This window comes from Meleagris gallopavo, chromosome 4, assembly GCF_905368555.1.
Source record: "Meleagris gallopavo chromosome 4, MGAL_WU_HG_1.1, whole genome shotgun sequence".
NCBI lineage: Eukaryota > Metazoa > Chordata > Aves > Galliformes > Phasianidae > Meleagris > Meleagris gallopavo.
This window is the reverse complement of record NC_139407.1, coordinates 23674549-23818727: the sequence shown is the minus strand read 5'-3', so window position 1 is coordinate 23818727 and position 144179 is coordinate 23674549. Positions and strand designations below refer to the sequence as shown.

Genomic DNA, 144179 nt, shown 5'->3' with positions numbered 1-144179 from the left:
GCCTGTAAATATGCTAGCAGAGCACATATATCATTCAGCCAATCTTAACAAGCTTGATCAGAAGAATAGCCTATTTGCAGGAGGGAGACTCCAGTCTGTACCCAGACATCTAGTAAACTAAGGTCAAAGCCAGAATAAACATATCCAAAAAGTCTTACAATTTAGTCATAACTAATAAAAAAAAGTTGTCATTTATCTTAACCCCAGATTATGTAACAGGTCTTAAAATGCTTAAAGTACTACATTTGCTTGCTAGCAGATATTCAGCACAGGCTACTCGGTGAAAAAGTATTTACTCTTTTAGATTAAAGAAAAAGTGAAATACTTATAGTGGCAAGCCTGTTTAAATGAGGAACTACATAGACTACGGAGCTCCCAAAGCAGCTACAAGATCTACGATATCTAGTTTTTGGAATAAGAACAACAAGAAAATTTTTTCAAAAGGGCAACAGTGGAGCTACTACAGATATCCACATTAAAAAAAAAAAAACAACAACAACAACAAAAAAAAAAAAACACAAACTGGTGGCATGATAATTACTGCATTTAGGGAAAGGCAACAGCAAATAATCAGTTTAAATTAACCCAAAAAAGGTTACACTCCCAATACAGTTAAAGAAAGAAAGATTTGCTTACCTGTCCAAGGGATCAGGGCTAATAAAATAATCCTAAAGAAAGAATCTTCTGCTAGAGAGCTTTCCTTTATGACAGCTAGCCCTTAAATGAGGCTTAGGAAGGGGTGGAACTACATTCCATCCATCCAGTCACACAGGTGAATTGCTTTCACCTGTGCTCCCAGGGCTGCCTGTGTCCCTTCACCAGGTGCTCAATTATTGGTTCAGGCCTTGACTTAGCAATTCTCATACACATGATCAGAAACAGAGGAAAAATAAGGCAAAGATCCAATTAAAACGTATTAATTTAATTCAAGTGAAGGTTTAAATATGCCAAGTAAAAATGAGTCTAGCTAGATGACAGTCCAGATGAAAACTTCAGCAGTAGTAAATATGAAGGTTTCAGAGTACAAAAAGGCTAACCACAGAGGATACCCAAGGGTAGAATGCTCTGCTGAGACAACAGTTGAATAAAGGATAACTTGGCAGTAGTAATGGAAATATTACAGAGTTTGCAGCTACTAGAAACAGTGGGATTGCACCAGGGACTCCCTGCTCAAAAAATGGGCATAAACCCATAACTTTAACATTTTTAATTTCTGATTTTCCTGTCATCATATAAATTATGGTGTGCTCTATACACATCTCCCTGGCACAGTCATCATGCAGTTGGACATGTATATATTTAATATAAGAACCAAACATTATGAGCCTCATTAAATACAACAAATCTTTCTTGAAACTAAGAAAACCTGGTTGTCGTGTTTGCCAATAGGAACAATAACACACAGTACTTCAATAGCAGGAAATAAGGCAGGCGTAGTGCTTTGCTGTTGCATTATCATTAACTGCATCTAATGGAGTACTTTACAGAATGGTAAGAACTCTGTTAACTTCCTCTCTACATGCGAGTACAAATCAGCAGAATATACAAAAAGGCATACACATAAAAATCCTGCAATGTTAACCTTAAAGAAAACTGAAGCCAGACTATAGCGCAGAGATGCACAAATTACCATGGCTTGTGAAAAACGTTATTCTTTTACAATCCAAATTGTAAGTAGCAAATGACTATATGCTGCTAAATTTTCTTACTTAAGGCTTTTAAAACACAGGAACTTGTACTGAGTAGGTAATGTATTAATTATAACTCAGCAAGTAAATCAATTTATTGTCCAACAAAGCAGAGGGTAATTTGTCAAAAGTCTATTATGTAATGATGAAATTTACAATTAGCAACTAAATAAAGCAGTACATTTTTCTAACAGTAATAACATATATGGTTGGCTTTTGTGAAGCCTGAAAATACATTCCACATTTTTCTGAGTTCATTTTCTCTTGCACAACTGAATATATCCTATTATCATTGTAACGTATTTAAAAGACAAGGAATAGCAGAGGCTCACACTGAGACACCCTTCACAGATAATGAAAACCATGGTAAAACACTGTGGTTTGATGGGCTGAGGCCAGTGGGATGAAGCTTAACAAGACCAAGTTCTGAGTCTTGCACTTTTGGTCACAACAACCCCATGCAGTGCTACAGGCTTAGGACAGAGTGGCTGAAAGAGTGTGCAGACGAAAGACCTGAGGATGTTGGTCAACACAAAGCTTTGAACACAAAGCAACAGTGTGCCCAGGTGGCCAAGAAAGCCAATGGTTTCCTGTCTTGTTCAGATTGGATATTAGGAAAAATTTCTTCTCCATAAGACTGGTCAGGTGCTGGAGTGGGCTGCCCAGGGAATTGATTGAGTTACCATCCTGGTGATGTTCAAGAAACATGGAGTTGTAGTACTAAGGAATTGGGCAATATTGGTGGTAGGTGAATGGTTGGATTAGAATATCTTGGAGGTGTTTTCCAACCTTAATTATTTTATGAGTCTGTTCACTGAAAAATAATCTGTAGCTCACATCCAAATAGATGAATCAGCAAAATAATGGGGAATTAAATATTTTGATTGACCGTCTTGACAAGGATAATCCACAAAATATCGTGCACATGTCAGAGCCAATGCTTCCTGAGATATATGCATTTTTACAGCAGAGGACTATGTTCCTAAAAATACTAATCACTTTTCTGAAAGCTTTTATACAAGCAGGACAGTAAGAATATCTTTTTCTTCTCAGCACATACTGTATTATTTACAAGGCATTAATGAATTCACAGGAGTAAGTGTCCAGAAGTTATTACAAAGTAAAGAATCAGCCATGTTGTTTATATGACACAATATGAAGACCTGCATGAAAATTTTAGGCATGGCATTCACATCCAGACTCAGTCAGTGATAAATATCGACAGGTATCACCAACAGGCTGTCAGAAGTACTCCTCAGGCCTAATGGTGAGGACATTATTTATCTGAGATATTTTTAATGGGAAACGGCAGAAGTAGTACTGTGATACTATCTTTTTAAATTAGTTATGTATAATCATCCAAAAACTTCCATTTGGGAGGGGTGTCTCACGTGAGGCAGAAACTGGCTCAGGGTCTGTAAGATTGGAATATCTGTACATGTCATTGTCAAACAAAATCTCATTAGAAGAGCTCTAGCTGAAACATTACATTCTTGATCTCACTGCATCCCTGACAGTCCAACAGCTATGAAGATCATTTAGAAAGTATAGAGAACAGTGGATCACATCCCACGGCCCATGAAGCTGAATTACAAAATATGTTGTACTGACTATGGAGCAAGCAATGATAGCTAGAGAGGGAGTAGACGGAAATCAGAAGCAATCAATGATACTGATCCAAAGCTGGAATCTAAACTAACATCACAATTAAGAACAGATTCTGTGCCTCTTACTCAGCATCAGGAATCTCTAGCAAATTTTGTTTGCTTTCCTATTACAATTACTTCTAACAATGAAAGTAAAGCTATGTAAATAAAATAAGCATTATTGTCCAATTATGATATCTTTGCTGTTTTTGGCACAACTTGTATATATTCTAGTATGCATTGGTTTAGGTTTTATTGTATCAAAGTGTTGTGTTTTTTTTTTATTTGATAAAATATGAATTTTACATTTATGACATATTTTAATCAAATAGGACTCGTATGGTTGCAATTGGTCTCTTAATAGGGAAAAATCAAAAGAGAATTTTACTTTATTCCTTTAATGTTTTTTGTTTATATAAAAAGGAGAGAAGGAAGGACGTTCAGGGTGGGAGTCAGGAAAGCCAAGACACAGATAGAACTGAACTTGATGAGGGAGGTGAAAAAAAACAAGGAGGGATTCTTTAGATACATTGGGTAGAAGAGACAAGCAAAGGAGAGTGTACCCCCCCCGATAAACAAAAAAAAAGGAGAACTGGCCTTCTCAGACATGGAGAAGACTATGGTACTTAATGAGTTCTTTGCCTTGGTCTTCATGGCCAGTTAGATTTCCCACACCTCTCATGTCCCTGAACTTGTAAGCTGGGGCGAGGGGAGCAAAATCCCTCCCACAGTAAGAGCAGAGCAAGTCCAAGATCACCTCATAAGGCTGAATGTGTATGAGTAGCTGGATTTTTCATTCTGATATGTTTCATATAAAAATAACATATATCTTAAAACATCTGCATAATTCTTATTTGCTTCACATAGAAATTCCTTTGATTTTCTTGTAGTAAGCTAAAGAAAGAAAGGGAGATCCAATAATTATGCTCTGTTTCCATGTAATTTTTTTTTCATATTTTCATTACCGTCTTTAAATAAAACTGATCTATTTTAAAGAGACTTAGAAAATTTATTTTAAAAATTAACAGAGCCCTTACAATATTTGCTTTCAAGGACCCCAATTAAAAATACAAAAAAAAGAAAATAAATGTAATAGAAGATAAATATATATAATCTAAATAAAAACAGGCTAGAAGAATAGTTGTGCTGCATATTTATTTACACACTCATACAGGATGAAGATTTTAACTATTTAAAATAATAAATATCCCTATTATATTACTGGCCTACATATTGTTTTATTTCATTTCTATTTCCACATATTATTCTTAAGAAATGTGTATACTATTTACATACCTATATATCCTCTTTTGTGACACAAATTTTATAAATCATAATATCAGAAATAAGTATACTTTTCAACCACTGAAGTAAATTGAAAGCATGCTTTGAAAGTGCCATTCCTAAATTCCATGTTAGCTTTAGTGAATACTTAAGGAATGGGTTCAGGATAGCTAGTATCAACCGTGGTGAAAGGTGATTAATTGAAATTTTTTTATTGATGTTTAGATATTTCATATGAACATCATTCATCTTTTTGCAGCGTGTCTTGTGTGCATATGTGGTTTAGATGAATTCTAAGAAAGATAGTGCTAGAAACATATGAAATCTTTATGACAATGCTACTGAGAGAGGAAAATGGTTGAGTTCATCATGTTTTGAAAACAGCTCTGCATACTGAATTTCCTGTTTTTTAGTTCCTGAAAAGGCTCATTTCCATCCTGCGTCTGCTGGAAATGAACTGATAAATAAAACCTAGAGGGGTCAAAAAAGATTTATTTTAAAGACCAGCAATTAGATCAAAGCAGGCACATATTAAAAAGAAATAAGATTGTTGAAAATCCCAAAGTCTGTTTTCACTCTATATAAAGACACAGCTAACAGTGTGTACTCTGCTATAGCTCCCTCTCACAAGTATGATCTATTTTTTTCTCTCTCTGATGGATTTCAAACCCTCATTACCTATCATACGTCTTTTTCAAGTAAGGCAATTGTCCACACCTGTTGTTGAAAATGTACCACAGGAAATAATTACAATTTATGGCACAAAGGGCAGAGGCATTTGGGAAAAAAAAAAAAAAAAAAAAAAAAACCACAGAGTTTTTATGTTAAAAAATCTTCTGATAAAACTAACGAAAATGCTTTGGAGTGGAGACTAGAATTCAGAATTCTGACCACCTAGACTAGAGCTCAAATCATTATGAATTATTACAAATGTATACTACCTCATTTCTTCTGGTATAAAAACATCTTAAGATATTATCTGCTTATCTTTGTCTGAAGAGGGACACAACAGAATTGTCATGTCTCCTTCTTACACAAATAAGAACAGTGCTCTGGCATTTTTATTTTATATTATTTTATATTTATTTTATTTTATATGAGTTAAGATAGATAATTTATGCCATATGTTGTTTTAAAAAAGTAAAGAGAATAAAATTCCACTGTTGTAAATTATAGACTCAATGGGTCAGAATATCTGCTCTTTAGATCCAAGCATGAAGTGCATTGGTTGGTTTTCTTTTTAATTTCTGGTAGTTGTATAATTCTGAATTCACAGAAATGTGAATTCAGAGAAAATGGGAAACATCAAGTTTTCTCCCTTCCTCCTCAGTGATGATTGTGTCACCCTTCTTGGAAGAACCAGAATAATTAAAAGAGCTAGTAAACTATTTCTGATACAGCTAGAGAGAATATAAACTAAATGGCAAGTCTATCATCATATTACTTCCAATTCAGTCCATACAGAATAATGTCACATATAGCATACTCAGGAAAATTTAGCTTATAAATGAATGACTACACACATAAAGAATTACTTGATATTAATTAACATGGGACAGTTCTGCTACAGTTCATAGATTTTCTCTCTCTCTCTCTCTCTCTCTTTCTCACATCTTTTCTGTCTGCATAACACAAAATATTTCCCTGCAAATTTATTGTCCTGCAGAGAATTGTTGTAACTTCACACTAATTTTTCCTTATTGTTTAATCCACAGATGTTTAGACCATGCTGCCATATTTCATTATTCATAAGGCTGTGTTAGTTACAGACCAACACACATATGATAACAGTATTAGTTCAGACACTTTGCAAATAATGGTATGAAGAGACAAAGAGAAGTAATATATTCTCAAAGGACTTCAGTTTACAAGTAAATATTATGCAGAAGATATTCGATTGAACCAATTAGAAACTGCTTATCTATTAAATTTAAAGCATATTCTTACATGTTTGGAAGGCTTGATCCTTAGAAGATTTCAAAGAGTTTTGTGTATCAAAAGTGTATTAAGAAGATCCCCAAGATTTTTTTCTGAGGCAAACTAGTCACAGTTCTTCAGGAGGAGAATACTCTCTGCTTTATTCGCATACCGTTTTCCTTTGGAAACAAATATTTATGGCTGACCCTTGATACACTGTCACCTGGAAAAAGAATGGGCATTTATTCTTTGCAAAATTAGGCTGATAACTTCACCATGTTGGATGAACGCAAGTCTGAGTCACAGTTACAATATACTGGGTGTGGCTGCAAATGAAAGAAATACTCTTTACCTTGACAATATCTGTTACATTTTTTAGCAGGGGTGGTAGAGGGAGGAACATGGATATTTTTGTCTGTGAACAAGTCTGTTCCCAGCAAAATTAAGTGGGTATGCTAATAGAGTAGAATTCTCTACAGATGTTTGGTACCAGGAGCATTGAAGTGAAATCAAACAAATAGTCTGACAGGAAATCACAACAAACCTTGATGAGCTGTAGGAAAATCCCTAGAAGATACACAAGAAATCTGAAAGTCCCTAAGAAATCCAAAAAAGGGATTCTGGTTTCACAACAAACTTTTTCCTGCTTCCTAACCGCCAAGCTGCCGAGTGATTCCAAAAATCTACTACTATTCAGTGATGGTTAAATCACATATAAGCAGTTAATATTTTTGCCCATCTGTAACTTCCAGCTTACCCACTTAAATCCAATGGCTGTATGTTTCCAGGGTCAGGGTCCCAGGCCCATTGATGAATCTGATTTGGCTGCAGTAGTCACCCAAACCAGCTCCTGAGGCACGCTCTGGCCCACAGTGAGTCCCAAGCACCAAGTCCTGCTGTAGCTTCCCCAGGGATCTTTGAGGTCTCCTCTCCTCCACGGCCCCAGCAACACAAGGTCATCTCAACGGTGCAGGTCACACATCAGATCTGAGTCCTGCAACCAGACCCCAGAGGGAAAGCTCTGAGAGCTGGGGTGGCTGCCTTCACACAGGTGACTGTCTGGGGCCATAAAGGATGCTCTTCACTGCCTCTGAAGTCTTAAAAACACAGTCTGTTGGTGCAAAAACAACATCAGAAAAGAGTCAACAGATCCCAGAGGTATATGAAAACACAGTAGATATGAAAAATGGTTTCTGCCTTGAGAGCAAATCAATTTTTTTAGAAGATTTTTCCTTTGGGGCTCATTTCTTTTTCTTCCCACAGCATTCAGAGAGTGGCGTATAATATCAGTGTGGACACCTGCTTTGGGCAGTCTCATCAGTAAGTTCTAACTGCAGCTGGCCCACTTGGGGTTGACTACTTATTGTGTTGGGTTTTTCTACTCCAACTAGTGCTATTAATCCACCTAACCTATCTGAAACTGAAATAAATAAATAAATAAATAAATAAAAACTTCCTACTTCAACATTTGCACTATTGTGGACCTTTGTAATATTAAGGCTGATTTAATTTATTTGGCTAAGCATGTTTGTTTAAGGTACTAAGGAATGTTTGACAGATTTTGCATACATATCTGAACAGTGCAATCAGAATTAAAGTGCCTTTTAAAAATGTTGGAAATATGGAACTACAATGCAGCCCTGTGAACACTGTTGCAGGACTGAAAACATTTGTTCTGCTTCAGGGCCTAACAGAAGTATGCTGAGCTGACACACAGAGCACAAGGCAGGTGTCAGAGTTACAGCTTGTTCTTCCAGATTTCAGAGCACATGAAGCTCTGAAAGTTTCTCTTTCTTATATTTCCATACTAGCATGCTTGTTCTGTGTCTGTTTAGTATTTGGCTCTGTCAGTAAACACCTTTTAACACAACTCCTGGTGATAAATCAGCCTTTGATTCAAAGTGCTTGGGATGCATTTCACTGACTCATATGAAGATAATATTCACCCCATATAGTCAACATAACCCAGAGCAATATCTGCATGCCAAAATTCAGACCTGATGCTTTCCAGCTTAAGTTCTGTAATTTAGTTCCCCTACAAAGCTTCTCACTTCTCACACAAGGATGCGTAAAGGCACAGCACAGGCAAGAAGAACTTCAGGCTAAGAAGACTTCAGATGTCTCTATTCTTTAAGGTTCTCACACCCCAAAACATTGCCACGTACTGCATCAAAATCACAAGTTCTCTTCCTAATTTTTTTCTTTTCAATGACACACATATACATGAGAAAAAAAAAAAAGGGGGGGGGGGGGAAGGGAAGGGAAGGGAAGGGAAGGGAAGGGAAGGGAAGGGAAGGGAAGGGAAGGGAAGGGAAGGGAAGGGAAGGGAAGGGAAGGGAAGGGAAGGGAAGGGAAGGGAAGGGAAGGGAAGGGAAGGGAAGGGAAGGGAAGGGAAGGGAAGGGGGCAAACACTGTCTCATCGCAGTTTTTCAGTGTTAAAGGGTTTATAACAGGATGGAGACTAACTATTTAGACTGTCTGATAGTTATAGGACAAGGGAGAATGGATTTAAACTAAAAGAGGGCAAATTCAGGTTAGGTTTCAGGAGAAAATTCTTTACTCAGAGGGTGGCGAGACAAGGGAACGGGTTGCCCAGAGAAGCTTTGGATACCCCTTCCTTAGCGGTGTCCAAAGCCAGGTTGGATGGTGTCCTAGGCAGCCTGATTTTGTGACTGTCAACTCTGCCCATGACAAGGGTTTGGAGCTCGATTATCCCTTATGTCCCTTTTAACCAAATCCATTCTATGATTCATAATTGTACAGCAAAACATTTCAATACAATAAGAAATTAATTCTGGAGCCTCAAAAATGATTGCCAGAAACATAGTTCATGCTCTACTTATATGTAAGTCAGGAATATAACCGGCAAGCACTACAGATTGTTTGAATATTTCCCATACAGCCAATGTAGCAAAGGAGTTATTCTGAACGAGTCTTGTTTTCTGTTTTAGACTATGTGTCTCTCAAGTTTCTTTTGCTTTCGTTTCTGCCCTGAATATCCCTTCTGGTCACATTTTAAGAACAACGTCAAAATTTCATGGTTAAAATTCCAAATTTTCTAAAATAATACCTCCATTGAGGTCCATAGGAATGCTTCCTGTACTTTCTGATGTCTGATAAATGCTCAGTGTGCTACAGCTAACTGGAAGAACATGCACAAGTAAGCATCTGCATTAAAATAATAATAATGATAGCGATAATTATAATCATAATGATAAAGAAAAGGAATAAAATTAACTTTTTAGAAAACATTTGCGTCTTCAAGGGCTTAAATGAAGAGGGAAAGAAGTTATGATTACTATCTTCTGTTCTACATTTAATGATACTGGCTAACGATATTAAAAAAATTAGTATAAAACCACTATCAGGATGAGCTGCCAGAAGAAAGCAGGACAACAGAGCATAATTTCAGTGTGTTCACATTAAGTTTTAATACAGTTTTCCATGGAAACCAAATTTTCATGTATGTGTTGTCAGGGTACCTTTCTTTTGACTGTCTTGTTTCTCCTAATAACTTGTGAAGAGTTCGGCAGAAACTAAAGAAATTTCATAGAAGAATAATGGTCAGACAGAAAATACTGACCTTGCATTTTTGTTAACTTTGAGAAAAGATGCAGAGCAAGCTTGTACATTATTAAACTCTTACAAATCTGTATGACAGAGACATCTTATAAATACTCCTGCCATAGGAAATGTTGTTGCCATTTCTAGAAACCAAAACAAGTCAAATGTGAGGCCCACATTTATAACAAAATAGTCTGGTCCTTGTGATCAGAAATCTACCCGGCTTAAGAAAATGCAAAATATTGTAAAGAAAGTAGAAGTTAAAATATCTATCACTTTTTTTTTTTTTCTGAATACAGCTTTTTTTTTTTATTATTTAATTTAATTCCCCCATGCAAAAAAAAATGCACCTATTGAAATTCAATGATGCTTGCTGAACATTTATGGAGATCCAAAAGTGAATGTGAGCGCAGTGAGGCAGTGGGTGCTGTTTCAGCAATGGTAGCATGCAGCCTCTTGTTCATCTCAGTGAAAATGCATAGCTAATGGTGGCAATTATATTGAAACATAGTGTTTTGTTGCTGAGAATTTGCTCTATCAAACAGTGTTATTTTTCTCTTTGTAGCTGTTGTAGTTGCCATGTAAATAAGTAGGAGGCATTATTTTTAGAGCAACTTATCTAAATTTGGAAGTGCTTGCAATTAAATATCTTTAACTTTTATTTTCTTCTGGAATAATATTTGATTTTCTTCTATCTAAGAATATCTATGCTGTTCTCAATAAAACTCTGTGTTTTTTATGCCTATTGTTTTCCTCTGTATTCCCCCTAAAGGCAAAGATATCACAGAAAAAGTCTTCAGAAGCTGGATTTATTTTTTCTCAGCATAAAGCATCAGCAACACAGAAGCTCTACAATCAAGGAAAATGTACAGCACATGACAGTGCATCTGCTATTAGCCTTCTAGATAAAACTGGAGGTTTTAAGTTCATAACCCCTAATGTCCTGCAAAACAACTAAGGTAGAGCTCTTAATCTTTCGTTAGTGACAGCCAAAAGTAAATAATCTATTGTAAATGATGTAATTTTCAAAGCTGCTTTACTTTGTCTTTGCGGATATCATAACAGTGCTTGATGGCAGATTTCATGACTGACACCTCAGAAAATCCTGGTTGGAACAATTAATTTACTGTGTTTAAAATAGTGCTTTCTATCTATACATACCAATGAAACCATGGGAAGATTCCCTTGGGTTCCAGTGGATTTTGGGTCAGATCATTCACAGTTTAATGGACTTTAAGACTAGAAGGAATTATTAAAATCATTTGGTATGAGTTGACACACACATTAGAGCAGTAACAGATTGGCAAGTAAATGTTGCCTAAAGTCAGCAACTTGCTCTTGAATTGGATTATGCCAGTTAAAAACAAACCTTAATGTCAATACAGATACCATTCTATTAGATATGTTGTAGGAGCTTAACGGAAATTTGATGGGAATTCCTTCTGGGAAGAGAGCTTGGAAGAGGCTTATTATGTCTGGACCCTGGCTCCTTGCTAATAAAAATTACACAGCATTACTCTGATTCCATAAACCACATTTAAAGGAAAAAAGCTGGTGCTAGACAAGTACACATGTATGGTTCAATTCTCTGCTGCTTTTGAGGTATACATTCTCAGTCAGACATCATAGAATCATAGAGTCATTTCAGTTGGAAGTGACACTTAAAGTCACCTAATCTAGCAATAAACAGAGACATCTACAGCTAGATCAGGTTGCTCAGAGCCTGGTCCAGCCTGACCTTGAATGTCTCCAAGGACAACCTCTCTGAGCAACCTGTGCCAGTGCTTCACTACTACTTATTATAAAAAAACTTTTTTGTGTGTGTCCAGTCTAAATCTTCCCTGTTAGTATGAAACCATTTCCCCTTGTCCTACCATAACAGACCCTGCTAAAGAATCGCTCTCCTTCTTTCTTGTAAATCCTTTTAGATGCCGAAAGACTGCTATCAAGTCCCCCTGAAATCTTCTCTTCTCCAGGCTAAACAGTCTCAGCTTTCTCAGCCAGTCCTTGTAGAAGATTTCTATCTCTTGGATCATTTTTGTGGTCCTCCTCTGGATGTGCTCCAGAATCTCCTGTACTGAAGATTCCATGTCTGGACACAGTACTCCAGGTAAGGTCTCACCAGCAAAGAGTAGAGGGGTAGGACCACCTTCCTCAACCTGCTGGCCATGCATATTTTGTTGACTTTCTGTGCTGCAAGGGCACACAGATGACTTCTGTCCAGTTCATCATCCACCAGTACTCTCAGGTTAGTTTCTGCAGGGCTGTGCTCAATCCGTTTTTCCCCCAGCTTGTACTGACAGTGGTGGTTGCCATGATATAGGTACAAAACCTTGCACTTTGATTTGTTGATCCTCATGAAGTTCCTCTGGACCCACTGCTCAGCATGTCTAGGTCTCTCCCTCAGAAGAGTTAACTACACCACAGAGCTTGGTGTCATCCACAAACTTGTTGAGGATGAACTTGATCCCACTGCCAATATCACTGATGAAGATACTAAAGAACATTGGTCCCAGTACTGACTCCTGAGGGACAGCACTCATAACTGGATATTGAGCCATTGATCACCACTCTCAGGGTACAATCTCACAAGCATTTCCTTGTCAATCGAACAATCCACCCATCAAATCCATATCTTTCCAATTTGGAGAGAAGGAAGTTATGAGGAACATTTTCACAAGTCTTACTAGAGTCCAGATAGATGACATTGGTGGTTCTTCCCTTGTCCATTTCAAACATCTTTATTTCAGGTCTGTGCTGGTCATCCTTGGTGAGTGGCTGTGACAACTTGAAGAAAACTTTTCTTAATAGTCAGAAATTTTCTTTTAACATCCAGCACAAGATTGTTCAGGGTCAACCTATATCTATTTGTTCTTGTGCCAACATTGTTCTTTTACTTAAACAGTCCTGTTCCCTTAGGAGAGAAATCTTATCCCCTCTCAGCCTTCCTTTCACAAAGTTAAACAAGTCACACCCTTCCACATCTCATTTGTCAGGTTCTCTGCATGTATTTGACCAGAGTTGTGACTGTTCCAGATGACTCCACACCAAGGCCTAGCACCATCAGTCTACTCCTCAGCTGTCCTCCTGAACTTTTCTGGTGAAGAATTTTTCAGAGCTACGTTTGATTTTCACAAGATTGCATGGCAATTCATATGGTATGCTGTGATTGTACAACAATGCCTTGTATTTTTAAAATATTTCCCACCGAGAAGATGCAAATTTACAAACCGTTTTTGTTATCAGACCCCAAATCATATCTTCCTAAAAATAAAGCTACATACAGATGATGTTCTCAACAAGATCTCTTTTGAATAGATCAGACAGTAGCAAGAGACATGCATGCATGGGTAGAGCGATTAAAGATGACAGCGTGGATTGAAATTGCTAAATCTTCTCATTTAACCACAATAGGATTAAGTGTAAGGCTTGCTCATACAGTAATAAACATTTAGAGTGAGACATGAAAAAAAAAAAAAAAGGCACAATACTCCATAGCATCCAATTGCAGAGAAGCAAAACCAAATATTTTAAATCAATTCACAACGGCTAGACTTTTCCTTGTAAAATTTGGTGGGGTTTTTGTTAAGAATCAAAATAGTGAACTTAGTTCTTAATGCTTCCGTAACATACATATAAGCACAAAAAGAAATATTTTTTGTTTTGTCTACAAACCAGCCTGTGTTGAAAAGGCTGTCTCAGATTAAAATTGCAGAAAACGACTTCACAACTAACTGGCTGTTCTTATCTCCCACCTTGTAAATGAACATCTTTAGCAGTGGAAAGTTCAACCAATACTTGCAGCCCATATTAACTAAACGCTGCACTGAAATGGGAGACAAGGTATCCTATTTCAGTAGTGAATGCCTGAATGCCCCAGTGCCCAAAGACAGGCACCCTTTTCTTTCATGTTTAACATGTCTTTATGTCAGCTTTTTCTTTTTTTTTTTTTTCCCCTGCATTTTCCACAAGTTGGACAGTTAAATAGTTAGGATTACTTAAGACAGCCATTCAGAATCCATGTAGTCAGTGAACTCTGAGGTAAAAGATTCAATTTCAAAATCTTTTAGGCAGAACAGAACACTAAACTACTAAAACACTGTGAATTTAATATGTTTTTAAATGTTCTGATTAGCATCCAAAACAGAGAATTTATTATGTTTCTTTTTCCAAATCTTAATCACTGCAGCTTCTTGCAGCTTTGTGTTTTGACATTTTGACAGAAAATCCAAGAGTTGCCCAATAGGTAAGGAGGAATGATTCTCTCACTTGCAACTACTGTGTGAGGCATGGGGATGTGTAACTGTGTAGCTTTTTAAAGAATAACTCTGAAGCTGAGACTGAAGAGTTTTCCCTGATATTATATTACCTATTACTGAGTTACACCTCAGGCACTGCCTTTAGCTGTCTTAAAAACTGCAGCTGAGCTGCTAGGATGTCTCCAATAGTTTAAAAAAGCAAGACAATTTCCTTGTGCATTTATGCAAATTTAAGGATAAAATACTACCTCATAAGGATAACTCATTTTGACAGTTTACACTAGGCGAAGTTTACACTTTGGTCTCCTAGTTCAAGTATTGAGACTTTTTTTTTTAATGTATATATTCTAAAGAAACCACTGAAGAAGCATACTGCATTTACATTGAAGACATTGACCACAACTTTGCTCACCATGGCTTTTTGTTTTAAGCCTTTTTATTCAGAATTATCAAACCACTGTCTCTGCTTGCTTTAATAGGTAATTCTTCACTCTTTTCAGTTGTGGTCCGAGATGCCTTCAACTGAAAGCTTGTCTTCTGGCAGACTTCAAACATCTTCACCTGTCTTCCCCCAGATACACACTGATAAATTCCTCAGAGAGGGGTACTGCTTTCTCTTTTAAAATGTTCATTGTGAACATTTTATCAAGCCATAAGAACTGTGTTTTTGGTATCAGATAGTTTAGTTCCTGTTATTTTCTGTATAGTTCTGCAAGGTCTTAGAGGTTATCTGTCCTTTGTCCTAGTTTAAAGAATATGCTTTTGTAAGCAAGCACGCTTGGCTAGAGGTGTAAAGCTGAAGTCATTTCACCCTTTTTAAGAACATGGGATATATATGATTTTTTAATTCCTACTCATTACATATTAAATATGAATTCTTAACAGAGTAATGCCAACTTGTCAAAGTAGTGACTAAATTTGTATTGGCAGAAAGTTTACTTTCCATAAAACAATGTTTCACAAAGTTACACTATTTTCAGACCAAATCATCTCTTTGGTTTTTATAAGATAAAAGTAAGCATGAAGAATAGAATTACACCATTCAGCGGTAATTTTTGATTGGTTTTTAATGATATTTTGATTACTTAAGATTTCTATTTCCTGAAACATTTTTATAATTTTAGTTATTTTTTATTTCACAATTATAAGGTAGCACATGAATTTACCTCAACTTGACAGTATTTAATTATAAGATGCAGTCAATATGGTATAATTAAGTCAGAACTAGAAAACTATCTTTAGTTTTAGCAGTTGGAAAATGTTTTTATACCTTTTTCCTCATCTTTTCTTCCTTGTTTGTTTTGGTTCTTTTCTTTTTATTGAGGGTGGTGAGGCACTGGAACAGGTTGCCTGGGGTCTGTGGATGCCCCATCCCTGGAGATATTCAACACCAGGTTGGATAGGGCCTAGTACTTGATCTAGCAGTTGGCAATCCTGCCCTCAGCAGGGGCACTGGAACCTGACGATCCTTGAGGTTCCTTCCAGCCCAAGCCATCCTATGATTCCTTCTTCCTTCCTTGCTATGATCTATAGAAAGTCAGTGGTCTCTTCTGCCACATGCAAAGTGTATTCCTTAGGAGGCAGCTGTAATAAAGCCTCCCCAAATAATTGTCAAGAGGGCATCTGAGAGTATGGTACTTAAAATATGTTCTTATCTACACGTTACACAGAAAACAGAGACACAGACAACAGTCATATTATACAACTGTTCCTTCAACTACCAATTACTAAGAGGTCCTAAGTAGAGTACAAATATTTCCTTCTCCCTTTTCCTTTCCCTTTCTTCCTGCAACAGTGACAGTAAGATAGAACTCCTACAGATGGGAATAAGTAACTAGCAAATCATGCTTTATTCTGCATGACAGGAAGGATCATCATTAGTAACAGCAGAACCTGTTCTGGTAGTTTCTTTTCCTTTATTCTTCTTGCACTTCTGCTGTGATTCTGGCAAAAAGCTAATACTTTTCTGAAAGCACAGATTTCAGTAATGCCTGTCGAGTTTTCTGGACTTCTTTTCCTTGCACAGTAAATAATGCATCAGTGTTCTGACTCATGAATGCTCAGAATGTCAGTTTCTGAGAAAAGTAAACATTATTATTCACTTTTATATTTTAAAGCGACGTAATCCACCTGGATAATACATTTTAGGAAACCTCTCATTTGTCATGCTAAAAGTTACTATTTTGTGTTGCATCTGAATATTTATTGCCACATTTCAAAACCCACCAGCATTTTTGCAAGCCCACTCATTCGTGACATTGTACTTTTCCATAAACGCTTTCGAGAGCATGTTATTCTTCATCTGATAAAAACGTACAACTCGGTAGGCTGTTCTTGTAGGACCTGTTCTCCTTACAATATGTTTTCATTTGATCCATGATCCAGCACTACTCTACAGACAGTTGTTAGCACCTCTGCCAACATTCTCTCTGCACAGCAGTGCTCTTCTCATAGGACCAAAGGGCAACTGCCTTTTTTAACAAAACAGACTATGAGGAACCTGTCACTGGAACAGCAACAACCACAAAACATCGAATATCTTTTCTATTCTCAAGAAGGAAACATAACTACAATCAGTATCCACACACTACATGGTCAAGTTCACATCTCCAGAGTGTTTTCAATCATGTATTTAGTGCTTCTGAAAAGACATGCTGAAGTCTGTTGAGCCACTTTGCTGAAATGAGTTGATGAAATCATGAGAAGCAACAGTGAATGTTGTGTTCAGATTACTAGCAGACACAGAGCTTGCCTATTCTCCTGAAATAACCCTCTGAGGCATATTTGTTCTATGTTTTTTTTCAATGTGTTTTATCTTGTTGAATGTCCCCACCCTTTTGGGACCACAGCCAAAACCGTCAACATCTACATAGTTGGAAAATGGCCAGAGTACCATTCAATAGTATTGGTGTGAAAAGCTGACAGAGTTTAGCAATTATAAGAGGAGATGGTTTCTACCAAGTAATATGTCACTTGGTCCTCTAGTAGGGAACTCCTTTAGCTAAGTGCTATGGAAAAAAAAATTATCTTGCCAGAACTGAAAGCAGACCGCTATTACAGAATGAATTTGTAATCTCTGGGAAATGGCCAGCCATGGGACTGACAAGAAGTGATCTTCTTCCACATCATGAACATACTCAAAATGATGAGCTGTGTCTCAAGGTCAGAGTTTGGTTTAGGCTATCTCATACTCACCAATTCCTGGGATTTATGTTGCAAAACTTACAGATCAGTGGAACAGCTTCCCCTTCTTTCATAAGAGGACATCTTTCTGTTTCTCCTGAATTACTGCTCAGAGGAATGTTGCCTGTACTGCTGTTCCTAGAACCATAAACACAGCTTGTGGCTTTGGAAACTGTGAGGCTGCCAGATCAAGCAGCAATATTACATTATCAGAGGTAGTTTTCTCCCTCCAGTGGGACAATAAAAATTAACAATACCCAATACATTTTTCCATCATTCAAAATTATAATTATTTATGCAACCAGCCTGCTTTTGTGCTGCTTCTATTTACGCTCTTCCAGGCAGTCTCTTCCCTTCCCAATTACAGAAAGGTCCAGTTTCAAATTATCAGTTACAGTGAAGATCAGACTGCAAGTGTGATCAGAATTTGCTACAGTGAAACAAAAGCATCATCTGCGTAAACTCACAGAGTCAACAAACACATGAACTAGTGTGTAACAAAAGTAGAACTCCAAACTGAGTTGAAATGGTAAAGCCACAGCAGTATAAGATAAACATTTTTTCAATTAACTCCACGTTACTGGATATCTTGCTGAAGACAATACAATGCATCTTCATTTTACTAGTTTGTTGTTGTTTTTTTTTTAATCAGACTGAGGAGCTAATATCCTTCTAAAGGACATAAAAGTGAATAATCATTTGATTTTGCCTGTGCAGTAAATAGTCTATATAGCAGCTATTGGCATACAGTCACCACAGCTAAATTAGATGGTAGTGATGAATCTATTCAGTAAAACAAAATGAATAACAGGCTCAGATGTGCTAGAGGCAACATTTTTTATTTTTATTTTTTTAATTTTTCATCTACAAAATACAAAGGTGATACTTTCTTGGAGTCATCCTGATTTAATAATTCATTTCATACTCTGTAGCAGTAAACATCCTGGTATGACAGACAAAACATTTAAATTATTGCTTGATTTATCACCTTATTTTTTCCATGTCTAGGATGCCTCTGGCATGAGTCGCTCTAAGATGAGAGAGCATTAGGCATAATCTAAAATCACTTCACAAGTGATTGACAATTAATCATTTATGTGATCTCAAGCATTTTACAGTACCACAAACTCATTAATTCCTTGTCTCCACCTATGCATATGTATGACACACACAGGCAAATATATGCTCTGTCACTTCAGCATAGTCCTCAGATTCCATGATTGTTAAGACTCTCAGCAGAATATGACAATCTCTATGCCACAGAGAAACTCAACTACTAACAGAAAACCTCCACTTGTTGCACTTGTGCAGAGCAGTGTCTAGAGTACATAATTCAATAGTGTGTTATTCACTGCTCTTCCAGAAAATCCAGGTTTCTTGTATGCCCCATGTCATATCTGTCAGTGGGTGTCTGAGATTCCTTTAAGCAATTAAAATAACCTTGAATGTCTGTGTTTAAGTAGTAGGACACTTCTCACTGTAGTCTGTAAAATGAAGTAAATCTCATGTTATGAACTAGAGAGTGGGTCAAAGATTTTGTTCATTGTTTGACCTCTGAGCATTAACTATTTTTCTGCTTAATTCTTAGGGAACAGAAGGTCTTACCAGAATAGTCACTGTTCAAAAATATACTTCTATTTTAGTATGTATAGAAAAATCTGTGAGTAATTTGTCATCTACACACTGAAGGAAAACACATAGTAATGAGGGGGGTAAAACCATTTTTGTTTACTACTGCTAATTTTCCATTGACTGTACTAAGGAATCCATAAATACAAAAACAGAATTCTTAACATTTCAATATGAAGTTGTCATTTTCTTCTTCAACCTATTTGAATAGTCTAGTTTCTTAAACATCTGAACACAAGGCATGAGTATATTTTTCATTGGAAACATGGAAGAAACAGAAATTTGCAACTTCCCTATCACCAAACACTCTATCTACTCTTCCTTCATGATTTTCTAGACTACGGTTACCACATATTGCGTATTTCCTTTCCTCATTTTCAGTCTCTTTCTTCCTAGTTTTTGTTGTTTTGTTTTTTGTGCTACATTGGGTCTTAGTCTACGTGACTTTCATAATTACAGCACTGAAAATTCAGCTGGATTATGTAATAAAAAAGTGCTATCCAATTCCGGGTGAACAATCAGAGAGAACAGAATATTCAAAATGAGGCTGTAATCAGGTGATTTATTTACCTCATTTTTTCCTCATATAAATGATGTTTTGAAATACTAATCCAACAATGTGTTGTCATGATAATTGACATTGCCTGCTCGTATAACTTCTAAGTCAATCAAGCAGCAAGAAGGCTGAAAAAATTCAATAGATTCACACAGGTCTTTCTTCCACTTTTCCTGTATCTATCCCTCTTCATAGTCTTGCTAAAAATTATTTTTGCATTATCTTGATGAAATCGTTAACCTTCAGTTACCACAGGACTGATTATTTAGTTGCAGTTGACAGTTTCAGGATTTTGTTTCCCATAAGGTGAAAAAAAAAAAAAAAGCCTTTGCAAAAAATTAATGTTTTAGCATTTAAATGAATCGTGTTAGTGTATATTTTAACTTAGTTTTGTTTTTTGTTTTTTTTTAAATAGCACAAAGTTGACAACTTCTGCAGCTACATAAATTGTTTATGTAACCTAAAATAGACAGGCATATATCAGGAAGCACTAATTAAAGTGCTCAAGTTTCAAATCAAGAGCAGTCCCCCATGCCAGAGCATTATCAGCAGAACCTGACAACCTCATGGTTATGATACTTTCAAGAAAGATATAGATTTCTGTTTATTTGTAATGTGAAAAATCTTGAACATCTTGGTACTATATTCTACAGAAGCACTCTAATTCTTCGGATATTTTGCAAAAACAGTACAATTCATTCCTCATACCTTTAAAACCTAAAGAAAATGCCCCAAACACCCATATTTTGTCTGAATCTAGCATGAAGTGGAACAGGTAGAACAGAGAAATATCTATTTTGAAACTACTGATCAGATTTAAGTTTCAAACATCCACCAATATTCTTAACCTTAACAAGATGACAGCCACTGAGAAGAGAGGAATCCTGTGCGTTAGAGAAGCTCTGCTGCCACAAAGATTATCTGTAACATTGTCAGCAGTTGTTTTGAGAATCACAGTCTTGTATTTAGATCATTAAAACCTACCTGCAGCTCTGTTTTGGATTTTTTTTTTTAAATATATATATTTTTAAGGATCTTGGCCTGATACCCCCTGAGCCTCAATTTGAATTAGAGTAATTCTAGAACTACAGTGAACTGGAGAATTTTATCACAGGAAAGATGCTACTAATTTTCACCAGCTTGTTATCTGCAGTGAGGCCTGCCAAGAGCAGTAGAGCTAATAGTACTATATCAGCTCCCATTAGGACTGGTAATAACAACCGAAAGATGTTGAATAAAAGGCTAATATAGACACATCGCCGATTGTTTTGGCTGGTAATCTGTTCTCAGTTACAGTGATCTAAGAAAACTATACAATGAGTTTGTGTAATAAATTAAAGATGTTAAGCAAAGAGTTTTTGCGGTTACTGGTGTTTTTTCCAACTTTGCTAATTTCTCCAGCTCTTCCTCTCTCTCGAATTTGCCACTGCTTTAGCTCCGATTAGTCACACACTTAAGCAACTCAAAATAAAATATGTATGTCATTTAGTCATTCAATATTTTATTTGTGTTTATACCTAGATTCCTAGTTTATTATTTTGAATTCATACAAGTCACTCTCTAAATTTCTGGAACATTTCTCTGGCTGTTGAGAGATCTTGCCTTGAACTTTCTGTGCTCCAGATGTGGTTAATAACATTGAGCTAAAGCCCAGAAACTTAAAAAAGAAGGCCAAAACAGATCTGGAAAAAGTACCTACAGTGCTGCCAAGATCCATCCTCACTTTTCATGTGTACTCTGAAAACTTTAAGCAAACAAATACTCCATCCACAGGCCCAAAGCTGCAAAGAATAACTTCAGAAAAAAACTGCCAAAAGGAACCTGAGGGCTTTAGCCTGGAAGCACAGTTTGTTCTTACTAGTTGCCTTTAATCCAACACGAAAAGATTTGACTTTTGCACACTATACCCAGAAAACTTTTACATAATTAGCTTCAAGATGCATATTTCAATGCTACAGATGCTAGATATTAATTAATAAAAAGGAATAATCAGGCTTACTTGTAAAGGCAAAAGTCCAAAATAAAAAAAATGTGTATTTAGGAACATTTAGGAATGAACTACATTATGCTATTAAAAGATATTGTGCTATCAGTCTTCATGAGAAGTCTCATTCTTTTATCAGATTCAAGATCAATAGACTTCACAGACACTGAGAAAGGTTTTAGCATAATTTAAGATCTTCTAACTTTATAATTTGCAAAAATAACATGCTTATGAAAGTCTGTTTTAACAAATCTATTTTTTCCTTTCACCCTCCACCAAATATTGGCCATTTGTTTTCTTTAAAACATATTACAAGTTCTGTGTCTTTAGGATGTGGGATCATGATCAAGTATACTCTCAAGTTTAGGAGATGCAGCCTGTATGAAATTAGAGTCATACAGAAGTGAGACAAGAACTTAATGTCTGACCTTCATCTCAGGAATTCCAGGAGAAGGAACCATCTACATTATAGAAGTGCTAAATATATTGCATATCAGACTTTCTCATTTAAAAAAGATGTTTTATTGTGTGGTTTTTTTTTTTTTTTTTTGAGGTATTGAATCAGATAGCTTCATTAAAAGGCCAATTTGAGACACATACGCTTTTCTTGGCACTGAACTGTATCAGCCCCACCTAATGTCATCCAAGCCAGAAAGAAAACCATAAACTCACTCTGTAAACATGGTTTAAATATTGTTGCCATTTTTCCAGGTTGTACCAGTTCAGGGAGTTTGTAATGGTTTATTTTACTTTTCAAATAGAAATTAGTGACACAACATACAAGACCATTTTCTAGGTTTAGAAAAGTATTCAAGCTATGTGTACATAGAGCAGACATGTGAATGTATTTTGATTATTGAATATATTGATATATACAGGGACAGAACAGTATATACCTAAATTGAGACAAAAAAACTTCAAACCAGCTTCAAGAATTAACTTTATTATTTTCTGAATCCACTTGTGACAGTGAGCTTCACAGTCTAACTGCATTATGCATGCTGTAGTAATCTGCCACCTTTAACATGTCTTTGTTTTAGATATACAAATATTCCCTTCTTGTTAAACAGTGATACACAGAAGCAGAGCTGGAGCCAAATGGAAACACCCAAAGCACAGGACACAGATCTATGCAGAGTAAGTGTAATACCTATGTTTACTCACAGACTCTAACCAACTCACTAGAAAAGTTTCCTCTTTAGGTCACCCACACTCAGATATATGATTTAGTTAGTGGAGGGTTGATAGAGTTTAGGGTAGTATGGTTAGATCACAGTTGGACTTGATAATCATTAAGGTCTTTTCTAAACTGAGCAATTCTATGATTCTCTCCAAGAACTGTATAAAAAAAATCCTAGGTGCCTCACTTAAGTGATCTGAATCTAACAGTCAGGACCAGGTGCCTCATATCTTGGCATTGCATCACTTACTTGGGAGTGGTTGAAGAACCATTCCATATTTTGGTCATTAAATGTAGATTTATACACATGATACATACATACGCATAGCAATGCCACCTGGGATCACGAGCCTGAGAAAAAGTTCTGTTTATATGGACTACTTTAATTTCAGTGCTAAATTATGAGTATCTTTAGATCACCAAAACATTTTAATTAAACTATGTTGAAGACTTCTGCTGCAATACTGTAAATTACCTTACAGATTTTGCTGTCTCAACTGGATTATGTAGTCCTCTGCATCTAGACTGCAATTCTCAAACCAGCCCAAAATTTTTCTCAAAAAATGGTAGGATTGTTTTATTACATCCTTGTGTATCTAATAAAAGTTTGAACAGCGCATACTTCTTTATCTTGCAGGAACTTCATGATTTAAAGCAAAAAGCAGTAAATTAGATTACATTAAAAATTGTGTAGGTGTCCCTCACGGGAATGTAGTCATTGATATTATGAGACACTAGAGTTTATTTTTGTGCAGGTAGGCAATCCATCTAAACACATACATCTAATAAGTCTTTAAAAAAGCCATGGCTAGCATGGCATAGTATTTGCAACTCAATTCTTTGGAAGATTCCCATATTTCGCTGTTGTTTTTGTTACTAGAAAGGAATTTGCAATCAAAATTTCACAATGATTCTTGTTATGTAAATTCTGGGGAAAAAATAAAACTGATAGGAAATAGAAATATATAAAGAAATATTATATATAATATAAATTATATTATGGAATAATAACCCTGCCCACAGAAAGGTGTTGGAACTAGATGGCCCTAAAAGGTCTCTTCTGGCCCAGATCACTCTATGGTAATACAACTGGTAAAATATAAGAGCTTAAATAAACAGCAACAAAACAACTGAACATTCAACTGAACAGAACTGAACATTCATTTTGTAAAAAAAAAAAGTTGTGGTTATTAAAGAAATAAGTTTTATTCTAGAGATTTTTTTAAAAGCTTGTCAAAATAAGTGTGCTGCCGTAAGATATTTGGGATTTCCTAATAAAGAAACATTGGATATCCTTATTTACACAGAATAGCCAGAGAGATCATGTGGTGCAGGGAGCAGGGAAAAAAAAAAAAAAAAAGGAATAATCTAGTCTGATCCCTTCACACTTACAAAATTGCACATCACTGAAAAACATTCTGGTTTTAGATGCATCATAAATTATTGTTAGGAGTATTTCTCTACATCCCTTTTCACACTCTTACTTTGGATTTTAACTTTGTAGTTCTCAAGAATTTTTGCTTACCATTTGAAAAGACTAAGAACTGATCATTTATATACCATATATTCTGCTGTGATTCAGAAATAATTAAAATAAGAGAAATTTCTCTTCATGATAAAGTGTTCAACGAATTCAGAAAATTATTAATATTATATTGGCATATTAATCCACTCAAGAAGTGCAATTCAGACATATGCAAGTCATAGAATTATAAAATCATTAAGGTTGGTTCTATGGTTTAAGCTGGCTCAGCACAATACATTTATTAGCTCACTTCCCCCCTTCCCAGTGGGATGAGGGAGAGAATCAGAAAAAAAAAAAAACAACAAAGTAGAACCAAAACCTCACTCTTTCTGAGAAGAAATTTTTCTCCAATATGCAACCTGAACCTCCCATGCTGCAACTAGAGGGCATTCCCTCTTGTATAATCTGTTATCCGGGAGAAGAGGCCAACCCCACCCTGCCACAACTTCCTCTTTGGCAGTTGTAGGGGGCAATAAAGTCACCCCGAGCCTCCTCTTCTCCAGACTAAACAATTCCAGTCCCCTCAGCCACTTCTCAGGCTTGTGCTCCAGACCCCTCATCAACTTCATTGCTCTTTTCCGGACATGCTCCAGGGCCACAGTGTCTCTCATACATAAGGGCCCAAAACTGAACACAGGATCGGACACTGTACTTCAGGTGTGCAAATCCATAAAACTATGTCCATAACTTACTACTCATGTAAAAGTTTCACTTATACAGATGCAATAACTCTATCAACAGTAGTGGATTATGAGATACATGAGGGGAATAAGGAAGCCCAATAAGTTATTTACCTGCCTCAATACGAGATTATTCAGCTCATACACTGGACATTTCTCAATTTAAGGTAATAAGTTGAAAACAAAAGGGAGGCATCTGTTATATCTTCACCTTTTTTTAATTTACTTTGTGTCTGACCTAGTGAAATTGCAGTGTTGTCCTGTACAAGAACGCCAAAAGCACTGCTTGAGTACTTGAGAACTTTGAATTAGGTGGATAAACACCCCTCAAATGGGAGATGTGAGGATTTGCACCTTACCCTCCCTCCTGTTAAAGGAAAGAGAGGCAGGAAACAGACTAAACAAATATTGTACCATGGAATTATTTTGACAAGTAGGAGTTGCACAACAGGGAAATCACAGTCACAGTGTTCTGTACAGAGCCCAGTTCAGTCTGTACATACCTCTCCTCACACCACAGCACATAGAATTAGTTAGGGGACTGGTAGACTATGCACAGATGTTTTTATGCATGTACTAGAGAAGGATTAACACAGTTTTCCTGGTAAAAAACAAAAACATCAAACAAGTGCAGTAGCTGAACACGTGTCTGAAAGCTGCTGAAGTCCTTTGGCAGCCAGAACTCTGCATAACATGGCCAAAGTACACAAGGAGTATGCAGCTGAGTGAGTCCATGTTTCAGTCTATGAATGGTCACAATATGTTTAGTTCATATAGAAATCACTAGCAATGTTCTCATGTACTCATCTTCTCCAAGGCACCCATTGCTTCATGATCTCAGTGGTGACATACTCCTTCCTTAATTCCACCAGCAACTGTATTTCAAAGAAAAATGAATTTCATTCAAACATCTTTGTGTACCTTGGTCTCATCTTCAACTTATCCCATCCTTAAATTTACATATATGAAATAATTCTTTTGTCCTCAGCTTTCTAGTGTATGCTTAAATATGCAGTTTTAACACTAATCATTATCTTCAGAATGCTAAATTAAAGCAAGGCTTAGGAAATTGAATACTGTTACATCACATTTATCCCCAAAAGAGATTTTACTGATTTATTTGTTCAGACTTATCCAGATTTCTCAAAACTGTAGTGATAAAATAGCTAGAACAAAGCAGAATTGGAAAGACAGCAACAACAAAAGCAACATCCAAAAAAACACATCAACATTCTATCAGAAACTGAAGTATTTTTCACCAGATTTAATACCAGATTTTTTTCAAGTTAACTGTTATAAAATGAACCTTGGAAAAATATCCTTTGTAAGATGTTATTTCTAGTCACTGTAATTTTGTACAGCAGCTTAAGCATAAAGTGATATAGCTATTGGGAAATCAGAGAGGAATGGGCAGAAAAGTAAAGCTTCTACTTCACAGAAAGATTTAGAGCCATGTGGTCTTTTAATCTGCCTTCTGGTTCCCTTCTTATGAGAGCTCTACGGCAGACCAGAGCTAACTCAAATGCCTGACTACTCTTCAATAGACTTAAATATTCTTAATTCTTGCCTAACTTGTATTTACCTGCACATTACCACTTCGAAGGAAACATCTGATGTGGAAATTTCTTACTTGTGACATAATAGAATTATAAAGAATTTTAAATGGATTAATTCTAAGAGAGATAAGAACTTATTGGATGGTACTACAAATCACATTTATGCCCATGTAATCATTCCCAGCAATTGTTTGTCTTTTACGAAAATCTATAACTGCAGAAAAAAAATAGAAAGCTCTTTGAAGTACTTTGTGCACTACAGTAATATCAGCACATAGGGAAAATTATATTCCTGAAAATCTTTTATAACATACTCAGTACATAGACAAATATGGCACTAGTATCTTCCTGACATTCTTTCTATGAACGTGTAGAGAGTGTGCAGATAGGAGTTGAAATAAAATTAAACCACTTTTGCTATCAGTTAGCCTGCTTTAACTCTGAACTAATCCTTTTTTTCTTCCTTTTCTTATGATAGTAGGGTTTCATATTTTATTGTATACTATACCTAGAATTAGGAAAATACTCAAATGTCAGAAACTGAGACAAATTATATGGATACACAGCATATGTCACATATCTGGATAATACTCACACTGCAAAGCACAACAGCTTCCTAAGTGAGGAAACTTATGGAGATTTCATGTAATCTAACATCTTTTGTCATTAACAGTGTTTCCTCAGTTTTAAAAATAGAAAACTAACTGATTACAGAAGTACAATATTTTGCTGAACTTATTTTATTTGCAGCAATGCATTTTTCAAGGTTCTTTGTGCAATATGTGCCCATTACTTCTTGTCTCATCTCTGGACACCATTGAGTCTAACTGTTCTTTACATTGCTCCATCAGGAATTTACACATTGTAGAGAACCCCATCAGTCTTCTCTTCTCTGGTTGAATAGTCTCAGCCCCTCATGCCTTTCCTCATATGTCAAATGCTCCACTCTGTTAGTCATTTTAGTGGCCCTTTAACTTGTTCTGCTGCTCTGTCTTCCATGTCTCTCCTGTACTGGGGAGCCCAGAATTGAACCCAACATATGTGCTGTCCTTTAAAATGACATTTTGATGACCATATTGAATATCTTAAATTGTTATAATACATAATGTGGCTATGGGTTCCAGTTTTATATGATCATGGAAGTACCTCAAAAGACCTACTTAAATTGCTTCATAAAAAAAAAAATCAGTGCATTATAGATTTACCATCTCCACAAAGCTATGACAGAATTTGACTTTCATAACACAAAAATATGATTTCTCCAAAGAAATGCATATGCTGCACTCCAGATGGATTTGCATCAAATATTTCCATTGTAGATTTGAGCATAGACAGAAGATTGAATGTGTATTCTATGAGGAATAGATGTGCTTGTATCAGCACATCATGCTTCTTTTCCCAAGCTGCATAGGTCATGAACTCCTCTGCCTGTGAAGATTCACCTAACAATTTCAGCTGAAAAGCGTATAATAAACTTATTTAGAATGAATAGCTGCAGTTTATTTTGTAGTTGTAAACATTAAAAATAATAATATTAATAATAAGTAGTCATTAACTACTAGTTGTTAAAAATAGTTCGAAACAAACAGGTTAAGTAGCATAAAGAGAATGTTCTGTCTGAAATTTTAAGTGTTAACTATAATCTTCTCTTTGATATAGAGCTGCTACATTACGCTTACTAAAAAAAAATCTTTCAATAACTATTTTATAAATACATACATTTAAAATTACTATGTCTGAAACAAACTTGCCCATATTGATGAAAATACAAGACTAATATCTGTACTCGTATTTCCTTCAGAAACAAAGTATAAAAATAAGTTTAGATTTTCAACTTATTGATTTCATCTTGACACTTTAGGCCAGAAATTGGCAGCAATATATGAAGCACCATTTCTTAGATTTAAGAATATGCATGTAAAGCTATAGAAATGTATTCTGAAACCTGCTTAAATATTATTTCTTGTGAATATTCAGCTGTCTGGTATTATCACATAACCTATTAATCAACAGTATTTATTATATGCCTTTTAAAAATGAATTATTTGTGCAGTCATTGACCTTCTGAAGAGACCAATCTACAATTTTTCATTTTATTTTTTCCCAGTGGAGTTCTCTGGAAGCTTATCAGCAACAGTTTGTTTTATGCTCAGAAGCTCCAAACACCTCTAAAAAAAAAAAAATCAACAAAGTAATAATTTATGACCAAAGTAATATAATGTTGTTGTTTTTTTTTTCCTATGGTAGAAGGCTTTACACTTTCGATCATCAGAATATCTGGTTGTTTTCTTCCATATTTAGCCATTCCAAACAGAGTTAAATTAAATAATTAAAAAAAAAAAACATTAAAAAATGGCATCCAAAGTCATCACCTCTAAATGTTTGTTGTTTACAACCTATATAATGTTATTTCAGTCTTGTTTTTTTTTCCCCACAAATTAAAGTAACAAAATATTCTGCCATCACTAGAAAGAAAAAAAAAAAAAGAATGACTAGAAAGTGGAATGTAAGTTCCCTTATATTTTGTGCTGTGCTAAGGTATTGCTCTCAACTCTCCTGTGGCGCAATAACATAAGACTGCAATGCAGAACACTCTCTTTACACACTCTGTGATAACAGGAAGACCACAGCAAGTGGTCATCTCCAGTAAGTACATCTCTTACTATTTCTTCCTTTTTAATATCTTGCGTTTAAGATTCAGCTCACTTTCCATATTATTTCTGTACAGCTCTGACTAGATAGTTCAGCTGACTGGACACCAATCATCTACTTTACATCATAGGTACATAGACTTCCAGGCTTTTGCCCACAGAACAGTTGTGGAAGTTCTCTAACTTCACAAAACTTAAAACTAATAACCACTTTGCACAACCAAATTTAGTTTTGTTGCTTTGCAACCATCTCAAAAATATCTGCATATTATGCTGAAATATAACAGAAAGCACAGCAATAACAGTATAGCAGCAATGTGCTAGGCTGCAGAAAATGAGGATCTGCTCAAATGCAACAGCTATAGGCACAGAAATAAAGGAAAAACAATACTTACCCGTAGAAGGCCTCAAGCATGCAGGAATCTCCACCAAAATGCTCCTACTTGTACTGCCAGCCCTTAAATGAGATCTGGGAAGGGGTGGATCCTGGCTCCATCCCTTCTAGTAACTCAGGTACATTGCATGCACCTGAGCTCCCCTGCCTTCCCACCAGGTGCTCAATCACTGCTTCAGGCCGTGACTCACCATTTCTGCTACGCATAACTTTTCCTAAAACAAAAGTGCCAAAAACTGATGTACCTGGAGAGTGATTGCATATAGAGAAAAATAGGACGGAGCAACAACATTAGCATAGAAAACAATTATATCTGTCTGACCTTACAGCAATTTGGAAAACAGAATAATGAGAATTCATTAGATTCATGGCTCCCTGCTAATTCATTATTTTTCAAAGTTGGAGTGAATGTTTTCTGGGAATTCTCTTTTTTTTTTTTTTTTTTTTTTTTTGTGAGATTCTTACTTGCTTGAAGATAAAACATAATAAAAAACTTAACTTCTCTCCCTAACTGCATGCTTGACAAAGAAAACATGTTAGTATTTACCCAATAAATATTAACAAGAACCTACATCATTTCAACCAATAATTAAGAGAATGTGCTTTATCTAATAGTTATAATCCTCTAAGGAAACAGACTATCCTGGGCTACACTAGAATTGTACGGTTCTAAGAAACACAGGTTCCCCCATTGCATGACTGGTCTGATTTTAATCGACCACATTAACTTTTTAAGAAACCTTGCACTTTAGGCATGCAACCATTTCCTTCCAAATATTTAGATATTTGCATTGCTTAATGAGCTGGTAATCAAATGAATAGGCTAGACAGTGTGTTGCCAAAGCTGCGAGAGGTATGGGAGGGGTTCACATATTTTTGTTTTGTTTTTATTGCCAGCTGCCATGCTGCTGCAGTGTTTAAAGACACTGCCAAATACAGGGTTTTAAAGGTCCTCCTGTAATTATATCAGATAGAGAGAGGGCAGGGCATACTTTAGCATTCAATCTTGCCTCAGTCATTTAGAACCTGGCTACTACATCAAGAAGCTTTTGGCCTGGCAGAGCTGCCTGCAGGCGAGGCCTGTGCTGCATTGGCAACGCGCGCTCAAACTCACAGTCACACTGCTCCGGGAGCCCTAGCCTTTCCAAAACATACTCTCACTATGCCTAAAATACTGATGTGATAGTGTTGAGTGTAAAATTGGGATGGTGGGATTACAAAGAAGGGCATGCTGGACTGGAGCGCTTGAAAGTCTCTCACCACGATGGGATCCCTAAGTTCCCCTGTCCATAACTTACTAAGCAATTATTTCCCTCCTCACCAAATAGTTTCAACTGAATAGTTTTCTTTACCACAGAACTTCTCTTTCAGCTATAATAGATATTTCCACCAACTTCTTGTGTTTCAGCTATGTGACAGAATGCTCTCTCATATCATTTCTTCTTCTATCGTGTCAGTTCAAGGCAATCTAAAAACCAGTCACTACTTCCCTTTCCTCTTATTTTTTGTAATATCTTCCTCACGTGGTCTGGCAAATGTTTTCACACAAACTGCATACTTTCTAGGCTTTCTTACAAATCAGGAAATTACACTGTACATGTTTTCATTCCCTTTTTGAATGTTCCCAGTGACTTCTCCTTTCCACTTTATAAAGCAAATGAGCTAAATCTTTAATTTCTGACCCTCTTTCTGCTGATAAACCAGGCCTTATTCTCATCTTCTGATAAAGCATTGACTTCCATTTCTATTCTGTTAATGCTGCTTTCAGTTGCTATTTATCATATTTCCATAAAATACGTTGTGTTTACTCCCAGTCTGCCTGCTGTACTTGAAAGCAGACAACCACACAACTGTTTTAATGTTTTTCTCCAAATCTTACTGTGAAAGTTTTGACATCTTCAACAGCTTGTACAGTACGACCTTTGGTAGCAGATTTTTTCACAACTAGTTTCTTGTACTCATCTTTGATGTAACGTATTCTCTTCTCGTCCCCAAATATAAGAAAATTTTGTGCCTGTACTGCTATTGTCCTGGATGAGCAAAATATTCCAGCCTCTGAGTCATCATGGGCTGATATGGTTTTGTGCTGTAAGTATGCCTTTTGGCAAATATCTGAGCCTGTTGTTAAGTCAGTTTCTTGTCCTCTAAGTGAGCTGGACACCTCTGGCAACCAGTGTGTATCTGTCTTGAATTATTCTGTATATTGCTAGTTATAATATCTGAAATAAAGCATAGCTGCATAACCTTATCTCGTTACACAGAAATTGCCACTTTTCAAACTTAGAGTGTAACAGAGTGATCATATAGATCAGGCATCGGGAAAACAACTAGGACATGAAAAACTGTTATACTTGCTGAACAAGGCTCCTTGTTGAAGAATATTTGGTAAAACCACACTAAGTCTGTGACCTGAAAATTGTATTTCAATGAACTCACACATAATTAGACATCTGGGACATTTCTCTACCTCTGCTTTCCACTTTTTCTTCTCGGTAGAATGTGAGGAAATGGACATAGTGAAGTACTCATGCTTTGCAAATTTCCTTGAATGCCCTCTTACATTAACTGCTTCATAGCTCATTCTAGTATATCACCACTTACCTAGGTATCATAGCAACTTGAATAGCACTTTGCAGAGTATGGAGATGGTCGCAGAAATGAGGCATTAGTCACTTGGGGGTTGGAGGTGGGGGGGAGAAAGAAAAAACCAACACACACAACCATTTAGAGTGACAGAATGACATGTCAGAGAGAGATCGTACTTCCATCTCCTTCTTAAAAAATGAATTAAAATCAACGGAATCTCTTCAAAAGGAAAGCAAAACTAATGAAAACTTGCTAACCAAAATTTATATTATGAAACAATAAAGTGAAATTCCATTCTGCGCATTAGTAATATATCAGTATTATATGTATTTGGTATTGCATTTAGTGAGACAGGTGGGAGATTTTAATCTGAACAACTTCAATATCTAAGGCATTTCTTAATGTTTCTGATACTTCTTATATTAGAACAGAAAGTACAGACTATAGATATGGAATTACTTGTCACTTAAAGCACCCAAACCAAACATTCCTGGAAACATTTAATATCTTTTCATGCCTGTGATTTCAGATAATAGCCATTTGTGACATTTATGAGTCCGGTTGGCATACTGTATAACAAAGCTCTCTGGCAAGTGTTAATGTATATTCCAGAGAGGGGGGCTGGGGGAAGAGAACACACACGTTAAAGATAGCATAATTTATTTGACTTTATCATTAAATAATGCATCAACAGTTTCAACTCAATAATGTTTTCTTAAATGAGCAGATCGGCTTCCATCATATATTTCAAAGATACCAGTTGTGTGTGCTCAGTCTCTGCAATCCAACTTCTTGGGATATTTGGGTCTTCTTGGGATATTTCTCGGGACTTCTCAGGAGTAGAGCATTCATTATTGTCTGTTGACGCAGTTCTTCCAAGTTCTTCTGTGAAGTCTGATATGGGTCATGGACAGATTATGTGAAAATAAGGACTACTAAAATGTGGAAGTTCTTATGCTTCTTTATTCTTTCATTAACACTGAAGACAAGGTTCAAAGTCTGCTGAATGGATCATGTAGAAAATATCTTTCCACCCAAATTTCATCAAGAAGTGTGTGAAGAGATGCTTACTCTGGATTTCTAACAATGCAATTGTCTATAAAAATCTTTTTCTATGCATAACATTTAATTTTTATGCAGTTGATCATGTTACAGACCTGTGTTAGTAAAGGGCTATATCACAATGAAGTTCTTCAGAGTCAGTGCAGTGAGTTAGTAGCAAATCCAGTCTGAAGAAGCAGAGTGTACACATCCCTTAGAGCCACATCATTTCTGCTGGGCCTACTGTTATATCAGAGTGTCATATCTCAGATATTTCCCTCTATATTTGGATGAATCGATTCTTGCTCTGCTAGCTAAGAATGTGTCTCTAATTTCAAATATATTTTGCCAAGTTTATGAGTATTGATGTGGAACACTTTTTCTGTCTTCTTGCATGAGTATGATAATGGACCCTTTCCATTCTTCCATTCGGTGAACAAAAGCATATTTAGAAACCCTGAGTTAGTTTATTATAATACTTCTAAACAGTTTCAACCTGTCATGCCCAGGATTATATCCAACCAATCCACCTGCTGGGGCACTGACTTGCAAGATTTGTTTGACACAGTGTATGCACTCAAATCTTAAAGCACTCCAGTACCACTGAAGAGTTCATCTTGCTCTCAGCATTCACGCAGAAGTTATCAACAATTTAGAAAATAGCTGCCAAAGGTCATTCTGACTTCAACAGTTTGAAAACTCATGGTTTGATGGTTGTTTTTTGTTTTGTTTTGTTTTCCATTGATCTTTTCCTTTGCATAGCACTTTAAAATGATACTGGTACACTATGAAAATCAAGATCATGGCAGATGGCCTAAGGTTTAAGATAGGGGGAAGCTGTCAGGGTTGTCTTCAGGGTGATAGACTCCACTATAGTGCTATTAAGTCCATATGTGGTAACACTGTTCTCCCGATGCGCTTTGACCAGGCACTGTCCTCGCCTCTGAGCAAATTAGGGAAGCTGGCTCAGCTGGTTGGGAAAGGCCTCGTGAGGCAGGGCAGTTTAGGTGGCTCAATGTAATGTGGTGTCCTCCCAGAAATACAAGTATCGCAGTCAAGAAAATCACTAATCCCAGAGGCCAGCTCTGACTGCTTTTGTGAAGCACCGTGAATCATGATCTTTAGGAAAATTAAATGGCTGCTGTCCAATTTAGCAGCTGGATTACATTAGTTCACATTCTTAAGGACAAAGGTTATAATAACAAGTCCTTGTGTTACTCAATTTACTCAATTAGGTAACATTGTTACCTTAATGGTTCTGTAACAGTTTGGTGGTGTTAGGAGTAATATAATTTGTTTCTTCTATGTAAAAAAATGAAAGAAGGGCATCCATTATCAAGGCTGCATAGTACGAAATTGGGAGGAGAGACAAAATAGATGTACTGTCGTTGGGAGGTAAGGGCAGACTCAGCAGAGGGTAATGGGAGAGATGTAGTCTGAGTCAGAGTACTTGAGAGCCTTGAAAACACAAGTGAAAAGTTCAAGCCTGGTACACCACGCAAAAGGAAACAGACCCCGAAAGAAAAGCTGGTCTTAATACGCACACATGCATACGCAACGTATGTACGTTCATGAAGCTTAAGCTTAAGAATGATGAATTTTTCCCATCCGCCCAACACTGCATCATATTGTACTTTCTGTTGGATAATATTCACGAACCTCCAGTAAAATACCAAGGAACAAGAAACTTGATTTCAGCTATTAGATTGCTAAGGTTTCTCATGTTTGTAATGTACACTGATATATGTTACTTGGCTCTGATAGATTTGTTTTTAATCAGATACAACTTGTGTTATAGCAGGATCTGGTTTCCCAGCTGTACAAGAAGTTAAATAATTTTTAAAGCACAAGCTGCAGATCTGACCATGTCTAGAAAGCTGTTATCCCGATACATTCCCAGCGTTCAGTCACTGCGTTTTCCTCCGAGTCTCTCTGCTGGCTGAGAGGAGAGCACCGATGGGCCGACCCGCGGGGTGAGAAGAGGCTCTGTGTTTGTTTTCTCCGAGAGAGAGAGTTTGTTTTCCCCTGCCGCTCGCGCAGCTCGGGCCAAGCAAAGCACGCACGGCCCGGAGCTGTAAGCAGTCCTCCGCGAAGCTCGAGCTGTGCCGCGTCGCTCCCCACGCTCCCGAGGCGGCTGCCGAGACCCTCCGGGGGAGCCGCTCTTCTCGCCGACTCTCGAACCCGGGGTTCACGCAGGCACCCGAAGAAGGCGTGAGAGGGGCACGACCCGCTCCACCCCCGTTCCTTCCCCCCGCCGCGGGCAGTTCTCGGCGCTGGGTCGGACGCGAGGGGCGCGAGGGGGAATGAGTCGCGGCTGTATCGGCTGGAGGAGGAGGAGGAGGAAGAGGGAAGGAGGGAGGGCAGGAGGGAGGGAGCGACGGAGGGAGGAAACTTGGGGCAGGTGACACCGCGCTCGGTTCCTCCGGCTAGGCGGGAGACGGTTCCTCTGCGCCTCGCGGGCGGGCAGCGCCATGCACGTCAATGGCAAGGTGGCTCTGGTCACCGGCGGGGCTCAGGGCATCGGCCGAGCCTTCGTCCAGGCGCTGCTGGGCAAGGGAGCCAAGGTAAGCAAGCCCCGCGCCGCCGCTTCCCTCTCTCCGGGCGCCGGCAGCCCCCATCTCGGCGCGGCCCCGCTCAGCCTCTCCCACCCCGCCTCCGTTCCCGGGCAGGTAGCGCTCCTGGACCGCAACCCCGAGGCCGGGCAGCAGAGCAAGGCGGCCCTGGACGAACAGTTCGAAGCTCAGAGGACGGTGTTCATCCAGTGCGACGTTACGGACACGGAGCAACTGAAAGGTAAGGAGGAAACTGCCGGCGCGGCTCCGGCTCGACATGCAGCGACCTGACGGAGCCCGGGCTGCCGCTCCGATGTGTGCAATTCGGGGTTCTGGAGGGCAGCCTGCTCTCAACCCGACCGTGACTCAAAAAGGATTTGTTTCTGAACCTGCGGACGTGAAATATTATTACCAGCGCGCGTGCATTTCACTGTGTTATTTGGCACATCGTAAAGAAAAGCCAAAGAAATTATTTCCATCGAGTGCCGTGTGATATTTTTCCATGGAAGCCTCTGCAGAAGATACTTGTTGTTTTATGAGTAATATATGTGAGCTTTAAAGCACGGACATGCTTTTTATGAGGCTTCGGTACAGAATCCAAGCTGCATTCTCTCATCACAGGAGCAATAAATCCTGCTCCAGGTTGCAGTGATCTTTCCATATGGCATGCTTATGTCCAACATATGCTGCTGGAGCTGAAAGAAGGGTTGACAAGAGATGACGCAGCACTTCAGCCTGGTTTTTCATACAGATTGATAGAATTCTGCATGTGTCTTGCATATGCAGGTCATGGGAAGGAGCTTCTCTCCTGTATGATTGCCATTATTTATTGTCAGGATTTATAATCACCATTTTTTTTTTATTTAGCGAATAAATCCTGCACCCTAGTGAGTTGTTAAAATATCTAATAGTGTTGATATAAGCTACACAATATTTCACAACTACTGCATCACTTCATTGAAGTTCCATTCTTAAGAGAAACATTCACAGGTAATGAGTCAGTCAGATACAGAGTTTGACGTCACTTTTGTCAGTGTCCTTTCCAGATTCATTTGTGTCATGTTGGATGCGTACCCTTTACTTCTGCTTTTACATACTGTACTGCTCTCGCTGTTGTCTCAACAGTAGAGGTGGAACAGAATCATTCCTCTTTTACAAGCACTGCAGCTAGTCCACAGTTCACCAATATTGTTCCTAGCTCCCAGGTAGTGTGATTTAAATGCCTGATTTAAATGTTTTCCATTGGAGATGCTGGACAATAAATGTGGGAGATACGCTAACCGGCAAACATTCTTTTTATCAGCTAAGCTGATAAGTGGTTTTTTCTCCAAGTGAGAGGAATAAACCAGGAGCAAGAATAAGCCTCTTAGGGGGAGGAATATCATGTGCTGCAGCATGCCTTTTACCTCAACTAGCTTTCTCTTACCCTGATCCCACAGTTTCTCTACTTTTTCACACCAGGCTAGTGCACAGCCTGCAGGCTGAGCACTCAGAACTGGAAGGAGCAGGATGGCACAGGGAGGGAAATTCTGCAACCAAGTTAGCAGGAAAAGAACAATGAGAATAGGAATGGAGGGATGGCAAGGATCAATGCAAGGAGTTGCTATGCTTCTCTAATACAGCATTATTAACTTTGCGGGTTAGGTGACAGAAATTTGCAGTCATGACTTAAAATCCTTTAGGGTTTCTGTGGGTTTTTTTTGTTTGTTTTTTTTTGTTTGTTTGTTTGTTTGTTTTTGTTACTGCTTTATTTTTCTGCTTTCTTCACTTGCAATTACAAATTGCTGCATAATAAGCCTAATTTCACTCGGAGTGTTAAGTACTTATTGGATGTGTCGTGTCCTGTATCTGCTTTTTACATTCAATATCACATTTTTAATAATCTTATTCCAACTTGAACTCTTACAAAATGGAACAAATGACAAGACTAGAACAAGTATCTCTAGGTACACAATGCTCATGTGCAGGGAATCCATTACTTTGTCCATATCCTTTTTCCTTTGGAGGCTTTCTTGCATATATCCTCACCTTCAGTTTAAAAAAATGACCATACATTTATTTTTGCTTACCATGGAAATTTAGGAAGCTCGCTTATGATTGGTGCTTAGACTTACTTTCCACTGTTTTTCTTACCTGTTAAAATTGATCCTCTCTTTCATTTTAATGATCAGCATTTTGTATGATCATCGGTTTTTCTTTTTTATGATTTAATAAGCTCTAAGCAATACTCCGCAGTGTAAACACAGTTCTTTTACATCCAAAAAGGGGAGAACAAGTTAGTTTACAGTGATGTCTGAGTGATAACATGATAAGAAGGCAGAAAAGAGAGGTTTTAAAAACATCAAAAACCACAGTACAGATTAAGAACATTGAAAAATCTGTACAATAAGAGCAACTGGATGGATAAAACCTTTCCCAGCTGCTGCAAAGCTCTTGTTCTGATATCAAGATGATGACTGTGACAAACTTGCAGCAGCTTCAGATCCATCAAGAAAACACTGTTAGAGTACCAACCATATGGCAAAATCAAAACAAAATAAAACAAATATTGTAAACTCTTGCAACAGTTGGAAAACAAAACAAAACAAAAGCATAGAAATGTTTATTTCAAAGCTGCAGCTGTACCTTTGATTGACACTAGTAGCCAAAGATGAAAGACCAGAGAATTCAGAGTATCATGATATCAGCTTTTAGGAAAGTAGTTTCATTAAGGCCTGTCAAGCATAATTTCAATATACCTGAAATAATCAAGATTTTCAGTCAGTCATGTTTTTTTTTAAAACAATATCTGGGGGAGTGGTATTTTCCATAATAATAAATGATAAGTGATGTGTATCCATTTTTGGAGGGAAGAACAACCTGTGAAGAAACTGTATAACTTCAGATCAGGTCCGCAGCCATGGAAAAACTTAGTTTGGAACAAGCATTTGGAGGTCATCTCATCCAACTATGGTGTCAAAGCAGGGCCAGGCTAGATGAGTTTGTTCATCACTACGACATCATTGCCTTTCACATCTTTTATCTTAGTTCAACATAGTGCCCCTGTGGAAGTTTCCCTGTTCTTTATTTTCAGCTTCTCTGGTAGACAGGTCATTATTTTCAGAATTATCAACAGAACAAAGAAGATGTGAATTTTACAGACACGTTATTAATGTTACCCAATGCATAAAAACCTGTTAATAAATTTTTAAAAAATTAAAATTAATCAAGAACTCTTCATACCTGAAAAATCTGTATTAGTTACCTCACTGAACAAGAAATGCATTCTTAAAATTAGTTAAATTCAGGCCAGTCAATAAAACCATTTTGAACAAATAAAGCCTTTATTTTACACTTAAAATATATGGGGACAGTTCTGGAATTTATTACATCAAAGTCATACAGGATCAAGCTATAAATGTTTATATAATTAGGTGCTAAATATCCAACCTAATGCAAAATGTATGAGTGCTAAGAACTTGCATTTGCTCCTGTTATCGGGCATTATATAACTGAATGAAAAGTGCTAAGAAATTTCACCTTTGGATTTTACTATAGGTGCTTTCAAAAAAGTAATCGAGCATTTTGGAAGGCTGGATATTGTGGTTAATAATGCTGGAGTGAACAATGAGAAGGACTGGGAAAGCACTATACAAATTAACTTGGTAAGCATTATCTCTTCTCACATACTCATCCTTCAGTAATTGACACTGAAATGCACTTAACTCTCCATGGCTTGTACAGATTATGCCATGTGGCAGAACGTGGATTATTAGACTGGTAAGCACAGCTATCCAAAATATTACCACCTAATTGCATATGTATAGACAATTAAATGTATGTGCAGTGGCTTCTTTACGTCATCTATTCAAAATGTATGGCACTGTGTAGAGTTACGGCAGACAATGTTCTCCTTCTTACAAAGCCCACTGAAATCTCACATAGGTGTAATAATATGGCACCTAAGGCAATAGAGCTTCACCTACATGAGACCAGTCTGTTTGTATGAGTGCTTTAGAACATTTTAGTTATCTGCGAGATTCAGCTGACCTGTATTGGGGAATAAGACTAATGTATACTACGGGATAACTTTGATACTATAGGAAAACTTTTTCATCCAAGCTCCATGTTTGCTTCACCACTGAAGCAAGTATACAACCTGAGTTTTTAATATAGTCCATTTCACCATTATGACTAATTGAAGCACATCACTTAAGATCACTTGCTAAAACTGAGTACATTCAACAAGAGTAAAATTTATTTTCAGACTGTAACTAGTCCTTTGATATTATCTGGCTAACTCTACAAAGAAGTCTCATTCCTTTCACCAGGTGAGACCTCACTATCTATTTCTCAGTTGAAATTGTTTAGTTTAGGCTACACAGTTAGGAGATCTAAGCTCTGTAGGAAAGAGCATCTTTCTAAATTAACAACATTGTGGACAGCTTGTGTTCTACCATCTATAATGTTCCGATTGGATGTTGTCATTCTTATGAAAATGCTTACAAAGTGTTGTAGCCTTGATCTGCTCAGAAAGTAGCAAAAAAATTTTGGTAGAGTGCAGTGCGGAACTTGAATCCAAATAGTCATTTGGAATGTGTCAGCTGGTCAGGAGAGCTCAAGATATGAAAATGAAAAACTTGTTTTTTACAAAATTCTGTGGACAAAGGTATATGAGTCACTGAATTTGAATGCCTCTCTGAAAAGGAACAACAAAATATACCTGGACATGTAATGCAAGCTGTACCTGAGATAAGATCTAGAAAATCAATTGAGAAATACATATTTTAAAAAATGTTTTGATTTAATAATACTTTACTTCTTGTATCTATCCAAGGTTATTGTTTATTCTTGGAATCACACATTAAGGTTTCCACAATAAGAGAAATACATTTGTTCATTTTCCTTTCTCATTCCTTTATATCTTCCTCATGATTTAACTACACATGATTCTCCATCTTTCATTTCTGAAATATTCTGACAAATTAAAAATTAGGATATTTCATTCTGTGAACTGACAAGAATGTGACATCATCAGTTCCATGCATATGTCTTAGATTAATATAGGCTATAATTTACTGTAGGCAGCCATCCACTTGTCAAATGTGCATGCACAGGTAGTTAGTCATGACCAAAAACAATGAAGTCTGTGTGAGAAACTCATTTGTCAGTGATTCACCTATAAATTTAGCTAAAAAAATGAAGGCATTTAGGGTCTGCAAATCTAGAATATAATTTAGTGCCTAAGTAAATATCTTAACTTACAGACTGATGTCCAAACAATTTTATAATTGCAGAGTAGGAGGAATGTTTACCTCATATATAACTTTAACATGATTATATAGGTTAATTCTCCATAAAGTTATCCTTCATAGTTGAAAGTTGAATATATGCATCAACCCATGCAGGTGACTAAAACGAGCACATTTAAAATGATTAAGCTGAGTAAAAGCACAACCATGTGCATTAAATTAAGGATAATCTAAGAATAACATATCCTCATTTATCTTTAAACTGAAATATTCATTAACTGTCTTACCTTGAGTCAACTACCTACTGATTTCCATAGGTCATTTCTAACTAGTTACAATAATTTCTGTAAACCAAGATATTCGTGCTTCATGCTTATTAACTATGAAAAACAGAACAGTAAAAGCTACTTTCTGTAATATAGTATGTTGGTCAGTTCCATAAAACATGTTTTGTTTCTGGTAGAGAAAGGAAAAAAAAGTGTATGAAAAATGCAATTTAAAAACATCTCTATTTCCCCAGCATAGGATATTTAATTATCCTTTGTGTTATCCCTAAGAATAGGAATAACTTCTATAGCCACATATTTTGATATACACAATGCAACAATTAAAATAAAAAAAAAGGGGGGGGGAAGGGGTTGGGGGAGAAAAACCTCTACATGCCAACTTTGGTCTTTGTGACATTATTTGTATATTTATACAACAAATATTCCCTGCCCCAGTTTAAAGTACGAAGTACAAAAGTAGAGCAGTACAGAGGAAGATAAATCAGAACAAACACATATGGGGTGTGTTCTTTATGGCTGAAACAGTTCACAGAACCGGTTGGTCTCCAGGAACATTTTTAAAGAGGTGCAAGGAAGTTCCATGATAGCACTGCCTGAGAAAACACAAGGAACAGAAATAAAGAAGCAAATTTAAAGAATGGGAGATAGTACAGTAGGAAAAGGAGAGAATAAAAAAACAGCTCTTGCTTGTATCCATTAAAGTTTCCTGTGAAAGAAACAAGGCAGCTTTATGGTGAGGAAAAAAAAAGAGTAACAACTACTAGAATGATTTCTCTTGTGGTGTTTTTCACAATCCTGTTGTATTTTGTGCTAAGTATCACCCATCTTTTTTTAGTATTTCTTTTAACACCTCTAATTAAGCATTCCAGCAGTACCATCCATCCCCCACAACAGAGCTTCAGGTCTGGAAGCACTGATTTGATCAAAATCAGCTTGAGACATTTTTTAAGCTACTGATACCTATACAAATGTATGGTCTTGTTAATATAGCATACAGAAAAGAACCCATGCAGGAATTTTAAGTGGGTATTACCTATGTAGTTTCAACAGTCCATCACAAACAAAAACCACATACAGAAAGTCATGAGCATGTGTGACATGCACATTTTTATACAGCAATCTAGAACGACAAGAATAGTATTTCTTGCAGCCTGCTTCACAGAATTTATGCCTAAGGAATCCAAAAATTTTGTAACCTTTTTTTTTTTCCTCTTAAAGTCAAAACAAATTAAAAAAAAATACATTTTGATAAGCTTTAGATGCACATTAGTTAAACACAATTTGGTGTCCTTATTTCTTGTCTTGTAGGCTTTCTGGAACTGATAGTGGCTGGGATAGTGGGAACATGGTTTAGTGGGAAATACTGGTGGCAGGTGGACTGTTAGATTGGATGATCATGGAGGTCTATTTCCAATCTTGATAATTCTGTGATTCTATGATTTTAAGCTCCAAAGATTATATGCATTTACTGATACATAAATTTGATCCAGAAAGGTCGTTTATGAGCCTCCCAGAATTCCTACATTATTCTCCTAAAAAAGCAAAAACTACTAATTAACATGCAAGGGAATACGATTTTAGTTGTTATGCGTTTCTAAAGTTAACTTGTTTATCTTGTTTCACAGGGAAATAATCATGAAGTGTTTTTTATTTTGATTTGTTTTTATTAATGCTTTCTGGTTTTAAACAATGTTTTTTAAACATAATGTTACTGCACTATAGTAAAAATTTCTGAGAATTTTTTAAAGATATTTGAAACATATCTTTTTTTCTGAAACTTAAAAAGAAACAAAATGCGTTTTTAGGCAGAAGTAGAAAAAATGGGAAAGTTGGCATTCTTTGTCATTTGGAATTCAGAAAAAATAGATTTTGAGATTAAATTATGCTCTTATTTAATCTCATCTGCATTTTAATCATTAAAACAGAAGAAAAGTATGCATATGTATATCTAGAAAATGTGTCAGCATAAATATCAAATGCCTTAAGACAGTTATCAGAAATATTTGAGTAAAATATTCTCAAGGCAAACCAAATTTTTATTTCCTCATATACTGTGGAAGTATGGGTAGAGAGGAAAACATTGCCTGTGAAGAGATTTATACTCATCTAGAAGGGCTTTGAAGACAGTCACAGAAAGAGATGTAGGGAAATGCTGAAATGCTAGCTAACTCTGAGAATATATATTCCTAAAGATTTGGGTGGCTGGTTGTCATTTGCTCTGATAAATAAAGTAGTGAGATCTGTCTTGCTCTCTTTGCTTACTCCATTTGTATTGCTCATTCCCTGGGACATAAGGAGGTAGTATAAAATTTCCTGTGCAAATGATGTACATTAAGAGAAGCATGAATGTGTGGATCAGTTACATATAGCTTATGGTGTAATAAAATTTCTAGCAATTAGCAAATCATGCAAAATCAATTAATTCCCTCGTCAGTAAGGAATTATCCTTCAAAAGACCAATTAATGTGTCAACAACTTTAAAGTTAACTAGGCAAGCTTCATCTTATTTACTTCTGAGACAAAGATGTAATGATCATTGCAGGGCTGTTCCCTTGTGTAAGCTAGATAAGAGATCTCTTGGGCGTATCTCTTCTGGTCATACACCTTGCTTTCCTTTCCCATTTTATCAGAAGAAATTACACAGGTTGAACTTCCACCTCAAAATAACGTGACTGGGACGTACAGCTAGATTCAGCAGCTGGGCGTTACTGCCAGGGCTCACAGTACAGACAGGAAAGCAATTTCTTAACACTGCTTATGTAACTGCTCAGTGTGGAGCTTTCTAAAAAAGCAAACAAAAAAACCAACCAACAAACAAACAAACAAAAAACCACAGAGCTCTCTGTAGAAGAGTAAACTGCACAGTTAACTAGTGTATCAAGATTGCATTCTAAGAAATACACCAACTCTGTTGTTCAGTGGCTTAGCTGCCTGTTCCTTAAGTGTGTAATGTCAGAAATATGACTAAGTGCTTACAGAAAGATGTGGCCATCAAAAGGTGAGAAATAGCTATTATATTGAGATCAATGGCATGAGGATCAGCCCTCCAAATGCATAAAGAGACCTGTAAGCATAGAGAATTTTGATGTCTATATTAGGAAGCACATAGATAGACCTTAAATGCACAGTAGGCCAATGAACTTCACAGCTTACCATTTTAATGTATTTTTACGGTAGCCAATGTTCAAATACAATGAAAAACCAATTTATTTGAACCAAGCATTACCTGAATCCAGTTACTCAAAATATAATAATATTCCTTTATTCCTGAAGAATTTAGGAGACAAAAAAGTACAGAAAACTGCATTGAAAAACAAAAACAAACAAACAAAAAAACCTTAAACATCATAGTTTACTCTCACATTGTACCAAGGCTACTGTTCTCTGGCAAATGAAGAAATCCTATCGTCCATGCTTTCTGCCTCTCCTTCTTTGAGCTTTCTAGTTTTCTAGAGTTTGAGATGGAAACTCAAACTCAAGAGCCTACAATTTCATTTCATAGAGCATGCAAAGTAGTAGGAGTGCCAAGGGACTTGAATGCTTACAAAAATCTTCTTGCTTCCTTGGAAATCTACAATAAAATCAATCCCACCTTCCTGGCATACAAGAAACCACTAACATTTTTCATGGGAATCAATACCAACAATTAGTTTGCAATTTTTAAAGTTTGCCTTGTGCTATTTATGAATAGTTCATGAAGTAGTTAGAAATGTTTACTCATAAGACAGCCATCAGCTGACAACATCACAGTACAAAAATCAAATGATCTTTGGTGAAATGATCTTCGGTCAAATTTCAGTTCTGCACTAACCTGTCTTACAAAACCATGATTCAATGCCTCTTCCATTCATTATATGTTTAGTATCCCTAGCACATAGGCATATGCTACGTTCGTTCAGTAGCCTACATCAAATGTTTTGTTTTCTCAAAGGAAGATTTAATCATCTTGTTAACATTAGAGAAGTCATCTTCAGAACTGAAAGAATGTAGAGATAATTTCTCAGCATAAAATATTGCCATAGCTAAGGATGAAACAGAAGTATCAGACAAGGTGGCAAGGAAAGCCCTGTTAAATAGGCAAAAGAAACTAATTTATTATGAAAACCTTCCTTGAAACATAAAAAAAAGACAGTCTATACTACATTACTTCCTAAACAATTGCCATTTGCAAAGGATGATTACTTAAGATGTTTTGAAAGTAACCACTAAAAAACAAACAAACAAACAAACAAACAAACAAAAACTATTAGTATCTATAGATTAATCTAAATGTTAAAATGAAATACAGAATATGAAAACTGTCTTAAAAGTGTTGTTGGAATGCAGGATCATTGTACAACACTGGGTAGTCAGATTCCTAAAGAAGAAGAAATGGAATTAGAGCTCTGCTGAAAACTAGGAGTCTTACTAGAATCAGAGTTCCAAAATACTATTTCTTTAAGAACAACAATTAAAACCATACAGACATGTATGGGACATGCAGACTTGTAATGTGCCTTAGATTTTGTAAGTTTTGTTTCAGATTTTGGCACTGATAGTGAAATTGCCAAACAATTTGTTATATAAGTTGCTGATTACTGATAAGATGCTTCCAATTGCAATTACAAACATTTTGAGCAATAGCACAATTATTTTTCAAAGTATATATCAGAATGTCTGGTCACATCTAATTCAAGTCTGAATTTTTCAGAAGCTAACACTAGGAGATATTAAGATTTAACTGGGAAGAATCCTGAACTTTCTACTGGCAGCTACGATATAAAACTTCTTCCCCTGGGAGCATGCTCAGACCTGCAGTGCACCTTGTCTTCATTATTTGCTAGAGTAAATAATTGTATTTTGATAAGAATACAAACAGCAATATCAATGAGGTCAGTTTTTTCAGCAACTAGGAAGATAACCATTCCGATTATTTTCAGGTTTTAATGATAGTTTTCAGCAGTCAGCAACAAACACAAAACTCATAGCAATCAGGAGAAGTCCCTGGTGACTGGAAAAAAGGCAACACCACACTCATTTCTAAGATGGATAAAAAGGATGATTCTGGGAACTACCATCCCATCAGTCTTACCTCTGTGCTGGGAAAGTCTATGGAGCAGATCCTCCTAGAAGCTATGCAAATCCTGTTTGACCAACCTAGTAGCCTTTTATGATGGTGTGACTGCATCAATAAACAAGAGAAGAGCCACTGATGTCATCTATCTGGACTTCAGTAAGACCTTTGACATGGTACCCCACAACATCCTTCTCTCTAAACTGGAATGATACAGATTTGATGGGTGGACTGTTCAATGGATGAAGAACTGGCTGCGGGATCAAGTCCAGAGAGAGGTGGTCAGTGGCTCAATATTTGGATAGGGATCAGTGATCAGTGGTATCCCACGGGGATCAGTGCCGGGACTGATACTCTTTAATATCTTCATCAATGATATTGACAGTGAGGTCAACTGCATCATCATCAAGTTTGCTGATGGGGTGTAAGTCAACACATCAACACATCAAAGCGATGGGATCCCATCCAGAGGGACCTAGACAGGCTTGAGCAGTGGACCCACAGTTGAACCTCATTAAGTTTAACAAATCCAAGTGCAAGATCTTGCACCTGTGTCAAGGCAACCCTCACTACCAATAAAATCAGGGGGACAAAAGGATTGAGTGCAGTCCTGCCAGAAAAGATCTGTGTGTACTGCTGGATGATAAACTGGACATGAGCCAGCAATGTGCCCTCACAGTCCAGAAAGCCAATCGTATCCTGGAATGCATTAAAAGAAGTGTGGTCAGCAGATCGAGGGAGGTGATCTTGCTCCTCTGCTCTGCATTGTGAGACTTCACCTGGAGTACTGCATCCAGGTGTGGAGTCCTCAGTACCTAAGAGATATGGACCTGATGGAGCGTATCCATAGGAGGGCCACAAAAATTATCCAAGAGATGGAACATCTTTCCTACAAGTACAGGCTGAGAAACCTGGGGCTATTCAGCCTGGAGAAGAGGAGGCTTTGAGGTGACCTGAGAGCAGCCTTTCAGTATCTAAAGAGGATCTACAGGAAAGAAAGGGGCACACGGTCTGTGGTGATAGTACAAGGGGAAATGGCTTCAAGCTTAAAGAGGGTAGATTTGGGTTGGACATAGGGAAAAAATCTACAGTGAGGTGCTGAAGCACTGAAACAGGTTGCCTAGAGATGCGGTTGATCCCTAGATGAGGCTGAATCAGGCCTTGGGCAACCTGATCGAGCTGTGGATGTCCCTGTTCTTGCAGGAGAGTTGGACTAAGTGACCTTTAAAGATCCCTTCCAACTCTAAGGATTCTATGATTCTAGTTACACAACCTGAAAACATCTTCAATTTATTTTAGTTTTTTTGAAAGGCAGATGGGAAATGTTTTTCATCATATTCCAAGACCAGGAACGTATCATTCTTTGACTTAATTTTTATTGTGCATGATACACTGAAGTGATAGTTTATAAGCTTTCTCTTGGAATGCAAACACCCAGGAAACTAGTGTCACATTCCATAAAAGAAGAAGCCTCAGACTGCAATTTGCACTTTTCCGAAGATGCATTTCACACAACTCCCCAAAAATATGTACACCTTTTTCTTTCAAAAACATCTTTCCCACCTTAGTTCTTGGCTCCCAGATAGGAGAGCCAGCCTTGGTTTGTTCACCCAGCTGGATCCATGGGCTTGGCTGGAGAGTGACACTTAGATTCTAAGAATAAATTGCGAGCTCAAAAAACAGTGAGTTCAGCTACTGCTGTTCTATCATTGAAAACTATTGAGATGACTTTTTTTTTTCTTTTTTTCTGGAGAGGGGAATGTTGGCAAGTGAATGGAAGATCTATCACAGAACACCTTCATCCCGAGTGCCATCTGATGAGTGTGCAGACAGCTAGGTTCTTCTCACCCTCTCTATTTTTTTTCAGTTTATTTCCAGAATAATTATTTGTGTTACAAGACCAAACACCAGAAATAGCCATGATCATGCACATTTATAGAGAAGTTCCATGTGAGAATAACAGTAGGTACTAGGGTAATATCCAAATGAATATCTGCATTAATTCAGAATACAACCTTTCACAGTACCTGTAAAAGAGGGCTTCCTCCAGCTCACCAAGAGATGCTGCTAATGGGGTACAGAGAAAAAAAGATCAGTAATATGATTTTGATAGAAAAGTCAAGCTACTCACTATTCCCATTTACTTGTGGTTTGGCCAAGGACTCATTTTGCTCTTTTATCTCTTTGAATGAGAAGGCGGAAAGAAAAACCTTCAAGGAGCCACAAGATACTTCCTTCTGCAACTGATTTATTTCTTCTCATCATCCTAAGTGGAATTCTCCTTTTCTGTTCAACAGGCTGAGCCACCGCTCCAGGGCATGATAGGGCCTGCACCTGCTTTCCGGAGACAGCATTAACTCTTGCTTTTCTAAATTGTATTGTATATAGCTTATCATATACATATATATAGAGAGAGAGAAACACCAATAATAATAAATCTAACTTTTCTGTTAAGCTGTTAATGAGTTCATTTTCAGAATAAATTTACCTTGCAGAAATGCTACCAGGCATAAATAATCTTATTTTTCTATACATTCCTTGAAATTTAAATGTGACAATCAACATTAAACACTGCAAGGCCACATTTATAGTGTCTTTGCTACTTTTCAGGGCATCAGAATTAATTTAGCAAGACACTGAAAACAGGCCTTTGAAAAGCTTCTGTTAAAGTATTCAGAAAATAGCTTTTTCTTATATTAATCAAAATGTAACTAGTGATATGCTGAAAATATACTGATATTGAAAATATAAAATACTGCATCTATATGAATGAAGAAATGAAGAAAATGAAGAAAAAAAGAGCTGATTCAATATTGATATTACAAAGCAAATTTTGTAATGAAACTTCAAGTTTTTATATATCTGTCACTGTGCAGTTCAGATTTGTGTTACTTGGATACAGAAAAAAAAATAAAAAAAGAAAGACATTCAAATCTTCTGAATATGTTTCTTGTTAAAATAAACAAGCACGTTTCTTGAAGACAGGAAACAAATTGAATTAGAAGTCTTACTAAAAATGAAATGTAATAAATACATGTCTTAAAATTATCCATTTTTTTGTTTGGAAATTTAGACAATGGTAGAAAAACATTTTATGTTCCTTTTGTAAAAGCTTTTTTTTTTTTTTTTTTTTTTTTTCCCCAGTACAATTAACAACTAACCAAAACGTTTTAGTAATATATTTTGGGACATTTCTACCTCAGTGGTACAGAGTCCTTTGAACCTTTCCTGGCACATATGTGGACAGATTTTTAGGGCCACTTTATCTTTTGAGCATCTTGGTCAAATAAATGGCACAGATAATAAGAAAATATAAATGAAGTTCTTGATTAAAAACAGAAACAGTATCTCTGGAAATATAAAAGTGATTCAGTTCGGTCGCTCTTTTTTAGCTGAAACTGTAAGGCAAATACAAACTGATTATGCAGAGATCTAATGAAGTTGGTAAATAAGTATGAAACACATCACAAATGCAGTACTATTGCAACATTTCACTGAAGTTATTATCTTTCACTTAGAGCATCACCACAGCTTTCTATTAGTACTCCTCAAAATCTCTAGTAAAGCAACTTACCCTTTTGGGGAAACTCATTTGCTTTAAATATCTTAAGTTTGATGGGATGAATCCCAGCAGTAGGGTTCAAAATCAGGTCGTAAGTAATCAAGATATTAAGTCTCAGCAAAACTTTTCCTTAAAGTTCTTTCTTTAAAAATAAAATAAATTTACATATTGCAGTTAAAATTACACTAATACCTACCTTCACATCTTGTAGAATGCTTTGTTGTTGTTGTTGTTTTCCTTAGCTGTATTTGTCTGTTTGAACTAACCTTCTTTTGACAGAAAAGGTAAAAACACACTAATTTCAGCCAGAAAATACAAATTTTAGGACCAGAAATAGACTACATAACTTAATTCTAAGAAGCGCAAGTTTCTTGTGTAGTGAGTCAAACGGAGCCATAAGTGTAACATCTTCAGATTCAGTCTGTACATTTTCTAAAATGAATAATTCATCTCAGTAAGAATGCTGGGATTATGATCTGTTTATCCACTTCTTATATCCTCAGACAAAGCATGTATTTGGTCTATCATTTTTTTACTTAGATACATTTTCTTTCCTTCACAGCACTTATTTCAGGCTGTATGTTTCAAATTATATCTTTATGAGGAAAATAATCAAGCTACTATTATTTTATCCACAGTAGTTTTGCTTTGGAAATTATTGAGCTGAATTACTGTGGAATGACTTCTGTGTTTATAATTTTCAAAGAATAAGTAAGATCACAAGTCAAGTAAAGCAAAATTACAGTTAAATATTAAAATTAAAGAAAGACTAATTTTTTAGGAGTAAAAAAGGAACATATTTTGAATATAATTGTACTTCTTCCCCTTTATGTCAGACATCTGTGATTAGAGGAACCTACCTTGGTCTAGAATATATGAGAAAAGGAAATGGAGGTGATGGAGGAGTAATCATTAATATCTCATCATTGGCAGGTGAGAATATTTTCTATATAAACACTTTCTATTCACTGGTTTGTATCTAAAATCAATGGATCATACTGTTCTCACTTTTTTCTTTTTTACTATGGCTCTTCCCCGTTTACTCTCATTTTGAGCTAGTTTTCATCACAGTAACAGAAATCGTAGGGCAAAACCTAACTTACCTCAATTTATTATACATTCTGAACACTAGTAACATTGCTAAATTGCAATAATACATACACAAAGGTGGGAACCATAATCTAATTTATAGACCTAAGAGAGTGGTGGCCTTAGGTCCTGATGGTGGATGGCCATAACTGTTCTGGGTACATTAAATTAACATATGAAATGGGTTTCTACAAGGAGAAATCCAATCCACCCTATTGACAAAAATCACATGGAGAATCTGATTTCACTCATATACATGCTTCATATGGGTGAGGGGTTCTTTAGCAGATGGTAAGTTCATCTTCATTAGCTCGAAATTAACCTGAAGAGAACTGCTATCGCAGTAAAAGATTTCATCAACACAAGTAAAAGATTACACATTTCTAGAGAAGCTCTGATGCACACAGAGCACTTAAGAAAGGGCAAATGTGGCAAGAAGTTCGATTCTGTTCTAACTATTCTGAACTGATTAAAAAGATTTTTTATGATCTAACAGTTTGGCTTTCCTCAGTTTGTATCATTATAATTATTATAATTTTCAATTATTTAATTAACATTATGCTCTAACAATTGCGGCCATCTATCAGAAACAGCCTCCTTTGCTCTGTTTGCTTTTACAAGTCTACAAAGCAACTTCTTCCTAGATCGTAAGGAAAGCCACATTATAAAAGCTGACACACACTAACTTTTTATAGTTTATTTATTTTTTACTGCTCGTGCTTTGTGACTCTAATTCTCCTTTACAGTCTGAAGGTCTAAGTCCCTAAGCTCACTCCGTATACAAAAGGCAAGCTGCCATTGGCTTGTTTAACATTCCCTGCATGTGTTTTCTTTTTCTCAAAGCTAGCTTCTATTAATGATTAAACTTTGGAGTGGTTTTAATTCTATCCTCCTCTTCCCTCCCCCCCCCCCAAGCCAACTCCTCTATAAGATTGTATCAGCTGTGATCTGCAGACAGACAGTAAGTATTCCCGTGCCTTGTTGAGCAGCAAAGAGAGTTATATGCAGTTCTTGTGTAACATTCAATACCGTTTGCTTCACACATTAATTAGTTCTTAACCGTGGGAATTCTGCCAATGATTGAACTAGAGACTGAATCAAACCTTACTGTTTTATGCTTCCAAAGAACACCCACAGACATATTTAAATGCATCCTATGAAATGGATGCCATAAGTATTTGGCTGGGTGTAAGCCATAGCGTCCACTATTTCTTTCCAATACTGAATCTTTCTTTCTTTAGAGCATCCCTGCAAGACAGGGCTAAATGTGAGACAGAAGGAAATACATAAGCTTGCATAGCAAATAATCAACTCATAACTCAATTTTTCTCATAGCCATGAAACAATTTTACGGGATCTGTGCATTCAGATCAAGAGGAAGTAATTCCACTAAAACTCTGAGACAATGAGAAAAAAATGTGGTTTACTGCCAGTCTACTCCCATAAAAGAAAATGCCAGCTGGGGCAGGATTTTGAATACATTGTAATACGCTTAATTTCAAATTTAAAAAGTAAATTTTTCTAAAACCCATTCTGTAGGAAACTACTCACGTTAATTTTAATTTTTTTTTTTTATATAGAGTATATAGAAGCAACAGGAATAGCATAAAACACTAAATTTAACTCCTGAAATTAATTACAGAACTACATTTCACATTGTCTCTTACATTTTTGTGACTGATACATATACACTTTTACTAAATAAAGAGGAAAACTGAATTTTTGTGTGTGAACACTTGCTTTGAGAGCTTTCATTCTTTCATAAAGTTGTTCTGTAAAAGTTGAATTTCTATTTGCCTGGATTCTACCAGGTTTAAAACAAAAAAAGCAAAAGAAATGTACTTATAGAGATATATAGAAATAAAGTAAAATATTTAGCTTAAAACATGTTAATTTAGATTGCTCAGTGAGAATTTGTTTGATGTGTAGTCTGGCACGTACAACTGCTGTATAATAATATCAACAGTTTGATTTAACTTCAAGCACTCAGGCTTCACACACAGACAGTTTCCCCTCTTATAGATAGCTTCAGCCAAAGGAAATGTGTAAAGCATTTCTTCACAGCAGAGACTTCTATAGGATCTGAGATACATGTATACATGTATCACAAGAACAAAACTATATGGTTAACTTCATTTGAGTAAGGACAAGACTGTATCACAGTAATGGAGAAGAGTAAAGGTGCAAACAGCTGCACAGTTGGGTACCCAGTTCAGCATCATAGAAGAGCTTCTGTTCCTTCTCTTATTTAAATTAAAAAGTTGTTGAGCAGAATCTATCAAGGCAAGATTACAAAATTTATAAACTATTCCCTGGAGACTTTAGTTCATTGTTATGAAGTTACCTAAAAATAATGCAGTTTACAATTTGCTTTGTAAGATTACAGATCACGGCTGACATAATGAACAATCTTTTATCCCTCCATTCTCTTAAGAATAGAATATTATATAAATCCCTTAAAATCAATTCACTCATCACTCTATAGGGCCATCATGCCGCTAGCTCATTTTTCTGCTTACATAACTGCTTCTTTTCAAGAGGCTTTGACCTTCAGAGAGTGTTGTGAGCGTATCCCACACTACAGACTTTTGCCCCAGGGTGACAAAGGAGATTTCTGTGATGTGGTTTGAAAAGACACTTAATTTAAATAAATATGGCTACATCCCGTGTTGTTATTTATTTTTAAGTATTCTACGTGTTACAATAGGCTGTCATTATAATTCATAAAGCAAACCTAATATAGAGAGGAAACAAATTACTTTGACAATATTTTCCTGTAGAGATGCACTCTTATGGCTTGCATTAAAATATGTTCCATCAGTTACCCAAAACTTACACTTAAGGATCTTCACCTCTTTCATTAAAAAATGAAATAAAATTACAAATTTAGGATGGAACAAGATATTGTGGTTATAAAAAAAAAAAGGGGAAAAAAAAAATTTGAATAATTATTGGAAATAAGCTTAATCCCTGCATAATCACAGTGTAGAAGCACTGCTTTCTAATGAGCTCAAAGCCTCTGTGAGATGAACAGCCACGTTAGAAAGCAGACTTCGGTTTCTTATTCTCTACAGTATGCTCATACAAACACGAAGGACACTTCTCAAAGAATTAGTGAAACAAAGATTTTTATCAAGCACAAGCAAAATTCGTCTCAAGCTGCCTAACAGTGTGCACCCATGAAGAAAATAGAGGGTAGAAAGGTCAGCAAAAAGCTCATAAATCTTACTCAAGGAAGGAGACTCATTCAAATCTCAAAGGACATGTTCAATGGAAAAGCATACCTGGAAAAAAAAGCTCTAATTCTGTATTCATTACAGATCTTCACAGTGTAGTAAATAATTATTTCAGCAAAGCTTACTGATACAATTAAAGCTTACTGATACAATTCCCTACATCCCATATGAATTTATCAAGATGTAGACCATGAAACTTAATTAAAACTATTGACCGTGATAAATAAGCAGCTGTACTGAGAAGCCTGATATCTGAAATGTGTCCTGACACCTTACTAAGGAGAGGACTATCGTATAACCAAAGGCACAAGCTGCCTGTCATCCTGCTGAGAACTGAGAGAAGGGAAAATGAGTACAGGATTATTACTGGTCTACTCAAAATGTTTATGGTAATCAAAAGAGCACTTTCAGTCATCATGAAATCATGTCAAGTTCACTATCTAGCTCTTGACTGAGATCCTTTGAGGAGGAAGGAAGTTTCCTGTCCCCTTTCACTGTAACAGTTCTGTGCCATGACAAAACCCAGAGAGAGGAAACTCTAGGTATAGTTGCCTCCCCTTGCCCCAGCACACACTGCTTCCATCATCATCCATTTGAACTTTCCCCCCATGCAAACTTTTTTTGCAGATAATGTTCCCCAGCCTGTTTCAGTGATGCTGTTTCACTTTGAAATAATTAAATATCTACAGAAGCAGCAAATAGAATCCAGATGTTCTAACAAATGAATGCCCTAACAAATACGCTATGAAAACATACTCATGAACTGGCTAAATACTTAGGCAGAACAGAAACAATGTCACAGAGCAGTTCCCAAAATATTTTCCAGCAAAGCCCTAGGACACTGTGAACAGATACAGCTTCAGATCTCCGTGGTGCTGATAAAATCAGACTCTGTGGTACTAGGTGCAGAAGTCAGGAACAAAAGCAAGACAGGAGTGCTATTGTGAAGGATGCGAGAACTAGCTTTTCACTGCTACTTATTACAACTTTGGCTGAAAGCGAGTTGATTTCTTTGTGGTTCTCCATGTTAGCAAAAAATAATTTCAGTTATGTGGAATGGCTTTAATGTTTTGATTTAACCAAAAAGATGAGTTACTTGTTCTGCTCTTTCTGCCAAGTTATTCCTTCTCTCTTATGACATTTAAGTAAGTCTTTGAACCTTCTTCCACTTCATTATAGTGAACTGTACCCTTCCTTTGTTTATTTCTGGACTTTCCCTTCCTTTTCAAGTAAAGTAACTTGCCTTACTATACTTACTTGTCTTTAAAAAAAAACAAACAACAAAATCTTTGAATTCTTCCTTTGCATTTCCAAGTACATTTTGTCTTAATCATGTCCATTACCTGTAGCTTCATTAGGATTGCTTTCATCTTTAAAACACATAAAACCTCTAAAGGGTTAAAAGAATAATAATAATGATACCATAATATTTCTAATGAGACAGTATCCCAGTGTTTCCAATTATAACCAGAATGCTGATGATGGATGACAATCAGAAGTCACCAGAAAGGAATACTGTAATCACAATCCATAGGAAACATCATGGAAGACATTTTTCAAAAATAGATTCTCAATCAAAAGTATAATGAATCACTGCAAGCTAAGGACACAACTAGTTACAAGGTTAAGTTGTTCATTTCCCATCACTGAACAGTGCTGCTTTCATTGGCTAAGCAAAGTGGCATTTAAACTAAGACAAAACCCTGAATCTTGTCATGGCTACATTTAAAGTTTTCGTAGTAAGCCCTCTGGACAAAGTGGAACTTACAGCAAAGAGCTGAAACAAATCTCTTAAATACATATTTTTCTGGCAAATCCATACTTAAGAGCTGAGTATTATATCTATCATCCACTGAGACGAGCAACACTTTTTTTATCATTTAAAGATGTGAAACGAATTATTTCTGTTGAATTTAAATATCAAGGCATCAAAATCAAACTTCACAATACCATATTAAGGAGCACAAATGTCATCCTTTAACTATAGAACAGGCAGTGTTTTGCTTGCTTTTCACAGGAAGTTCACATTCAAGCGGAACCAGAGCATTTATGTAGTTTAACTTTTACTGCACAGTAGATATTATTGGCTTAATGTTTAAAAATACATATATATACACACATGATCTATCTCTTCTTTGAGCTTTTTGCCATCAAACTCAGTGTTACGAGAATTAACTTCTTAATTTTTCTACCAAAGTCTCTGCTCTTCTTATTTTACTGTAAATAATGATTTTATGCTCTTCCACTCCCACCACAAATGTTCACTATTACTTTCCATTTTGCTTCTCCTTTTCCTTACAGAACACATCAATGTTATTGCCAACTATTGTTCACTATTTTTTCTGTCACCTGCTAAATATCATGCTGCGTTTTCATTTCTGAATGGGGGCCACTGTAGGAGGTACCATACAGTGAAACTCATTTCAGACAACCTAATTAGTGTAGAAAATTCTTTGAGAATATTTCCTATCCACATCTCTGCTTTCGTTTCTTTCTGCTCAATAAGGATTTCATCTTTTTTATTTCTCAGTGTTTAATCACTCATCTCCATACTCTCTGGTACAGAGGAGGTCCTGCATTCGTTTCTTAGTGCTTTTTCCATTTGCTTATTGCAAATTGACTTCCCTATTTCATGTAAGTCTTTTCTTAAAAACCATCACTTATGAAATATTATTGGAGCAGCACTGTAGGTAAAATAAATTTTACAGTCCCTCTGATGACAAATTAAGTGTGGGTTATTCTATTACACTTGCTTCTTTAAGCAAAACCCACTATGCAATGTAATTTACTCTTCGTTGTAATTCAAACCACATTATCAAATAAACAACAACATTATTTCATGGGCAGTTGAGCAGCACATTCATTCCTATCTCTCACATGGATTTAGGGGAAAAGTTTTCTCAGTTGTTTTTTTGTTGTTGTTGTTGTTGTTGTTGATTTTTTACTATCTGAGAGAAATAATGTAAGCAAGGGATTTAAGTCAGACATTTTATTTATTTAGTGGAGTATTTCTAGCATAGTAGTAATTCAGTTACAGTAGCCAAAATTGACTTTGCTATTTCTCTCATGCTTACCCACATTCCTTCCTTAAAATCACTGCAAATGAATGCAGGTGTCCAGTTTGTGTACCAGCAGTTAAGATTTCAGTAATGAAAGTATCTACAATACTTTACATATATAGAGATTCATAAAAAAAAAGCTGTAAAATTCTTTTTCTTGAGTGTTTCCTTTCCGTGTTCTTTCTTAGGTCTTGTCCTCTATTTTTGTCTTACTTCAGAGACACTACTTTTATCTTAAAATTATACTTTTTTTTTTCCTCCATTATTCCACCCTTGACTACCTGTGTTTTCATCTATTTCATCCACTTTTCCCCACTTAATTTAGATTAAAAAACAGAATGTGCAGATTTTTAATAAACTATTTTGTTGCATTTCTATGCATTTGATGAAAATTTATCACTTTTTTTTACATGAGTAACTTACATTTATGTTTAAGGTCATCATAAGTAGGGATACCCAACATCCTTATTCAGATAACTTTTTATTTTAAAGGACTCATGCCTGCTGCATTCCAACCTGTGTACTGTGCTACAAAGCATGGTGTAATTGGATTTACACGCTCAATAGCAGTAAGTATATGTTTTTGAAAACAGTATCAGCATCTCCTAGGGAACATGCTGTTTCTTATACTCCCTCCTCTTTTGTCACACAACCAGAAAAAACTGTTGAAAATGAAGAATCCAACATGCTAGAGGGTCCTTCTTTTCACAAAGGGTATCTGAACATGGAATAAGTAAATTGTTTATGATCAATTTGAGTTTTAGAAAGGTTTACTGAGCAAAGGAGAAAGAAATTGTAAAACATTTTAAGGACAGACGGAAGAGCCCAGAAGTCATAAAGTCATAACTTCATCCCAATCATTTAACATTTTGCTTTTCTTATTTTTAAGTCAAACTGAGAGCGTAGTAATTATAAGTAGGTGCTAAAGTGTGGAAAAAGTGACTAGAACACAAATATGTTGATTGTTATTTATTCTTGCCAACTCTTAACACACTAAAATGTAAAAAAACACATTCAGGATGGGACATGTTAGATGTTATATGAGCAGTAAATCTTACTCTGATTACAAAATTTTCCAGTTAAGTTGAACAAGCTATATGAGAGAATAACTTGAAGAGAGTGAAATATGATTACACTTTCATGAGTTAAGTTTTAAGAAGATAGCCCACTTATAGAAGGCTTCCACCCTAATTTCCAGAACAGAGAACCTGAAATAATCATTTGCATTGTTGTTTAGATCTTACTCCCCTGCTCCCCACACAAATCACTCCTTTTTAATCTTAAACTAAACAGATGAGTATGGTTAAGTGTTGCATATCACATAATAGCCACCACACAATCCTGAAACCTGGTTTTCCAGTTTCACTTTCTTATGAGAGAGTAACTAAACATCATCATGTAAGTTCAAAAATAAAGGGTTTTGCAGAAAATTAGAGCAAATGCCATCTCTCTGCTGAACATTAGAAAGTTGAGGAGAAAAATCAGCACAGAATCACTGTACTTACCAGAGAATGCAGTACAGCCTAGTATCATGGAAGCATGATACAAACTATATAGGACTTTCTTTTCTTTTCTTTTCCAGACCAAAAATGCAGGCTACCTTATCATGAAAATGAGATAGGATTTATTAAATGTCAGGCAGGGTTTCTGTTAAACGTTGAGTTACTTAGCTACACAGTACTCTTTTAAAAAAATGTTGATGTTGAATTCCTAACTCTCTCTCTTTTCTAGTTAGCTGCTAACATGGAAAACTATGGTGTGAGACTCAATACAATCTGTCCGGGATTTGTCAACACACCAATTCTTCAATCAATAGATAAAGAAGAGAATATGGGACAATATTATTCATATAAGGATGAGATAAAAAATATGATGCAGTTCTACGGTGTGATGGAGTAAGTCAAATCAGATGCACTGCTTTTTGGCCTTTGTAAATAAAGAACAAGTTTGCATTTTCAATTAATTCTCAGCAGGCAAAATTAAAATAATGAAAGGGAAACACTGCCTCAGACCAAATTCTATTAATTGTATCCTATAAATAAATGAGTAATGGCAGAACTTGAGCCTATTTCAGGGGCATCGTCTACATGGTGATACTTTGTCTTTACGCATTCCCAGTTCCAGGAAAGCGCAAATCGAATTCCTGACTTAAAAATGGTGTTTTGAATAGTCCTTAGTGAACTGTTCTATAAATTTGCTAAATGAAAATCTTTACAAGATACAGAGAGTATAATTTGTATTTGGTTTCCACAAAATTTGGACATGAGACAAATAGAAATCGTACCAAGTACCGGACTAAATTCATAAATGTACAGCAGCAACTATGTGGATCAGATTAAAGTTACCTAGTCCATTAGGGAATTGCAAAGAAAAGCTAAAAGCCTTTCTAAAAATGAGAACAAGAAAAGCCTGAAATGACATCTTAATACTTTCTTAGTTTCTTAACAATTAGCTGCTCAGCTTCTTCTACACAAAAGAAACCTGTGCTGTTTTGCCAAACATTTTTCATATTTAAAATATCTATTTCATCTATTGAATATATCCAACTGATGTGGCAAAGTGCTCCATGCACTAGTTTGTATCAATCCTGCTACAAATAAAACTAAATAAAAAAGCAGCAAAGTGGTGCACAGGGTCATGTAAGGGCTACTTCTGTCCATTGCCCCAACAGAGAAAACCAATAGGAAGCCCAGAAGTATGTGGATGACAACAGGAATTTAGCAATACCTGCAACAAACACTAATGATTTGCAAAGCTGCAGCTTTATGTTCCATCTCCTGAATAAGGAGATTGAATTTCTCTCCTAAAACAATAATACCACCTTTGCTTTTCTGAAAATAAATATCCTCAAATATCTGGCTAAGTTTCAGGGTATATACACTTACTTTGTGTTTTTATAATTACCCTTTTCACAGTCTATTATTATCATCACAGTCTATTACATCATTATCATTGAATAATAGCCTCTTTTTTTTTTTAGCCCATCAATAATTGCTGAAGGACTGATAACAATAATTGAAGATGATACTCTGAATGGAGAAGTTATGAAGATTACAGCATCCCAAGGGATTCATTTTCAAGAATACAGCCAAACACCTTATACGTCAAAGAGATAAATCAAATTGTTTTACTCTAATTAACTTTTGATTTTTAAAATATAAAAAATGTTGGATAAACTTTTGGAAAAAAGGTTAATGATATATCAAAATCAGTGACAGTATTCCAACATTCACACCCTAATTGCAGAGATGGAGAAGAAAATCCAATATGGGGAAAATGTTGTCAACTTCTTTTGATTCCATATACACTAGTATATTTTATTCAATAGAATATACACACTGCTATGAAGATTTCTGATTGTATAGTAACAAGGGCCAGTTTTTTCCTTCTTGTAGCTCTGTGCAATTATCCAGTTTATATACTCTATGCATATTTTGATGGACCTGACTTACTACAATTCTTTTCACAGAAGTAAATGTATTATTATTTACATCTTGAATTCTCCAAACCAAGAATTCAGTTCAGGATAAACCTTTACAAATTAAGAATTTACTTTTTCTTATATGTACACAAAAAAATAGAATAAGAGGCAAAATACTTGTTCCTCATTTAAACATGCAACTGAACATGTAGCATATCATACACAGAAGAACAGATATTTTTCTTCTTGGATTATACCTATTTATAAATTACTTCTAAAATATTTGTTTTCTTTTTTATATATAAATATATATATATATATGAATTTTCAGTCTTTGTATATATAAGGATGACTACTTTGGCATTGATTGAAATGTCTGTTTATTCATTAAATCTCACTTTCTGAACCTTTAAATCTAATTTCCTGCCTTAACTGATTAAAATCTGAATTAAATCCTGAGCAACCTGTTTGTTTCATATTTGTACATATCCATTTTGGTACCATAACACTTACTTTTAGATGGAATGTATCATACTAAGGCAACAGAACTGAACTGATAAGTTTCCTACTTCCAGTCCTCCCCTAGACTTTCTGAATCCAGTTCAATCCTCAAATATAAATATAAAACAAGCCTTAGTATGCCATGGGCTACATACCTGAGTAAAAATACATTTTAACACAGTAATTTATTTTGACTCATAGCATAAGAAGAGATAATAATCTCTATGAAAGCTGGAAAAAGTTAATATTCACCTTCCTACGGAATACTGACTTTAATTTCACTGATTTAAGCATCGCTTCTTTTTTTTTTTTTTTTTTTTTTTCAGGACAGTAACTAAAGAATGGAAACACTAATATTTATCTTCTGTGGAAGTCAGTAAGTAATAAGGCTTTGGGGAGAAGAAAAGAAGCAGATACACATACCTTGAATTACTCACCATTCTTCCCTTGCATCTATTTTTGGCTATGATAACACAGATATTTTTAAAGCCTATTTTGAACAAACACATGATGCTAGACATGCCATCAGCATCCTTTAATGCATCTGCAGATCCCTCTGGACTAGCATCTACTATCTAACTTGATTGTATTAATTTCTACATTTATTTCATTAATATCAGAACACAATATAAAAGATCTGAGTATTTCCTAGAAAGTAGCACTAAAGACTTGATGTAAGAAGATAGTAAGCTTGATTAGTCAGGTCTTAACACTGATAATTGCCTACCTCTGTTTCTCTCCTTGTTAAACTGTAATGCAGTGCAGGTTATAAAAAAAGCTTTACTTTTTCTTACATGTACACACAATAATTGCCTACCTCTGTTTCTCCCCTTGTTAAACCGTAATGCAGTGCAACTTATAAAAAAAGAAATGTAAAACAACGATAGCATATGTAAAACCATGCACCTAGCAAAAATTACGCTAAATTAGATAGTAACTCAGCAGTTGCTATTAATAACATATTTCAAATACTGCTGAGATTATTGTATAATATCAGCACATGTACTGCTGGCATACTGATGCTTGGCTGCTTTTGTTCGTTTTTACTCCTTGCTGCCCCAAAAGAAATATCTGTTAAACTTGAAGGATTGAGTTTTCCACTGGATCAATGAAAAACATATCATTGAAGAGTGTAAATAATAAAAGGTCAAAATTTTGATGAATGCTGTCTGGGGAAAGAAATACAGAGAGGAAAGTAATTTAAAGTTAATTAGAGCCATCACTTCATATGTTGCAAAATCAGCTTCTTGTACAAAACTCTAAGTCTGTGAACAGATAGGATTCAAGAATGGATTCAGTTTACATGGGTATCACATAATAACCCAAGACAAAATTAGATTAATAAAACATACAATTAAACTCCAGAACACCTGGAAAAACTGAAACTATATTTAGGAGAAAAAAAAACAACAAAGCCCTATCTTTCTTTTATGTATAGATCATTTCTTCTTGATTATTTTTGTAAGTCAGAGACAGAAGTTTTTAAAACATAGCCATATAGAATGCCTTCATGTAAAGTAGAGACTACATTCATTTCCATCTGCTAATCTGATAAGGAAGTCTCAGAATGCAACAAAATTATTTGAGCAAATAAACATTTATACTAAGATAAATCTCAAATGATTAGCACATCTGGAACTCACTGAAAGAAACAGCAAAATAACAAAGAACTAAACCTCTTGATGCAAATTCTAACAGAAAAAATAGCTATAAAGTCTCTATATTTAATTTTAAAATATGCCCCAAACCAAATATTGTATTTTCCAGCTTCAGTTAGTCTGTATTAAAACACATCTGAAGGTTTTATCTGCACAGGAAGAACAAGCCCTAAATATGTTTTGGAAAGGTTTCCTGGAAGACTTCCCCCCAATCTTTGGAACCCTTCCAGACAGCAAGAGAAAGAGCATATGTTTGACTTACAGACAGAAACACCCAGAGTAGTATTAGGCAGAACGATTAATTAAAAGGTGAAAGTGAGCTTCATTTTGCACAAAGATTGTTTTAAAATTCTTTCTTCAGTTAAAAGTCTTGACATAATTCCAAGGCATAATTTATTTTGCTGGGGAGATCATCATTTTTAAGGCAAATGTTCCAGTTTTGTAGGAAAATTCAGCCCAAAGAAAAATAAATATTTTAAATAAGAGATGCTCATTGCCAAGTACATAAAATGACAAGTAGTGATCTAGACTAAAATACTGCTCATTAGTTGTAATGGACATTGAATGCTATGGTTCTATAAGATATGTAATAGAAGTTTATTTCTCAGCATGTCCTTGCAGTCTCAATTAGGAACCAATTAACAGGAAAGAAAAATATTACTAGCGAACTTCATTTTTTTCGATCCCAAGTGGAAGCCCAAATCACAAGGCATGTCAACCTCTATGCAACACAGCAGTGTTACTTTATCAGCACTACTTAGTCCCTTGATTCAAGGAAATCTTTGTGTAAGGGTATGTATATCCACAGTCATCAATGTAATTATTGTTATGTACAGATCAGGAACCCAGGGTTGACTTGCTTTATGCATAACATAAAATCAAGTGTGTATCAGTTTTATTAGTGAAGGGAGTGATCGGTGCAGAAATACTCCTCTTGTTTCCTTCAATTAAGGGAGTTTTGATATAAAAGATTAGACCTCTTTTTCTTGTTAGGAACAACATCATTGCAAATACAAACCTAAAAAAAGCAAACTCAAACACTGTTTCCCACTGAAATCTAGCACTTGAACAATCTTCAAGGGCACAGTACTAGGTATGTCCTAATTCTATGGCTTTGGGGCAGGAGGTTCTTTGACAGACAATGATTTCTTTCCTCCAGCATTGTACTGCTCTAAACTTTCTACAGGATGATTCTCCAGCTTAAACTTCCCTTTTAGCCAACTCTATTTGCTTTCCATCAGGAGATGTTGATAGTTTGCAGCTCGATCTCCAGAACTCCAGATGGTTCAATGAAAGTGAAGGATATCATCATACGACATGGTGTTTTGGATTTTTTTTTTTTTTTTTTTTTTTGGCCAGTACAGAAAAGGAACAGTTTAATGTCAGGTCAAATCTGTAATTTAAACTGATAGGGACAATAAACACAGAGAGTTTTGCTCTTTATTTCAAGGGTACAAGAAACAGGAAGAGAACAAGTCAAATGAAGAGAAGTAAGAAAAAGGGCTAAAGAAAGGCTAAACCTACAATAGATCTCAAAACTAACTAATTTAATACAACTTCTTATATTGAAGATCATTACACTGAGTTGTGGATGAAATCTAACCTTGAATGTTTTCTGACTTTTATACAGAGACAATCAAACACATCATTCTCAGGGATTCAGAGGATAAGATCGAGATCTCGAGTAAAAATCAACCTTAATGAAAAAATGCTTTAAGCAATGAAGCATTCACAACAGTTATGAATTCAGGTCACTTAATTATTCATAAGCTCTGTGATAAGTCACTGTTGGCATTGAGAAAACTTCACAGATGCACCAATGCAGAGGCAGAGTTGATTTCTTATTATAGAACTGCACTTTCTTAGCTGTTGCTTTTATCAGATGTTCTCTAGTCCACTTACTTCCATTCACAAAAGAGGTCACTTAGTAGGATGGTCATCTGAGGACAGGTGTGACAACTGAGGATAGGTGAGACAAAGGTCCTGAATGGCTTAAGGCTCTAGGCTCAGCCTTGTGAAGCAGAGATTTACTGTAGTCATATCAAAGCACAATGCAGAAGGATTGATTGGACATTCTGATCAAAACCCCTGACCTTGTAACTGTCCTTCTCTGATATCTCAGCAGTGTTCTTCTTCATGATGCTGCTTGCCTCAGCAGCAACAATCTTGAGAAACTAAAGAAGGAAGAATAGGAAATAGGGTTCCAAGTTACACATTTTTGAACTTCTTTTTTCCCATAGTAAAGGAGAATGAGCAGACTTCTGCCTGCTTTCAGAAAAAGTTCGAAAGTAACTTTCAGTGCACTTTCCCACAGTTGCAAACAGAACCTACAAAAGAGGAAGTAAAACCACTTTCAAAACATTTAAATTTAAAATTGTTCACAAAATTAGCTATATTTTAGCCCAAATGACTAACACTTCAGACTCTTGTACACCATCTGACCTTTAAGAGGTATTGCAGCAATTAATATGACAGACAGTTAACCTCACATACACATGAATGCTGCAGTTCTCAAGACCCACCGATGGGCAGAGAGCACAGAAATCTCAGTCATTTATTATGGTACAGCTCTTAGCAAAGTGAATTGGCTTCCTTGGATAGTATCCTCCTGGCAAATTCACTTCAAACAGATAGAGTATTCCTTTAGGGACCTCTTTTCTTCTCTGCCTTTGTGAGGCCATTTAAATACACTGCCCTCAGCAACGCTCACAAATTAGTCGACACTTATCAGAAAGTTTCCTGTTATTTGTATGAGAGTTACTTTCCTTGGTATGCATTAATGGTATGCTACTGGTAGTAGGTGGGCAGTTGAACTGGATGATCTTGGAGGTCTTTTCCACCCTCTATTCTATAATTCTATGATTTCATTAAGCAAGTTATATTTAGCCAAATTCTAATTTGCCATTTCATTTTTCATCTCAGATTTTAATTATATCAAAATTTGATTTTCTCTTTCTCTCATTAACTGACATACAATCTTAGGGATACATACTATGTTAAAAACTTCACTGTCACACCAAAATAAACACAGTCTTGCCCTCCTCACCAGGGACAGGTAACTGAGTCTCCATGTACAGAAGTCAACAAACAGCATTGCAGGAGAAGGGGCACGTTGTCATAAAAACAGTTGTCATAAAATTGCTTTTTCACAGGCACAGATTAGCACCTACCTACCTTCAAAGACTCCAGCATTATAGTATGAAATCCTTCTAAATTTTTTATATTTACTGGGTAAAGTTTAAGCAGGCAACGTTACACCAGCACAGGTATCCTCAACAAACAGTACAGTGTCGCACTCTGGTGTATTCATAAACTGATAAATGTCAGCGTTGTACATTAATAAGCAGCATGTATAATCCCTCTTGGTACTCAGCTATTTTTATAATATTATAACACCAAGGCAAGATCTGACCTACAGAACGTTAGCTATTAGGTTCTATTTACTTGTTTCTGTTTTGTATGCTGGGTTTTTCATGTTTTGTTTTAATTAAAATGAGAGATTGTATAAACAGGCCTCTAATCACACACCAAGCAACCTGCATTACTGGATCCTCAGAATTTTCCTGATAAGAATAGGGTTTTGTTGGTATTAAGCAATTCTGACAATGGTACTTGGCAGAGAATCTGGAGTCTAAGTCCCAAAGCAAAAATGCAAATTACTGCAATACAAAAAGAAAATGCATTTTCATTTGCAAATCTTTGCTTTGGATTTAGCCTGTACTCATGTCTGATTAAAACCCAGAGATTGAAGTACAACTATTATAACTGGATTTCTAAAGCTTACTATAATTTCTAAAAACTCATTAGTAATTCATACATTTTGATCACATTTTAACTCTCTAGTAATTCATTAAAGCGTATCTTTGCAAGTGAGCTGCTTAAGAAGTTTTATGATTAGACAGATTCAAACCAATTCAGTAGCTTTGTTTATGGGGCAACTGCCAAGACCTGAGTCACCGAGTCAGCCTGTGACATGCCCGCTTGTATAACTTGTGTTCTTTGGCATCCTTAGAAGAGTTTGTATATCCGTTGTTGGACACACAACCCTACTCATATATCAAATAATTAAAAAAAAAAGAAAAAGAAATTGAATGACAAATTTGTATAAAATTAGTTTTAGGACTGTACTCATTAAACCAGTGTATTTTTTTTACATCCTGCACCATTCTTTTATCTGGTGACTGGAGAGAAAATCTGGAGACTGGTAAAAAGCAAAGTTCTCACTGTACATTGCACTTCTGTACAAACAAAGAGCTTTAAAATCCACAACGATGTTGTACCTCCTCTGATAGCAGAATCTGACAGACATACAAAAAGAGCCAATTGAGCCAATTTATCAGATGTAACCTGCTACAAAATCATATCCACATGTGCAGAGAAAAACACATCCTGCCTGTGTCTCTCCTCTAACTTAATCAAATTAGGGAAAGAACAGTAAACTTCAGGTAGATTGCTTTGCCTTTTAAGAAAAAGTTGGATGTAATTTCAAATACAATATTCAGCCTCCACCATTCAAAGATCATGCAAATTTCACACCTCCAAAATTTGTTTCCTAAATGCCTTGAGAACAACAACAATAACAAACATGCTTTCAGAGATAACTGGAAGGACATTAGAGTTTACTTTGCTTCTTCTAATTTGTAGAGAAACTTTTATACCTTCAGTTTTTATTTCCGTATACAGCTCTTAAGTTCTGGACCACTAAAGTTCCTAATCAATGACAGTTATTTTTTCCTCCTAAAACAGAGGTTTATTCAGTGAAACAACTAATTCTCATCAATTTGATTATTTTGATATCATCTTTAGGTGGTATAATACAATCCAATTCCATATCTGACTTTAAAGTTTGTCAGAGTTTGTTCCTATTTATCTTTCTCCAGAAAAGAAAGGAAATGTTTTGTTTGCTTTCTTGTCTCATTCTGCCTTTGAGGCTTCCAGCAGGTCAGGTTGAAATCTAGAATATTAATTACCTTGTACACCATGACGTCAACGTGATCTGGAGGAAACAGATTTTCCTGGGTTTCCTGTTCTAAACTGATGTGGGTTAAAGTCAGATTGAAAATTTGATAGATAAGAACTGGAACCTCTCTAAATGCAGTTGGTTCTTCTTTACGTCATACAATATTGATTTTAATGTTGTATTATGTTAGTGTCAGGCTGAGAATAAAATACCTTTCCAACCCTCGAACTTTGCATTTCCACACTTGGAGAGAGGGTTGTCTGATGGCCAAGGATGAGAAAATGAAGTACAGGTAGGCATTAAGGAAGGAAAATTGTAGAGTTTGGCGTCACATGTTTACCAGATGACTAAATATAGAAGATCAGTCCAGAGCCTGTGAGATAAAGTGTCAAAAGTCATATAGGAAAAGAACTCAAGCCAGTTTCAGGAAAGAGCCTAACAGGTAAGAAGACAAACAAGATTCCACCCAAGCTACAAGAAAGATTCATTTGAGGCATCTAATCTGGAACAGAAAAGCCTGTGATGTTCTGCACATACTGTACTCTTTGAATACCCTCTACACCCTCTTACACACAGGGGAATGTCTGGGGATGTTACTGTATCTTCCACCCTCCTGCTTCCTTGATCAATACACCAGCAGAAACTGATCAGCTGACCTGCAACAAGTGTATAACTTAACTGATAGCTCTGATCCTGATTCTGCACCTTGCAAATCGTGGAGAAAGTATGCCTGCAAGCTTACAAAGAAAGCTGATGAGAAGGACTGAAAGATAAAGGAGGGAACTCACAGTCATAGGTCCCTGCTGCAACACTGACTGAGATTTCAAGATGGAAGGCAAGCACTTTAGTAAGTCAGGAATCCTCACATAAAAAGATCAAACTGTTAATTAACAAAATCCTGTCAAACCTCTAATTTCTCTATAATCTCATATTTCTCAGAAGGCATAATTGGCTGTGATAAGTAAAGGCTTAATATTTTTCAAGCATTAAGGGAAAAAAATGGAAGTTTTATTTTATTCAAACAGTAAAAAAAATCACTTTATATATAAAAAAAATTATTAACGATAAACAAAATTCTGAACTTTGTTTTGTGGTCAAAAGTATTAGATGCATTTGCATTATTTTTGAAATTTTTATTTTTGAGGAATCTCAGGGAAAAGAAAAGAACAACAACGCTTTTTCAAAGATAATATAGAATCATTTAGGTTGGAATTTGTTGTGGCTTTTTGTTGATGCTATTGTTTTTGTTTTGTTCCAATTTACATATAATCACTTTTACTACGCAGGCTCATAGAAGAAAAACTGGAACGTGTATGACGTGTTTTGCTTCTTGAGTAAAAGAGTAACACAAGTTACAGCTTTGGAGGTCAAGCAGATATGCAGATAAAGATGAAATTTAGGATGGTGGTATAAGAGTAAAAAGTATGAAGAATCCGCACTGCCCCTGTTCCTACACTGCCAGATATTCATCCTATTTGGTCACATTATGGGTTTTCCAAATGAGCTGTTCTTGGGAATAATCAGTTGCTGAAAAAGCAGCAGAAATAACCCAAGAGATTCTCCAGGGTTTTACATACCATGCAATATATAACTGACTCAACTTTGAGAAGGCTGAGGAAGTTCACACCACTACGCAGCATTGCCATCAGCTTTGGTATGGGATCATGGAGGTATGAGGGAGGTATGACTTATAAACCCACATCCTGACCATGCAATGCAAGATGATGTTTATACATAAGTAGCCAGGCTTGTAAGTTCTGCTTTTCTGCCTACAGAATGAAGAAGTGTCAAAATTCTTACAGTAAAGAACCAGGTTCAGTGAAGAGAATGACAGATAAGGGGAGAGGCAAAATTCCACCCCAGCTACAGGAAAACCTTGTTAGAGGCATCTTGTCTGCAACAGAGAATCCTATTCTGCACAAGTTTCAGTAATATTTATTTTCTAAACCATCTCTGGATTGTACTTGTCAGTGTAGAGTTGAGATGTAAATTTTCACGAGTTAAACTGTACTTTTCTAATTCTGTCTCTCTCTTGACTTCTTAACTTGCTTTCTAAAATTCCTACTTGCTGGGACATTTCCACAAGGAAGTAAATCTCAGCAGAAGTTGTACAGTGTAAAATCAGTAGGCCTAACTTAAAAACATTTTTCACAGAAAAATGTAGACACACATTATATATAAAATCTGTCTTCTGTCTGTAAGAAGGTTCTCAAACCTTGATCCTAAAACTATTTCTCAGGCTGATCACACTAAGGACAAGGAATCCTCAAAAGCAGGCCTTTTTTTCTGGGAACCATGATGAACCTTGTAGAGATGAGTTCATAGTCCTGTGGTTAAGACTATTTGCCAATAATGGCATCTTGGACTAGCTTTTGGAAGACTCACCACAACTTTTTTTTTAAGAGTCTTTGAATATCTTAACTTTTAATTTAGATTGCTATAGTTAAAAATAGACTTATGTCAGTCTTTACTAAAGGCTGCGTTGCAAACTTACCTTACCTTTTAACATAGAGCCTCAAATAAATTTTTCACATTAAACTTGCTTGATGTAAAGTGCCAGTATGCTGTCACTAAAAGATTTGGAAAATGCATATAGATTTTGCCAGATTTTACTTTGATAAATATTTATAAATTACAAAAAAAAAAAAAAAAGAGAATTGTTGAAATGGTATATATATCCATTTAAAAATATTTCTTTGGAATGAATTTGTGTTTTTGTTTTTGTTTTTTTTTTTTTTAATTGAAATGCTTCAAATTAGAATAATACATTGTTTCCTTTGTCAACTATCAGCTTTCATTTTCATTCTGTGCAGCATCATTTCTAAATGAAATGAAATATATATTACAGAGTTACTAATCAATCTAGATAGTCTTCCAGTTAATTATTAAAATGCCTAAAAATCCTGCATGCAGTTTTTTGCAATTAACCCTAATGGAAAGAAGAAATTTTTATGTGATGAGGTTTTTATTTGTTTGTTCATTTTCTTTTGCAATTCAGTGAACAAATATTCTTCTCAAAACAGAAAAGCAGGAACATCCTACCACAGGAGCTGATGGTTAAGAAGAAAAGTACTGCTAAAAGGATATTTAACCCTGTATTGGATGTTTGTGTACTAGTGATAACATCTAAAAAAAAATTAACAGGTGTTATGAATACATAAACATGCAAACAGAAGTCATTCACCTTTTTCAAAGCTCATCTTCGTGCCTAAATATAGTCTTTTTGTCCAGGCACAAACTAAACTATGATTTCCAGCAAACTAAACCTATGATCACCAAATTTTATTTGTTCTAATATTCCTAAAGCATCCAGGAGAAAAATTACTTCCTGCATTTATGACACAATTCATAATAGCCCTGAACTATGTTTGCAATGACATTCCTTATCTTCGCTTTTTGTTTGCTACTTTTTGGGAACAGATTCATAGAATCATACAGGTTGGAAAGACCACTACAATTATCTGGTCATATCATCAACTCATGCCTGTCACTGCTGTAGACCATGTCACTCAATGCCACATCTATCTTTTTTTTTTTTTAATCTCTAGTTGCCTGGGAGAAGAGGCCAATCCCCACCTCGCCACAACCTCCCTTCATGTAGTTGTAGGGAGTGATGAGATCTCCCCTGAACCTCCTCTTCTCCAGACTGAACAATCCCAGTTCTCTCAGCTGCTCCTCATAATACTTGTGCTCCAAAGACTTCACCAACTTTGTTGCCCTTCTCTGTCCAGATGAAAGAGCATGTCACTAATTGTTTCCTCCTGAATTGTGGGGGGTTTGTTTTGCTGTTTGTCTCTGCCCTCTGGCTCAGGAGGCTGAGTACTCTGAGGATAACTGGCTTGACTATTAAAAACTGAAAAAGGTATCGAGAACCTCAGTCTACTCTTGATGTTTACATTTTTTTTTAGTATTTTTTGTGTTTTTTTTTCCCCAAAATAACGTCCTTATACAAAAAGTATTGAGGCACAGGAGAATTATTTTACACTGGTATAAACCAATCCAGTAAACTAGGAAAATTCAAAGATATCAGACATTGTAAACAGTAAAGCCTGAACCCTCAAACTGGCTGCAGATAGGTGACAAAAGAGGGAACATTCACTAGCTGCTTTGTCTGCATTCTTTTTTTTTCTTAAACAATCCCCAAATTTAGGAAAAATAGTATTTTCTGTTCCTTCTGCCTACAGGAGGAGGAATATATTAATTAAAAAAAGTTGAAGGTCTGAAATGCATGTAGCTTCTCCTGCATGTTTTACAATGTATTCCTCTAGCAGACTGACTTTCCATATAGCCTTTCTGGATCTGTTTACTCCACTAAAGCTAAAAGCAATGCAGAGTGAAAGAATTTCCATCTGCTTTACATAAACACTGTGAACATACCAGAGAGTACACAGGAACTTGCAAACTTCCATATCCTGTCTCTGATAGTGGTTGCTACCACTGCTATAAGAAAGCAGGAGACAGCAATGAGATAACCCTATCACCACAGACAGCTGTTCCCACTGCCTGAAATTGATTTGTGCTTTTTCTCAAAATAACTATAAAAACTATGGCTAACCTTGACACTCCTGCAAAGAAGCTGCATGCTCTTTAGCCCTCTGGCATTTGTGCTAGATCAAATTTGTTGACTTTCCAGTGCATTTCCAAAAATATCTTAAGATCACACTTCTTACTCAACTATATTGCCAAATGAAAGAAGAGTTTTCTTTCCTCAGCTAGGAGACACGCACTTCAAGTACAGGATTTTCAAGTGCAAAATTGCAGACAGCAGCAAACACATCCAGAGACAAACATCACACCAACAGCAGTAAATTCTTTATAATGCAAAAAACCACCCTCAAGATGTATCAACAAGATTCAAATTAGACAGTGGTTTTGATCACTATTAAAATTCACATTACATTATTTACAGCTTTCTGCAGAGACATCCTAACAATCTCTAAGACATTTCCCCCGTATTCCATGCGTTACCAGTGACTAGCCACTTGAGTATAGTGAGATTAGTGCTGCTTTTCAGTAACAAAAACATAATTTGGCAAAGGCAATCTGAGCTCCCTTAAAAATTTAAGGCTTGATCTAAAACTAATCATAACTATTTCTTTCTTTCTTTTTTTCTTTTTTTTTTTTTTTTGCACAGTGCTCATACTCTGCTTACCTGTAAAAAGTCACATCTTCTTCAAAGTAAGCCAAAGGTGGACTAAAAAATAAAATAGAAAATGGAGCTTTTTCAGCATGAGCAAGCAAAGTACAAGTAAAATTCAGCATTTAAAAAAAAAAGTGTGCATAATCTATAATGCTACCTTTTGTAAACTAACTTAAATTTTCCCTATAAAACTTCAAGAATGTTATTCTTTGATACCTGAGTTCACACAAATTTTATTTTTTCTGTAAAAGTCACAGTTTTCAAAGGCAATAATGAGAAGTTACAGTGAAAATTTGTTGTATTGAGTAGGAAAATAAGTGAACTAGTAGTAGGATTCAGACAAAACTTCGTAGTGAATTTTCATTTTGCATTTCATCTTTTCACCAAGTTTTATTCCCCCTGTTACTGGGTATTAATTCATCAAATTAAAACATTAGTATAGAATTTCAAAGCTAATGTTTTTTTTTTTTTGCTTTTGACAGAGAGGGAGAGGATTTTTGACCTTTGGAAAGGACGAGAAAAGAGACATGATTATAGCATAGAATAATAGAATGGTTTGGAAGAGATCATTAATATTACCTAGTTCCAACCCCCTCTGGTATACACAGGGGCACCTCCCACTAGACCAGGTTGTTCAAAGCCCCATCCAGTCTGGAAATCATCCAACATACTCAGTAAGACTGTTCTGTACAGATACGATTTGGTGTAGTTTCTTCTATAAAAGTCCCCTCATGTTGCATTATTTTTTGCACTCTTTTTTATCAAATGTCCCTATTTTGGTAAATTTTTCTCTTAAGAATCTTTTACATACTCATATCTTAATTTTATTTAACAGATTACAACCTGTTGTATTGGCTCAATGGACATTACTAAGTAATTTCTTGTATTCTTTGTGTGTGTATATACGGAAAAGGTAAGTAAATACAACTTGGTTTTCATTTTTTGTTTTCTTTTTCTGCCATTTTTCTGAAATGATCTTTATCAGGACAGCAAAGAGGCCACAATGTGCTCTTAATGTAGTGGGGAATAGCTTACAGTTAGTATGAGATACACTAAGAGCCAGCACAGAGATGCAAACTTCCAAAATAACTTGCACTGCCAACAATTCTGTTTAATAAATAATTAGTTACTGACTAATCTACTTTAATTTTCCAAACTAAATAAAAACAATTTAAAGACTGTCATGGTTTCATGATTTTTGGTTATCAGTATTCTACATCATAACATCATGTAATGCACTGGGGGTTTGACTGCTGATGCCCAAGTTCCGGGTGCCTGTCCGGAGGAGAAGAACTACATTTCCCCAGGGGGCTTTGCGGTCAGCGAGGAGATATAACTCCCGGCAAGGTCACCTGATGTTTGCTTCTTTGCCTGCGCTTCTTCGCTTGCGCTTCTCCGTCTGCGCTTCTTCATCGGCTCCACTGGACTGCACTTCTCATCTCAGCGTTGTGGTGAGGCCAATCCACCTTCCAGACACACACACTCTCTCTCTCCTTATATTCTGCTGATCTATATTTAGTAAATTAGTTTGTTTCACCTCAGATTGTTGCCACTGTTTTCAATTATTTCAGGGTCCCCTATTTTCCTTTTCCGGGGGCGTGGATCCGCGGATCCCTCTGCCCTTCTAGTCACGGAACTGGACCGAACCAGCCCGTAAACCGTTGACAAAGACTTATTACACAATATAGAGGAAGAAAATTCTAATGTTTGCATTCCTTTCATGTAGCAGTATCACTTCATGTACAACGCATGTGCAGAACTAGATGAATAAAAATAGCAAATCCTAAAAAGAATTCAAAAAATACAGTTCTTTTGAGATGTTATACACCTGCATTATTTTCTCCATAAATATTTTGATTAATTCAGGATCCCCACAAAGAACAACCTTACTATGAATCACCTTCTGTTTGGCTGGTTTTCGCAAAGCCACAGGAATGTTCCCACTCTGAAACGTATGTTTAATTGGAAGGAATTCATCAACTGTTTAGAGTAGGAGAAAAAAAAATTAATCTCCATCTGTTTGAGAGCACAGTACTTTTTAGGATACTTGACTCAATAGTAAGTTGTCTTGAAATTTTTTGATGATTTCTCTACTTTAATAAGAACTTGAAATATCTTTGGCACAAACAGAAGTGGATTCTAATTTTTCTTTTATGTTGTTCTTTCCTTTCTCTTCTCACTGCACACCTAATTTATACACTCAAGCTTTTAATAATTGCCTAAGAATTTTTTTTATCCAGGAAATTTAAAATGATTGCAATTTACCCAATTATGAAAGCTACAAACATTCTGGGAAGAAAACTTTCTGTCTGACAGCACCTGTTATTTCCAGAAGATGAATGGGTTAAATTTTAATGTGTTATGATAGAGTCCAGTACTGCAGAGCAATCTAGTCATCCCACAGTGAAAAGGAACACCACATTGCAACACAAAGGTCTCTGAACAGCCTGTACAATTGTGAGTTGATATCACGTCAATGCTAATTAAGTAGAGATGACACAACTTTTGTAAGAGAGTATGGGGAAAGACATCTTAACTGGGGAAAACTTGCATTGTTTTCTCGAGTAATATTCAGCTTTCGGAAGTATCTTATTTATATATTGCTTACCAGTTCTTCCTAAAGAAGAAAACAAATACATACTCAAATCTGAAAGGAAAGACAAGTTAATCTTGAATGCTACAGAAGTAACGTACAACAAATAGATATTGTGAGGAAGAGATACAAGTGTTCCTATAAGGTAACTGAGCTTAAGTATAAAGATTCCCAGTGCCTATGGCAGACAGAAATTCAACTAGATTATATTAATTATTGTAATAATGCCATTCTTTTCAGAAGAACTTCTAGATGGACATAACTACTTACATACCTTATTGAGATATCCATTGATACAACTGATTGGATATGAGATGCTTTAAGTTTTTATAAAATAAATTAACAAATGTTCCTAATTTCATCCCTCTTTTAGATGTCTTCTTTCTGATAGTTAGTGAGGGATCTGGATTGCAAGTCTTATGAGGAGTGGCTGAGAAAACTGGGATCATTTAGTCTGGAGAAGAGGAGACCCAGGGAAGATCTTATTGCCCTCTACAGCTACGGAAAACGAAGTAGTGGTAAGGTGGTGGTCAGCCTCTTCAATCATACAACTTGCGATAGGACTAGACGGAATGGCCTCAAGTTGCACCAGGGGAGATTCAGGTTCGATGTTAGGAAATTCTTCTCCAAAAGTGTGATTGGACAGTGGAACAGGCTGCCCAGGGAGCTAGTGGTGTCACCGTACCCAGAGATGTTCAAGAAATGCTTAGATATTGCATTAAAGAACATAGTTCAGTGGGAAATACTGGTGGTAGGGGGGCGATTGGGCTGGATGATCTTGAAGGTCTTTTCCAATCTTGGCGATTCTATGATTCTATGATATCTTAAGTAATAGCTACCAATACAGTGTCATGAACATTTTCCATATAAGCAAATTATTTATACAAAGCCAAGGATTGTGTGCTCTTGAATGGGTAAAAAGGACAGATCAATAAACTCACATGCAGGACAGTTCCCCCGAGTTTACAAGAAGAGCCTGGGTAAGAATTTAGAGCAACACACACACGCGCTTCATATAATCAGAACAAACAAAACCAACAGTCAAAAATGCACTGAGCATCAGCTCAGCCCAATTTATAAACTAGGTTATAAGTTGTGAAAAGAAATTTAAAAAAAAAAAAGGAGGAGGGGTGGAAGCAGTCCATTAGAAATCGATATCTACACAATATATGATATTCTACAGACTTTTTTTAGATGACATTTTTCCATGAAAAAAGACATATATACACAAACCAAACAGCTCTCTCCGGGTCTTAAACCAATAGGATTTTTTTTGGAGGGGAGAGATTAATGAGAAATTAATGTGTGTCATTTGAGATATTTGAGTATTGAAAATGATGACAAATTGAAAGCGTACTTTTGAGTTCAGATATAAGAAAAATACAGCTTAATTGCATGTATTGAAGACATTAATTTTGCAATGACTCAAATAAAAGGAGTATCTGCATATTAAGAAAAAGGAAACATGCAGTGGTTGACAAGCATTTCTCCTGGAAATGTTGGTGAAGTGGGTCTTGGCCATTTAAACACACGGCAATAGAATAAAATAAAATATAACAATATAAAATAAAATAAAGGACATAAACAAAGCAGACACATAGGATTATTCTTGGTGCTTTCTTTTGTGTGTGTATTTCTAAAATAAATGAAACTTACTCGTTCACTGAATGAAACTGTGACTGTGACTGGACAAAGGAAGATCAGTGGTGACCATGGTTGGAGGTACTGCACAGCCAGCAAAGCAGCAGCTGAACATACATTAAACAAAACAGAAAAGGATGACAGTCAATGACGCACCAGGCTAGCTTCCATTTTGAGAAACATGCAGGGAGGATCATAATTCCTGAGGCAGAAAGCTCCGTATCACTTTGGCAACCAGCAGAAGCATATCAAGATGAGCTCAGAACACAGTGGTGGTTCTCCTACAATATACCATGCATCACTAATTGAAAACCTCATAATATTGCTTTTTCACCCTTCTGTAATTTAACAAAAGCTCTTTTCTTTATAATCATACTTTCTAATCTCTTTCTGATCTCTTTTTTTTTTTTTTTTTTTTTGTTATGTATATACACATCATATTTTCAGAAAAGCTCTCTTACAAATGAACAAGCCAGTAAGGAAGTCCAAGACATCAACTGACAAGTAACAAAATAGTGTCAAAATTTTTCATTTGAAACAAGTGAATTTTTCACAAGCTGGAAGCATGTAGGACTGCAGCTGGGTATGATTCACTCTTAAATTGTAAATACAGATTCAGTGCAATAGGGGTGCACAGTGAGTGCCACAGCAGGCAGAGAAGCATGAGATCCCACTCAAATAATATGACAAACAGACAAGAACTGCTGCAAGCTGAAGAAGCAAACATATATTCTCTGTAGAGCAAATTCACTCCTGTCCACTGAATCTACTTTAGAGTAGTCTTCCTTTTAATGAAGTAAATTGCCACTTTAAATTCTAAACCAAATTCTAAATTAAACATATTTGTTGTTAACAATCTGTAGGCAATACACAGTAATGCAGCTGTTGCGATAGCAAACTGGTGAAATTTGTCACTGTATCTTAGCACTAGAGAGTGCCAATCAGAGCACAGTCAACTCAATGTGTGCCTACTAACTCATGATGTACAAAGCAGTTATTGGTTTATTTTTTTCAGATCCTTGTGTTGATTACCCAGTATATACAAGTGCTGGTACACTGCAAACAAAACAGAAAATGTCGATTAATGTTTATTAGCAGCTTCTCTTTATTTCAAAGGATGAATCATCTCTTGGCTCCCCGAAACTCTGAGCCACTCCTGCACTGATTCATACTCACTATTATTATTATTATAGGAATTGCAATGAGATACGCCAGTCTGTATAACCAATGCCATAACACATCTGATTCATCCCAGAAGGCTCACAAACAGTGAGCATAGCACGATACCGGGATGCACACAGCAACAGAAGTGTAAAATCAGAAATCTTAAATATATTTGCTGTAGGACTAGCAATTGTATAAGGCTCTGGGTAGCTGTCAGCAATACGCTACTGCTCAGAAGTGGTTTAGATTGAATTAATAGGTACAGAGCCCTACAGGCTCCTAAGGCAACAGAGAAAGAGACCACTAGCATACAGGCAGAGCATTGTTGACAGGGAATCTCATCTGTGCTTGTCTCAAAAACAAAATTAATGCAGGGATCTCTGACCTCCAGAGATATATTCCATCATTTAGGTTTCTCCAGAATTTTGGAGAATCTATCAATAAGTGTGTGCATATCTGATAATTCTCTACTTAAGGATGTTGCTATGAGCCTATCACACCACACATTATAGGAATTTGTGTCTAGATCCAGAGTATATTGTAGCTCCACTGCAAATCTTGAAAACTCCAGAAATACCTTCCTGGAAACAAAGAAAATAAAAGATGCAGTTTCTTAAACCTATCAGTTAAACACGCAGTTGCAAATGATTTTAGCAACAGGAGAAGTGAAATGTAGTCGCGTAACTTCTAGCATAGCTTCAAGTGATAAATATCATGCTGTGACTCCCATCAGTACAAATCTGATATCCAGGTTACAGATAATACAGTCTCAACTCCTCATCTCCCATCCAACTCTATAGCAAATCAATTATGTGGTCTACTACCTCTAATCTAAAGCAGCTTACAAGTCCAGCAGAGCATGTTTTTTCCTTCAAGTGATATTTTTCCTATCAAGTGATAACTCTTTCTTGTTTCTCTCACCAGCTTTTATCTCTTGGAAACTGAATAGAAGAATAATCCATAGGTCTATCAAGATGCAAGTTAAAGAGACTGTAAAGGATATACCTGAGCTTCCTTAGTCTAGAATGCAGATAACTTGAAAGTGTTATTCTAAGGAATCTAAGAAAATAAAACAAAACCTCATTCTATTTGTATTGGATATGGAGCTGGGAAGTCTAAGAGAGAGGAGAAATATGTCATTCTGCAGTAAGTAATTAAGATATTTCTCTGCTTCTCATACACCCCGTTTGTAAATAAAATGTCAAAAGTTTTCTACTCAATTTAACACAGTGTGATTCTCAGATAGGACGTTTCACTTACATTATTGAACTCAGTAGTCACAATCAATTTGATTGTATTATCAATAGATAATACGTTTAATTGCTAGTAATCAATCACCTTACCTCACAAAATCAAAACCAAACTTCATTTTATTTTAAGAAATAATCGTCATTGAGTTCAATGTCCTGTCTTATGCAAAGGCTGCATGGATGCCATCTCATACTATGAACTACTCAATAATCATAGAAAAAAAATCATAGAATAATTAAGGTTTGAAAAGACCTCCAAGATCATCTAAGTTCAACCATCCATCTGTCACCACCATTTCCCTACTAAACCATGTCCCTTAGTACCACATTTATACATTTTTTTAAACACCTTCAGGGACGGTGACTCAATCACCTCCCTGAGCAACCAGTTCTAATGCTTGATCAGCAATCGTTTATGTTCAGTGTTCTTTATATTCTGCTACAGGCTAAGTCAGATAAGAGAACTGTTTATGAAGAGTTTCTGCATAGAAATATTAGCATAAGAAAGCATGTCAGAAAGAACAGTGAACATTTTGTTACCTTTTGAATTAGAATCTATACAAAAATTGACTCAGGTGTAATCTTTTTCAAAGCAGAGAATTTTTTCATCCTCTGAAGAAATAAAATCTCAACAACTTGACTCATGATTATTTTTAAACCTTTGGTTCCTAACATTCTTCCACTAATGCATCTGGTTTTTTAAAAGTGCCTCTGATCTTTCCCTTTTTCCCCATCACACAGTAACTGCTTTTCCACAGAAAAAGCTCACTAAGCCTCCCTTATCTTCATTTTATTTTATTTCAACTCTTATTTTCGTTAACTATCCTGTTCACTCTTCCTTCTACTTACCAGTTTTTCAGTTATTTTCTTTTGTGTTTTTAAGTGCACATCTTCAAGGCTCCCAATAACAACAGTGTGATGGTGTTCTTAACTCAAAGTTTTCTCTACAAGATCTGAGGAATAAAGATTATTTCTTCTCTCCTTATCCAGTGCACAGCTTCCCCCCTCAAACCCTGGTATTGAATAAAAATGAAAACTATTAAATGCAACAAAGCAGCATAGAACAGTAAACACTGTCAAATCTTGCAGTATTGTAGAATACTACTATGAATGTGAATACTAATACAGAAAAACAAAATAAGAAGCTCACAACTGATATAAAAAAAGTTGTGAGAATTCAAACTAAATAGACAGTGAATAAAGCAAATTAGGATTTATCCAATCTCTCTACCTTATCAATCTTCAAAATTGAAATTAAAGAAATAAGATTTCATTTTATTTATCTTTTCCACCTAAATGTTTGAAGCCATAATAAATCTTCAGTAACGCAAATTAAGAATGAAGTGACCCTGAGAATGGATCTGTAACAACTGTATTATTTATAACTGACAAAACATCAGATTTCTGTACAGCAATGTTCTTTTAAGCGATAGAAAATGTCACTATCATGGTTAGATGAGATAAGAAAGGACAGATTTAAGACTGTTTGAAATTCAGTGGCCTGTTTTAGCATATAACTACGCAAATTTGCACTTGAATGCTCTATGAAGTACTGTCACTGGTGTGATGAAGTAAAATGTTTTGAAATTGAGCAAACTGAGCATGGAACAGGCTGATGTCAGCTGGCCAAGTTATTGACACATTTAGTGATTCAGCTTTGAGACCGGATGCCATTAACCCAGGAAACAAACACAGACCTCTCTAATTCCCACTTAATTCCTCTTACATTATTACGCCAAACATTGCTTGAATATTTCAGTTTTTCATTGGCTCATTAATACTGGAATGAGAGGTATATGCTATCTGTCACGTCTCATGTGTCATCTTTGGCTTGGCTAACCAATTTCAGCCAAGTAAACTCAATCCGAGTTTGTTATCTCTCAGTATCTTTGATTATAAATGCCTCAGGGCAGTGACTGAGACCTCAACAAGGTACTGAAATCTACTAAACAAACATCAGTAGTTAACCTGTACAGTAAGTTTCCATGACTTCACTGATTGCAACACATTTTTCATGACAACAATTACCAGCCAGCTACGGAAGTTCTTGAACATGCTACTAACTTCGAAAGCCAATTTAAATTTAAGCGGCATACTGAAACTGTTCAATAGCCAGTGCAATATAACATAAATCCTATTGGCACCAAAATAAGAAATATCTTTGCAGAAGGCCTTTTTGACAGATATTTTTGGTTAGCTACCTTCCATATGCTGGCAAGTTGTTCGTTCCACATCAATATACTCACTGACACACACAAAACACGAAACTTCTGTATCACTAACAAGCAACTTACCTGTATAAAGCACTAAAAGCCTCAACACTTCCTTGAAACACATACAGATTTTGCTGTGCCAAAAAGATAAGAAGAGGCCAAGAGGAGGAAGATAAACAAGCTTGTTATGCCTCCAAGATTGTAGCATAATTTTTGTGCACTGCTACAACACAGTAGGGTAGTAGATACAGCTAAACACAATAATATTTTATAAGGTGGTGACAGATGGCTCTTTCTCACTTAAATACCACTCCAAGTTTTCCAGTTTCCCATGGCTGGTGTCAAATGAAATTGTAGGAAGCCCAAGTTTTCACATTCTTTCTTTCCATTACCCTTACACTCAGTAAGAAACAATACAGGTTACAAATGAATTAATCACATTTTAAGAGCACATTTAAATGTCTACCTGTTGGCAACCCTTAGGCTGCACTACACAGTAATCGCTCATGGCTCCTATCTGTTCCTCAAAACAAACAAACAAAAAACCTCTTCTACTTCATAGATTATTAGTCAATATTCTACAAACTGAAATTTACAGAAATTATATACTACAGATTTAATATACTCTTAATACCTTTCTTAGGCGAGGCACACTGATGATGGTTTGACCTTCATTCTTTTCCAGCTGTGTCTTCTTGTTTTCAGATACTGGGGAACATTTGAGTGGTAGGGCAAACATTTTAAACTAAGAAAATGAATCAGCCAACATTTTGAAAGTAAGATTGTTAACCTTTTTTCAGCCTGAAGATTTAGAGGAGGAATAGAATGCAGTATTATGTCAGAAATGTAAGTAGATTTTTGCATTAAAACAAATACTCCTAATATTTCTTAAACAACAGTCTAAGCTTTCTCTGAAATAGTCTCATGAGTCTTTTCAGTCTTTGGATACATCTCAACTCTGTTCAGCACTGTGAAAGCCCTTCTTGGTACTCCTGGATCACAGAATCTCTTAGATATTCTGCCCAGCTTTCTCTGGAAAACAGAGCTAACAGTTGTCTTCAGAAAGCCTCCCAGATGCACTTTCCAATACTTTAGAGACACAGCACTTGCTGTTTAGCAAAACGTGACAATCTCAAGAGAAATCCACTGGACATCTTCCAAAACACCACATATTTAAAAAAACCCACAAACACGTACTTCTGTCAAAATACATTTTTATGAATTTAGTATTCTCCAAGATGGATTTCTACATGCAGTACAGGCTTTCTAGGAATTTCTTATGAGATCTGTACTGTATTTTCATAATTAAATAGTTTTAAATATCAGAAATCAGATATGTGAGTGTTCATTAATTCCAATAGGTGTAAGGGACCAACATGTTCAATGAAGTACCTAGCAGCAAAATTCCTACTGGTAAAAATGCTTTTAATAGGCAAGGTGCCTATTACTGAACAGAAGCAGTTAGTTTATGTTCAAGGACCAAAACCAATACTGTATGGTTTTTTTGTTTGTTTGCTTCTAAACATCACAGTCTCTTCTCCAGAAAACCAAAATCTTTGCTTTTTCCTTACAGAAACGTACACTGCGTATGTATGGATGACAAGCCTTAGCCCCAGTTTTGCCTTTGGGGTAAAAGGTATAAAAGTTTCTCATCATCTTTGGTGTTCCTTCATTCTACAGTATAGAAACAGCCACCTTTCTGCTGAGCGTGCTTATGTCTTCCAACCACAAAACAAATGCGGCAAGAAAGTAGTTATATATTTAAATAAATAATGCTAAAATCCAGTATTAATGGAAGTTATTAAAATTCTATATCTCTCAAGATTTAACTGCAATAATAAAACACCTACTCTCTAATTATCTCAGTTATAAATGTCAAAGTAATCGCAACACTGCTGCTTTGGTTTCTGCAGAGTGGTTTTGAGGTTAATTTATAAAATGCACCTACGCTGCCATCTTGTGGGAAGTATTAATTTTGCATTGATTGGACATTGGCTGGATCAAAAGGAAACTTATCAAAAGTAAACTGCCTTTTAGTACAGTGCTGTTTCTTATTGAAAATATGTGAGAGTTGGTGTCGTTCTTGCCGTTGTTGTTTTCTTTCATTCTGTGGGAGTAGTATGGATTTTTATTATTGTTTTGATGGAAGTTTGTTAGTTTTCAATACGACATTGTAATTTACCTTGAACAAACTTTCCTCTAGGATACAGAGGACAAGACAGATCCACACTGAATTTACAGCTTTAAGTGTAGCTTGTCTAAAATCAGTAACTGAGAGATAAAAAAGAGTTATGCTGCATGCATCTCAGTGACAAACTCATTTAATATCCTCAGTTTCCAGAATCCTTTTGAATCACATCCACATCCCTACAACTTAATCTCTGGATACTAGATGGCTCCAGTAAGATCCTAGTAATACCTGTACAACATTTCTCGTCCTCAGAGGATCTGTCACTCAGTGGAATTCATGGTCAAACTGGGGTCAACTCTTCAGTGTGCATGAAAGAAGCATCTGTGTAAGAAGCTTTCCATCACTCTTTATGGGTTAAAAATACAGTGTTTCACCACTGTGGACTTTGAGAGCTCCAGAATGTTATTTTTCACCAAGGGCCAATATGCAAGCATTTAGGACTATATCAGGTACTTCAGTAAAAGCATGAAAACTTGCATAATTTCCTAAATTTTGTTATCTTGAGATTGATAATGCTGAAGAAATCACCTACAAACGTTTAAAAACCAAAATATTACAACGAGATACAAACTTACAGTGTGAATCAAAACCACAGCCGAGAAAGAACTGGGATCAAGTCTGAAGTATATTTGCCCCAATGACTCTTTTTTTTAATGGCCTGCCAATTTGGTATTTTTAACAAATGTATCATTAAGTCTTCCACACAATCACCAGCACATATTATATTGTCACTTTAGTCCCTGTAAGTCCTTCTTTCCCCCCAGCACAGGCCACTAAGCATGAATATATCTTGGTACACACTACATACTCCCAAAAATACCTTGTCAGTCTCCAGGTGCTGAAGATAATACATTTTCTTTAGACGGTATTTATTATTTGTAGCAGAAAAATTACTAAATTCTAAGATACCGAGAGCCAGAAAAGACATCATTTTTTAATCATTTTTCCACAAAATACAGATAAACAAATCCTTGTCCACAATGTTTGTGAGAGATTACTGGGGAAAGGCAAAGAGAAATGACATTAATCAAAAGCTTCAGTTGAGAGAAATCTGCAACAGAACTGCAACGTCCTCAGTTAGGATGAACTACCAAGGAAGAATGAGCACCATTGATTGTTTCCACTCCAGAAAATATATACTATTTAGCACAGAAAGAATAAGGAGAATCCAATCGGATAATTTGTTTTGGAAGTCCTGGCAGTACAAGAAACTCAGCACTAGAAAACTAGAACAGGACAGATTCACCAAAACTGACTTCACTGACAATTCTTAATATTCTCTAGTGTTTAAGATATCACCACTAATATGCTTTTCTGCTTCAACTTACAGTGATTGACCCTATCACACTACAATTGTAGAGAATTAGAATCATCCAAAGGAATATTTTGAGATGATATTTGAACTCTTTTGGTAACAGTATTTCTTGGCCCCTAATGTAACACGGTTACAGAATAAACAAATACATTGGAAAGCACAGATCATCACTTGGGTCACAAGTAATGAATCTTATGTAGTACATCTCTCAGAGCTCTGTTGTTCTCTGCTTAACTTTAAAGAATAGTGAATATTTTCTTCCCAGGAACTGCACTTCCCTGTAGCTGTCTGCAAAAGCAGTTATTTAATCTTAAAGAAGGTCTTCATGTTCCTATTGTTATTTTCTAATATTTTCATCAGACCCATAACGTAGAATGATATTTTGTAATGAATACAAGCTGAAGACTAAATGTCCTTCAAAATCTTCTTGTGGCTTGCCTATTTTAGGAGGAACCAACCAAACAATTGAAAAAAAAATTAAATGGAAAAAAAAAAAGGAGCACCACTCAAGATTTTGACAAAAATACTTTAAATTCAAAGAAAGCTTTTCTACCCTCATGCTATTCTTTTTCTATTCTCCAATCTTTTAGCCAGAAACAAGGTGACTAATTTGTCATGGAAAAAAAAAATCTGCTCTTAAAAAAGTATAATAATAAAATAGACTGGCTCTATTTAGATTTCTACTACAATGCTCTTATTTCAAAGGTGAACATCTTAGTGAGGATAACATTACCTGTTGTTAGAGGCCTTTCGTTTTTCACTTTGAAAATTACTTCAGAATAATTTTAATACTTTTCTCCTCTGACTCAGAACCAAACAGGATTCACTTACTATACCATAAAGAACAAAGAGTGGCAGATCGCAAAGCCATCCTGCAAGATGGGTCCTGCCTGCCCTGCTTATGCTTGGCACTGAGGCAGGCTGCTCAGAGGTTGGATGAGCAAGAGCTTTGAATATGCAGTCTCAGTGGTCTCAAAGTTGCAGACATAGACATCTGGACCACACATCAGCACTGAAAATGGAAGGTTTGCAAATGTGCAGCACCCTCCTGATGGTGATTATGATTCCTAAGCCCCAGTCTTCATACCTAAAAATCTGGACATCTATTTTTACTGCCTTAGAGCTGGACATCAGAAATCACTTAATTTCAGAGCTATCATCTTTGAATGGCTGTAAAGACCACAGCTCTATGTTCTGTTCAATAAAGAACTGACATTAATTTCCAGTTTCTCCTCATCATTTGAACATCCATCTTCAGAAAAATTTGTGCCCCTTTTCCCCAGAGCACACTTACACAGTTTCTTGCAGATTCTGAAGCACTAACAAGTTAGAAATACGTGCATCAAGATGTGAATGGCCACCTTAAGGTCAGTAAAAATGGAGTATATTCTGAAAAGATGTAGATATCAAGAAAGATAAATATTTCTGGGCTCCTTTAGGACCTTGGCTTTGCATTTATTCATACATACATCTTAGCAAAGCTCCTAACTTCTAAGTGCTCCACAATAGTACACTTACACATTCCTGTTATCTATGTGACTTCCAAGTCCAGGTAATTTTACTAGCTGTTTTCTCATTAAGTGTACATTTGCACATTAAATAAAGTTTATAATACTCGAAGCACTCATCACTGTAACAACAAAGTACTTTCTATAATAATCTTCCTTGAAGTCAGGATATTAATTTATCAAGACAGCGTTTAAGACAGATAAGGAGATGACAGTGCTTTACACTCAAGACATATTTAAACAATCCAGTCAGTTCATAAAAATAAAAGTGACTAATCTTTTAGCGCTTCCATATTTATTTATTTACCCATTTTCTTTGCAGCGTAGCACAAAACACCACAAAGACCTGGGAGTGGAAAGAAACAGAGCAAACAGCAGCTGTAGTTGTAAGAAGTGATCACTACTTCCAAAATAAGTTTTAAGCCCCACTCCTCCTTGCTGTTGAAAGGGGGTAATAATTTCTGCAGGTGGCCAGAAAAATGTGTTGCACCGAATATCTGCACAGCTATATTCCTGAAGGATATTACAAGTATGCCTGCTGCCTTGCTGATGCTCTTCCTTTGAGCCAAGGACATCTTCACACAATAGCGATGCATGTTTCGAAAGGTACCAAAAAGGACTCCACTGAAAGAAGAACTGTACATTCAAGAGCCTTGAGACTCTAAATAAAACGCAGCAAGATATTTCCTAGAATAGCATAGCTTATAACTAACATACTCTTAGATACTTATTGTGCAAACCTGCCACAAATATCATTACACATTAAAGAAAAAGTTAAACTGGTGAATATTAGTACTTAAACAACCTTACACATTTGCACAAGACCCACACAACCATAAAAACTTTATTCATCTCTAATAAATCACTCCATTTATTTTAACAGTATTAGCATAAATCCAGAGGATAACATTTTTCTGCTAAGATTTACAGTGATGTAACTGAGGTCATCACTTGTTTTCGTAATTTTTAATGCATACTTATTTCTATGAAAATTTAAAGTTTTGCATTCATATAGAAAGGATGATTCTGCAAACAAAGTATAAGCTCTATTTTTAATTTGCCTGTATGCTTCATACTGCTTTGTCTGTGCACAAAGAAACACATCTATATAGCAGTGTTAGATTAAACTTCACATTTAAAGACATATTCAGAACAAGAAAAGCAAGCAAAAAGTACAGGAAGAACTGCAGTTTCACAAGTTGCCACCAATCTGACTTTCACTACTGTCCTACCTCTATGCAGAGTAGTGATTTTTTTTTTTTTCTTTGCAGAATCACAAACTGCATAAGGCTTGTACATTAACTGTGATCTGAGAACATTCCTGGAAAGAAGGGAGCACATGCAAAATTCTGATTTCTGGAGTTCCACATCAAAACTTTTTCACATTCTATTTAAAGTGATTAGTTTCCCTTTATGACTAGAAAACCTCTGCAAACACTGCTCGTTTGTAGTAGCTGTCAGAGATCAGCAAGAGTACATTGCTTGCAAATCCATTCCCAAAGGAAGATAAATGCTGTTTTTGGTCCCCACACTTACACAGGGGATCATGATCTGTTCAGTATTTTCTATATATGTCAGAGTATCACACCTCAAATTTGAAACGCTGCATGAAATGTTTGCCAATTGGCATTTCTTCCCTTCTTAAGAAAATACACTTGGATTATATAGCAAAATAAGCCACTAAACTCCTACTTATGCTTTCAGTGTTCTCCTCGTGGTACTCACATGTACCTTAACACATTAGATTCTCAGTCTAGAGTAGTTCCAGAGAGTCTCCAAGGGAAAAACTTTAGGAGGCACTTGTTAAAATATTGACAATACATAAACTTGTCTTTTTAACGGCAACCACTCTACATTGTTTAGCGCATTTAGCAGGATTTAAGGGTCACTCTAATATTGTCACAGACTTTCAGAAACGCTTGCGAGGTGGAGGGGGGAAAAAAAAAAAAAAAAGATGAAATACGCAGTCACAGCCAACAGGTCATGGGCAAGCACTGTGTGAGCAGGTGGAAAAAAAAAAATCTAGTGATTATGAAGAGCCTGATGACAGCTTTGGGTCTGCTTATCTTATTCAACTGTTTCCACTTATATTCACTTCTGCATCTGTTACAGATTTAGGCATGTTTTTATTAGTAAGTTTGAATCCATTGAAGCAGGAGAATGCGTCTAAAAGACAATTAAAAAAGGAAAAGTTATGAAGACATGAAATGGTTCAGAGAAATAAATGAAGAAGGCACACTCTCTGCAAATAAAGGCAGGCACATTTTAATTGCATGTACACCATCTGAATGGAGACAAAGGGAATATAAGTTTCATTTCAAAGGAAACCATGTGAAAGTAGCTTGATTCAGGTAATCTCTCTTGGTATCTATTGCCCAAGTTGAATAATAGAAAATTCACAAACACTGTGTAAGCATCTCCCATACGATAAGCTTTTCTTAAGCAAGCTTTCGGTCATTCTTCTTACTTTAGATGTTATTTAAAACTCTTTTTACAATCCTACTTGTTTTCTCTGTATATGTGTTGAGAGAAGTGCCAGTTCAGGAAAACACCCAGTATGCACTTCAGATCCACAGTTGCAGCAAGAAAGCTAATTCCAAACAAAACTCTCTTCCTGAACTTTGGCCAGTGGTGTTGCATTTTTGCTTTTGCTTTCAAGATATTCAGTTATTGTTTTTTTTTTTTTTTTTACATATAATCTTATTTTAATATCTTAGCTGGTAGTCAGGGCAATATTTATCTCTAATATTTGGAGATATATGTAAAAGTATTAAAATAAACTATAACAAGGATGAATTTCCTTTGTGCTCCTGGGAGTACTCAAGTCTGACAAAAATTTTGAACAACTGCATAATACAATAAATTATATTTCCACTTCTAAAAAGTTTAGAGGCACTGCAGAACTTCTTAAGCACTAGATCAGCTCCTCTCTCAAAGGAATCTAAATGAATCCAAACATCTGTATTAAAGTGTAGTTACATGATATACTGTCTTGACCCAGACAGCATAGTCAATTTAAGATGTTCCCATGCCTTTTCTCCCTGATCCCAACCATTCCTTCCTTTCTTTCAGCTGCTCCCTGAAATTAGCCAATTTCAGAGAGCACTTATTAAAAAGAATGATGATAACTAATTTAGGACACAGGTGTTTCACCTACAGTAAAAATATCTACACATAGGTGCACAAATCAAAACACTCTCCAGATAAGCCTAGTATCTCCTAGATATTATTGGAAAGGATCATTTTTTTTTTTTCTTTTAAAGCACACAAGTGATGTTGTCTATAATGTAATCTAGGGAAAATAAACAGGGACACAAAAAGTAGAGAACAAATATGAAAGTCTGGTCTAGCAGTCAGGGAGCCAACAGAGAGACAGTGATGTTCTGGCTACTTTTCCCAGAACTGCTTACCTTGTTACTCTGCAGTGCGGGAAAAATATTACTCCCAGTGTGATCTGTTCCACTGATTGGTAGTTAAGACAATCCTGGAAACTGGAAACAAGTACTCCAGTCCCTCATCTGAGGTGACTACAAGGGCTTAACCACAATACCAAAGCCAAGTTCTGCCACTGCTGTTTTAAGTAGATCAGTGTAAGAAGAGGACTTTTATGATATTTCCTTCAGGGATTGGTCTGGGAGAATAGTGTAAATGAGACAATTGGTCTTAGATACTGACTGGGTGCAATGCTCCTCTGAACTGGCTAGGACTGGACACAAGTGGATGTACAATTCTTTTGAGGTCTTTTAATTTTAAACGTTTTTTTTTAATTATAGTGCCCTGTAAGATAGCTTTCTACTTAGGCATCAAATTTGATTTGATGCTGACTTTTTTCAGATGTAATAGCTCCTTTGAATCTTCGTGTTTTTCAGTCAGTACTGTGTTCATTTCCCCCCTAGAAAAGAGATGAGATGGGCAGAAAAGCCACTCAGACAAAAAAAAGTAGATGTCTATCTTAAAATAATCATCACATGGGAAGAATCATATCGGGATTTAACTTCATCAGTGAAAATAATGTAGTTCATGAAATATATATAATAAACATATTGAAAGAATAATAAAACATCTGTGAACATAAACTCATTTTCTGAGAAGCAGTTGAAAATACTCGTCTCTGAAATGTTTTATAACAGTTTTTTTGTTTTGTTTTTTTTTGCAATTCCACAACTCAATATTCTGCTCAAGCTACAGTCACAGTGTGAAACCAAGCATAAAGTATGGTAAGATGATAGAGCATACATATAAAACTCACTTGCCAGTAATTGCTGACCTCACAAGAGCTTGGTTTCTTTCCATTTTTGGTCACCATACTTTGCAAATTCAGATACCTCTGGAACATTAAATCAATGAGGGGCTAAACAGACTTATTTTGATGGAATACAAGAAAATGATCCAGCAATTCAGAGGGTCACTGACTTAAAAATTTCAAGCAAACAATCACAAGAAATGTCTTAAGATTTTTTTTTTCTCCCTTACCAATGATATTGTTACCTTCTGTTTTTCAATCTGTTTACATTATCTCTAACGCCACACTATATGAATCATCTAAACATCTGTGTACATTATATATATTGAGGATAAGTAAAACATTATAATCTAATAGATGTGGTACAGAGAAAACAATATTTGAGCTTTCCTACAATAAAATAGCGTTATTATCCCTGGCTGACAGTAGTCTCAAACTCGCAATTACCAATCACAGATACCTTATGAGCCCCCTAACTAGTCAGTCCAATATTGGCACAGCCACAGACTTTGATTTTGGAAGTCCTAGATTTCTCCATTAATAAGACATCATAAACTAGAAAATAAATAAATCACACAGATATCATTACTAGCATTTAACTTCCCCAGAAGCCCATGCTCAGGAAAGAAATTTTAGGTGTAGTAAGTTCAGAATTGCATAACCATGATTTTTCTCAAAGAGTTTGTGAGTATATTTCATTACTCCTTTCCTTACTTCATTAATCATAAAAGCCTCAATGTCTCTTTAAAGTAAGCCGTTTAGCTTTAATCACACAGGGCTCTATGGAAAATCAGTTTTCTAAATGTTATGAATAAATACATTTTTCAATATTATTGAGACAATATTTTATTTGTTAGAGAAATATGCGAGTTCAGCAATAATTCTATGTATTTTTCCCCAGCCTGCAGAAGACTGCAGCACTTCAGCACAAGACTAGAATTACCTTCCTGGTACTCTTTAAGGCCCGTGAAATTCCTGATGCATTTTGGAAAGAATCAACCAATTACTCTTCAGAAATTGTCAAGTCAAGAACATGTTCATAAAACCACACAGAAAATATTCCTGTCTTAAGGGGTGGCACCTAAAATATTCAAACTACACTCTCTGAGGCCAGATCAGAATATGCAAAATGTACACTGGGTGGAATAGCAAGTTCACATTACCAACAGTTTCCCCTCAAACATCTAGTCTGACAGCATCGCAATTTTTATCAAGACAGACATAGCCTCACCAAATACACCTCTCTTCCTTAGAATCTAAGAATGGTTTGGGTTGGAAGGAAACCTTAAGATCATCTACTTCCAACCCCTCTGCTACAGGCAGGAACACCTCCCACTAGACCACATTGGTCAGAGTCCCATCCAGCCTGGCCTTGAGCACCTTCAGCATGGTGGTAAAAGCCACAAGATTTCTTTTTTTGCTTTAACTTTCCAAAAACCTTCATTTTTATTTTCTTGTTAGCTTGCCGGCCCAGTGCACCCACAGTCACCCTTATCTTCCAATTCTAGGCTAGCTTACTAAGCAAAAGCCAATATTAGACTTGCACTGGGCCCAAAATATATTAAATATTTATACAAAACAAGTGCAGCACCATCCATAATCATCACACTTCAAGTAGTACTACTCTGACAGTTGCACATCCATACAAAAAAAAAAATGAAAAAGGGCTTGGGAGAAAACAAAAAACCCTCACACTTCCCTAGATAGTAACCAAATTAAGCTTTTCAGTAAGTCTTAAAATCTATATCCCGATGGGGATGAGGAAATGAGCAAGTAGGGTTGTTGTTTTGTTGTTGTTTTTTTTTTTTTTTTTCCTCCTTGGTCATTTCAAGAACAGTACCTGAAGAATTACATACTACATAAGGCATTTAAAAATATTTCTTCAGTAAACAAAATAAGGCTTAACATACATACCAGTCCTTTTAACTCAAAACAGAGCTGATGTCAAATAGGCTGCAAAGAACAAGATGTGTATTTAGTGCATGCACTAGTCTAAATAGGGGAAAAAAGATACAGGAAAGGGAGAAAACAGTATGTATAAATCAGTGCTAACATTTTACAGAGTAGAAAAGAAGATAAAATTGCCTATTTAGAAATGGATTTGTCAATTTTCCTTTGTTTCCTTCAATCCTTGAAGAAATTTGGTTTTCTCCAGAACATATTTAGGGAGGCAGACAGGAATAAAGCCCTGCAGTATCATCATATAAATTAAAGAAAATCAAATACAAAATTTTCAGTAAGTTTTAGCGATATTTTAACCGGGAAAAAAAAAAAATCCTCTTTCAGCAAAAATTACAAAAATAGCTTTTGCTGACAGTCTCCATAAAACTTTATTACCCATTTTGTGAAACTGTAATTAATCACTTCATTTCTGCATACGAAACATTTCACACAGCTGTTGAAATTCATGGAAACACTTGTTGGCTATCAGGATCTTGAAAGCATTTTAAATATATTTCAGAACTCCATTTCATATAGAAAATACCTGGGATAAAAGAGATTAACTCAAGATATTTTTGTTTCTCATTCAGGAAGCAACTCATCTTTCTTAAACGAAATATCCACATGCAAATACGTTAATGGGCACATCTTAAATGGCATTGTTATGATTAAGCCCTCAGTATTCTGCTGCTGGGAAAGACTAGCACTATATTCTTAGCAGATGTAATGTTGGGATTGTTTCATACACTTCAGAGAAATTGCATCGTGTGATTTATCATCCTAACACAAGTGAAACAATGCTGACTGGAGTGCTGTCAGGGACAAATGACATTTCCAGCTGATTGAAATTTACTTAAGAACAACAAAGTTAGCATCTTTGTACAATCTTAAAGCTCACAAAGCAGTCTGGAGAGCTGAAATTTGCCAGATCTTCCTATAACTAGCAGCCATCCAACACCTACTATAAGCAAAGGAATTATATAGAGTAGATTACAGGGCCTGAGGCCACATACAGTCTAGTTTTCATCATCTCCGGAGAAGGATTTAAACATCACAGCTTCATGCAGATATAAAGTTTCCAGTTGAGATGGCCATACAAAACCACTCAAGAAAATAGAAAATCAAATATCTTTGATTAATACAAATCTTAGAACTTGAAAAACAGCTTTAAAGCATGCTGTGTCTGAATCTCTCTACTACCAAAAAAAAAATCTAAGCAAAAGGTAAGGTTCAGTAAAAATGAGATTTCAATTCTTTGAGAAATAAATCAGTGTTCCAAGCCTCTATGCAGCGTATATAAACAGTGAGACTTTAAAGTTTCCATGTTCTTATTCCACTGAAATAGTTTTCAGTGGACTTGAGGTCTCTATTTTGGAAAGCCAAATCAACAGATAATAAAGAATAAAGCCTTTTTCACATCGCTGATTTTTCTTTTTTTTCCAAAAGAATAAAGCAAATAAAAAGTAATTTAATTCATCAAAGAGATCAAATATTAAAGCCTCTTTAAAAAGATTTTGATCTTAATATCTTGGGTTTTTAAGTTCTAGTCAACATCGCATTAACTGTTGTACTAACAAGTATAAATGCAGTTCCTGCCTTTCCTCTGAAGAGCCATAAATGTGCAATGCTTTCATAATTTAGGTAAAGATATAAATCTCAGCTCCAGGTGTTCCTGAATCACTTCCCATAACCAGCAGTGAAACTACTCTTGTCCAACGCTGACTAAATTTTGAGTGGTTTGTATGAATAGATTTGTATAAATTTGAATTATCTTAAGATGGGATATGTAAAAAAAAATTGAAACTTACTGCCATATCTACTTTCTAGATTATGTATTAAATGAACTTGAAAAACAGCTTTGAAAATCCATCTGCAGAAGCAATACACAAAAGTGATAAATGAGGACTGAACACCAATCAGATCACAAATTTAATTGGAAGAAATACAGTAAGCAATTAAAAAAAAATCACAACCTGGACTAACAATTCAGTTTAAATTAGAATTCGCAGTTATTCGTCCAGTTGAAAACAGCTATTCTGTGCTTTGCTCTACATCAGAAAAGCATGTTTATTGAGTGTAAAACAGTTCAGGATAATCAATATTAGCAGTGGTCATTTCAAACAATTCCCAGGCACAGAGTGTAAACCTTCTTCAGGGTTGATCCTAACACCATTCATGCTTCTATTTTCAATGAGATTCTGAAACTCACACCTAACACTCCCTCCCTTTTCACTAGAAAGTCCTCCCTCGTTATCTTGACTGAATGCTTCAATTAAAAAGAAACACAGATGCTCACACTTCATTCCCAGGAATGCAAAGGTTCAAGGATGCACTTCCGGTTTACTTAATTAGAAAGAAAATTAACTTAAAACGCACTGTGAACATGGTGCTGAGGTAGATTTCATGAACAATTCTTATTCATATAGCACCACCCAAGACCCTCCCTGACCACAGATTCATTCTCTATATATTCATGGATAAATGGGTTTCTCTAGACGCAAGGGCTGCTCCAAAAGTAATGCCTCCTATTATGTTGATCCACAACATCAGAGGTGGATGTTGGTGGTATGGGAGCCAAGGCTGAACCTTCCCAACAATATTCCAGTGCATTCTGTTGCCACACAATAGATAGCAGCAGAGGGACAATCTGACAGAATGATGTCTGACATGGAAGTACACGTAAAGCAAAGGTTTTTCACTGAATTCCTCCGTGCAGAAGAAATGGCACCCACTGACATTTATTGTTGCTTGATGAGACCAGTTTATCTGTCCACCAGTTATCACTTGTCACTATTTTACTCTATACTTAGAACAATAAATTCCAATTCTAAATAACTTTAACATCCAATTTTGCTACTGCACTTAAGATTTTGGTCCTGGCTAAAAGCCTCACAGTGAGCATGTGCACATACTAACAGCCAGCAGTACCTTCTAAAGATTCTTCTTTCTTAACAGCTCTGAAAACTAGTTAGCAGAATTGAGTCCTGTTGTAAATTCAACATCTATTATTCACAGAAGTCAATCACAGGTGTGTACCACAAAGTAAATTGTCTTGCAAACCTATGGTAAATATGTGAAACATATTCTTTAGTAGCATTTTTGCTATGGTTTTAGTATTAAAGGGAGAAAATATCAGAGCACTGTGCATCAATAACCTGGTGGGCTACCAGCAGTCTGAAAATGACTTTAAAAAACCTCTATATTTGGATTTACACACTGCTTAGCAACTACATGAAGGAGAACATTATCTGTGAGAAAAACACTTCATACTGAAAGTGATATTTTATATTTTAAACAGTGGGAAATTTACAAACACATATGGGGAAGACGACAAAACACGCTTGTTAAAGTTACGTATTTTGCATCAGTAAGGATATAAAGCACCATCTACAGAAATAGGAATAACCACTCCAAAAAAAGATGTGTGCCAAACAGTCTACAGTTACAGGTATTTTCTATTCTGAATATAAGGGAAGTACGTCAGTAAACACTAGCAAATGTTGAATAACAGCAAAACACAAAAGAAGGTCATTGTTAAAGCAAAGTTTGGAATAGGCTAAGCTACTTCTTCAACAGGAGCCAAGTAGAACACTGCAACACCGAGTGCACAAAAACACACATAACTCATATAAGTCTTGTTTAACTTTCAAGCACAAAAACAATACAAAAAGCCCAATTCAAACTACACTTAACAAAAACCTGTGTAGGATCCATGCATGTAACTTAAGAAGTTTTAAAAAATCCTCAGATGTGTCTTATACCAAAACCCTCAGGTTTTCAGTAGGAGTTCCATGCACACGAGCTAAGATTCAGGGTCATCTAAATCAACAGAGGATATGCAAAAAGAAATGTTAGGTTGGAAGCACATATAAATAGAGTTATTTAAATATATTAAAAAAACCTCTGTTGATATGAACTGCATTGTAAAATAACTTCTGATTCAGCAACAGCTTTAACTATGATGTATTTATTTTTAAACTTCTTAATGGTAACACCATTTAAAAGTAGAAAAAAAAAGAGTCAAAGATCCTAGTTTTGTGTGAGAGATTAGGAAGCTTTTCCTCAATGCAAGAATAATCTTCTAATTACTAGCAGAATAGTGCTAATTATTAGATACTATAACACAGTACGCACAACTGTTAACAACCTTTCTCATGCCTTTTCCGAGTAAAGGAAGAGAGCCATCTTTAGTCAAAAGCAACAGTTTCTTCAGCTGTCATCTACTACCTTGCTAAAAAAAAAAAAAAAAAGCCCTTCACCTTTCTCCTTTTACACAACTTGGAAATAGTGTAAAATCTTTATCTTTCTTATTTCTCAACTTCTAAATCACCTTGAGCTTTGAAACATTTCTGGAAGAAACAGAAAAGGTGATTCTATTGAGGAAAAAAAAAAAATCCTCGATAAGAGATTTGATGAGCAGGTATTTGTACTAGAGTAAAGCAGAGGAAGGAGCCAAAGGGAATATTACGGATTTACGGATAAGCATCAGAACATTTTCCATTTTAGAAAACCAAATAAGAGTCTTGCAGGAGAACAGGGAAATGTAACACAGGAGGTTTCTGCTTATCTAGAAAGTTATGAAAGGCGCAATTGCTTTAGAGGTAAAAAAAAAAAATAGCAGGGCAAGTTTAAGGAAACACACATGGATACATTGTATGCAAAGCATTTTAAGGACCTGAAAATAAATAACGAAGTAGCCTAAGGAAGAAGGGTTAGACTGCATAAATTAAGTCAAAAAGATTATTTCTAGCAAGTTATTTTGTCATAAATGCGACCTACCTGTACATCAAAGAGGTGCTGAAGCTTCATGTAAGCAGAAGCGGTTTGGACCAGCTGTACTTCATTATGAGTTTCTTGCTTAGCTGAGGGTTAGTCCCTCAAGTCCCTGCTGACAGATGTTTGAATAATACTTTATTTGGTTGATTTTGTAAGAACGGGCTGAAATGATTGCCTTTGCTGACAGGAACTTTAATGGTAACCTGAATTTGCAATGTTACCTGTTTCTCACAGGTCATCTGACATAATTTCAGCTATGTAAGCTAAGTAGCTTCGAATCTTTCTCAATTTCAAAAGAGACTTCTGGGTAGCCTTAAGGTCTCAGGCAGACAAGATGCCGAAACTTAGGGAGAATGTGCTTCAGAAACCTGAAAGTGAAAGGAAAAAAGCCTAGTGTCTTTTGTATTAAGCAGATCCCATGGTTAAGTGAACTGAGAGGCCAGTTTCTTTTTTAAAGGTGCTTATCTTGGCAACTTTTAAGTTCCAAACAATAAGTTATACCACTGAAGCTGTGAAACCACACTCCTCTTGAAGGATGCTGCACTTGTTCTAAAGTTGCAATTTCTGCAATTAACCATGAAACAGGCATTCTTGAGCATCTTAATTTTTAAAGAATATTGGTGAGAAATCGTTTCCAACATTCTATGTACTGTTCTGCCAATATTTTTTCCAAATTGATCACAGTTCATCTACACCTAAGATACCAAAAAGAACCCAACCTCTGACATAAGAATGAAGGATGTACAAGAAGGCTGGTGAATGCTAGGACAAAGATTTAATATGTATTATCCTTCTTACTAATACAGCTCAGCAGTCAAAGCTAGAAAGTAGAAACATCAACTTCAAATGTATGCATAAATGTTCTTGACATGTTCTATCTGGTGATATTTTTGTGTGTTAACCTCAAGGTTGATAAGATTGCAAAAGCTGGAAAAGAAATGAGAATCTGTTTTGAAAATGGTCCCGGAATGAAAGAGTTGCTGACAAATATAAGAGAGGATAAATGATAATTCTAATTTGCATTGATAAGTCCTGAGCTGATTCTGCCTACTCAAAAATGAGATCTGGAACATACAGAGCAGTTTGGGAATTAAAATGTTTGGAAGACTATTGTCTATGAGTTTACTCTCTATTGCCTCTCTCCAGTCATGCAATTTATTCAAATGTAGTTACCATTTTACTAGTATATTCAAGTACAGATTCCCTGATGTATTTCCTAGTATTTATCTTTCTAGTCCATCACATCTCTCATGGTTCCTGCTCTTGAAGACTGTAGAAAGTCCAGTTGCTTCCCTATTCTAAAAATATCCTAAGTGATATAGATTCTCCATCAGTAAAATAGGATGAGGGAAGAACAGCAATGCTTTAGCCATAGAAATTGACTAATCTTGTTTACTTGTTCTATTTGTTGAAGATACTTACTAACACAGATGCCACTGCATTAATAGCTCTCTTTCTGTAACGCAAGGCATGAAAGAAAGAATTGTTAAGTTAGATACCTCATTAATTAATAAACACCACAAATAATTTATTTCTACTGGAGGAAAAAAAAGTGTCAGCTTAAGTATAGTGTTCTTCAAAGATGATTTAATGGCTAAAAGTAATAGATGTGCTCATAACCATAATAGAATGGCTGGAAACTCTGACATTTTGTAAAGCTCTTTCTTCTGGGTTACTTTTCCATTTCGCACCTGCTCCTCTCCAACAAACAGAATAAATTTAGTTGAACTTAAAATATGGTCATTGTTGATCTTCTTTGTTCTTCATTTTTAATTTTTTAACTTTCAACAAAAAGACACAGGAAGATGCAACCAAAAGAGAAAGCTGACCTTAGTTCTGGTAGTAGAATGAACAAGCCAGACATTAAACCCAAGAAGCAGTTTCTGAAACAGAAAACCATCGCTTTAAGCAAAATAGCCAGCCAGACATGAGGAAAGCGGTGGAGAGAAGGAGAAACGAAAATAAATCTCTTTCAGGCACAAAATTAATTTTGGCTGATCTTTGAGGACTACAAGGTTGACCTGATAATACTGATAAAAACAGAGTTAGATGTAACTGGGCCCATCTACCACCACATGCGATTGAATTCTTCATTGATATCAAGAAAATATTTCTCACCAAGAGATAAAGTACACATTTACAGATGCAAGAAATCCAGAACAACAATTTCTGTAGAGTTTTTAAGAAAATGCTCTTGGGCATCAAGCCTTAAAGCTAGAAAAATAATTAAACCTAATTATTAGGATTTTACCTAATAATTAACACTAATAACACTGGCTCTGTTATAAATAAGTGCTCAAAGAACAAAGAGTGAACATAAAATTCAATTTTTATTAAAAAGAAAATCTTGTAGTTCTGAAATGCTCTCTATACTGCAGAGAGCTTTATAATTTTTAAGACTTAGAACTTTTTAAAATAAGTATTATATAATTTCAGTGTTAATTTAGTGTTTGTCTGGAGCTCTTGAGAATTTTTATGTGGAAAAAACTGCTGATCTTATCAGCTTACTGGGATGTTCTTTTGTCTTAAACCTTCTCCCAAACACAAAGATTCTGCTACCAACTCACACTGTCTCTCCATTATTCAAAGTTGTTATCTTCTCCGTGACCAACAGAACTGTAGCTGACCTTTTTCCTGAGAAGGAAACGTTAGCTACTGTTATCTTGAAAACGCAGCAAGTATCAGTCTTATATAGGGAGGGGAAAAAAAGAAAAAAAGTAGCTTAAAGACTAAACTGTTTATATTACAGTAGACATTTCTGTCTACAACTGCCAATAAACTAAACTGAAATAGAGAACTTGTATCATAATTTATGTGCTTTATTTAGATGAACATGCTGTATTTCCAAGGTTCTGTTTGCATAAGTGTTCACTTTTTCATTTGTATAATGATGACACTGGAGCAGTGACAAAAGAATGATCCTTCAGTAAATTATCTGACTCAAAGTTCAGATGGAAAAGAATTATTCCTGCACTAATAACAGATTTCCTTTTCATGGAAAGTGATATTATTCAAGTCACTCCAAAAAAATATTCTGTTAAATTTTATAACAGAAGGGTACTGAGCCTATTTTAAAATAGAAATCTTGAGTTCAAATAAGTCCTGAGTTAGCAAAAACTCATTCATCTTAAGGTGTTACTAAGCAAGAGTTACACTACAGTTGATATTACTATTTCTGTTAGACGCTATTAGTAAACTGTTACATTTTGAACATTTTTCTTCACACTTAACTGTTTCAGAAGTGTGCTTCTTACTGTGCCAGTGTTTGCTTTACCTTAACCTGTTTGTTTCTCTTTCCTCACCCCATTACAAAAGCAAGTAGTTTAGAACACATTGAAGGGTATTTAAAGGACTAATGGAAGTAATGGAACGTTACCAGACCAGTGATTATAGATACTACTAGGAACAATGATAGCATCAATTCTGCTGCACTTCTGACTACATTGTTTTTATTATTATACAGCCATGTAGTCATTGCTGACTTTTTCAGACAGGAGAAAAAAAAGACTCATCAGAATTCATAACTCTAGCTGGCCAGCAACTCTTCAAAACAATGTTTTAGTCTTCATTGTATTCAAGGTGACTGTGACATCCATGATACTAGGTTTGACCTCAGCTATATCCTAAAACATAATGGCACTCAAAGCACACAGAAGACCTAACAGAGGTCAAGAGCCTGTCTGAGGAGGTATAATAGGAGACGAAGTACCAAAAATCTTCACTCACCTCGTAAATCATAAAAGCAGCAAACTGACCCATGCAGGCAAGCTATTAACAAGGAAGCCCTTAGCAGTGAAGGGAATTCTAGTCCCAAGAACCAAGCGTGATATGCAAAAAATACTGCGAAAAGTGGATACCTTAACCTGCCTCACTCTGGGGTACCCCAGCTGCATACTCTCTTCCTCTTTCTCCTCCCATATTGGCTTAGCTTTGTGCCTAGCCAGTGCAGTTTGGCTGAATTCTGCTTCTCTTTTGCTTCTGGTCTCCCCCCAGCCAAAATGGCACAGCTCACACTGTTATGCGTACAGAGCTTCCTAATAAACAAACTAATTCATTAAGATTGTCATAGGGTCACAGCCTATCAAAAATGATATTCCTTCAACAAGTTTCTGTGCTGCGTGAATACAAAGCAGAAAGTAAAATACTTCAGGTCTTTGAAACTCCACCTTCATTGTCAGAGGAAGAAATCTGACGCTGAATAGCTAGAGTACAGCCGTCATCACAAAAGGAAAACATATCAAACAATATCTAATAAACTTGAAATTAAATTTGAATTGAAATGTCAGCATAAATTAATATTAGCAGTGAATATTGGATTTGTATAATTTTTTTCTTCTTCTTTCCCCATTCCATTACCCACAAACCTTTGATATACCTCACAAATCATGTATGCACTGGAGACAACAGAAAGCTAAAAGCATTCTGATCAAAATATGAAAAACGCAGAGATGATTTGTTATTCTCTTTGGATTTAAAGACTAAAAAAAAAGCTTTGAAAAGAAATGCTGATTCCAAACTGAAGGCCAACCATCCCTCCCCAAGACAGAGCACTTATTTTCTTCACTTAAGTACAGAAGAGAAATATGTCAAACATTTTCACTTTTTAATGTCACTGTTCACCACCTCCACATTTTTAGAGAAGTTCTTCAATAGAATGTTTGCTGCACTTCTGATGCCATATGGGTCTGAACTATCTTCTCTCCTGCACATCATCTTTGAAGATAAAGTCGTAGTAATTACTTTTTCCCCAGTACCAATTTTCCCTACTCATTTGAGCAGTTTTAATTTTAAACAGTTCACAGTACTAGAATAGTTTTAATTAAATGCAGCCTCTTTGTATTTTGTGTTGTCTGATTGTACGACACATCACATTATGAACCTATCTTCTTAAGCATTATTAGAAAAAAAAGTTTTCTGCTGATACCCGTGGCATCCTGGACATTTTTTCTGCTTCCCTTGTTCATTTTTAGCTCATCCAGAAGAATCTCCTGTAACTGGGTTTCAATTTAACAAGGGTTGACCTTTGTATTCTGAATACATTTTTTAAGTCCATAAACATTACTAAGATTCCAGCTTGCTCTTTACTCAAAAGAACTTCTCTCCTTAAACAAGAAAGAATTTATGGGTCACAACGATTAGCTTGCCTTCACTAAACTAGCATAGGCACTAGTGAAACTGTACCTTTACAGCAAAGTTCACAACCTATTCAAGAAAACCTAGAGATAGATCACAGCTTCCTGGGATTACAGATCAGTGTTAGTACATACTTACGTCAACCTTTTAAGTTGGGAGAAAGGCCATGATATAGGTCACTAAATAAAAGTTCTAACAGCGTAACAAAAATCATGCCCGTAACAAGAATTCCATAGAAGGCCAAGTTCCTGAAATCAACTATGAAATAACTAAAGACAAACAATGTCTTTCAATCCGTTTCAAATAACTAGAATTTATTATTATTTTAATACTAAAAACTAAGACTTTTACTGTTCAGGTATGGAAGTTACTAAGAATAGAACAGCATTCCAATAGTAGTGTAAAAAAAAAAAAAACTTGAGTCATGAGATTCAAACTGTTGTATCACAGCTTACAAAGAGATTTGATAAAGTATTCTGTCTAGCAGTTCCCCACCATATCAGCACCTATTTTTCTGAAGCTCACACAAAACAACTACTTTATCTGAAATTATCACAGCTGTCAACTACTTTTATAACTACAAGAAGCTGGAGCTTAAGTTACTACTAATACACAAGCTCAAGTAAGTTCATGAACTCACCCTTTAGTTCCTTCCATAATTTCCAATGGAATGGTTTCAATTATTAAAACTCCTGAAACCAGACTACAATTTTTTTTTCCATTAACTCTTTTCTTAAGTAATTTCTAGAAGCGAGCATAAACAACAAACCAAACCGTGTAACAGTCAGAGGAGGAAAACAACAGGAATCAATTTGTTTTACAGTTGGAGAAAGCAGACAAAGTTACTATACGTAATTTATGCAACAATATTGGGATACAGATTCTATGTAATCCCAGATCATAACTGAGTATGATAGGAAAGACATAGTCAGCTTTCTCAGTTCATAAACAATAAAACACACTAGAAATAACTGGTGCCTTCATGTATTGTAAAATTCACTTATATTGATAGTAACGAAATATTTCAAACTACATTAACAATATATTCAAATTCCCACTTCAGAATCAAACTCAGCTTGAGAGGAAGATGCTTCATATTTTTGTCAAACTGTGTGACCATCTATAACAAATACTATTTTAAACACAAAAGGTTCCCAAACATGTCCTCTGTTAATTTGGTTTTTATTTGACAGTACATTTTATATCCACTTTACATAGCAAGAGGCTAAACCTACCAAATTGGCTAAGGGAAAAAAATAAAATAAAAAAAAACGGAAGCATGTAGTACACAGAGCTACTTTAATACCTGAAAACTGACCCAATTCTGAAACGTAGATTCCCTTTTATGTTATTTTATGTGTTTTTTCATATATTCTGCCCTTTCATTTAATAATTCAGACATAAGTTAAACAAATGCAGAATAAACAGGTTTCATGAATATATACACTGAGACATTGTGTAGCAATTGATTTATTTCTACTTCACTGTGCATTCAGAACAAATCCTTCAATAGCAAAGCACTAACCTGACACATCCTCTTTCTCTCACCCTGTTGTCACACATCAAGCTGCTTCAGCTGGAAGTTCAGAGAAATGTTTGCATGTGGATTTGTAAAGTAAAACATAGAATGTGGATGGAAAAGAAAAAATACCCTCCACATCATATTTTTAGTATAGTACACTTCAGTCAATTCAGTTACTAGTGCACAGCAGAACCTGATGGGAATGAGAAAAGGTGGGAGGAAATCCCTTAAACTGGTGCTGCCAAAACGTTCAGCTTTGTTAAACTACTCTCACCATTCACAGAAACTATTCATGGCTCTTTAATTGCAATTCTCCTAATCCCATATCATATTTCAATATACACTCAGTGAAGCACAGCAACACCAGGTAAAACGAGAATAGCAAGTATGGAAAATTTAAAGCTCCTCTCACAATATCTTGCATAAGCATAGCAGCATCATTCTTTAAAATACCCCGAGGTATAATATTTTGTCACTACTTGCAGGATAAATTAATCATTATAAAACAAACCCTCCAAAATTATACACTGCTGACTCTAGACTCTATCACAGAATCATAAAGGTTGGAAAAGACCTTCAAAATCACCTGACCCAACTGTCCACCTATCACCAATATTGCCCACTAAAACCATGTTCCTTAGTACTACAACTACGTGTTTCTTGAATATTTCCAGTGACATGACTCAAACACCTCCCTGGACAGCCTGCTCCTGTGCCTTTAAGGCTTCTTTCATGAGGGGCAACCAGCCTCCCTGGACTCCTTAACCCCTCAGGTCTGAATCCCAAGGGAGACCCTCCCCTTCCAGTGTCCTGAATAGTTCAAAGTCTGCCCTCCAGAAGTCCAAGGTAGCAGTTTCGCTGACTTCCCTCCTGATATCACCAAGAATCGAGAACTCTAACATTTTGTTTGCTCTGCCCTAGACAGCTTCTGACCTCCACATATCCCACCAGTCCTTCTCCTTTTGTGAATGGCAGGTTTAGCAGGGCTCCTCCCATGGCAAGCTTTCTTACCAGCTGCAGAAGGAAGTCATCTTTCAGACACTCTAGAAACCTCCTAGACTGCTTCCTCTGCACTGTATTGTATTTCCAGCATATATCAGGGAAGTTTAAGTCCCCCATAAGAACGAGGGCAGACAGCCACACAACTTCTTCCAGCTGCTCGTAGAACACCTTATTTGTCTCTTCATCCTGGTTAGGCAGTCTTTAACAGACCCCCATGAAGATGTCAGCCCTGTTGGCCCTTCCCTGATCCTTAACTATAGTGACTCAACTTTATCATTGCTAGCCCCAAGCTCAACAATATAAAAACTTTCTAGGACAGATAGCCACATCACCACCCCTCCTTTCTTGCCCATCCCTTCTAAAGAGCTTTATAGCCATCACTGCAGTACTCCAGTCCTGGCAAAGATCCCACCATGTTTCAGTAATGGCAACTAAGTTACAGTTTGCCTGGGGCACTATGGCTTTCAGCTCTTCCTGTTTGCTGTCCATGTTGTGTGTATTTCCATAGCTGCAATGCAACTGAGCCATTTGCCACACTCCTCACCCTGGTATTGCTCTCCCAGGCTCGCTTCTAGCAAGCTTCGTTTTATCCCTTTTCCCCTTCATAGCCAGTTTAAAGCCCTCTCAACGAGCCCTGCCAGTTCCTACTCTAGGATCAGTTTCCCTCTTTGAGGCAGATGAGAGGCATCAGACTGCCCCCGGCTGAAAAAGCCAAAATTGCTGTAATAGCACCAGTCTCTCAGCTATGTGTTTATATTTTTTCCTGCTCCTCTCAGTATTTCTCGCTGCCACTGAAGGAATAGAGGAAAATATTATTTGTATTCCTGCTCCAACAACTAACTCCCCCAATGCCCTGAAGTCCCCTTTGATAGCCCTCAATCCAGTCTAATCATCTGAAGTTGATTTCTTTTTCCTGCATAAGAAGTTTCCTTTACAATAACTGAAAGGCTAAAGGAGAACACTGCACTGGAACACCATTGCTTCACAATACTGTTTGTTGTTGTTAATTAAAGCAGTTCCCTCCCAGATAATTTAAAACCTTCCTAATTTCAAAACAAGTACCTGCTCTGACTAGAGTCTAAAGAAAATGAAAATTTTGCAGTAAAAAGTACAGCATCTGCTACACTTAAATTGCACACGCAAAATTACTGTTTACTACACCTTGAAATGAGCTGTGTGATATCTAAGCAAAGAAGTGCCATGTAATTCTTAATAACTGCTTTTTCTCACTTGGAATGCTTAAGACACAGGTGTTTTAATTTCCTTCAACTGCTCTAAAGCTTTACCTGCTTTAGAGGAGTATCTACATAAAGATAGAAAGTTCTGTGTTGTTTTTCTGTTTGCTTGTTTCGGTTGTGCTGTTTCTTTTTTCCTCCCACATCTGAAAATGGTAAAACAGCACTAAGACATAAATAATGTTTGGCCAGAAGTCAGTATTGTGCAAAACATATGTCTGATGTATTTAGATTTCTATTTTTATGCATACTTGTATACTCAATGAATATACAGGTGTTATAATTATGAAATAAACAAGAGAGTTTGGCTAAGCATATTATTATACCAAAAAGAGAATAGATAGAGTACTTACCCATGTCCTGGGCTCACTGTAAAACTCCAAAGAAGGGATCTCCAGAAAGAGATCCTTCCCTACTTGCAGTGAGCTCTTAAATGGGTCTAGGAGAGGTGGAGCCAGGCTCCACCCCTTCCTGCAGTACAGGTGAATTGCCTTCACCTGTGCTCCCAGGGCTGACTCATTGATCACCTCAGGTGATCAATCAGAGGTTCAGACCATGATTCAGCAGTTCCCATACAATACTAAAATGAAAAATGCATCCTAGGTTTAAAACACACTGAAAATATAAGGCTAAAATTAAAAAATATATATATATATATATATATATACAACTATTCTTAACAGAAAAAAAAAAAATAGGAATATCTCAGATTTGTTCTTAAGCTGTAACAAAGATGCAACTCTTAACACACCACATTACCAGACCAAAAGCAGCGACAAAATTATTGTGTCGCTGGGGGCTCTATAATCACTGTCAAGAGTGAAGGATAAACAACTAGCTTCTTTCCCCACAGAGCCTCGTTCTGCAAATTCTGAGATTTTCACCTTAATGGAATAGATTTCAAGAAAACACACATTCTGTATTGTTACACTTAAATATTGGTATTTAACTGAACTCAGCCTTTCTTAGGTACAACCAAATCCAAATTTTAGTGTTTTACTTAAAATGATATTATGCTTTATTATTCCACATATAACTGAATCTACACATGCATTACAAGGTGAAATTACTCTACTGAAGTTTAAGGAGATATTCTCAAAACAATTCTTGGATCTAAAATTAATAATCTACATTTTTAAATACTTAAATTCTGTAAGCTTACACACTAATAGTGCTTCAAGTGATAAGCTATAATCATAGGACATTTATCTTGAATAATATCTCTTGAACAAAAGGAATTTTTTCCAAGTCATTGGAAAGAGATAGGGATGATGGAAAATATAGTAAAGAATACTGTCTAGATGAATTTAATTTGTGTTTTGGAATGATCCCAACACTTTCTGTCAGCAAGATCCAACTAGTGCACCTGATAACACACACAATGTCAATTTTTAAACTGTTGTAACAATGCTCAAAGTAGCATTATACTAGTGCACACTTAATGGATATACCAGTGTTATAGTATAACAGAAAGCTTGGCTATAATGTTATTACACCAAAGCAGGAAACAGAAATAATAGGTACACTCACCCATAACCGAGGCTCGCAAGGGAAGCTCCAGTAGAGTAGATCTCCCCACTGGCAGTCAGCTCTTAAATGGTCTAGGAGATATGCAGCCAGTCTCCACCCCTTCCTGCAGCACAGGTGAATTGCCTTCATCTGTGCTCCCATGGCTGACTCATTGCTCACCTCAGGTGATTAATTAGAGGTTCAGGCCACGATTCAGCAGTCCCCATACACCTAGTATTTTTCAAAAAATTTTGCTATTTTCTTTCTTGAAATGCATGTCTTATTGCTGCACTACTTCAGTGAAGTATGTGCCATTTTGGGTGAAGCACTGGCTGGATGGCCAGGCCCAAAGAGTCGTGGTCAGTGGAGTTGGATCTAGTTGGTGGCCAGTCACAAGCAGCGTCCCCCAAGGCTCATCACTGGGGCCGCTTCTGTTTAACATCTTCATTGATGATCTCGATGAGGGGATTGAGTGCACCCTCAGTAAGTTTGCAGATGACACCAAGCTGGGAGGGAGTGTTTGATCTGCCTGAGGGCAGAAGGGCACTCCAGAGGAACCTGGACAGACTGGATCGATGGGCCAAGGTTAATGGCATGAATTTCAATAGGGCCAAGTGTCAGGTTCTGCATTTTGGTCACAACAACCCCAGGCAACCCTACAGGCTTGGGGAGGTGAGGTTGGAAAGCTGCCTGATGGAAAGGGACCTTGGTGTTCTGATGGACAGTCAGCTGAACATGAGCCAGCAGTGTGCCCTGGTGGCCAAGAAAGCCAATGGCATCCTGGCTTGTATCAGGAATGGTGTGGTGAGCAGGGCTAGGGAAGTCATCCTGCCCCTGTACTCAGCATTGGTGAGGCCTCACCTCCAGTACTGTGCTCAGTTTTGGGCACCTCAGTACAGAAAGAACATGGTGGTACTGGAGCAGGTCCAGAGAAGGGCAATGAGGCTAGCGAAGGGCTTGGAAAATCAGCCCTACGAGGAGAGGCGGAGGGAGCTGAGGTTGTTTAGTCTGGGGAAGAGGCGGCTGAGGGGAAACCTTATTACTCTCTTCCAGTACCTGAAAGGTGCTTACAGTGAGTGTAGGGTAGGTCTCCTCTCACTGGTGACAGGACGAGGGGAAATGGCCTCAAGTTATGCCAAGGTAAGTTTAGGTTGGACGTTAGGAAACACTTCTTCACAGAAAGGGTGGTTAAACACTGGAATAGGCTCCCCAGGGAGGTGGTTGAGTCACCATCCCTGGATGTGTTTAAGAGCTGTTTGGATGTGGTGCTCAGAGATATGAGTTAGCAGAGGGTTGTTAGAATTAGGGTACTATGGTTAGGCTGTGGTTGGACTTGATGATCCTGAGTAATTCTATGATTCTATGATTCTAGTTGTTTCCAATTATACAAATGGATTTTTTTTAAAAAAAGTATCAAACGTAGATGATTAGAAAGCATTGCAAATATTTCTTTTTTATGGCAGCATCTTCAAAAAACAAAGTTTTATTAAAAAAAAAAAAGTGTCAGAAAAATACCTTTAGAAAACCAGCTGCACTGCCCTAATTGTAACACACTTGGCTTTACTTTGATTGAAGTGAGATCCTGCTTTCTCCTAGAAACAGGTGAAGCAAAAGGTTGCATCACATTGTGTAGACAAAAGCACTAGAATAGGAAATAGTTGAATTACTCTGAATTTTAGATTTTGCATTAGTGAATATAGATGATATTAAATTGCAGACTAAAAACACTTTTTCTTAACATCGCATCACTCAACACATGTTAAAGGATTAATAGCTGCAACTTGAACCCTTTTTATCAACCAGCATTTCCCATTCTGAGCACTATACCAACATAAACAGATTCATTGTTCTCCAGGTTCCTGCCATGAAGATTAAATATTAATATTAATAATTAAATGGCCTTCTCTCTTCCAAGCCAATGCAAAGAAGCATTAAAAAGGAGTTGGTAATTCAAAATATTTTATCATTGCTAGTTTAAAGCAATGGTTTTAACTGTATAGAATACACTTCATTTTTTCCTGCTGTGGTTACTATCTTGTATAAAGATTTCCACAAGATGGTGCTGCAGTCCTATTTTAGAAGGTATTTTCTTATACCTAGAAAAAAGTACATACATTATAGTAAAACTAATGAAGTAATTTCCAAGATCTAATTTAAGCAAAAAGAACAAGTTCATGCCTTTTTACTCTCTAAGTTTTTTTTTTTAACCCCAAACATTGGTTTTATGAATCAAACTCCCAAAAATCTTTTATGTAAAGTGGGCATTATAGCACAATGAAATACTGATATGATAGGCCACTAATTTACAAAATGAAATAAATCTTGCCACACTCTCTATATTTTTGTTTGATTGTATGTTTATGAAAGTCTTGCATCTTACATGGCTAAAGAGAAATTTTAATACAGCTTCAAATCATGAAAGTCTTGTGCATCTTTGTATACTGGATGGTCTCCATCTGTGCTGCTAGTCTTAAAACGTGTTGGGTAAGAATACTAAAACACTCAACACATCTCTTGTAGTCTGTGGACTTACTCACACATTTTAATGCTTAGGATCAAACTGACTCACACTTTGTTTGTGTTAATGGAAGCCATAATGCGCTGGTGCCCTCTAGATGCATACAAAAATTTATATTAAAAAAAGGTATGTATTTAAAAGTGTGTTTTCATTAAAACTTATTCAACAGTACAAATAGTAAGATAGTATGTAATAAAGTCTCTTGGGTAAAATATGTAAGTACCAGCTGGAGTGTTTCCAACAGGATGTAAACCACGGTCCTCAAGCCCACGCTTTAAAAAAACACACTACTTAGCACACTGCTAACAAATGTCAACACAAAAATGCACTGCTGTGATGACTTTGCTCTACAAAACAAGAGAGGGAGAAACTATTTCAACAGTTTTACAAAGTAAAAGTCAGTGAGGTAAATTTAAAAGAAAAAAAAAATCATAAGTACACAGATGCATTCAAAGATATTTACTCAAAGAAATATAAAAATCAGTGACCATTACAAATTTGATATATTAAAAATTTAATGTTGTACAAACATACATATTAATTTTTATATCCATGCATCTACAGAGAACAGGCCTGAAGAGCTGTTCTTTCAGGCCTTTTCAGAGGTGTTACTTGAGGTTTTCAACAATTCTGAGGTTTCTTCAATTCTGAAAAGAAATTGTTTACAGAGTCACATATACTTATTAAAATACACTAAAAGGCAAATCAATTATTTACCTTCAAATGGCTCCACAATACTAATACTCAGCATTAACTAAGCCCCTCTTCCTCTGCAATTGGTTTGCACACAAAACATCTATCAAATATCAAAAAACCTCAAGTACACACAGAAAGAAGTAACCCACACAAAAGTAGAGAAGATTAAATCACAAAAGAAGGCAATAATTTATTCAGGACAGGCATTCATAGAATAGGAATTAAATGCACTGCTATTTCCTTAGCAATAATCAATCGTAATGTAAGTATTTCTTACAAAAAAATTACTTATAATTCTCAGCAATAGCATTAAACACACCTTAATGTAATGCTTAGGCTGAAATTGTTTTCTCTTTTTCTTAAATAATAAAACAGCAGAGTTAAAACATATTAACTACTTTTCAGAAGAAAAGTTGCTCATTCCAGGGAACTCCTATCAGAAGATAAATAACATTGCTATTACTTGTCAATTGAATTCTAACCACCCTTTGATCTTCAGTTGATACTATTCAGTTGATACTATTAAGAATCCTTCTATTGCTTTTTAGAAATCAAAACAATGACTCGTCCCACAAATACAGAACTGTAGGTGGATTTATTATCCAGTGGAGTCATAAGGAAATGCCACACCTGACGTAGAGACCTTTGAGGTTTGGAACACATCTGTACATTCTCTGTAAGTCTTAGTCCAGAACAACTCTCTGCTAAGAAATGAATTCCTGCTGCCTTTTCCCATTACTTACATTTTACTTATCCTTTCCATTCTTTGTCTTGTTGTCTCCTGCAATTTAAAAGCAACAAGTTTAGTGAACTCTTCAAAGCTGACATTCTTCAGATGGACTTTCAATCTGAAAAATTCATAGAGAATGCAACTTTAAGCACTTGTTTACATAGCAAAAGGATTTTTTAAGAGACAGATCTAGAACAGCTTTGCATAGTTTCCTTGTTCTTCAGCAGTAGCATATACAACTGATATTAATGCTTACTTGTTCTCTTGACATCAGAAAGGAAATCAATGAAGCATTTGCCAGTTTTAATTACCTTTGAAATCTCTGTCAGATCATGAGAATTAATTATCATGGCTTTGGGAGATGAGTCTGTGGATAACAATGAACTGTATCCAGACAACTGACGAAGACACTCTGTCATCTCCTCCTTCTTTTCTGTATCTATAGAGAAAGGCTCATTTTTTATGTGATCTTTGTCTTTTTCCTCTCTTATTACAATGTCTGCTACCAAGTAGCTTGATTTACCATATGTAAAAACAGAAGAGAATGTATTGTTTAGAAAGGAAAGAAAAAAAAAACAACTACTCATAAGGATCCGAAATAGTTTTCTCATTTCTTAAGAAAAGAAAAAATGAAGTATATTAGGTATTACACAAACATGACAAATCCCAAAAAGATCACTTAGGAACGCTGCCTTTTTCAATGAGTACAGTGAAATTAATGCTTAAGAAACTCTAACTACTATTAAATGTATGATTCAGTAATTTCAGATGGTTTACATTGTTTGTATTGTGATCTGTTTTTCAAGCATGTTTTTGAGTAACTTGACTTTTAAGGAGCAGAAAAGATAAAGTTAGCACACAGCTTAAAATTTCTTGCTATTTCCCTAGCCTTGCTCGCATTGGACTAGATTTGGCATCCATTCAGCTATCTTTTACATTAGGAAGGCTCCAGTACTCTTAAATTCAGAATACCATTGCCAAGGAAAAGAAATAGTTTAGTACATAAAAAAGCATTCACGTGACCTTATTTTAAATAATATAAGCATCTTCAGATTATGCCTTAGGAACATGCTCAGCTAAGCTATTTTGTAATTCAAATACACTAAATTATTTCTAATCAATTTAAATGTAAAAGTGTTCCTCAGGTACAGCAGTGATTCTTGAAGAGTGATAGAACAAAAAAATGCAAAAAAACCCCCCACAAAACTCCAACATTCTCAGTACTGTATAGCCTTAGACATACAATTAAAACTAGCTGCATAATCATTAAGTTTACAGTCACTTGGATCACACTTTTGAAAAACCAGAATAATGAAGTCAAAAGAATTCTAGAAGAAAACATGAAACTTCTCTATAAAAGACCACCATCCTATCTCCCAAGTATGAAGTCCACAAGTGTCAGTAATGTATCATTGAACGCACAAAGGGAAGTAAACATGGCAAGCTTTTTAAGGTCTGTATAAAGATCCAATTTCTGAGACTTTAAAATGAAAATAAATTTTGACATAATCAAGAAATGGCCTTCCTAACTTACGTGGAATCTGGATTACTCAGATAAAAGAAGTAGGTTCTTCACTTCTTGTCTAATTCCTATCCAACATCCCAACACTGGATCAAAAGGCCTAATAAATGAGAATATCCTCCTTACTAACAGTGGTAGGAATAATAGCTGCCATCATGGAGACAAGTCATATTAATTAGTGATGAAACATAAGGGATAAGCAGCTACCACTGAGGGGAAAAAGAAAGTTACTAAGACAGCTGGGAATTTTTTTCTTTCCCAATTAAGGCTGTTTCATTTACGTCTGGTATATTACCAAAATTCATCTGGAAACTGAATAAAGATTTTGTTGTGCTCTTCAAAATAAGAAAGTTCAGCAAAAAGACTAGTTGGATAGCTGCTGTTTCAAGAGGGAAAAACTATAATGTTCAGCACAGATTATGAACTTGTTTTTGCCTCAGTTCTCCCCAAGTCCCATTATAAAAGTAAGCAATATAAACGTGCCACTATTTTAAAAACAATAAACTGTGGCAGCAAATGTATTTTGTGTACCTTAATTAAGTTAGCATCTGAGACTTTTGGTCAAGTGTTATTTGTAAATTAATTAGTGTGCAATGTATATCCATTAAAGCTTAAAAAAAATTTTCTGTAATTTATTAAGTGTCTGTATTTACTAACATGAAATTGCTATTAGGTTCATTTCTTATCTAAAGCATGTATTTAAATTAGACTGCAATTGATTGTCCACTTAAGAAGACTGTTTTAATCAAGTCAGCAAGAAGCACTTAGCATATGACTTTAATTAAAGAAGTCATTAACACTCACCAGGAGAGACTGGAATTAAACTCGAAGTATCATCTTGACTTACACTGTTGAACTCTGCAGATAAGTCTCTCTGGAATACAAGTTTACTGCATTTTAGCCATATATAAGAAACATCTTCTGACTGAAGAAATGAATACTTACGTACTAAACATGAATACTTGTTCTACAACAATCCAATTACATCAGCATTGCACACGTGTTTTCACAGGACTATGCATTCCATGGAGGCTTTAGTAATATTGCGGGTCAAAAGCAGGTCCAAATATAGTTTCTGTAACTTTGGCATGAGTAGAATGAACAGCCATAATATTCTTGACCTGTGCTAACAACAACATCTTGTTTCGGGCTGCAATTAACCTTAATATAGTGTACCTTCCAAACTCAGATATTATTCAGAAATGTAGCATTTTAGTCTTAAGAATTAGCCTACAGATGAACTGAAATTAATTCCACTTAAATGCTTAGAAGTCAACTAAAGCTAGTTTTCCAGACGCTTAAATGAGAGGGCTGTTTCTAGAAAAAGTTCTCAGTTTCACTCAATCTAGCTTCAAAAAGGCTGTTCATAAACAAGAAAACAAAACTGATGCTCCACTAAGAAATGTATGCAATTTCCTTACCTCAAAGTTAAAAAAAAAAAACAAAAAAAGAAAAACAACAAAAAAAAAGCCTTGAGCAATGTCCAGCCTTTATTAGCCAACAAACTATTATTATGTTTGAAATCTTACCCTTCAGTAAAGTACAGTAATTCATATACTGGAATATGTAACTGCATCACTTAACAGGGAATTATATCCAAGTAAGTAGATAAGGGAGAAATAGTAGAAGCTGTGAGTGAAAAAGCTAACGAAGACTGGAATTATGTGTTTCTCTAAGAGAAGAAAAAAAAAAAAAAAAAAAAAGATATCTGCACTGAGTGCTATTGCCCAACTCCTTTCATTGAGAGGGATTTGGTAGTCTCTCAGATTTTCCTTGAGCTAAATGCACTGCTGCTGCTGCGTGGTTCCTGCTCTGTGGCTAGATGCCAGATGTTCCCTGAAAAATCCTGAAGAAAAGAGCAACTCTAAATTGCTTCTGTAACTATGAAGAACAACTTGGATGGAATTTCAAAAAACAAAGCAGCAGCAATTCTCTGGCCCAAACAATTATTTCCAGGCAGTTTTTAGAAGTCTATTGCAAAAAAAAAAAAAAAAAAAAAAAAGTTGGTTTTAAAGACACTTTTTAAAACCCAGCTTCTTATGCTTTTGAAAGAAGTGCTAACAATGCCACACACAAACTAAATTCAAACTTCCAGTAAATTTTTGAATGACACTAATGTCAAGTATATTCACAGTGAATACTCCATACTGTTCCAGACCTCTGAACTACTTCAATAGATGTTACCAAAGTAATAATAAACCAAACACATATGGAATTTTTTTTAAAAAAAGCCTCATTTGAATTATAAGCCATTCCGCACCACATATGTAACAACCAACTCTTGAAGAAAATGCATTTGAAAAAGACTCAAATCTGTTTGGCAGTGTAGCTGAAGGGCCCTTGAAACTCATCAGAGGAGAAATAACATAATATTGGCTGACTCACTTGGACATACGTCAGCTGATAATTAAATTACAACACTTATGCACAAGAAATTGATTTCAAATGGTAAATGCTTTAAGCCATTACTGACCTGAGACTGTTTAAAAAAAGATTTATGTCAATCACTATTTTTGAAGGATGCAGTTCCAAGAATCCCATGGTCAGTCTGAAAACTTGCCCATTTCTAAACTCAGCATAACTAGCAAACTTTCAAGAAAAGCAATTAAAAAAATAAAACAAGTGATATCTTCAAATTTTCAGGGCCAGAAAAACATTCTGAGCTCCAGGTTATGAATCAATTCAACATTCTTACAACTACAGGGAAGAAAAACCAAGAACCTCACATCTTTCAAAAGGGTTTCCAACTTCTGGTAAGAATCTGATAGCATCCTTTGGATATATGTGCAAACACGTTTTGAAATTAAGCATATGATCACAAGACTGATGTTATGATTCACTTTATCTTAAAATACAAACATGCAGTCATATATGAAATAAAATAGTGTTTACTTAGCAAAGATCTTTCAACAGCATGAAAATAAATACTTGATAAGCTATTAATACTTGATAAATAATTGATAATACTTGACAAATACAGCCACATCACCATTGCAATACCTTCATACTTTTAAAAATACAATGAATATCACAGACAAGGCAGGTGAGAGCAAGCAAAAACGAGAAGAGCCATCAATTAGACTAGATATTTAAAAGATAATCATAAAGTAAGTGCATGATTAAAGTAAGAATCAACTTCTCCATTAACCCTCTATTTTCCATTGTACATGCCACATACATAACTACTGAAAGATTAAGACTTCATTAGATATCACAAAGGGAATAACAGCACCTGATTAAAGTTCAGTCTGGACAACTAAAAAGGAAGTTTGGCTGTATCAGTGGCAAAAGTACCAACCCAGACTACTGAAACAACATTTACAGCCCAGAATGAGAAATCCAAAATAGCATGGACAAAGAAGCCTTAAATGTGTCCCATCACAATGAAATTCTCCACTTCACATATGGTAATCTTTCAAAGACAGCACAATTTTAAGTCTGTGAAAGTTATCTCACCGAGCTCATTGTCATACAAAATCATACACAGTCATTACTTTCAAAAATATACTGAGCTACACCTGCTGGAAACAGTTTCCAAAGGAGAAGTTTGCTACAGAATATCAGAAAGCAACAGAACGTAGCAATTAAGCTGAAAAAAAATAAAATAAAATAAAATAAATCCTCCAACAACACTGGCATTCAGATCATCCCACTAAGAATAGTGAAAGACATTCCATCAAGAGGTAGGAAAAACAGAAGCAAGCTGAGAGCACTGTGTTTGGCAACACTCCTGTCACCTAGTAATAACTGGGAAACACTAAAAAAATTGTTATTATTCTGATATCTACTTTTATTATAGAAATAAAATTGATGTTAATATACCTTTTTGGACTGCAGCAACAGTTCTGTTTCAAGAAGCAAAACTCTGCTCAACAAATTATTCCAGTCCTTCTCATCTATAATCACCTTCCCTTTCAGCCTCTCTTCCAAAACACGTAACTTATCTTCCATCCAGTCTAGCTTATGAAGCTTTTCCTGGCAATCAGCAAGTTGACTCCTTAGGAACTCCATCTGAGAATTGTCCTCTACGACCTGAAAACATGGATAAAAACACATTTTCTAATTCTAGCATAGATATAATTCATCCTTTGATCAATGAAATTAAATGCAGTTTTCCTCAATTTAAGCAAGCATATTATGCTACATTAGAGAACTACATTTCAGAATTGCTATGAACTAATTATTCATTGGACCAAGCTTTTACAGAAACTGGTAACAGAACTGGCACTTGAGAGGTCAGTACAATTTGACATTTTTAACCACTGAATATATGTATCTACTAGCTATATTTAAAGAGAATCCAGCTATTATTTTAAAACTGCTTCCCTTAAGAAGGTCCTGTTAAAAAAAAAGTTAGGAATGCATGTGGAAAACTTAAGTATTCTTACTTGTTCTTCCACAACATCATCATCTAAGTACAAATCTTCTTCATTACCTCCCTCTGCTGGAAGGGACGGTGGATTGAGGAGTGTTGGATTAATAGGTGCAAGAGGAAGGTCATCCCTAACTTCATCTCCTGAGTGTCGTTTTACAAGAGGCACCTTTTGAGCATGCTTTAAAAAAAATAAAAAGAAAAACCCACTGATGTTTCTTAGTACAAGAACATTCATATGCATCAGGCAGATAACTGACAGAATATCTATCATTCTGGCAGTTAACTGTTAGATTAAAATAAAAAAGTTTTACCCCAACTGGCTGCAAAACATAGAAAACCACAACAGGCAGCTTAAATTAAAAAAAAAAAAAAAAAAAAAGCCATATAGACATGGAAGAATTGTAAAACAAATATGCACACAAATTACTATATTTACTGAGTATACTGGTCCCCATCTCTACATAGTGCTGAAACCATCAATGGCCTTTCCTGATGTTAAAAAAAACAAACAACCAAGGATGTTCTCTAGGGTTGTGAAATTTCAAATTTCGAATTAGGATTCTCTAGTTTCCTGTGTGATAACATACACAACTTTTCAGAAAAAATGAGCTTAATGGGGAAATTTGGAAATCTCTTTTCCTTCACTACTTCTGAAGTACTGCATGTTATAAACATGTTTCTCCCTTCTTTGAATATTTTGTTCAGAGAGAACAAAAGACAATTTCTCCCCTTCTTTCCAGATGAAGCAAGTCTTATCATCACTACATTTCACAAAGCAAAATGTTACCTAATGATTAAGAACCCACAATTAGCAGTTTTGTGTAGTAGTAATCTGCAAGTGGTAAGACACTACGTGTTTTAAAGTGACACTGAAATTCTTCTCTTCAAGGAAATTCTTAATACACTCACATACATTCCCAATTAATTCCCCTAATTTGGCAGTTCATGGTTGATGAACAGTGATTTCAAGTGCTTTCTTTGTGAAGTTTTCCTCACTGCTAAGGGCAGTATTTTTATTCTAAATAGAAATCATCAAGCTTTATTGAGCTTAATCCTAAAGAAAGTTTTGCAGGATTTTACTTTAACCAGGAAAATGGGGAAAGCTGTTTCCTCCACAGACAAGAAAAACATAGAGTATCAGCTCAAATATTGCTCTCAGAAAACTGAAGTCAAAAGGAATGATATTAAGAAATCTTTGCTGAACAGATTTCAGCCAAAAAGCAAGAAGTATTTTAAACGTAGCTTTCAAAACAGCATAATGTCAGGCCAAATATAATTCCATCTCAAAAAATATTTTTCCAATTATAACTTCATTTTGATTACTGTTCCCCCTTCTTATTTTGTATAATTCAACAGATAACAGTACTAGATCATTACCACCAAGACTCAATCAACTACTCAGTAAAAAAGAAGTAATGGTTTCTGTAATAGCCATTATTTCCATCAACCACATTTTGAAAAACATATCAAGCATGATCAAATGTTAAAACCTACACAAAAGCATGTATTCCAGGAAGAATCTGACTTGCTACAAGTGAGACTAACTTTTAAACACACAACATAAAAACTATTTCATACCTGTTTGGAATTCAGAGTGCTGCCACTGAGATCAACAAGAACATTACCACAATTTGACCATATTTCACGTTTTGAAGGTCTGAATTTCTTTCTTGTTTGGGATTTAACCTTCAGAATAAAGAGGAGGAAAAAATCTCATTCTAATACATTTTCCTGGGAGGTAAAGGAAGACACTACTTCTAACCACTGTTGGGAGGCAAGAAAATTGCATAACACACACATAAAGGCATTTAAATCTCTGAAATGCACATATATATATAAATTATATCCTAAATTAACAGACAAAACAGATCTCAAAGTGAATACCACACACACATTCTTAACACCTACATAATGTTGTATGAAAGTTGATCACAAATACTGAACTTGCAAGGTTGAATATCAAATAGGATGAAAGAATGTCACTTCCAGAAGCACAATTAGAAATAAAGCAAAGAGAAGTTCTGAAGATTTTTTAAACTCAACTGAAATATGAAGACAATATTTTATTAAAATACCATCAAATGTGATTAATAAAAATAATCAGACTTGAGACGTATACTAAGAAAACACAAATACAAGTTCATATTTAAATTAAACGTTACCAGAACTTTTATATTGCAGAGGATTTTGTTTTTAAATCTACCTGTAATGGCTGTGTTACATAAACACTCGCTGTGTTAAGAAACAGAAAAGTCCACTTACCCATAAAGACACCAAGTATTTAACTGATCTCCGTTCTAATAATTTTATTTTGTTTATACTACAACACACTGGCAGCTCGTGTCATTTATTCAAGCATTCAAGAATCTTAGAAAATTTATACTAATTTTCCCCCTATTTTGACAAAAATGATCTGATCTTCACCTTCTACCTCAAGGACCAAAACTACATCAAAAATAGCATCCCTCACAATGAATTTACTATTTGATCAGTACCTTATTCAGGTTACTTAGTTCCTTATGTTTTTTCACCACGCAGTTGATAATGTCACAAACAATCTGCATTTTTCTTTCTGCAAAACCAAACTGAAGAAACTGCTCTTTTGTTAGGATTGGTTTATAGTGAAATTGATCTCGGAGAAGCTGGAAAAAAAAAAAAAAAAAAAAAAAAAGCTTGCTTTGAAAATCATTTTAAAAAACTATTGTAAAAATAACAAACTCAGGTTCTTATTCTTTTCTTATTCTTCTGCAGTCTTTCTTTTATTCTGCACTTATTCAGTTCAAAGCACTTGATTTGATTCTAATTTATAAACTGTTGAAATTGGAGTTTAAACATAAAATTATTTTAAAATATCGTGCCAAATTAATTTCTTAGTTGTTTTTCCATCATAATTATTGAAAGTTGCTTTGACTTTTTTCTTCTGCTAGTTATGATTTCTCTGTGTCTACTTCTGACTATATAACATGTTCAACAAATATTTCAGTACTCCTCACACCTAATACATAATGCAAATACATTACTGATTCTGTGACTGTTGTAAAAATTAAAATTCCTTTAGATTTTCCTGAAAATGAGGAAGCTAGAGACTTTGCACATCCTTAGTTACTACTGATCTTAAATGTTAACCAAATTACAATTCTTAATTCACAGCCAAAAATTTTCAGTCTCATTAGGTATTTTGATGAGGTCATACACAAAACTGTGCCTCTTTTTTAAAGAACATGAAGACAGATACCTTATAAATAGCTTCAATAAAGCGCAAGTCACTCTTTGCTGTAAGTTCCACATCACATTTCACCAGAAGTTCTGCTATGTAAGTTGAGAATGATGTAAAGGAATAGCTAATTATGGGTAAAAATGCAGCTGGATCACCCTTCACTAACCTATTGAGAAACAAAAGTACTTCACATAGCAAAAGGGAATAAAAGACTTTGCACAACTGCACAACTGCAAATATTTAACTTGAAATGTTAATACAGCATACATGTTACACTCAAATTACATATCCTCAATATAGCAAGCATGTTACACCTGAATTATACTGTTATTTCTTCATTTTCAAGTTTTTTCTCTGGTTCCCTTGATTGCAAACATCTTTCCATGCATATCTCATTCAGTAGTCTTTACTGTCATCTGTAAAATGCCTGAAACAATGCTTTTTGTGACCCCTAACATGATCCCAAGATGGCCAGGTCTAAAGCCCAAAAGCTCACTGTTAAACATCTTGTTGTTCCATCTTTACAAGATGAAAATTCCTGAAGAAAGCATTGTCAGCACTCACAAAAAGAAACAGAGAGATTAAACAAGGTGGGAAAAAAACTGCTCAGACTAGCAAAACTGCATTATTTCACTTTTCATTCCATATTTATCCAATCCCAACTTCATACAGCCAGACTCTCTCTGCTTACTCATCATTGGATGCAAAGCCAGCATCTTGCTTACACATCTTGCTGTCATCCTACATTAGCATAAATTTATTAACACTTTTTCTTACACTGTATAATCCACATCTCTTGGATAATTTAACATGCGAAGTCCTTGTTCTATTTTTCTTAAACTTCCTTTTAGGTCTCCTGTTGTCATTCTTCCAAACACTGCTCTTTCAGATTACGAGGTAATTGCAATATAATATTGTCTGTTAAAAAAAAAAAAAAAAGACACATTAAAATTACAATATATATCATTATCACTGAAATTTCTCTTTTCTAGAGGCGACTATTTCTGACGTTGCAAAACAGCACAGAGCTAGGGCTCAATACTAATTAATACCAGTTATTTCCCTCATGTCACCCATGTCAGGACTGAGTAGAAATGCCTAATCCCATCAACTATCAAAGATCTTTAAAGATAGGGATCTGAATGCACATGAAGAATTTAGGGCTGCTAAACCAAACAAAAAGTATTGAATAAGCATCTTTGATATCTCAAAGGAGACAACGCTTCTCCATTAAACAATCCACTAAATCCAGTTAAAATTGTTCAGGCAGAAGTGGTGCAACAAACTAGGCAGCCTATGTACTTTAAGGTAGGTCTAAGTTTATTGGCACTGTAGCCAAAAGGTCCAGTTTTAACCTCTGCATTGTAACACACAAGTCAAAAATCTGCTTTTTAATTTATCGTTCACAAGAGACTCATTTAGTGACATAATGTAAACTACAAAATGGTGCCCCTTTCTTTGCAGAGCTATCCTGCAAGAAAGAAAAAAAAGAAAAGGCAACAGAAGAAGAATCAATAATGCATGACATCATCAACATCCAAATCAGCCTTGTCATTGGCATAAAGAAGTACAGGAAACTTTTAGTGTTACTTTCTGGCCAAATTGATTAATAAATTCTCAAGTGGAGGAGAAGACTGAGTTAAAAAAAAAAAAAAAGTCATTGGAGAACTAAAAAAAAAGAAACATATAAAGCTGACACTTCTTCAAAAATACATTATATTCACAGACACTCTATGAGCACTTTTTACTGTATCTTGCAAGCACGTGTTTGTAAGCAAACAATGCCAGTTCTCCTCCAACACAACACTTTAAAAGCATAGACTGGATAACAGCCCAGCCCCCAAATCACAATTGACAACAAACAGCCTAGGTCCTAGCCTTCTGAACAGGCCACTAGACTCTGAGAAAGTCTATTAGCAAACCTCCCAGCTCAGCAACTTTGAAACGTTTGAGAGAAAGGGTGGAAACAAACAAACAAACAAGAACACCAAACAAAAACGTGTTAGACACAATATTCAGAGTTATGGAAATAATGTTTCTTCAGTGCATTTCTCACATCCTTGAGATCTGCTTCTGATCAACTGCCGTAATTGTAAATCGTAGTCTTTGCTGTGTTAAGACCTGGCTGGATAGTGGTGGTGAAAGGGGTTAAATCTAGCTGGCATCCAATCTGGAGAGGTGTTCCCCAGGGGTCGGTATTGGGGCCTATCCCATCCTTACTGGTGGCTGGGACAAGGGCATTGAGTGCACCCTCAGTAAGTTTGCAGATGACACTAAGTTGGCCAGAAGCATCCACCTGCTTTGGGCTAGGAAAGCCCTACAAAGGGGCCGGCACTCACCCCCGACGCTTTCCGCGGCCGGAGCCGCCCGCTCGCTTCAGGCACCCGAATCTGCCGCCGCGCGGCACAACGGCCGCTTCCGCTTCCAGCGCGTCCCTCCGCGGTGACGCCACTTCCAGCAACAACAGCGAACGTCAAACCTGCCTGGCAGGAGGCGCGGCGGCGGCGGCTCGCTGCGCGCCGGAGGGGCCTCACCGCCTCTTCCTACCCCTAGGGCCGCCTAGTCCCTCTCCGTCCGGCGAGGCTCACGCACCAACCCGCAACGAGCTCGTCGCGGCGGCGGTTGGACCCGAGCTCGCACAGGTACGGAAGGGCTTCCGCGGCTGGGCTCCGTCCGCGGGCAAGCGGCCGGTCGATGATGGACTGGCGATGCGGCCAATCAGAGGCCGGGCCCGGCTGGCGCGGGCCAATGGCACTCGGGGGCGGTACCACCCGGTGGTGTTGCGAGGGGCCGGGGTCGCCGCCTCCCTCGGCGCGGTCCAGCTCGGGGACTGTCCTGCGGTGAGAGGGGCCGGTGCGGCCTGTGGAGCGGGCACGCTCGTTGTCTGGGGGCGGCTGTGCCGCTCACAGCCAGGGCGCCGGCAGGCCGCCGCGCGGAGGGCGGCTGTGGGGAAGGAAGCTCAAGACGCGGAGATGGATTCAGACGCGGCCGCAGGGCTCGGTGCAATGCAAAGGCCTCGCGTGGAGCCTCCGCGTGTGCTTTATTGGTTTGACGGGGCTACCAGGGCCACTGCATCTTTGTCCTAACAGAGATGGCATTTAGCTTGTAGTCTTCTGTCATGGGCTTCACTGCAAAAAGGATTTACTCTGTAACACAGTAACACGAAGCAGACCTGGTTCTGGGATTCTCTGCAAAGTTAAGTCAGGCTGGTCGATAGCCATAGGCCAGGCAGTGCCAGGGGAGATCAGCAATCCACAAAAAAGCGTAGTGTCACTTCCTCCCGTGAGAGTTGTGACAGCCAAGCCATCGGAAGGTTGCAGGTACTGGCTGAAGTAACGTCAATCACAAGTTTGGAAACATACATTTGAGTGGCTTCCTGAATCTGGGGCCTGAAAGTGGATGTTCACAATATTACAAAATTATATTTTTAGACACCATTACTCTTAGAGCCATATGATGATAGACTGGCCTGAGTTGAAAAGAACCACAATGATCATCTAGTTTCAACCCCCCTGCCATGTGTGGTGTTGCCAACCAGGCCACCCAGAGCCATATCCAGCCTGGCCTTGAATGCCATCAGGGATGGGGCATCCACAACCTCCTTGGACAACCTGTTCCAGTGTGTCACCACCCTCTGAGTGAAAAAGCGATGCACTGACTCTCACTGTTCTATGAGTGAGATCTCAAAGCGTTATCCTGGATTACTGCAAAGCTGAAAGCATTTGCTTGACAGGGGAAAAAAAGTTGGCTCTACAAAAAGCACATCTACTGCTGAGGAGCCACGCACTGTGTTCCCAGTAGTCGGCTTGAATCGAATCTTGCTTTTTGTCATCCCCGAAACTCGTTCAGTTGGTGCTTAAAATAGAAATATGCATTTAAAATCAATTTTTTATTTTAAGAAGTCTTTCTAAGATTTCTCTACTGATACTTTCTGCATAAATATGTGAGAACTCTGTAAGAAGACTAATTTCTTGGGTACCATAGCACTGTTGTTTTTTGGGTTTTGTTTTTTTTGTCTTGGAACCATAGTGTTAAGTAATCTAATAGTGACTGGGCTGTAAATGATATGTCACAATTAGCATTCTGTGGCAAGATGAACCCTGTGAGCACCAGCAACAAACACTGGTGTTCTTGTTAGCTCTGTATTGCTCAATAGAATGCAGTTTGTAAACAGGAACTACTAGCTAGGTATTGCAATAAAAACATTAAGCTAGCAAATGAAATTTGGATATTTGATTAGGGCTTGGAAAACTTGATCGTTTGCAACTATGACCTATTTACAAGTGTGGCCTGCAGAACAGAAAGATAATCTGACTGAAGAAGCTTGAAAGCTATTATAAAATTGCCAGATTCTTACCTAATGGATTAAAGTTCACTTGATAATTCCCTGGGTGCAGCCTTTTGATGATCTGCTCCTGATAATGCTGTCATTTCCTCTGTGTTGCCATCCTGGTGTGTTATGAAATTTTTCACAATATGATTTCACGTTCTTCAGAGCCTTCAAAATTACTTATTACATTGTTGTTGTCTTTTTTTCTTGTTGCTGTTGCCTTAAAGTATGTCCAAATAGCATTTTTGAAAGACTTGTTTTTTAATCAGTTAACAAACGTATGTGGAAATATAGCTCTGTTAAAATTATGTAAACTAACGTCAGGACAGATATCAAAAGTATTAGCAAAATGTGTTCCTTAGTCTGACTAATAAAAGTTACCTTAATTAACAGTACTTTCCTTTCTCATTACTTGACATACACAATTCACATAGAAGTTCACTCATTACTTATTTTGTAAAATTTCATATTTGGTATTTCAGCTTTATCATATTTTGTCCTTCTGATGCTTTAGTGGCTGAGGAGTTAAAATAATGATAAGGACTGACAAGCACCTGGTTCTTTCTGTCCCTGAAACTAATGACTTGCTCTTTGGCTATTCTATTATTTTGTTTAATTTTAGTGCTACATATTTAGGCAGGTTTTTTTGTTTGTTTGTACTTGGGTCAGAGCAATCCCAAAAGCACGTACAGACTGGGGTAGGAACTCAATGAGAGCAGTCCTGCAGAGGATGACTTGGGGGTCCTGGTGGGTGGGGAAGACTTCATTGCAGACTTCCAATAGTTGAGCGGAGCTTATAAACAGGATAGAGTCTGGCTTTTTACACAATCTGATAGCGATAGGGTGATGGGAAATGGCTTTATACTAGAAGAGGGGAGATTTTGGTTAGATATTAGCTGGAATTCAGGTCCCTTCCAACCTAAGCCATTCCACGATGATTCTATGAATGTGCAGGTTATACTCAATTCACATCTACATGCATGTGTGTACATTGACCTGTTTTCAAAAACCTAATATTTCTGACAATTGAATTGGCAGATCATTGTTACTTAGTCATTCAGATCACCTCATAACTTCTGGAAGTGAACAGGACCTTTCGAATTGTCACCTGTATGTTTGAAAACATGACGGCTTGTTGACAGCGTTCACCTCACTGACAAGGCAAAGGGCTAGAATTGGTTGGAGCCTCTCAAGACATTTAGAGATACCTGTTTAATAAGTACTGTACTTCAGTAACTATCAAGCTCATATAAAATGCCTAGCAAAATGGGAACGTCATGTTAATTAAATCCTCTGTTCTTTTTATTATTATCTACAGCAAATTTTGACAAAAAATAAGCACAATGTACAAGTTGAGATAAATAAGATACAGAAACCTAGTTTTGCTTTTGTCAGCGAGTTGACTTTTAATCTTATTTCTTACACTGAACCTAAAAACTTCTGGATACTATTCTAAAGATTTAGGATATGAGATTGTACCACAGTTTCAAAAAGGCATTACAGAGGGACAGCAAAGAGAAAGGAAGAAACACCACCTTATGTTCCAGACAAGACTTCTTCCAAGACTTTGTTGCAGTGTACTTAACTTCAGAGGACAGTCCGGAACCATAACTGATGATCACTAGAGATCCCTTCTGACCCATATAATTGTGAATTTACTGTCATTGTTTTGGGCATTCAGCCTCCAAGTTCCTTTACTACTTTATTCTTTGTCATAGAGATAAGAGTTAAACAAGGTGGCTGTGTTGCTTACAGTTTTCAAGAGTTCAAGAGGCAATTAACTTTTTTGCTTACTTACACATGTTATCTACCAACCATCTGATTGATTCTTATTGGTCTTTTGTAATCCAAAGTGTCTTTAGTTGTCTTTACACATCCAGACCAGTACTGCATAAGAAGTTGTAGTAATGCCTCCTCTCTTAGGGCTTCGGCGCCTCTTTGTGTACTGAGCAGGATTGATCTTTACTTAGAGAGTGATACTGTGTTTCAGATATACTGCTACATTGTGTTTCTAGAACAGAACTGATAAATAGCTTGAGCTGGTGTCCTGGATTCAATATAGGTACACAAGCTCCTAACCCTGACGACTTTGAAAAAACGTTTAAAGAAGTGTTTCAGGTGCTCAGAAACAAGAAAGGAAATACACTGAAGTTGGGAATGGCTTCTAGCTGCAATATATCAAGTTCTTAAATGTTGTCCTTATGTCAGTCACAGCATGTTTTTGTGTGTTTCCCATTCGTCTGGATGATTTTGACTGTCCTTTCATTTTGTAGCACTTCATTGTTTCTAAATAAACTAATTTAATTAAATGTTAAAGGAAATGTGACTATGATAACATATAATTTGGCTTTTTATGTCCAGCAGGCTCACAGATGGGTCAGGGACTCTGGAGGGTTGCTAGGAATCAGCAACTGCAACACCAAGGATTCAGTGGACAAAGCTATCTTACCAGAGAGCATGGTAGGAGAATAGCTACTAACAATGTCTCCAATACAACCCACCGGAAACAAGCCCAAGGAGGCATTGACATCTACCACTTGCTGAAGACAAGAAAATCTAAAGAACAAGAAGGATTCATTAACTTGGAAATGCTGCCACCAGAGCTTAGTTTTACCATTTTGTCATATCTGAATGCAACTGATCTCTGTCTAGCTTCATGTGTTTGGCAGGATCTCGCTAATGATGAGCTCCTCTGGCAAGGGTAAGCAAAAACAAATGCATCACCTGGGAGTAGTAAAAATAATTGTCTCAAATCGTGCTTTGTATTATTCCAATTTTAGCAAAGGTTTAAGTTAAAAGAGATTTGGCATAGGGGAGAAAATGAACACAGTTTAAAAATGTGTAATTATGGATTTCTAATTACTACTAAGATAGTGAAAGAGGTTTCTGTATACACAAATGTGCTGGGTATAAGCACATGCATGTATTACTACAGACCTGTTTGGTGAGAAAAAAAAAAACAAAACAAGGACTCATTCACTTTTGTTTTAAATCAAAGCACAGCTGAAGTGTTTGAAATTCAGAGAAATAACAACACAAATACCCAACTTGAGCAAGTAAATCTGTTTAGCTGAAGCTCTAGATAGAAAGGAATAAGAACTCTAGTTGAGTTAGAGCAACGTATGCCCTTGTTTTTTGGAAAACAGCAGCAGAAAGGGGGAAAGAAAAGGCCAGTTCTGCAAGTATGCAATGGAATTTCTACTATCTAACAGCTGAAACATTTATACAACATGCAGAGGCAATTCTGACTGTTTGTATGTCCGAGAAATAAAGGAATATTCTATCAAATAAAATTGTGCAAGATGAAAATTTAATTAAAAACACCACTTTTCATTCCGGTGTATCAGAGCACTAGGAGAGAATCCTATGAAAGCATACCTATCTTTAGGGTAGATTGTCAGTAGAATTTGTCTTCTTTCACAACACAGCCTTATCCTTTAATTTAATTGACAGTGAGTGATATTAATGTAACAAGTGGGTTGCTGTTCCAGGTCCTGTTTATTTTCCTTTCGTTGTGCTCTAAATTATTTCCTTCTCTCAGTCTATTTGCTTCTCTGCATTTGAAGCAGCTTCTCCTCAGTTCACTTCATGAACTTCATCAAGAGGATAATGCAATTATAACTTCTTAGTCATAGCTGTTCTTTCATTCAGGACTGTTATCTTGGCAAGAAGTGGTGGTTCTAGTGAAGGTTCATTTAAGCTTATAAGATTATGTGCATAAAATAACTTTGCAGTTTGTTATCGTATTGTTCTTGATCCTTGGTACCAAAACTGTGCAAAATACAAATAAATTTCCAGTTCTAAGGCACAAGTACATTATAGCTTCTTAATTAAACAATATATATTCTTAATATAAGGGTTAAAAAAGTATATTTCCCTCAGAGTTCACCTTGGGAAACAGCTCAATCATTTTTAGTGAAATTTTCCTTAATATTCAGTTCAGGTATATATTTGTTTGTGAAAGTTTGTCCTGGTTTAGCACATTTTTATTAAGTCTCAGTTTACATTATGTCTGCTAACATCTTAATTTTTAATAATCTACATATATTGAGTTTAGAATTTAGCGAGTTCTACAGTTGTGTTCCAGAACTCAGTTCAAATAAGACTCAAAATGCTGAGAGAAAAATCAAGTTTCTTTCATGTTCTACTTCAGCCACCTGAAGAATTCTAACCACTGTGGCCAATTTTTTGTTTTTTGTTTTTTTTTTGTTTTTTTTTTTTTTTTTTGGTTTTTTTGTTTTTTAAACATATGTTAAAGCAGAACTAGAACTGAAATAAGGAACTTAGATAAGAAGCAAAGCACCTAGGAAGTGAAAGTTCAAGGGAAGTTTAGACAACATCATCAAGGAAACTGAGACAAGGAACAGAAACTGATGAAACATGGAGTCAGAGGCAGGATAGAAGAAACCTTGGAACTTATGAAAAATATCGATAAAATATTTATGGAGGCATAGGGTTTAATCAAATAACCCAGAGTCATCAAGACTGGGAAAAAGATGGGTAGAAAGTAGCAGATTGCATATTTTGGTCCAGATATGACATTCCACTCACCACACAACTAGAGCACAAGAAAAGAAACACAGATTTTTAATCTGATATTACTGCAAGAGAATAACTTGTCACTTCTTACCTACTGTTCAGATACTAGGAGTGTCAGAGGTTTCAACTGTGTAGATGTCATTACAATGCCACCTACTGGAATACATTTTGAGGTTGCACTAGTATATACCAAAACCTACAAAAAAAAAGTGTCATCATAGTTGAAGACTTTAGAAACAAACATACAGAAAGGTTAAGAATTAAGTGTTACGATCAGTCTTATTTTGAAGTTTTCTTATTGTTTGAGTACTTGGCTTTGCAGTGTTAATTACATTTTGCTTCTGTAAATACATAAAATACAGAAAAGGTTTTTGATAATAGACTAATTCTGTTTTCATAGGTTGTGCAAATCCACTTGGGGTCACTGTTCTATATACAATAAGAATCCACCTCTAGGATTTTCTTTTAGAAAATTGTATATGCAGCTAGATGAGGGCAGTCTCACCTTTAATGCCAACCCTGATGAGGTAAGTGAACCATTGCTGACAGTAACAAACATATTAAAATATTTGTGGTTGTTCTTTTATAGTCATAGATACATTAAAAGGCAAAGCTTTAGTATTTCTTCTTCTATAGGAATGGTTAATACTAAGTTATAGCCCTATCCTGATTTTTTTTATTTTTTTTTTTGTCTATGGTACCTGTGTGCATCATTTACACAGCTTGCCTCTTAAATGCTTGGTATAGCAGTCTGACCTACAGATGCCAGAAATTCCTTACCATGTGTTGACTTGGAAACAAGAGGGAGACCCTAACTGAAGAAGTGGGGTATTAAAGAAAAAAAAAAGTGCTTTCAAATGCAGTCAAATGCTGTTTCAGAGTATGGGTTTGCTCCCACTTTACCTGACTTCAGTTATAAGAGAATGAGGAATAAAGTGACAGCAATTACTTTTGTGACAATTATGGTTTCTCGGAAGGCATTTTTAAATACTTGTATGGTCAAGGATCACAGTGAAAAAGATATATTGCTGAACTACCTGAAATATCAGTTTGATTTTATTTCTGTGGATTTTTATTCTGTGTAAAGAGAATCTTCTTCATAGTATGTAACACTATATTTATTTTCTAAAAATACCTAAAAGGTTTCATTTTATTAGTTTGTGTAACTAACTGGAAAAGACAGCTTGTGCCTCTCTCTCACTTTTCAAAGAGGAAACATGTTTGAGAGTAGATAACTAAATATTTTCCAGGCAAAAGCTAATTCTAAAGTGATCAAGACAGTGTTTTGTACATAAAACTAGATTCCTCATGCTGCATGTTTATTAGGAAAAGATGGTAGACAGTTTTGAACATTAACTTCCTATGTATGTTTACATGTACACAACGAAGTGGTAGCTGAACAAATCCAAAATAGAAAAAGTCATGAAGAGATACACTTTCAGGAAACAAACAGTTTGCACTGCTAAGATGCAGAAAACAAGAACTTGAGGCTGCAGGGTGAAATAAATAAAGTAGTCATACATAGATCATTGCAGCAATGGGATTTTGTTTAAACTCTTGCTTTATCTCATGTTTTGCTTGATAAAGAAATTCGTTACTTCTATTAGTCATAAATAAGTATTCTGTAATTTCTCTCACAGAGCTCTGCTTTGAACTTTGGTAGGTAGTGCTGAGACCTCAGCACCTGCCACTTGAGTGATTAATATTGATTTTCAGCAGGATTTTAATGAGTTTAGTAATAACTGTAAAGCTTTCCAAATGAAAATGTATCTCAAGAATATATCAAGTTTCAGTTGGCAACTGCCTTGTCTAATTTAAATTACAATAGGTGTAAAGCATTTGGATCCTTCACAAAAGGCATTGAGTGAAAGCATCAACATTTTTCAAGAAAACAAAGATAAGCAAACTAAAGCTACCTTATAGTATACCTAAATTAAGTATTAAATTTGTTACACTAACATGCTTGTTAAGGCTTCATTATGGTTATGTTGTACAGTAGTAGTACAAACTGCATCAGGCCTAGTGAGAGATGAGAACCTCAGGGTATCTCCTATGCCTTCTGTTCCTCTCTCCCTGTGAAGCACCATAGCCTGGTAGGAATTATTCATGGCCTGAGTTTCAGGAGAATTCATAGATACCAGAGCTTTTCTTGTTTACAACTGTGATGTTGGCAAACTATTATTACAAGGACACTGTGACTGGAATATTTGACATTCCACTATTACAAATTGTGTCTTGGAATTTCCTGCCAAACTCTGCTTTACATTTGATAACAGACCTGATCAAATACTATAAAAATAGGAATACTTACAGCCACAGGAGCAAGATTCTCCAAAGGACAGCGCCCATGTCATGAAAATGGGTAACCAGGCTCCACAGCAACAGCTCCAGAGCTAGCGGTGGCTCACGGGGTAGGGAAGAGCATCTACACGCTTTGTGGTAGGATTCTCTGGTTAGCCATTGTTGTGTGCATGGTGTTGTGATACCTGCTGTAATTTTATGTATTGACTATGTGCATGAGCTTGCATAATTCATACCAGGTGCTCACATTCTGCTGAAAAAAGATGTGCATAATCACATTACATATAATCTGAAAGTTTTCCAGTGCATGTTTTGTTTCTGATTTTTTGTTTGTCATTTTGTTTTATCATAGTGGCAGAACCAGAACCACTATAGCCAAGATTTTGGGATTTGGTTTTTGTTTCTTTGGGAGAGGGCATGGTTTAGAGTTAGTACTAAGACTTGAATATGAGTATTTTGTTGAACCTGCCAACATTCTCTCTGCTGTATTTTATTTAGAAGAGTGCATAACGTATGTGAAATGTTTCTTATATAGTGCTCATTCTATATCATGTATGCTTATGACATAGTTTGTCATAACCAGAAGTTATTTTCCACTGTTCTGTATACAGTTTCCAGTTCCCTGCAAAATATACTGTCAAATTAATTACATGGGTCTATGCTATGGAGTTGCATTTGGAATGGAAAGTGGAAAAGAATACTTCAATCAGAAAAAGATCTAATTGTTGTTTCTTTTTTATCAATAGCGTTTCTTACATATTATTGAATAGCATTTATTTGTATGGATGTATTAGAATCTGGACAATACAAAAATACTCAGACTGCAATAAGATCAGGATTTCCTGTACATAGTATAACAACTGTAAAGAGCAGTAAGCAGAGGCAGTGCTCATGCTATGACTAGTGTAACACAATGGAAAGTGCAACAGTGACAGCAGAGCAGCAAGATCCCAGGCTGTGATAAGTGAGGATTTGCTCAAATGCAACAGCAGTAGGCACAGAAATAAAGGAAAGAAGCTGCTTACCTTTAAAAAGCATCAGGTACACAGGAATCTCCAGAGAGATCACCTTACCTCTGCTGCCAACCCCCAAATGAGGTCTAGGAAGGGATGGATCCTGTCTCCACCCCTTCCAGTCATTCAGGTGCATTGCATACACCTGAGCCCCCCTAGGTTGGTCCTCCCTTCCTACCAGGTGCTCAGTCATTAGTTCAAGCCATGATGGCATTTCCACTACACCTGGCTTTCCAGTTTTGTGGAAATTGTCTCATTCATTAGCAACTGCCCTTAGTTTTGCAATAATTTTCAGTCCTTGGTTACTATATAATTTGTAATGGCTTAGATAAAGCACCATTACTTGGCTTTTAATTATAGGTAGTCTGTAGATGATGGAATATTTACTGTTCTGTGTTTTGTTAGCCAAATTTTTGGAATGCTTATTCTCTTTCATAGTGGTCTACTGAGCAAGCCGAAGCTGACATGTGCTATGTTATTTGTCCTAAGAATGTTAAAAGTATGTGTAAGTGACAGGGGCAGGAAGTTCTTTACGTGATTCCAACTTCCATTCTAAGTGTGTGAAAAGGTGAAAAGGACCCAATAGCTGAAACCTTTTGGAAACTGTACTTTAAAGTCACAGGATTTCAGTCTTCCGAATTATCAATTATGGAAGCTACATGACATGAAAAATATTTCTGGAAATAAAAGATTGCATCACAAGTGTGTATCACTGAGAATGCATTTGAAAGGCATACAATGAAAACAATGACATTCAAAATGCATGTTCTTCATTGTGTCCACATTTGTCAACAAGTAACGTGGTCAGTGTATGACTTCATAACTTAGGAAAACGATCTTATAAATACCTATTAGAAAATATCAAATTCATACTGTGTATTTTGTTCTGGAAGAAGCACCATGAAACGTATTAATACTGTATTTCTCTAAAAAAATGTGATTATTACTGCATATATCTAATTATAATTAACTATTTACTAGTCGTGTTAGTGTTACCTAGAAGCTCTGATTACAAATTGGTGCCCTATATACAACATAGAACAACAATCACTGACCTGCAGAAATCATCTGTATATTTGGCCTAGTGTTTAAACTTGAATTCCCATATTTCCTAGGCTTTAAGAATGTTTTACCTTTTAAAACTACTTAAGTTGACCAAATTGAGCAGTTGTAGAAATGTTTGATAAATTTCAAATTTTAAGTGAAATTTGTCTTTACTGAGTGATTTATTTGGCACATATTTTGCTGTAGTATTTTTAAACATGCATTAGGTAAAAAGCTTCACGGTGTCCTAATTCTGATTTGGCATCCAATTCCATTTAAATACTAAAAAGATGAACGTGTGTGGGAAAAGACAAAATGTGATTTCAGAAAGTTCTGTCACCAACTTAGAATGCAGTTAGTTTGTTTTGTGTGCATATGTAAATAAAAAGGACAAAGGAAACTACAAATGTCTGAAGTTCAGCAGTAGCACCCATGGCCGTGGAAGGCAAGGTATCTTTAAGGCATCTTTCCTAAATCTCTAATGCTGAGAGCATTATAAGGCCAACTAGATTCCACAAATAGCTACTGGAAATCTTTACCCTTGTGCTCTTCAGCTAATTACTCATCAACTAAGCGCAACTAAGCTTGTCCTGCTGTACTTCGTAAGTGTTTAAAACACCTCTTCAGACCTCATAGTGGCACAGTTCTGCCTAGCTGAATTCAGGCAAATGCTGCCTAAGAGAATCACCAGATGACTGAAAAATAATCTTAGCGTAGGATTTAATAGTGCATAGAACTACTTATTTCAGTTAATGTACCTGTCACAAGCAACCATGTTAGCTACCAGATGTGATTTATTTGAAACATGGATTCTGAGAGGAATCCGAGGATGTTTACAGTGTTAGAAAAAATAGATTAGAAAATATGCCTTAAATCTTGAAAATAAATTTAATTTTGAAAACTTAAGAACTATAAAGAGAAATCAGATTTATATTGTTGCAAAGTATTTGTCATTGCTTAAGAAGAAATAAATAGCAACTTTAAAATGATGCGTGTTGAAATATATTTATCCCTGTTTATTTGTGAAAGTGATAAGGAAAATGAATAAAGAGACTGCATTCACAGGGGATATATGGTCAACTGTTGTGTGGTGGGGAGAGATTGGGAGTTAGAGACAGGGAACACAAACATTTTGCAGAGATTCAGTGGCATATCTGGTGGAGATCCTTTATTGAGTTGTAATGTACTAAAGAAATAACTTTTGACATTTACTGGATCAGAGAAACCAACCTACCATCTATCTTAAAGCAGACATTATTTTCATATTGCTTCAGCTGTGAAATGCCAGGTATTTTCCAGATGCGTTGCAGAAGCGTTTATTAAATAATTGCAGCAGAAGTATGCTTTTAGAAGTGTTACTGACACTCCCTTGATAGGCCTCAGTTTGTATTACCTTAAGCAAGTGCTCATTACTGAAGCAAATACTGAAGTCTCATTGAGGCAGGATATCCTTAAGAGAGGCATAGATAAGCTGAAAGTAAAAAGAACTGGTGAAGCCCTGGTGTCCTGCTGGTAGTCATGTGCAAACTGCCACCAAAGAGGAATTAATAAGCAGTTGATACTCATTTTGATTTAATTTCATGTTTAGCTCTAATTCAAGAAAGTACTCAACCTTATGTTGCCCATCCTAACTACAGACAGACTTAAATATCATCTAAATTGGACCTAAATGCAAGCTTATAATGCAATGCATTTCACTACTGTCTCAAATTAGGATTCTTCTTAAAATCAGAGGCTAATATTGCTAGTCTTTTTTTTCCCCTAAGTGTATGGAGCCTTCAGATTTGTATTTATTTTAGGGGGAAAAAAAAAATCCTTTTAACAATATCATATGCTTCTTCACTGCTGTTTTCTATGAAATTCGGCGTGTGTATTCTATAAGAAATGTATGCTTGGCAAACTGTGGAAAATTCTACAAATTATAAAATGAATATAAAATATACACACTAGTTCTGTCTTTCTTAAAGCATTTTTATATAATGAAGCGTTCTTATTTTCGTCTATGCATATTTTTATGTCTATTTATATGTTTATATTTACCTATGCTTTGAAATCTGCGTGCTTGTGTTTATTTGCAGTATTACACATTTAAACAAATGCATTTAATGCATCTATTTGAATGTGATTCATCACATACATGTGTGAACATTAATGTTTTAGTCAAAGATATTAAAGACAAAATGTATTATGGCTAAGATTTTCTTATCTTTGAAAGTTCTGAAATTAAAATCAATGGTTAAAATGTATGGTTAAATAAAATTATACAATATTAAAACACTGTAATTGAAATACTGCTGAACTACCATGCTTGTATGAGATTCATAATTTTAAATGTCCTACTCTAAGTATATGTAAAATCTCAACCATAACAACGAACTAGGTTCCTTTGCATTTGATTTGTAATTTTAGATTGTATTGTGCATGTTGAAATTTGATTGAGAGGAAGTGAAGTTATTCAGCTAGAATAAAATGTGAGTAATAAGTGGGATAATTTTCTTGTGTTGTTAAGTACAGTACTTGTTCCTAACCATAATATGAAGATGAAACGTATTTATGCATACATGTTTTTTATCTCAGGGAGTCAACTACTTTATGTCCAAGGGTATACTAGATGATTCGCCAAAGGAAATAGCTAAGTTTATCTTTTGCACAAGAACACTAAATTGGAAGAAGCTGAGAATCTATCTCGATGAAAGGTAATTTGAATTTCGTGTGAGGAGAAAGCTGCTATTTGTTTTCAATGCACAGCAACCCTGACAATAGTTATTTTGCTTGTAATTTTACTGATGTAAAAATACATGGAAATTCAACTGTATAATGCTGCTGCTAAATCTGAACAGTTCTTTAGTTCCAGAATTTTGATCATATAGGAACCTCTGAAAATACTACATATAACCAATGACTCTCACATAGTTTGCTCTTTCACTATTTTTGTAATTCTTCTTATAAATTGTTTAGAAAGTATAGTTTGCATTTAAGATGCACAGGATACTCTCTACTGTATGGCAGTGTTTTTTATATATATACATATATTCAGATTTTATATATATTTACTACCTTTTTTTTTTTTTTTAATCTGGTCTTCCTTTTTTCATATGTAATATGAATGTTAATAGGAAAAAGCAGTTGTTCTACCACGTGATTGCAGCTTTTTAACTCACGATCAAGTCTCTAAACACTATTTGATTTTCCAATGTTTCTCAAATGGGAGATATGCTCACTCCCTAAGATGTAGCAGAGCACGCTCTGGCTGAAAGCAGCAAGGTACATTCCCCCTGCTGTACCATGCTCTCCTATCCCTAGAGTGCTTTCTTTTGCCTACCAGGATATCTTCAACTTTGGGTGGTGCAGTATCAGGAAAGAGGAGTGCAAACTACAAATTCAAACAAATTTGATAGAGGAGGAAAGTAATACCAATACTTAAATAGGAAGAGCAGGTGAACAGTGAACAGCAGCACTTATAGCAGGAATCCTGTCATGCATCTCATTCCCCTCAGCCTTCACTGCTAAACAAGTAAAAGCAGTCATTCTTTGGTGTCACCATCAGAGACAGATCTATGCTGTAAAACTTCAGATTATCATGTTTTAGAGCAATAGAAAAAACATGAGAACATTTACCAGATGAGACTGCAAGTTACTGATTAAATTTAGCAATACCTACTGCTATTATTCTTCCCTTCATAAAGTGAAATCAGGCAGAAGAAGTTAAGAATTAGATTTCTAGACATTAAAACACCCCACATGGTATTGAAATATATAATAGAAAACATCAACATACCAAAATATTTTCTTTCCAAATTTACTTCAGATGTCTTCTGCACATCTGTTTATACATAGTTGAATCACTATAGCTAGTTTGAATCACTTCGTTGATCCTGTGTTCAGTGGAAAACACTTGGTAGCACTGTACCCTGATGGACTTAACCTTTCAAGAGGTTTTGTAAGCAAATTTTATCTAACTGAAACCTTTTTTTAACAGGATGCTGCTATAATAGTTTCTATTTAGGCACCAAAACATGTACAATGTGCACAAATATATTCCCTTTACTGCATTTTTAATGACTTCGCCAGATAATTAAATTCTGTTAGCCTTCATGTGTACTGTAAATGAATATGCATGCAAAGAAATTTCTATTCTATTATATTCTAAAGAAATTTTTATGGCTATTATTGCAAGTGTCTGATGAATGTGTATTTGTTCCTTGTATTATTTTACAAAAATGAAACAATAGAATAAAACACTCTAAAGCTCCAAAACTATTCTAAACCTTCTATTTTGATTTTTAAACCTACATTTTCATGAACAAACAAGCTTTAAAAAAAAAAAAACACTTTTCTAATTACTGAGATTTTCTTCTACTAGGCGAGATGTTTTGGATGACCTTGTGACACTGCACAACTTCAGAAATCAGTTCTTGCCAAATGCACTGAGAGAGTTCTTCAGACATATTCATGCCCCCGAGGAGCGCGGGGAGTACCTTGAGACTCTCATAACGAAATTCTCTCACAGATTCTGTGCTTGTAACCCTGATTTGATGAGAGAGCTTGGCCTAAGCCCTGGTAAGCAAAAAGAGCTTTTGTTCAATGAATCACTCTCTGTATTTCTGTGTATGTTTGGATGATGTTACAGTTCACGTTAGATTTACAGTTAGCATCTAAACAAATATTTCTCAAAGTACAAGCATGGCTTGATAGCATCCTTCATCTTTGTTGAGGATTCAGTCATCATCTCATTTGTGTTGAAAATGGGTAAATGAATAACATAAAGTTTGTTTTCTTTATGTTTTCTTTCTAGTTGATAAGGGTGGGGGTATTTTCATGTTAGTTTTCCTTCACTTTTTTTCTGTGCTTAAGCTCTCTCGTATCTCTAAAATCACTTCTGCAAAGGCTTGCACATTTAACATTTTGCCCTGTGGATAGTCCCACAGAAAGGAGAAGGAATTTTGGACCTCACTGAAATTAAAAAGTATTTCTGACTGGTAGCATGGTGCCAATTTTTAGCAATGGGACTGCTTACATATTAAAGATAAACTTAGGAGGACGTTGGCTTTAGATTACAAAGACTTTAGGATTCCATTTAAATGAATGTGTATAATGATATCAGTGATTTTTGGATACTGTAGGAATATTAAGAGATTTGTAAAAGTTTATTTAGCAGTGTGCTGATTCTATTACTTTTTAAATGGTTATATTAAATTTTATGACAGTGGGATATTCCTTTGAATTCTATTATATATTTTATATATGCAATTTTAGGCCCAAATGCTGAAGACTGCATAAGAATTTTGGTCAGGCAACAATATTTTTAATGATCATAATTCCCTTTATTTTATTTTATTCTCTTTTGTCTAGATGCAGTTTATGTACTGTGTTACTCTTTGATTCTTCTTTCCATTGATCTAACCAGCCCTCACGTGAAGAACAAAATGTCAAAGAGGGAATTCATCCGGAATACACGACGAGCTGCACAGAATATTAGTGAAGATTTTGTAGGGCACCTTTATGACAACATCTACCTTATTGGCCACGTGGCTGCCTAAACGCACAATTTGCTAGCACAATTTGTAATTTTCAAAAACTACATAGTTTCAAGAAATAGATTATTTTGTAGAGATGGGGGTTATTTTAGTGCTGGTCATTCTAACCTCTGTATGCAATCAAAGTTTGAGTGTAAGTGTATGTATGTGTAAACTACCTTTTCTATCTATTTACTGTGGGAATGGAAGGATTTGGAGATTTGTTTTTCATAATTTTTTTAATTTTGCACAAAATAGTGCCGTAGTCTGACACAATTAATTACAAATATTAAAACTGACATTACAGTCTAAGCTGACAAAGTGGTGGATTTGTGCATTAGATCTGCTTGAAACTTTAATAAGTTCATTCTTTTTAAGATACTGTGTAATGTGTATATATTTAACTAAAGAGATTTATAATCATAATTATTTTATTGTAAAATATTTTAACTAAAATTTCTCCTCTCTCTTAAAAGTGTACTTCCTTCTTTTGCATTAAAGTTTTTTTTTACAGTGCTAATTACCTCAGATACATAAGTTAGAGATACATAGATCTCAATACTGTGATAAAGTTTGGTTGGTTTTTTTTTTTTTTTTCTGAGAGACGACAGAACACTTGTAAAGTATCTAAGTTAATATTTAATACTATATGACTAACTTGAATAACCATATTGGTCACATAGGCATAGCCTAGGGAAAATGTGCATGTTGCACAGAGATAGAAAACTTATTTTGCTGGCACTAGTTAATGACAGTGTAGAACAACTACAATCAGCTATTCAGCCCTGTAAGCAAGGAAAACTTAAACAGGAAAAGCAGTGTAGGGAAGCTAACATTGCTGCTTTCAACCATCTCCCTCAGTTTGGAAGTGTCAGTGATGGAAACGGCCAGGTAAATTTATAGCAGATGACTCGTTGTTAAAGCTGTTAAGAGCTGTGGCCGAGCAAGCTTAGAGTGGTGAATGTGCAAGACTGGAGCTGTTTCAGACTGTTTTGGCCAACTCAGACTCTTCCTAAATATCTTCTATAAGTAGATTTTAAATAGTTCTAGACTTACGAAAATACTTGAAAAATGGTTTCAATCAGGTTGTGTCTTATATTCTCTGAAACATGCAGAATATTAGCCGTGCATTTGCAGTACAAGTGCAGGAAGTTATTAAGCATTTGCCTTGTTTTAGTTTATACTGCAGTGCTTCTCATAAACTGACATCATATGTAGTTGAAATAAGAGCCATTCCTTAATCTCTTCCTGATTATATTTGTTTATATAATACTCAGCTATCTCTAGCATCTGTTTTTATCATAATAACTAATAGATGTATCATTTTTACATACCACACCATGAGATGAGGTAGGAAGATGTTCTTAGTTGTGTTTTACAAACCTCTGTAGAGGTAGTTGTTGTTTGTTTTTAGTGTAAGAAGCTTATGGCGGAGCCAGCAACTGAATGCAGCTCATACTCATAGACATATACTTTGCCTACACTGCTGCTTTCTTTTTGGCACTGAGTGGATATTACATTTGTCTTAGATGTGAGAAGAGTGATGACTGACAATATACTAATTTCAGACTACATAAGGGCTACAGAAATAATGGGGGAAAAACAGAGCTACTGCTGGTACCTCAAGTATTTAGTAAAAACAGTTATGCTCATCACTCTAGTCCACACACAAAAATGCACCCAGAAAGAATTGTATTTTTTAAGTAAATTACCTCTAATCAAATTTAAACATAATTTGTATTTGTGTGGCATACATGACCAAAGTCAGGAGCCAGCAGTATTGCAGCAGTCTTCCTGTGAAGTTTTACAGTATTGCTTTTCTCTTTCGGGGTAAGCTCTCATCACTTCATTTTGGGTCCTTTCATATATTTCAGAAGGCTCAAGGATGCATTCCTTAATCATTAGTCATTAATTAATGTCAAACACAAAATGTTAAAAGCATAATATTAAATATTGCCTTAGGAAAAGGTCTCTAGTCCTGTTTAAAAAAAAAAAAAAAGTTGTTTAAAAAAAAAAAAACCATGAAGGGTAAGCATGTGTTCCTTAAAGTACTTTTACATGAAGGCTGCAGAATACCACTTCCTAAAATACACTCTTCAGATGTTACATACATACAAATAGGAATTCCATGAATTCTGAAGTTTCAACAAGTTACAATCTTATCAGGAAAAGTTTTCTTCTGGGACCACAAATGCAGCTCAGAGTCTAATTCTCTTTTTCCTGGCACCTCTGTTGACATCAGAGATAGTGGTTTTGATTTTACACTGATATGAGAGTACAATTCATTAATCTACATTTCTCTTAATTTCTAGTGACTCTCAGTTCCTATCCTCAAACAGATAGAGAACAAAGCCTCCAGGCAGACAGAATGTGTTCTTTCTGGAGTAGTTGAATACATCTATTAACAAGGTTTAGAAAGCTTCAAGGCCCATGTAACAACCAAGAAGATAAATTAGAAACAGGAGAATATGCTTAAAGTTTCTGTATATCCAGAAGGAAAAAAAAAAATTACTCCTATAAATATCAGCTTCTGATCTTCACAAGAAATTTTGAATAGTGTTAATTGATTAGCACCCAACTCATGTTATGCATTATATTAGCAACTCAGAGTGGATAGAAAGCATCTAACGCAACGTGCCATTTGTGAATTCTTTTAGAAATATCCAATAAACCAAAACTGACAATAAACATTTCATCTGTCCTTTTTTCTTTTGAGGTTTGAGTCATTCTGTACAGTGGTAGATAAGCAATTTTTTCATTTCTAAGGATCACAACTTTCCATAAAGTTAGACAGTTTTCTGCCTTGTTTTAAAAGGGGTGGAATGCTGCATGCAAAAATTAAGCATATTACCAATGGCAAAGATAAAGTTATCTTAGTCATGCTCCAGAAGTACTCTACAATGGAAGTTTTGGGCAATTTCTTCTTCAGTGCACTGCTACTTTCTCCATGTATGTTTTAAAAGAAAATAGTGATAGATACTTCATTGATCCAGGTGTTACTAAGTCTGTTCATTGGCGTACTGTGAAGATAGCTACTTGATCAAGCATTTTGGAAGATTTAGGTAGACGATCCCAAATCTAGTTACATGAGCATGATCATACTCCCAAGGTACTCTGTGGTTCCACTACTGCATGTCCTTTGAATTTTGGCCATGCATCTTACCAGCTTGTACCAGTACTCTGCGTTCCTCAGGAAACTATGGGATAACTTCATTCTGAAGGAAGAGGCTGCAGCCCATCCCCCTACAAATGCTAGTTATTCTGCTCTTAGAATACCAAAGCTGTGTTCTGAAGGCCATTTCTGAAATTTTGCTGAATTTGGTACAGTTTGGATATGACAAAAGGACAGCTGTTCCTTGTTCATGTAGAGGAAATTAGTATACCATAGTCCATGTCAAATGTCACATTATACAGCTCATTTTTGGCTGTATTAAATTCTGAGACTTCATTTGTTTAAAGAATAGGATGTATATTACATATTCATGTGGCTTAGTTATAATCAGTTTCTGACATTCTATGTTTTCTCATCTTTCTAAAACTTGAATAGTTTCCACTCACCCTCCAAACTGACTTATACTGGTTTGACTACTCAAAATAAAACAAAGCTTGTTCAACAAATGAGAGCCCAAATTGTTGTAGGCTAGAGACAATCTTGTCAGTTTTGAAGTGGGCAAGAAATTCTCATTCAGGAAAAATAAATTAAATTTGTTCTCTTCAACCTCTCCTTCCTATTCCCTCTAGTGAAAGGAATCTACACTGGAAAATAATATATTTAAAATAGCTTCAAAATAAAGATTAAAAAAAATAAACTACAAATAGATGGGCAAATAGATCTGACTATTTCCTCTGCAGTATACCGGAATTTAGTAGCATCTATTGCATAAGTTTATGAGCAGGAATAGTTCTTTTTTGAAGTGGCAATACTTTTGTTCTCCATGTAAGGCTGTGCAATCTGATATTTTTTCTATTTTTTCAAAATAAGTATTAAATTACTTCTAGTATTTAAGCAAAGATTGAAGTGCAGTAACTTTCTCATGTTAAAATAATGATTTTAAGTGTTTAGAAAAGTC

The 144179-nt window shown here is 35.9% G+C and overlaps 3 protein-coding genes and 1 long non-coding RNA gene across 7 annotated transcripts; 2 read left to right on the top strand and 2 right to left on the bottom strand.

The window, feature by feature from the left end:
* Positions 1-35144: 35144 nt before the first annotated feature.
* On the top strand, positions 35145-61272 carry HPGD (15-hydroxyprostaglandin dehydrogenase). The gene is made up of 7 exons (XM_085222484.1): positions 35145-35887; positions 35993-36116; positions 39413-39519; positions 50845-50941; positions 57885-57961; positions 59124-59287; positions 60373-61272. The coding sequence occupies exons 1-7, from the start codon at positions 35795-35797 to the stop codon at positions 60506-60508; spliced, it is 798 nt and encodes a 265-aa protein (XP_085078610.1). The 5' UTR covers positions 35145-35794; the 3' UTR covers positions 60509-61272.
* A 312-nt stretch (positions 61273-61584) lies between these two features.
* Positions 61585-77311, bottom strand: LOC146544445 (uncharacterized). The gene is made up of 3 exons (XR_014882924.1): positions 74425-77311; positions 73085-73126; positions 61585-65146 (listed from the first exon to the last, which is right to left on the bottom strand). It is a non-coding gene; the product is annotated as an uncharacterized LOC146544445 (long non-coding RNA).
* Positions 77312-111270: 33959 nt separating this feature from the next.
* CEP44 (centrosomal protein 44) lies at positions 111271-123845 on the bottom strand. 3 transcript variants are annotated; one of them, XM_085222479.1, is made up of 11 exons: positions 123706-123845; positions 122144-122284; positions 121385-121532; positions 120645-120791; positions 119728-119835; positions 118163-118327; positions 117597-117806; positions 114579-114648; positions 112564-112691; positions 112266-112303; positions 111271-111473 (listed from the first exon to the last, which is right to left on the bottom strand). In XM_085222479.1, exons 2-11 carry the CDS (start codon positions 122230-122232, stop codon positions 111416-111418), a joined length of 1161 nt encoding a protein of 386 aa, XP_085078605.1. In that variant the 5' UTR covers positions 122233-122284; positions 123706-123845; the 3' UTR covers positions 111271-111415. The 3 variants fall into 3 exon arrangements, with proteins under 3 accessions (XP_085078605.1, XP_010708061.2, XP_085078606.1); XM_010709759.4 differs by lacking the exon at positions 112564-112691; XM_085222480.1 differs by lacking the exon at positions 111271-111473 and having other exon boundaries at positions 112293-112370.
* A 21-nt stretch (positions 123846-123866) lies between these two features.
* On the top strand, positions 123867-142797 carry FBXO8 (F-box protein 8). 2 transcript variants are annotated; one of them, XM_085222482.1, is made up of 6 exons: positions 123867-124008; positions 128058-128397; positions 130636-130762; positions 137171-137289; positions 138957-139153; positions 139946-142797. In XM_085222482.1, exons 2-6 carry the CDS (start codon positions 128069-128071, stop codon positions 140131-140133), a joined length of 960 nt encoding a protein of 319 aa, XP_085078608.1. In that variant the 5' UTR covers positions 123867-124008; positions 128058-128068; the 3' UTR covers positions 140134-142797. The 2 variants fall into 2 exon arrangements, with proteins under 2 accessions (XP_085078608.1, XP_085078609.1); XM_085222483.1 differs by having other exon boundaries at positions 123869-124008; positions 128061-128397.
* Positions 142798-144179: the final 1382 nt, after the last annotated feature.

What these genes read in the sequence shown, in the direction of transcription:
- HPGD (XM_085222484.1), top strand. Translation starts at nt 35,795, where the DNA reads ATGCACGTCAATGGCAAGGTGGCTCTGGTCACCGGCGGGGCTCAGGGC. An exon ending in GGACACGGAGCAACTGAAAG is followed by an intron (nt 36,117 to 39,412) that starts GTAAGGAGGAAA and finishes ATTTTACTATAG; the next exon opens with GTGCTTTCAAAAAAGTAATC. An exon ending in CAGTTCTACGGTGTGATGGA is followed by an intron (nt 59,288 to 60,372) that starts GTAAGTCAAATC and finishes TTTTTTTTTTAG; the next exon opens with CCCATCAATAATTGCTGAAG.
- CEP44 (XM_085222479.1), bottom strand. Translation starts at nt 122,232, where the DNA reads ATGACAACAGGAGACCTAAAAGGAAGTTTAAGAAAAATAGAACAAGGA. An exon ending in AACTAAGTAACCTGAATAAG is followed by an intron (nt 119,836 to 120,644) that starts GTACTGATCAAA and finishes TTTATTCTGAAG; the next exon opens with GTTAAATCCCAAACAAGAAA. An exon ending in GCACTCTGAATTCCAAACAG is followed by an intron (nt 118,328 to 119,727) that starts GTATGAAATAGT and finishes TTTTTTTTAAAG; the next exon opens with CATGCTCAAAAGGTGCCTCT.
- FBXO8 (XM_085222482.1), top strand. Translation starts at nt 128,069, where the DNA reads ATGGGTCAGGGACTCTGGAGGGTTGCTAGGAATCAGCAACTGCAACAC. An exon ending in GATGAGCTCCTCTGGCAAGG is followed by an intron (nt 128,398 to 130,635) that starts GTAAGCAAAAAC and finishes CTGTTTTCATAG; the next exon opens with GTTGTGCAAATCCACTTGGG. An exon ending in TTAATGCCAACCCTGATGAG is followed by an intron (nt 130,763 to 137,170) that starts GTAAGTGAACCA and finishes TTTTTATCTCAG; the next exon opens with GGAGTCAACTACTTTATGTC.